Genomic DNA, 112,986 nt, shown 5'->3' with positions numbered 1-112,986 from the left:
CCGCAAACGTTTGAACGTGCGATCGCACCACACAAGCTCCGGACAGCCTCCTTCGCGCTGCCTAACCGCCACTGGCCATGCAGCCTCCCCCGTAGCCCGCCCGGACGCCAGCCGTTGCCGCCCATCCTTCCGTGGACGCCGCCCACATCTCCGTGAACATGCAATCAACCTCTCCGCAATGTGCGTTTGCACCGCACAAGTCCCGGACAGCCTCCTTCGCGCTGCCCACCCACCGCCGGCTGTGCAGCTTTTCCCGCAGCCCACTGCCGCCCATCCTTCAGTGGACACCACCCACATCTTCAAGAACGTGCGATCAACCTCGCTGTCCACCCGCCGCCGGCCGTGCAGCCTCCCCCGTAGCCCAATGTGTTCTCCGTCCTAGCGTCACCATCCGCGACAGATCCGATCAACATACAAGGATAGACGCGGCTGCATTTTCATACGTGCATCACCCGTCACATGCACGTAAATGGAGTCCAATTTGGTTGAACCGCTTTGTAACGTCCCATCTACATGCACGTAAATGTGTTGGATGTTCAATTCACTAAGTATATAGATGGTTATTTTATTTTATTCAGTTTAAGTATATACAACTAACAAATGGTTGATGGTCATTTCACTAGGTAGCCAGATGATTATTTTAATAACTACGAGGATGGTTGTTTGATGACGATCCCGTGACGATGATTGGGGAGGGGGCTACAGGGGTGGACGATGATAGCCGGTGAGGGATCTTCTAACGCTGAAGAGGTGGGATAATTGATGAGGGTGGGAGTGGCAGGCAGTTTGGGAGAGAAGAGGGTGTTTGGGTCGGTGAATTTCTTTGGTAAATTAGGATTGGGATGGTTAATTTTTTTGAAATAACTCCTTGAATTTTTTTGCTTAGATAATTTGGAGAGTTTTCTTACTTTTTTTTCCTTTTGTATTGGGCTAAATTCAGAATCTATTGTTCACATTATTTAAATTTTTTCTTGTCTTTCTAGCAGAATTGTTAAAATAATTGTAATATTATAGACGATTTAAGAAAAAAACATTAAAAATAATTTTAATTTTAAGCGAAATCCTTAAAGAAGAAAATATTACTTTACTCAAATTATAATTATAAAAGGAAAGGGTGCTTTTATGATGTTAAATCATAAATTATTCATTACATGAAGAAATAGAATTTAAATCCTCTAAATTTTGAATTTTCACTTTAAAGAGTAAAGTGTAATATCTTACCATTTATTTTATAGGCGAGACCAAAAAAAATATAAGAAAAAAACTATTTAAAGGTGAGAAATTATACTTTACCCTCTAAAATAAAATAAAAAATTTAGAGGATCCAAATCCGAAAAAATGAATTGTTACTGTTTAGTAAATGGTATTAGTGGTTACTTATTACTATTTTAACTTATTAAAAAAGATACAAAATTTAAATTACGTGTTAGAAACCGGTATACCTGAAATAGTTTATATAAATATAGAAAAATTATATATGTTTTAAAAAGTTATAATTTAATAAATTTGGAGTCCAATAAATTTATTTAAGTAACTTATCCTAAAATTATATATAATTTATTAAAAAAAATTGAAGTTTAGAAATTCATTACCTTTTTTTAATTGTATGAGACTCTGTACCAGCTAAAATATGTGTATAATATAATAGATATGAATTTAGTTTTGTTTTTTTTTTTTTAAGATAACTAAATTTTATAAGTGAATTTATTTACGTATTGTTATATTAATAAAAAAATATTATTTACATAATTATATAAAAAATTGATGTGATTGAATGTATAATAAAAAATTTTTATAAAAATTATTTTCATATAATCTTTAGGAATTCATTACACTATTGTAGTTGATTTTTATCAGCATATATATATATTGTAATTAAATGTTACTCCTAATTTGAAATATAGGCTCTTAATATATATATATATATATATATATATATATATATATATATAATATTATAGCAATATTTTATCAAATTAAGAGTGATTCTTTTGAAACATGTTTTCCTAGTTTGAGGTTGTTTATTTTTTAGTGGAAAAAAATCATGGTCATTCAGATGAAACTCAATAGTTACATTAACACTTTACTCATTTTGGTGCCCTTATTTTCACAGCACCATATTTTTTGACGCACTAAACAAAATTTAATGGCAAAATTGTGGGGTTAGGACGAGTCCACGTTGGTAGTAATGTGCCTACAATGGTTTGCTACAAAAGTTGGAAGCAATATTTGGAGAATCGCTTTGGAAAACGACCTCTTTGGCATTTCCTTATCCGCATTACCCCATTAACTTCTGCTGAATCTTTATACGATTCCCTCATCTATTTGTCTAATATTCCCTGCTTTATTAAAAATGCGTAAAGTAAAATTGGGGTTTTGAAACCTGCCATAGTGCAACTTGTTCCCTGGATCTTCTCAAATCGTTAATACACAGTCTGTACAGTTCAGTCATCAGTGATTAACGGAGTCAGCATCAAACAACAATTTTTCTTTTTGTTTTGACAAACTAATCAAAAGGTATTAATATTAGCAATGATAGATGAACAATATCCGGATACTCTCTAACTTGAGTGGGTTTCAATTCTAGGCCTATGAAAATACGAGGCCCATTTTGTAAGCACGTAAGTTGATGTTAATCATGATTTTGTGCCAACAATGACAGTTGACAGTCCAAAAGAAAAAAAAAAATAGTTAATTATTCGGTTCGTTTTTATTATTTTACTAAATTTATAATTAATTGTTTTATTTAAATCTCTATACTACTTTTGATTTTGTAATTAAGTTATTTTTATATTAAAAATTTTAAAATTAACGAAATATTCTTTTCAAAAATATATAGTCAAAGATCTAATTATATTTTTAATTGTGTGTATCTTTAATTTGTAAAAAATATTTTATTAATTCTAACTGTGTTAGTAAAGATCTAATTACAAATTAAAAATAGTGTAAAAATCTATCTAAAAGAATAAAAATATAAAAATCTAATTATAAATTTTATAAAAATATAAAGATGAATGGAGTAATTAAACCCGTTTAAAAATGGGTAGGAAATAGTTAGCAACCAAAATCTGTTGAGTGGCTCTTCGGGAGTCGAACCCGGGTCTATTGCTTGGAAGGCAATTATCCTAACCGTTGGACTACAAACGCTTGCTTGACAGTAATTCCACAAAGATCATTTATTATTTTGTAACAATGGGTGCTGGAAATTATAATTCATATCAATTTCACCGAGTTGCAACTATATTCCTTCAAATTATCAAATTTGAAAGTGTGTAGCCGTGTAGGTATTACTCTTCAAAATTTAATAACATAAAATTCCATTGAATGTATATGTTCCCAGTTTTATACATAGTTACATACAGATGGGTGGGTGCTGTGTGATGAAGAATGATAAATATGAAATGAGAAAGTATAGGGGAAGTTTGACCAACAACCATAAACAATAGCTACATATATAAGATAAGATGAAATGTGATCTTCTATGTAATAATTTGATGACCCCTTCCTGCTCGACTAGGACCAGAGTATGCTTGATGAGCCACCATGAAGCCATTGAAGGGCAAGGAAGAATGTGGTATAAGCCTCGATCCTTCCACGTGCCATGATGAAATGCATAACAATACCATCAAGACTAACACAATAATTTGCCATGTGAACAAGACCACACTACTACTACTAGGATAGTACCTTTTCATCTTTCTAGCTAGATAGTTCCTTCATACATTCATAATCATACATATATATAGACATGTTTCTCTATTTGCTTTCTTATACCTTACAGGTGAACAAACAGAATTAGATAATATTAAATTTTTCGAAACAAAAATGTAGAGATTCATGGCCCGTGCTTTTGGCCCCACAAAATCTCATCTCACAACAAATGGGAGAAGATAAAGGAGTGATCGAGTTGTGTGTGAATCGTTAATTCGAGACACTTAATAAAGAAATTAAACTACTAATTGAACTACCAATAATCTACCATGTTGACATGCATATTGACATTTTAATAGTACCAATTTTGAAAGATCCACTTAAGTTAGGTACGGCTCCTGGGATTTTCTAAGTTTCCCAATTAAATGGAAACACAACACATATTCTTCCCAACCGCCTCTTAGATAGTGATCATCAAATAATAATTGGTGTATGTATATGTGCAATAATAAAATATCAATTTGGAATATTGCATAACCTTTTTTCTAATTTAAGATTTTGGCTGTTTCCGCATTTTGTGATTTGGCAGTATATAATGTTACACGCCAGAAGACGAAGTCTAACTAATAAAGTAATTGCTGGTTGGTTATTATATACGAAGAAGAAGAAGAATGAAGCTCACGAGATCACAGGTACTGCAATTTGGAATATGTATAGCATTTTTTGTTCCTAAATATAAGAATTTGAAGAATCATATCTGTGGTGTTGACATTTCATCAACTTCTTTGTTATAAGCAACAAATTAAAAAAAATGTTATGTGCATATAAATTCATTTTTTATTTTTGATATTGAGTTCACAATAGTATTTTTTTTTAAATTATGGACTGTTAGGTGTTAATTTCAAATGTGATATTGTTTAATTTTGGATAAAAGGAAGGTATAAAAATCGGATTATTGCCAATGAGTTATAACTCAAATGGCATAGTCTTCCCATACTCAATTAAGAGGTTGCGGGTTCGAGTCTCCTATCTTTGGTAAAAAAAAAAAAAAAATCGGATTATTCAATGTCTCGGATACAAAAATCGGACTTTTCAATATCTGAAATTAGATCGTCCGATTTCTATTTCAAAAAAATTAAAAAATTTGAGATACAAAAATTGGATTCTCTCATTTATGTACTTTTTATAATTTTAAAAAATATCAAAAATTATAATATTTAAATATCACTCATCTTTTCATATATAGATAAAAAAATTAGGCCATTAAATGTTAACTCTTATATAAATTATACATTATGTATTTATATATAAAAACGTATAGTATTTAATTTATTTTTAAAGTATATTATATATTTTAATATATATTTTATATATGTGATTGATTTTGTAGTTTATTTTTAGTATAAAGGAAACATGGTTGCAAATTAAAATGCATAAACTACGGCATCCTTTTATTTTGTCAACTTCATGGCTCACAAGGGCATTAGCAATAATAGACATAACATTAAAAACGACGCACACGAGATTGTCTCACATGGAGTACTCACTGGCATCTACAATTATGATTTTGAATATACCTTCTGGTGAAGATAGGAAAGAAAATCAATAATAGATAACATTTGAGTAGGGCCGGAATTATAATTTATAATTCTTTAATTCTTAGATTTTAGATATAAAGTTTTTAAATATTTGGATTCGGACATTTTTTATTCACTGATTATTGATTAGTTTTTGTATTATTATTCCCCAAAAACCTATAAATCATTAATTGTGTAACTAATTATTCAACGAGTTAAATATAGTATGTATGCGAACGCAAGTTTATGCTAAAAGTGCAGCCAGGCACAATTTTTCATACACCAAATATGACGAGTATGTTATGAAGAGCGGAGATTCAGGCAAAGACGTTGATTCGTTTGATTTTATTTGTTGAATAAATTATCGGGTTAATACTCAAATTCGTCCCCGAAAGATTACGCGATTTTCATTTTCGTCCCCGAACGATTTTTTTAATCAAATTAGTCCCTTCAAGATAAAAAATAAGTCAAATTAGTCATCTTGTCAGTTGGGCAATGACGTGGCACGTTAAGTGCCACGTGGCACGATGATGTGGCACGCCACGTGGCAGGTCAACCCCACGGTCAGTGCCACGTGGCATGTCAGTGACACGTGGCATACCCAAGTCAACGCCACGTGTCATTTGACATGTAAAAAAGATTTTTATAGTCAAAATAGTCCTTGAAAGTCTAGAAATAAGTCATTCTCATCCCTCAAATTTTAAAAATTAGTCAAACTAGTCCTTATATAATTTTTTTTATTTTTTCTTCATAATATTAAATTTGAAATATTTTTTGATACTACTAATTTTAATAGAAATGTAATTGACAAACAAAACATTAGTAATTGTATCTTTTCTTCTTAAAAATTTTTTCCAATAAAATTATCTATCTCCTTTAATTCTTCTCAAAATCTCTCTTATTCTTTTCTATTCTAAAACATTTTTCTTACATACATTTTGCTGGAATATATATATATATATATATACTCAAAATTGAAATGTATGTATTTATTAATCTAAACAAAGTTATATGCTCGAAATCAAAATTTATGTATTGTTACGGATCCGGCCCACGGATCCCGGACCCAAGGTTAAACCCGAACCCGGTTCCTCGGGTCCGACCCATCTCCTTCTTCCGGAAGGCCCGGAAACGGCCCTCTAGAACTCCTAACTGACTTTCGAATTCAAATGTCTCCCTTATCTTAATAAGATAAGACAAGATATTCACCATCACCTATAAATAGAGGACCCAGGTCCCTCCAGGTATTCATTCATTCCACATATTTTACACCTCTCAGATCCATTCTGACTTGAGCGTCGGAGTGTCTTTGCAGGTACCTCCCCCCATCGCTCCAGTCACGCGATCCGGTCTTCGTCTCGACCCGCAGGTTCCCGATCCATCATTCAACCCGTACCAGAGACATCTTGTACATGTATGTTAAGCTAAACAAAGTTATACCACTATTTTTTTTCGATTACATATTTTTTTGTCCATTACGGTATTACTTACGTATAGGATGTAATGATAATAATACTTAGAGTCAAAATTCACAAATTTTGACTATAAGTATTACTATCATTACATCCTATACGTAAGTAATACCGTAATGGAAAAAAAAAATATGTAGTAGAAAAAAAAATAGTGGTATAACTTTGTTTAGGTTAACATACATAAATTTTGATTTCGAGCATATAACTTTGTTTAGGTTAATAAATACATACATTTCAATTTTGAGTATATATATATATATATATATATTCCAGCAAAATGTATGTAAGAAAAATGTTTTAAAATAGAAAAGAATAAGAGAGATTTTGAGAAGAATTAAAGGAGATAGATAATTTTATTGGAAAAAATTTTTAAGAAGAAAAGATACAATTACTAATGTTTTGTTTGTCAATTACATTTCTATTAAAATTAGTAGTATCAAAAAATATTTCAAATTTAATATTATGAAGAAAAAATAAAAAAAAAATTATATAAGGACTAGTTTGACTAATTTTTAAAATTTGAGGGATGAAAATGACTTATTTCTAGACTTTCAAGGACTATTTTGACTATAAAAATCTTTTTTACATGTCAAGTGACACGTGGCGTTGACTTGGGTATGCCACGTGTGACTGACATGCCACGTGGCACTGACCTGCCATATGGCGTGCCACGTGTCGCTGACCTGCCACGTGGCGTTGACCGTGGCGTTGACCTGCCACGTCATCGTGCCACGTGGCACTTAACGTGCCACGTCATTGCCCAACTGACAAGAGGACTAATTTGACTTATTTTTTATCTTTAAGGGACTAATTTGATTAAAAAAATCGTTCGGGGACGAAAATGAAGATCCCGTAATCTTTCGGGGACGAATTTGAGTATTAACCCATAAATTATCATATATTAAAATTTTTAATATGTAGCTGTTCAGAAATATTTTTACTCTTTTAAATTTAGGAGTTATATGAACAAAATTATAAAAAGTAGGTTGGAGAGACAATATTACTGACATCTTATTTCGAATTGCTAATTCTCTGAATTCGTCATTTTTAATGGTGGGGTGTTTTTGCAAGGACTACGCTCAAATTAGTATGGGTCGCAAGAAGAACTAAGTTAGAAGTTATGCTGTAGTGCACGTATTTGGAATAGTATACAGTGCACATATTGTGAGGTTGTGATGTCATGAACTCCTCTCCTTATATTCTTTAGAGGCTATAAATTACCTTTTAGGTTAAGTTGATCTAAAAAAATGAGTTGTTACTCTCATAAACTATTCCATACTTTATTATGGTCTCCTTTGGTATGATGTTCTTAGGCCTTTATATAGTCAATATTGTAGCATTCTCCTTTAATAATAGTAGAATGATGGTTACAATATAACAATTAACCTTTATCATTCTAAAGCTTCTCTGAGTGGTTAGGTGCTGATTCCTTTTGTTGTTGATGGCAATGCCGGAGATGACAGAGAGATATTTACGCTTATATTTTCTTGTGTACTTTTGTCACTGCTCTTGCTCCACTTTGTGTGTTGAGCTCTTTCTTTCAAAAAAAAAACAATTAACCTCATAAAATTAAGTTATTAGGCATTATAATAAGTTATAAGGAGTTAGTATCCTCTTTATAATATATCCTTTGAAATCCGAGAGAATACTTAATTATCAAACCGGTTTCTTAGAACTTCTTATACTCTTGAACTCGATTCTTAGTATTGGACTTATAAAAATATTACAGACCTCCAAACTTGGTATGTCTTTCTTTTGAAAAAGATTTTTCGAGTTTCAGATCTCAGTCCAAGCGTCTCATCTTTTAAGATGAAGCAGCTTTTTATTTTGTTCACTTTTCTTATAAAGTCCAAACTCTAAGCACAACTTCTATCAATAGTAGATTACTACCTCGATTTATGAGTTTGGGAGTTAGATTTTTTAATCAAAGTTTGCATATTGTGATTCTAGGATCAAGAGTCAATGTTTTCATTCCTTAAATGTCGAAATAATTTTCTTAAATCTTTTTATTCGGTTTCATAGACTTCTCATAGTGGGTATCCCCAACTCGTAGCTTGTAAGTTCGAGCTTCGAGTTTCGAGATTCAGATGAAGATATATCAAAATAAATTCAAGTTGTCAAAATTAATAATTATTCAATTTACTATGCATGAAATAGTAACTCAATCATGAAAATGTTGAGTTTAAAATAAAGAAATTATTTCTCTTAAAACAATTGCTTGATGAATTTTTTCATTTAAGTACAATCTATCTAAATGAAACGTTTTCCGATCTAAAGCAATTGTTTTAACAATTGAATGATAGGTTTTTCTAATTTAAATTAGTTGACTTGTGAATATTATTCCTTTATTTCTACCATAAATTTTTTAATTATTATTTTTAAAATAATAATATGCTCTAAAATATTTTTATAAAAATTTAAATAAAATAAATCATACCTTTATGTGTCTAAGTATAAATGTAGTTTAGTTTTAAGGAGTTTAAATAGAATTTTTAACATGAGAACGAATTTTCGTCTTCCGACTTTATAAACTTCGATCTCTAGGTCAAGTTGTATTTTTTTTTAGTAAATTTACAAAAAAAAAATTCAACTTTTTGCTTCACAATTTTTATATTGTGAAATTAAGATTTTTTAAAAAAAATATATTTTATATTAATTTAAAAAATTTAGTATCATTTGAATTAATTTTGATTAGAATTATTAATTAATATGATTATTTCATCTCTTAGATATTTAATTTTAGTCATAATTTATATTTGTATTATTAATCTATTTTTTTTAGAATATGCTTTTTAATTGTGGTCAAATAAACAACTTTAAAAAAAAAAATTATTTTTGCTATTTTTATATGGGTGGTGCTGTACTGCTGTTAATCTTCTGTTATGAAAGGATGTGTCAAGAATTTAAAATAGAGAAATGTTATTGATAGTGTTAGAAAAATATAATTGCAATTCAGCGGTGGTAACATTTTTGGTACACATACAAGTAGAAGTAATTGATCTTGATATTTAGCATGAGTTAGGCAAGGTAGAAATATGGAAATTGGTTAATTGGGGGATGCGCGTACATACGATAATTGAAAATAAAATAGTAATATATTTTGAAGTTTAAACTTTAAACAGAATGTACCTAAATAAGATATTTGGGATCTAAGATTTCATTTGCTCCGTGAACATCTTAAATCTTCAGCCCAGCATATCTTGTCCAGTTGCACTTTAGCCAGATGCTTTAATTTTTGTTCAAGTGGCTATACACATGATGACCACGAAGGTGATTACATATATTTATTTAGAAAAATATAGGTAGATAACTCAAATCAGCTAATTTTTTTAAATAATTTTAATTAATAAATATTTATTTTTATATTTTTTACATGATAAAGAATTCAATAATTACTAATTAATCTAAATTTGAAAAATTAGAATTTTTGTAATTACGTTTTTCTCCTTCTATATTCACGTACTGTGATTTCGTTTAAACAAATTTTTCAAATGCGAACCTCCACAAATTTTAGACTGTTAATCGTTGCATCGAACGTTGATAACTATTCCGCCCGCATCTCCGACCGTATATACGACCTGAAGCCACCCCCAACACCCGCAGTGACTCGCTCGAAAGAAGCCTCCAACGACATCCGTAACACGACTGACGCCGTCATCAATCCGCGACATGAGGCTCTGCATGCACAACGTGTTCATCAAGACCGCACTCACCTTCCCGTACTAAGCCCCGCTCGCAGGTTCGGCCGCATCCCAAGCCACGAACAAAAATTCCGCATCTCCGACCGCTTCGTCTATTCATTAATCACATTTTAATTACACGCACAGTAAAAGGAAAAAAAAACTCAACACGAGCAACATCAAACATTTTTAGATAATTTAGACTATTGAACCTATAAATTACTAAATTATAAACCAACACCAATTCAACAGAAAAATAATCTAAGTTTCAACTTTTCATTTTTCAAAAACTTCCGAACCACTGAGGAAGCATCAACTAAATCCAAGGTACAAGGATAAGAAAATATAAAGTCATTTAATAGCAACCTCTATTAATCAAATAAAAATCATGGAAATTAAACCAAATCAATTACATTCAGTTACTAACAACTATACATATAATTTGAACCATGAAAAAATGCGAAAAAATTAACTTTAATTAGAAGACACATCTATTACAGACACATCTACACAAGTTTAAATGGAAGACACATTCAAAAAATCACTTAGTTATGGAGATTACAACTACTTTTTTTTTATTCAGAACTCCAAAAAATCACTCTTAATTATGGGGATAACAACTATCTATTTTTTCTCCCAAACTCCAAAAAATTACTCCAAAAACCATCTTAATGCTTCAAATTTAAATTGACCACATTCAAACCCAATTTTAATCTCGGAAAAAAACAAACAAACCTATAACTCTATTTTTATCCCATAATTACGAATTCACTAAAAAAACAACTACTAACGTATACAAGAACCTTCTAGCAAAGCATAATGAACCAGTATCATAAAAAATTCAGTTCAATTTATATATTCAAACGTCTAACATTACATAAAAATAACATCCATTAATTCAAAAAGCATCTTATATGAATATCTAAACCTGCTATATGAAACAGATCAGTAACATCCTCTGATTACTAAAACCCTAAATATCTACTAACCTGTTAGAGCAGTCGCCATCGACGGACGAGGAAGAGACTGCACTGCGCGTCTTAGAGCCAGTGTTGGACTCGGCGCGAACTGGCGAAAAGATGGGAGAGGGCGGCGCGACCCAATGAGTTCCCGTAGATGAAGACCTCGCGGCAGCGAGGTTTTACTGCGTTCCTAACAGGCAACGGAAGCGTCTAGGCTTGCCATAGAGGACTCGCAGGTTATAGGTGGCGTGGTCCAATCCTGCAACACAGGTGGGTGGCGCTAATTAGAGCTGGTCAGGAAGAAGAGACAGTGTGGGATGGTGGATGGTGGTGCTTCGGTGTGTCACGCCGCCGTTTGAGGGAGGGTCAGCGACGAGGCTGAGAGTGAGACCGATGGACGGCGGTGGTGAAAAGATTAGGTCAATGGGTTAATGGTAATTCTTGATCAGGGTAAATTGGGGTAATTTGGGGTATGAGATTTTGTTATGTCGGGTTTTGGGGTCCAACCCAATAGGAGTTAGCAGGAGTTGGCTGTATCCCTTTTTGGTTACGTAGCGAGATTGGATTTTATACAAATTAAATAAATTATGGAAAAGTATATGGAACCAAGAGGTTATCAGCCAAAAAATAAACAACTTAACTAATTTATAATTATATCTAATTAATTTTATTTATTTTTAATTTATAATATTTGATATTAATTGCTTCTCACCCCAAATTAAAATTCTGAATGATACGTTGGAGAAATAGGGGCGGGGATCACGGAACTTTCAATAATTCCGATTCTTAGTATATAAAAAATTTATAAAATATATAAAAAAACATCCATTTAGTATGAAAAAGAAACATTCTGATACTTAGTAGAAGAAACATCCTAATGCCCTATCATAAGTACCATCTACGTAGAAATTTTGGATTCACTCAAAGACATTTGGCTGATTTTTGGCTAGTACTTCTTGGTTCTCTAGCATTGTTGATAAATTATTTGAAAAAAATGAAAATTTTTTAAATTGAAAAGCACATGTTATGGCAATCGTTTAATTTGTATTTTAAGATGAAAATAACTCTAATCAAGAATTTCTCCTTTTGCTCAAAACTTTGATTCAATTTGGTCATTACTTTCAATCTAGTAGTTTTTTCTTTTCTCGGTATTGATAATATGTGTTTAAATTAATTCATCAAGGATACAGTTTATTGTGCAAAACTTTTTTCATAAAGCATGCAACCAAAATGAAGCGGTAATTCTGGATTATAATTTGATTGAAGAGTTTTTTTTCATCAAAAACTCTTTAATGATCGTGGTCGGAGATAAACCTAAAATAGATGCAGGTATATCTACAAAAGATATTGAAAGTTTTTAACATTCAAGTGTATGTAATTAAAATGTATAATAATTTTTTGAATATAGAATGTTAGAAATAAAAATATAGAAACATAAGATATGAGATGAAATTTTATAAAACTTGATGAATCTGTTGAGAGCAAATAGCGAGGGAGATGTGAGTAGTTGAAGTCAGAGATACTAAAATTAGAAGTTAGTTTTCTCGTTTAGCTGAGCTAGCAAGTAGTTATGCTCATCTAGCAATTTTGTTAGAGTGACTGTTAGTTGTTAAAAAACTCTTACTCTGATCTAGTTGCAACTACAAATATAAGAGCCAAGTTTATTTTTGCAATATATAAAATCAATGAATTTATTCTCTTATTTCTCTCTATTTTTTTTTGTCGACTCTGCTTCTAGCTCTCTCATTCAATTCTAATAAAATTTTTTATACCTTCTCAAAATTAAATCTCTCTGTGTACATAGATAGAAAGTATTTTATATATACATTAGATTGACGAATAACATTAACTTTTTGGTTATTAAGTCGATAATGATGACTAATAAAATTATTGGTTACGAATTTAAAATTAAATTATCATTCATCCATGTATAACAAAAATCAAGTTATTCTCATTTTGAGTAATAGATTAAACTGGAGTTATCAAATCCTATATGAAATAGTATTAAAATTTCATATTTATAGTTATGAGTCAATCATTAATGTTAAGTATTGTCTTATAATAATTGATGACCTAGTAGCGCTTTTCACGAAAGTAACTCCAAATCCAAAACCGTGGTGCTCCAAGCTGTAAGATGCGAGCATTAGCGTTTCGTTTGTAAGCGGTTGCGTTTTGATAGGATTGGGCACTGCGCTTTGCACCGTCTTTGAACACAAAAAAGGCGACAAGAGTGACAGTTCAACGAAACGTGTACTCTTCTCTTTTCCTAACTGACACAGAAATTTCAAGGTAACATCTCTTGGTGGTTGTTAACTAGTGTGTTTGTCTGTGACATGAATATTAGAAAAAAAAAAATTGAAATTCATATACATAGATTTAGCCACATACATATCATGCACCGCGTAACAGATTGCAAATTAAAGACAAGCATCTGAGTCAGAAAAGCCGTGTGAATCTGATATATTCATGTTCAACGTAAAGCCATACCATGAGCTCCGATCCTAGACTATATTACTAATAAAGTTCAACAAATACTTTCTCTAAATTTTGCGTTATATATACATGTGTTTTTTTTATTTTATTTTTAATAGATAGAATTTGAGTATTGTTCTTGTGTGGATGAACTTTTGAAGTATAATTTGTCTCTTGTGCTGTTGTAATATGCTTTTTTTTAATGGAGTGAGAATAACTCAGACGTCAAAAAACACAGTGGGTGGATACATGCAAAGGACACTCCGACGCTCAAGTCAGTAAATGTTTAAGAGATATAAGAATTCTATGATTATAAAATGTTAAATCTAAAATAGAACTTATCACGTGTATGTGTGTATGTTGAGATATAGAAAATAGTACCTTTTATAGGCATAGAGTTGATAAATAGAATTGATGTTACGACCGTTAGTTATTAAGATCGTCCCTTACAAACTTAAAATGAAGGTAAATAAAATCGAATTATGACTCATAATGCACAATAAAAACCGAACTATAAGATAACGGATCAAGTACTGTAATCATCAAAGTCAAATTCTAACAGCATGTTTGATCATTTTCAAAGTCATAAGAACTTGTTCCTTAGCAAGCTAAGTGAGAACGTAGGCATGTTCAAATGAAATCAAGATATTAGTATAGTCAAGAAACGGCACAAATCACAATTAACAAAAGTCAATTATGTATACATATAATTTTCAAAGGGTCCACTTGCAAAAGCGCTATACCGTCCTCACTCACCTCTGTTTTTTTTTTTCCTATATAAACCCAACATCCAATGCAAATTCCAAAACAAGTATATACAATACAACACATCTTGAAAACCACAATCATAGAATTAAGCACCACTTTGCTTAAAGAATAAAAGGAACGTACATAAGTTTTTACATTATTATTATATATTATTACTCAGGTAGATTATTACATGGCGATGAAGAAGAGCATATGGATGGTGTTGGTCATCATAATGCTTGTGGTCTCATCACAGTTGTGCATTGTGCAGAGCCGAGTTCTTCGATCGGAGGAGTTAAAGACGCAAGTAGTTGAGAATCGTGAAGGCGTTAAAGGAGAAGCCTCTTCTTCTTCTTCTTCTTCAAAGTTGAGCATCATCAGAACTCGTCCTTCAAATCGTAGCTTGGCTTTTAGACTAGCTTCTGGACCCAGCAAAAAAGGCCGAGGACATTAATTAATGAGCTACCTCATTATCATCATCATCATCATCCATATTTATCTATATTCATATACTTTCATTATTTTTTCTTCTCTTGGATTTTTTGCTTCTTACTATTTTTTTTAACGTTATTATATAGTTATTGTACGTTGAGTCATAGATCTTATGGTTCTTTTAATTATTTTACTGTATTTAATTTTTTGTAATGTGTCCTAGAGACTGATGATCTCATCATCATACATGTATGTAGTAGTTTCAAGATTGGTCATTGTAAAAACTAATTAAATGTAATACTTCTAATTAGATTACAAATATAAGCAGTCATATTTATAGTTGCAAAATCCCATTTGAGTAGTAATCCTAAATCCCCCCCCCCCCCCCAAAAAAAAAAAAAAACACTACTGAAGTCAAATAAATATCACAAGTATATATTTAGGTATTTGCTCCCATATATATTGTAAATATGAAAAGATAGAGAGTAAAAAGGAAAACATCATATAGGTCTCTCTTTTTCTAGCTTTTCTTTTCTTTTTTCTTTTTTACAATGAATATCCCTACATATGTATTCTATGTAGAACTTGAATGTGTATGTGAGTGTTGGCCTATATTTAATATTTTGTTCTTGGGGAAAAAAATAATGTTCAACTGAGGATATACAAAAGGAGGTTAGAAGTTTTGAATTCATCTTGTAAACCTACTTTTTGTTTGGAAAAAAACATTCTTATTAGTGGCTAATACAAGAAATAAGAATTGACCATTTGTGAGTTACTGTTGAATTCTTGTTCGCTTTGGTACACTCCACACATTTATTCGTCAAAATGCATCATACTAGGGAGAGGTATCCACACCCTTATAAGGCATGCTTTGTTCTCCTCCTCAATCAATGTGGGACCTTACAATCCACCTCCTAAGGGAGCCCAGATCCGGGCTCTGGCTCTGATACCATCTGTAATAGCCCAAGCCATTCGCTAGTATGATATTGTCCGCTTTTGCACACAAGGCCTCACGGTTTTGTCTTTGACGATAGGGATGATAGCCGAAGCTCCTCACACTCACTCGTCAAAACGCGTCATATTAGGAAGATGTATCCATACCCTTATAAGGCATGCTTCGTTCCCCTCTTCAACCGCTGTGGAACCTTACATCAGCAAATAATGTCAAAGAATGTTGAGAGAGATAAAGGGTACAGACAGATTACAAGTGTCAGCAAACAACACACCTACTCTTGAAGTCAAAGATAATAGGATCACAAGACACAAAGGCAGAGACAGAGAGGATGATAGCCACTACTGCCTAAGAACGTTGACCTCTCCTACTACTGCTTCCTTCCCCACGCGGGGCATTGTTTGGTTTTAGATTTGTGTATATAACACAAACTTCCCTTCTCTTGAATTCTTAATGATCAACGTAACATTTTGACCATCTTTTGTTTCTTTCGCAAATCAAACGTGGCAGAGCCTAGTGAGTTGGAAATAAGATGAACAAGTAATACAATTTTGAAAAAATAAGAAAGATAAAGATAAAGAATATTATATTTTTTTTTATTGAAAAATTATAAAGGTGAAGTTAAATATATATATATATATATATAGAGTATTATTTATGAAAAATAAGAACAAATAAAGATAAGATAATGAATAAAGATAAAATAACAAATAAAGATAAGATAAGAATAAATAAAACAATAAAAGCTAAAGTTGTGGTAAAATTTATGTATTCTATTGAGTTAAATTTATAGATTGATATGAGATTTTTTTATTATTATTGTAAGTGATATAAATGAAGTAGGATAGCAATAGTTAAAATATCAAGATAAAAAATATTTGTTGAGGTCGTTACTTTAATTACACATTATTATTGTACATTATTCTGCATCTATATAATGCAGAAGTACTTGGCCGAATTAAATTTCAATTTGGTCTCTGAAATTTGGCCCGATGCTCAGAATGATTCTCACAATTTCGTTGGCCTCAATTAGAATCCTCAAATTCGCAATCGTGGCTCTAGCTTGTTTCTGCGATCATCTCCGTCACCGGAATGTTGATTTGGCGCAATTGCATAATATAGTGGACACTACTTAAACGACAGCGCATTGATTTCGCGCCCAAACCCTTTTGAAACCACGTAGTGTAAGGATTTTCTTGATGTTTTGAAAAGAAAGAGAGTTTTAGCCCACAAAAAATTGAAACGACGTGGTTTCCAAAGGGTTTGGGCGCGAAACCAATGCGCCGTCGTTTAAGTAGTGTCCACCGTGTCACGCAATTGCGTCAGATCAGCATTCTGGTGATGGAGATGATCGCAGGGGCAAGCCGAAGCCACGATTGTAAATTTGGGGATTCTAATTGGGACCAACGAAATTGTGGGGATCATTCTGAGCATTGGACTAAATTTCAAAGGTCAAATTGAAATTTAACTCTACTTGGCCTTGTAAACACATTATTGATTTTCTGCATTTAATGCAATTGATATTTACTCAAAACGTGTTAATTATCATGGGTTAATGTGGAAGAGTGGTTTAATACGCTCCTACAAGTTGAGGGATAAAAAGTATCAAGAACACCAAGCTTATTGAGATTAAGAAGGAAGGGTTAAGGAGACAAAAATTTAGTGAAGATGTCAGCTAGCTGGCCAAAAAAAAACAAAGAATGGAAAGAAGTTTCATCATATAACTTGAACTTTCTGTCAGACCAAGTGACAATCAACCTCTAAATGTTTAGTCCGTTTATGAAAAACTGAATTAGCAGCGATATGAAATGCACTCTGATTATCACAATATAAAACTGATGGTTGGATAGAAAAGATGCGTAAAAATTATAACACATTGAGTATCCATTGAAGTTCACAAGTTGTGCTGGCAAGTGCACGATATTCTGCTTTGATCTATGAACGAAAAATGGTGGTTTCTTTTTTGGTCTTCCAAGAGATTAAAGAACTGCCCAAGAATAAATAATAGTCTGTTAAAGATTGCCAAGTGTTAGAACAGCTGGCCCAATCAGAATCACTAAAGCTGAGAATATGAATTTCTGAACTTTTGGAGGAGAAAATTCCTTTTTCGAGACTACTCTTTAAGTACCTCAACACTCGCTTTGCTGGTTGAAGATGAAATTGAATAGGAGATGCTATAAATTGACTTAATTGTTGTGTTGCATACATGATGTCTGGTCTCGTGGTGGTAAGACATATGTGGCGTCCAACCAAACATCGATAGATAAAAGGATCCGAGAGAATGGAGCTGTCGTCTTGATGAAGTTTTGTAGCACTATCCATGGGAACAAAAGTGAGTTTGGCGCCTAACAAGTCAGAGTCTTCTAAAAAATCAAAATAATATTTTCTTTGAGAGAGAAAAATTTTCTTTCCTGATTGAGCAACTTCAATACCAAAAAATATTTCAAAGGACCCAAATCTTTAATTTTAAAATGTTGATTTAAAATTGTTTTAATAGCAGCAAGTTCAGAAATAGAATTTTCAGTTATAACAATATCATCAACGTAAATTAGAAGAATAGAGATTTCAGCACCAATAAATTTAACAAACAAACTATAATCAGAAATAATATGCTAGTATCTATGAGATAGTAAAAGATTGGAGAGTTTCTCATACCACATGCGACTAGATTGCCGTAAACCATATAGAAATTTCAACAATTTGCAACATTGTTTTGGGCGAGTTGGCACAATTCCAGGAGACAGAGATATATAAACATCTTCTGAGAGGTCACCATGCAAGAAAGCATTATTAACATCTGATGGGTGTATGGGTCAGTGCTTTATGGATGCCAAAGCCAAGACTAATCTGATGGTGACAGGCTTGACAACAGGAGAAAATGTCTCCAAAAAATTAACACCTTTAATTTGAGTAAATCCTTTAGCCACAAGACGCACTTTATATCTATCAATGAAAACATCTAGCTTTTGTTTGATTCGGTAAACCTACTTACAACCAATCAGCTTGACACCTGTAGGACAATCAATAAGACACCAAATTTTATTCAACTCGAGAGCATCCAGTTCATCTTTCATGGCACCACGTTAACTAGAATGATTGTTGGCGTCCTTTAAAGATTTTGGCTCAACTTCATATTGCAAAGATAGAAGATAGGTTATATAAGCAGGGAAAATAGAAGAAAAGGACATAACAGAAGAGATTGGATAAAGGTACCTTGAGAAAGAGAAATTTGCGCAGGTGAGAGAGGAATTACAAACATAATTGAAAAGGTAGGTTGGTGGTCGGCGAGCTTGGTGGCTGTGATGGAAAAGAAATGGCTCCTCTAGTAAAAGGAACGGTGATGATGGACTTGATGGAGAAAAAGATTTAGAGAAGGATGATGATGTTGTGTTAGATGTAGAGAATTGAGATGTGTCTTGGCTTGATGAGGCTTCAGGGAAGAATAAAGGAAGATTGGGAGATGACGGTGTAGGTGAAGATGAAAGAATGGGTGAGTTAGTGAGTTGGTTAATGGAAATGAGATGTGGGTCAATAGGAAGACTAATTAGATATTATTTTTGAGAAGGTGCATTTGGTAATGTTTGACTGGGTGTATGGAATTAGATATTTTTAGTAAATAAAGGTAAGATCATTTCATAAAAAATCACATTTTTGAAAATCTCAATCTTTTTATCTTCTAAAATATAAACAATATATCCTTTAAAACTATGTTAAAAATCGATAAACACAGCCTTTTTGCCTCTTGGATTAAACATAATTCAACTCTAAAGTCAAAACAGTCCGTTTCAATAATAGACCAGAATTCATTTTACATTATTTTTATGCTTCAAAGCCATTATTCATCAACCTAATTGTGTTGAAACCCCTTAACAAAATGAAAGGGTAGAATACAAGTATCAATATATTTTGAATATAACTCTTACTCTTATGTTTTAATTAGTTTACCATCATCTTTTTTATCTTATATTGTTAATCATGTTATTTATTTGCTTAATAGAGTTCCATCATCTGTAATTAATTTTAAAACACCATTTGAGGTTTTATTTAATCATCCACCAAATCATCATGAATAAAATTTTTTACATAACTTTGTACTTCTCCTTTCGATTTTAATAAAATAACCCATGTAAAGCGACTAAAATTATTAATAATAGTTAAAAATATTTATGATTATGAATAGAATTTTGTCAAAACGGATCCCAAATATCAAAATATAATAAATCAAAACTTGCATTAGCCTTATTAAAGTTTTGAGTAAATAAAAATTTCTTTTGCTTAGAAAGATGACAAATGTCACAAGCTTCATCATAATGTATAGAAATTGTTGGTCGAGATAATTATTTTCGAAAGATTAAGCTGATTCAAAATATTGGTGAAGTGTTGGAAGGGGAGTAGAGGCTGAAAAGACACACGTGCAAGCGTTAAGTGAAAATTATTTGACACGGACTCGATCTCAATACTTTGACAAATCGAGCAGTTTCTCGAATGAAGAATCGAGCGGTTATATGAATAGCGAAGTCGAAGGTTTTCTCTAAGTTAAAGATTTGTTGGTAATGCTCATAGGCAAAAGAGCGGGGATGGTTACCCAAAAAACCGCACACAAGGTAGCATAGTGTAATTAAAGGCCAGTTATGAAAGTGAGTTATAAATATTAGTGAGTTTTAGGAAATGAGGGTTGAAACTTTTCTCCAGAAATATACTCAAGTACACTCACATCCCCAACAAATTTCTGAGTCTGCATTCGAGTTCGATTTCTGTAGGTTCCTTCCATTGTCTTTACTTTTCATTTATAATTCTTGCAGAACTTTACTTTTCACGTACAATTTATCTTTTGAACAACTTTAATTTCATGGTCAAATTTACATTTCGGTACTTTTATACTTTCATGTCGAAAGTCCTTTGACTCAGTTGGAGGCATTTTAATTGCTTTATTTAAAATTCAATGCGAATCATTTCAATTTTCAGTCAAGTTTTTTTTTTTTCGAAATATTTATTTTACGCTTTTCAGTCCTTTACACTTTTCGAACTCAATTCCCTTTTTAATGCTCATCTAATTCGAGGACCTTTGATGCACTTATAGAAAAACTGGTACCCGCAAAAGAAGAGTAGGTTTCGCTCCCAGACCATTAGAATCGAATCACCATCGATTTGTTAAAAATCGATAAAACAGAAATAAAAAAATATTTATGTAAATAATTGAATCTTTGTTTAGAAAGATACCCTAAACGAAAATGCTATATATTCGAAGGGGTAATAGGTGAAAATTGGATGAAATTTACTAAATGTGTAGTGAATGGATTATTAGTGAAGTTGTGTTCACTCTTATTATACTCAAACCAATCGTCCTCAAATTGTTGGCTTGTAACGTACAAAAAGAAGATGAAAAAGTAACTGTACATTTGAGTATGAAAATAATTTTTGAGATGGAGATAATATTAAAATTGAAATAAGGTAAATAAAGAATATCACGAAGAACTAAGGATGGTGAAAATTGAACAATGCCTTTATAAAATGAAATAATTTGAGAGTTATTTAGTAATTTGAGAGCCATTTGTGTAAGAGATGAACCAAGACAAATTTGATATAATGTGATATGTGACACCATAATCAATGATTCAAGTGTTTAAAAATAAATTTCGATTTAAAAAATTATTAGCAGTAGAAGAAGTACTTGAACTTGGTAAAAGTCTAAATTGGTTTGAAGGATTGTTTTTTTTTATTTATTTGGAAGAGTGATTATTTCTGTTTTTGCAATTTAGAGGATGAATTTCGACCTTTTTTCAGAAGCGTCATAAGAAAAGAATATTGAGCTGGTGAAAAGCTTAAAAGAGACTCTTGAAAAGTTACTGATGTGTCTTTTATTCTTATATTTTGTAATTTTTGATTGAAAAATTATAAAAGTAAAGCTAAATATATATATACAGTATTGCTTATGAAAAATAAGAAAAAAACAAGATAAAATAACGATTAAAAATAAGATAACAAATAAAAATAAATAAAAATATAAAAACTCAAATTATAATAAATTTTGTTGAGTTAAATTTATGAAATAGTGTGAAATTTCTTTATTATTATCATAGATTAATGTGAAAGAGTGATTTAATAACAAGTAAAATTATGAAAATTATAAAAAAGACCAAATAAAAAACACTTTTGCCAGTGAAAAACACTTTTGCTAATTTATGGGCTGGCTTTGTGTGGACACAGTTGTTTCCGTGACTAATGATGATGCAACGTTAATCCGAAAACATATTACACAGCCTCGGACTCGGTAACTTTAGGTTGCCTTTGGTATAAATTTGTTTGTTATGATTATTTTTAATATTTTTTATTTTTAAAATTAAAAAAAATAAACAATTACATTATATATATATAATTAATTACTAAATTAATTATTAATATAAAATACACTTTAAAAATGAGTTAAATAGTATATTATGTACAAATATACAGTGATGGATGTAATAATTAGTTTTTTGTGTGTACATAATTTTAAAAAACAAAAAATGAAATTAGACAATATGATTTTATTATTATTATTATTATTTTAATAGGGAACACTAAAAATGAAACCAAAAGTACCCTTTGTTGTTCTCTTTTTTTGTTGTCATTGATTTACTTGTGTATCCTTGACTTTACGAAATGTGGAAAATTCTTTTAGGTGATGAGATTCAAACTCCGGCTATTGGGGAAAGGTGAGTTGTATGGTGATTTTGTTATGATATCTAAATTGTCTAATTTATTTTTTAAAATAAAAAATAAATCATATAAAATTTATTAAATATTATTTATTTATCCTTTTTAGTAACTTAAGTACAATGTGATAGACACGGATTCACCCGGAGGAAATTAGCTTAGCCCCTTTCACAGTTTCAATAGTCACCAGACCATATTCATAGTTGGGCTTAATTAGTTCTCTTTGTTGTTAGTTTATTACAAGAAAGAATCCGGCTAGGAACTAATGGAATATAACTTTTCCGTACAAAGAGTTCTGAAATATATAGTCAAATAAAACGTTGAATCCTAATTAATCAAGTAATCATGAGGGGTAACAAATGAAAATGGAGGTCAAACAGTGAGGCTGAAGCATGTGAAAGCTGTGAAGAAAATAGACACGAATCGGAGGCAGAGCAGCAGTCCAAAGGAATTGTAGCCGGCCATGTCGCAGTGGAAGAAGTTGAAGAAAGAAACAAAGACGGAACTCTTGACATTCCGTCCGTTTGTAAATTGTAAGCATGGATTTGATTCTCAAATCTCAACTAACTTCACCTGTTCCTCGTACCCACTACCCAACATGCACATATGAAACCAAACTGGGGTTCCTCAAACTTGTATTGGTGGGAGACTCCCCTTAATTACAACTCTATATTTATAAATTAATAGAGGCCACTCAGATAAAGACGTCTAAAACGTCTTTTTTTAAAGATATTTTTATGTTGTGTTTTAATTGGTTTCTGTATAATTTATTCGGTATTTTTCATCACATATTATTAAATTTCTCAAAAAAAAATTTTTCCAAAAACAATAAAAAACATTTAATTTATACTAAAACAAAAAAGGTAATAGATTAACTATTATATTTTTTTTAAAAGATTATTTTCATAAAAAATATATCACATTCATCAAAATATATATATAAAACAAGCTCTTAAAATTTTTATAAATAACAAAATAATTAATTTTTATTCGTATAATATATAAAATAATTACTATATTATTATTATATTATAGATTAAAATTTACTAATTTAAATTTTGTTTTTATTTTTAATATAAGCATTATAAATAAATAAATTTTTTATAACAAGATGTAAGGTAACAAAATATATATAATATTAATTAGTTTTTAAAAAATTCCGAAGGATGATTTTTTCTAATAAAGTGTTATTAAAAAATTAACATTATAAAAATTAATTTCAATCAATATGATATGATAGGTTATTAAATATATTTAATACAAAACACATTGAATATAAATTTTTATTGAGTTTAAATTTTAAATAATTTTTAATTGAATTTTGAATATCTTTATTTTAAAGAGTAACATCATTTTTTTCGTATCTTTTTAATTGAGTCTTTGATTTTTTAAATTATAAACCTTATTTATAATTAAGAGTAATATTTTAACACCACCAATTAGTCACACATATAAAAATACAAGAACAATTCTATTGTCATAATTATAATCTAACTTTATAAGCAATACAATACAATACAATGAAACTATATATAAGTAATATAACTAAATTTATGTTTATAATTAAAATATGAATAAAAATACAAAAAATTAAAAATTATCAGGATAGTTAATTTTTTTCGTTCATAATTTTTTTTATTATTTTTGTTGTGGAAAGTTTAATTATTTTAATAATTAATTATTTTTTTAAAAAAATAATTGAATAACACAAAAAAGTCTTATTAAGAGTAATTTATTTATATATGATTAAAAAATAATTAAATAATTATATAAGGTAAAAAATTAATATTATTAAAAAATAAAAATAAAATTTATTTTAAAATTAAAAATAAAGTTTATTTAAAAATAAAATTAAAAATTATGTTTTTTTTTTCAAAATTTATCTACGAGTAATTCTATAAATATTTTATGATGAATAAAAATATTAAACTCGTACTAAATTTTATTCTAATAAAATTTATTTTTATTCTACTAAACGTTAAATAAACTATTGAAAAGAATTTTGTTTCCTCCATTAGAGAAGAATGATAAACTTCCATACTTCTATTATGTTATGATAATAATTTGGCCTGTTATTTTTTAATGTACATAATAATAATAATAATAATAATAATAATAATAATAATAATAATAATAATAATAATAATAATAATAATAATAATAAACAAGTATATCACAGTAAAAAAGGAAGCACGTCACCAAATAATTTATCATCCGAATTATATATGAATCAAATTGATAATATGAGGGCTAACACTACAAAAATCGATAACAAAGTTAGGGACTTACAAAACCTTTCTTAAGATCATAGAAAAAAAACGTTCATATTTATGTGATATATAAAACAATTATCATATTATTATTATTATTACATTATATATATATATATATATATATATATATATATATATATATATATATATATATATATATATATATATATATATATATATATATATAAAAGCAAAAAAAGTCCAACTGTTTTAAAATAATTTTTTTTTTAAATATTTGATTAAATGTTTTTGTATTTAGTACTTTTTTTTGGCACTTCCTCTTAGTTAAAAATATAATTATTATAATTTTTTAGTTATTATTGCTAGGGGTGTTTACAGATGGGATATGGCTGAAATTTCGATCCAATCCGCACTAAACTCATTAGATCAAATTCGATATTCGCACTTTTTATGTTTGGATCAGATATCAAATATATCCATAAAATAAAAAATATTAAAAAATTTTATTTTTATAAAAAAAGTCAATAATTTTTTTGTTTACTTTTGTAAACATATTTACTTCTATCTTATTAGAGTGTAGATGCGATTCGATCCAATCCGATCATCTTACAGATCAGACCATATCCTCAAATTACAGATCAAATACGGATAAATACTGTAGATTTATATGGATATGATCTAATTTATAAACACCCCTAACTACTACTATAGGTTCATTATTGCAAAAGAATGCTTCTTTTATTATAAACCATGATTAGATCTTAATTACCATTAAAACAACTTAATTATCAACAAAGAGATAATACTTATTGGTTTCTGAAATTATGTTCGTATTTGAATCCATGGTTGTAAAAACCGAACTGGATCGGCTGGTTCGACCAGAAAACTAGTGAACCGGACCAGAACCGAATCCTAGTTCGGTTCGATTTACTCTTTAGACCGTTTAAGGAATAAAACTGGTGTGAACCGGTAAGAACCGGTACAAACCGGTGCAAACCGTTCTAACCGAACTGCTCTGCTTCAAAATCTTTTTAAAATGTCTCCACAAGGTCTCAAACCAAGAACCTTGGAGCAAAAGCAACCTCTACTTGCCACTTAATCATTGCACTTTTAAGTATTATATTTGACAAATACTAATTATATAGTATACATAAATATCTAATTTAATTTAAATTTTTTTTCTATTTTTAAAATTAATTATATTTTAATTATATACCATTATTAATATAAATATAAATTTCACTAAAAATTTATTAATTTACTTGATCTATTTTATTGCTAGTATTGTGATTAAGGTTATTTGTTTTGATGTTAGTGTTAAAATCTACTGATATTATAGTTAGATGATAGGCTTTGTGAATTAATTATTTTTTATTGTGTCAAAATAAGATACTATTATAGTATTAAAATTTTATGATTTTTTTATATTAGTTATTTTTAGAAGTTGAGACTTGATTCTTCATAAAATGTTAGTGAAGATATGTATTTTAAATTTTAATTTTAAGTTTTTAACTATTTTATATTTTATATTTACGTGAGACCGATTTTATCGGTTCAACCAGTGAACCAATAGCTTGACCGGTTCGATCACTGGTTCGGTTCTAACAATTATGTTTCAATCTAATTTCAAAAATTTCGATTTACTCAATTTAGTCTTACAACTTAATAGTTATGACTCACATTGGTTCCTAATCTTATTTTTGTCACTGTCTCACAAAATCGTTAACGACATGGTGAGATGGACTAACGACTGTTACATTATACATTCTAGCGACTGTTTGATGTGATAATTGAAATTTTTTTTACCTTTTTTTTTCAACTAAACACTTAAAATCCTAATATGAGTTACGGATACCTAAGTTAAAAAATCAAACTAAGTAAATTGAAAATTTAAAAATCAGATTAAAGCTCGAATATAACTTCAAAACAGAACTTTAACTTATGTAGTGATTAATTTAAATGAGAATCAAATAAATCAAAATTCAACATAATTTTTATCATTGTTTTCAAATTCGAAATTTCTATACCAAAATTAACTAGGATTTTTCTTTAAATTAAAATTTTAATGAAATAGTGACTTTAATTATCTTAATCAATGTCCTAATTAATTACTTTTATGTCTTAAAAAAATTGTATACGAGAAGAAAATAATTAATTTGTCTACTTTAATAAATAGTTATTTCACTAAAATGAAAAAACTATTTTTTTAAAATTTTTTAAGAACTAATTAATATTATATATATTTGTTACACTACATTTAGTTATAAAAATTTTATTTATTTCTAATGCTTATATTAAAAATAAAAAAAAATTTAAATTAGTGAATCTTAATATATAATATAATAATAATATAGTAATTATTTTATATATTGTACGAATATAAATTAGGTATTTTTTATTTATAAAAATTTTAAGAGCTTGTTTTATATATATATATATATATTTTGATGAATGTGATATATTTTTTTATGTAAATAATCTTTAAAAAAAAATCTAATAGTTAATTTATTATCTTTTTTGTTTTAGTCCAAATTAAATGTTTTTTATTGTTTCTGGAAAGAAAATCTTTTGAGGAATTTAATAATATGTGATGAGGAACACTGAATAAATTATACAGAAACCAATTAAAACATAACATAGAAACATCTTAAAAAAAAAAACATTTTAGGCGTCTTTATCTGAGTGACCTCCTAAATTAATTTATCATCTAAAGCAAGCTTTGCCGAAAATTTCGTTAATTCAATCAAATTAATTAATTTCGTTCGCCATAATAAATTAATAATAACTTTCATCTAATTTGAAGTATCGGGGTTGCATTATCATTATTATTATTATTTTGGGCAAAATAATGAGCATTTCTCAAGATTATCTAATTTTTAGATGAGGGAAAGGAATCTTGTTTTTAAGATTATACACAAACTATTAAAAAGGAAATGCTCAAGTTTGTCAAATGATTGTGTTATCGATCGATCATTGTGTAAGATCCAATTAACTTTTAATTGAAAGTTGAAATTATAGTTAATTATAAATAGAGAAAAATTTTAATCAGTCTTTGATAATTATTTTAAAAGATAACGAGATTATCAAAAAAAATTATTTTTTTTGTCTTTTAAACTTTATTTATGTGAGAATATTTAATTTTTTTGTCAATATTTTTTCTTTGTATTAACAGAATAAACTTATATGGTATATTAAACTGTTGATTTATTCTTTAAGAGTCAACTGAAATTGACAAATTTTTTGTTGTTGAAAATCTCGTTGTCTTTTAAAGATAATTGTAAGAAATACATTAGATTTATAATTAAATATAAATAAAAAATAATCACACAATATTATTCACATAAAAATATATATTATTATTATATGCATACTTTTTTAGTTTTCTTTTATTTAGTTTTAAATTTTTATTGTTTATCTTTTTAAAAGGTATTTTTATTTTTCTTTTTTCAAATATTTATTACATATAATTTATAGAGAATACTAATGTTATGATTAATAATTAGAATCAAGATTTAATTATTTCAAAAAAATTAATTTTGAATTAATTTTATAACTATTAATATAAAATTTTTTATACTAATATCTAATTATATTTTATATATATAAAGAGAAAAAAATATTATTGTTAAATAACAAGTATAAAAATTAATTATTGAAAAATGAAATACAAAGATGTCCAAAAGAAGGACAGCATAATGAAAGGTGGGGATTTCCCAAAAACACTACACTAAAAGTATTCATTATGGTCGAAAAATGAAGAAAAATCTTAAAGAAGAAAGAATGATAAATCAAATTGAATGCAACTAAGAGCTTGCCTCATGGAAATGACTTAACACCTAATCAAATATAAAAGTATATACATTAAATTCTTTCATAATGAATGTTAAAATTAATTATTAGTAAAAAAATTAATCACTTTTACATAAAAATAATAACTAAAAAATTTATTATTTAAATTTTTAATCTACGGAGATCCTGTTCTTCTTAGTCGACGGAGGCTTTTATCCCTTACGACCTTTTTGTAAAAGTAGTTTAATTCTATAAATCTTTTGTGCTATAATATATAATATCATGACAAAGATGCAATTTTAAAAGTTTTATATTTTTGTAAAATTACAGAAAAAAACACTAATTTTTTAAAAATTTATAACCAATTTAGCAATATCAATTGACAATTAAGATCCAATTGCTTATGTTAAAAATTATAATTGTAAAATTATTGTTGAATTAGTTCTAAATTTTTTGAAAAATTAGTTTCAAAAATACATTTGATGCAAATAAATAATTTTTAAGACAAAATTAAAATAAAATAAATTTTAAAAATATTTTAAAAATTTTTATTAAATTTTAAGAAGAAAAAATATATTTTATTCTAAAAAGTACTAGTCGGGTCAAATAAGAATGTTTCTGATATCTGTTGCAACGACTGTTCTCTACAAAAAAAAAGTGTTTATGGGCTGACATTAACTCGTCGCAATTTATCTTAGGTCAGCCCGCATGGTTAAATCGCGGGTTTTTGGACCAGAAACAAGAATGGGCGGATCTTCCCTTTCCCAAACAAAATAAGAAAAAAAATGAAAAACATTACGAAGCCTAAACAATAAAAATCTATCTGATTGACAAATTTGGATTGGTCTCTGACCCCAAAAAAAAAATTAGATTGGTCTAGTAATTATACCAATACCAAATGTTCGAATATCGCCTTATACATGTAGTAACTCATTGGTCAACGACAAACTTATAAACAAAGTTCAGATCCGCGACGAATTAGTCATTAGCCTGCTAGATTGAGAAATACCGTGGGAAAAAAGATTATCTGGCCAAAAAGACATTAAAAATCTAATCTAAATTTTTGATCCTAAAGCTATGTTTTGATGAACGGGGGAGGAGAGACTGGCAGGGAACGGGCAAAGGAAAAGCATGGACCTGGAAGAGACGCCATTGTATGTGCTCTATACGAGACATGCAAGAATCTGATGAGTTATCTCATGCTAAACAAGGTACATAGAATAGTCCACAATCCATGCAGGAACTAGTACCTCACTACCGACTGAAAAATAAGGTAAGGCATCAGAATTTAAACTCACAGAAAGTAGCACAAGAGTACAACGTTTTCATTAAACAAACCCAAGGACAAGTATTCTGAGCTCTTCCGACAGGGAGACAGCAATCAGTAAACAGGGCTGCACCAAAATACATGGCCAGATCACTGTTTTTCCTTGCCAATAACTTTGGATGTGGTGGCCATCCTAGCACCTCAATTTCATAAGGAGCACCCCACAAAATTCAAGGTATAAAACACCATGACAAACCAACCCTTCCCATTAACTAAACCCAGAACATAGCTCCTTTCAAATCCTATACATCTGAGTTAAAGATAATACTCATTCCTTCTCAAATCTCTTTTACTTTTTAGATTCATTGAAAAATTAATATACAAATACAATAATTTTTCAATAAACCTAAAAGATAAAAGAAACAATTATTCTGAGGAGAAAGTATACAAGAGGGAAAAGACAATTGAACCTTAGATACCCCAAATGCTGAGCCTAGAGTCTCTTGAATTTTAATTCCCAAGAATCCCAAAACTCAATTGCCCCCAATCATGTTTTATACCGACATAATCAAGGGCGCTGCACAGACTCTACAAACCAAGCAAGGAATAGCAAACTGCTCTAAGTTTATCAGATTCAGATATAACATTCCTCTCTATTATTTTAAACCATCAATATCTGAAACCCATTGAACTTCAGCTGATCAAGCTTAAGCTGGATCAGTTCAGTATAGGGTAAAGCTCTTCCAGTTTCTTTTGCCTCCTATTCACAAGATTCATTCTCCAATCCTTACAAGAAACAAATGTCAAACCACCTGAGCTAACCAAGCTGGATCAGTTTCCAAAATGTTTTAATAAAAGGAACAGCAAATAAGGAATATGACGCACTTAAATGGCACGCACCACAAAATGACATATACGAGACGAAGAATCAAGATTGTATACTAAGTTAATTCATAATTCATTCTACCCTTTCAAGATCACTCTGATAATTGAAATGTAAAGTGTAATCAAAACACAAAATTAGCATAATGTCCCTGCAAATCACTCTGACCATTCAAAATCCATGAAACCATAATAGGCCAACAAGAGAATGCTCCAAGCACTCAATAATTAAAATCATATAAAATATTTAAGCTGCTGAAACCAAAATATACTAAGCATGAGCATGCATTCAAGATCGCTAAAATTCACCAAAATGCCTAAAGTAGCAACTCTGAATTATAGAAACAAAACCCCTTTGTCATGTGAATATGTAAAACTTTAAACCAAAGCAGGAATAATAAGACAGATTCTAATCATAAAAATGATGAAGAAGCTCAAGGAATTAAAAAATGAACGAGAGTATTAACATGTGGCATAAAAAAAACACCAAATGCAAAGAAGAAAACAGGGTGCCAACACACATATAGGGAAATGATAAAACGAAATTAAGGAGGATCTCATATTGTACACAAGTGACGCAACAAAAAGGACCGGAGATGTTCTAAGTGAAAATTTATAATAGAGATTGGTGGCACAAAAAGTAAACATAGTTCTACAGATAGATCATAATAGAAAATATTAAAATATTTTATATAGCAATAATAATGCTTCGACAAAGGAACCCTAACATATTATAATCCTCAAAAGGATTAGGTTTCAGACTCAGCTGGTGCACTCTCAGCGGCTGGTGGAGGGGTAACGTCGGAGGCAGGGGCCTGAGCTCCACCGTTATCGACGGCGACGGCACCGGTGTTAGCTCTGGCCTTCACGGTGTCGAGCATCCGCTTGCTGATCTCCTTGGAGTACACCTGAAGGATCTCGATTCCATCGTCGTCGGAGGCCGCGGAGCCACCGGCGGCGGCGAAGGCCTCGTCCTCGATCTGGCGTGCTGCGGCGGAGGCCTCATCGGGGGTCATGGTGCCGTAGCGCTTGGAGAGCACGGAAGGAGTGGATAGGGTTTCGATTAGGCGGTTAACGACGGCGTCACGGGTGCGCTGTGTGGGTGGCCATATGCTGAAGGAGATGCCGCCGGGGCCAAGCTTGGCGGCGGAGTTGGAGTGTTGGTCATGGGAGGTTTGCTGCGGCTCCGATGGGGTTGCGGGTGCGATTTCCGGGTCGGTCATTTTTGTTGTTGTATAATTTTCGTTTTTGGGAGATTTGTGATTTCGAATTAAAGAAGTGTTTCCTTTTACACTCCCTTAGTAGCTTTTTGAGGTAAGCAAGGATAAGGATGGTTCACTAGTACATATCACACTTTTTTATTCAATTAACATTTTGTTTTTACTGGCTACTCAGAATAAAAAATTAAATACACTGTTCAGACATCCAATTACTCTAAATAATACGCAATTAAATATCTATATTTTGACCTGATAGTAATATACAAACTCAAATAATCACGGTATTAATTTTGATTTAAATGAGAGAACCGTTTGAATCTAGAGAGGGGAAGGTGTATTGTGAGGTAATGAATTGACCACTGAACGGTGACAGATTACCTTGTAAGTAAGATCTACGGTGGTGGTGCCACCATCTACATTTTTGCATTTTCTTTTCTTTTACTCCACTTTTTATTTGGTGTAAGTGTAATGGAATTAATAATCAATTGTTCTCCAAAAACTGAAAAAGGCTAAAAAGACAAATCCATTGCTATTCAGCCCAACCCAACCCTTATTACATATGGGCCAAAGTGTTGTTGACTCGGGTAAGGATTCCTAATCGGACTTGCTATTCAGATATCGGGTCCCGACCCGATTACAATCCCAATCACAATCGATCCCCAACCCACCACCTCGCTACCTCTCTCTCTCTCTCTCTCTCTTCTGAGCCTAAGTACAATTTTTGTGTTCAGTGTTCATTGGAAGAGAGTGAAGATTTAACCTCAACAAATATACACTGATCCACCACTATGATCTCAATCTCTTCCTCTGAGTTGAACTACTTAGTCTTCCGTTATCTTCACGAATCAGGTTATTCTTTCTCTTAATCAACTTCCTTTTTATTTTTAAATTTTACTCCTCCCAAATTTTTACATAATGATTTTTGTGTTGTGTTAGGAACTCTTACACATGGTTTTTCTTTCCTAGTTTGTCTTTTTATCACTCTTTACAGAAAAATAAATAAAAAAAGTATTGTTAATTTCGCAAGCATGTATATGTCTTAGTACGTATTATCATCCCAAAACCGCGATTTTGGAAGGGAAATTATTATCGTAAATGCCAATTTATTATCCTCGGTTTGTTTTTAGAAATGCTAAATCCTCTGTACTTAAATATCATCTGAATTCAAAATATCAGTTACTTGTATTGGTTTATCCTTGAATATTGTGTGAATTGGAATTCATACCAATGTAAGCGAAGTTTTGAGCTAGGTAAAAAATTAAAGTTAGAAGTTTAACTGCACCATTAAGAGGATTTATCACCTTTTTTTTTTTTTTTTTTTTGCTAGGAAATGGAAAAAGTTGTATATAATCATTGCTCGTTTGTGTTATTTGAAAAAATAAAAAATAAAAAAATCGAAGAGTGGGCACCACTAAAGTTATGTGTAATTAATAACTTAACTATTTTGCAAATTACATGTTTCCTTCCATGTATTCTGATTACTGTCTTGTTTCAGGTTTTACCCATTCAGCATTTGCATTTGGGTATGAAGCAGGAATCGATAAAACAATAATTGATGTAAACATGGTCCCTCCTGGTGCTCTTGTTACGTTCATACAGAAGGGAATTCAATATCTTGAGCTGGAAGCAAACTTGAGTGGTGTAAGAATTTTATTTTGTGATATTGGGTTTCATGTTATCTCGTGTTGATATTGATCATATTAAGTTGTGTATAATGTATACTTAAGGACCTTAAGCTGATTGGTGTTTGTGTTAGGTATCCAGAGCGATGCAGACATGGATGAGGATTTTTCATTCATCCAGCCTCTTGATCTTATCACAAAGGACCCATATGAACTGCACAGTATAGTAAAGGCCAAAAAGGAAAACCAACGTCAAAATAAGCATGAATCAAACAAAATAACGAATGACTTAATTCAGGACAATGCTCGGGAGCACGTTCAAGAATTGGAAAAAGAGAAGAAAGAAAGGGAAAATGAACAAGGTTTGGAGAAAATGAAGCTAGATAAGGAAAGAGAACAAGAAAAGTGTGAACAAAAAGAACTACAACACCAAGATCAGAACCATGCTGAGAATCATGAAGATAAGACTACAGTTGAAAATCTAGAAAGTAAAGCACGCGGAGGTAAAATACAAATGCCTTATGGAGATCTAGCAGTTGAAAATCTAGCAGTCATTATTGATAGCATCTCAGATAAGGGTGAATGTATTTCTTTCATGCAGGGCCTGAGCCCATGGAGATCTCCCAAAGTTCCATTTCACTGCATAATGAAATTCCATCTTCTGATGTGAAAATTTTGGAAGGCCATACATCGGAGGTTTGGATTCATCTGTTTTCTCTTCTCATCATTAATTGATCTTATGTAATTTCACGTTATGTGAGGACTTACTGATTAGCTATTTCATTCCTAACAGGTTTTTGCTTGTGCATGGAATCCATCTGGTTCTCTTCTCGCATCCGGGTGAGTATAATGAGTTTATAAGGAAAACACACTCTTGTCATTGTCTACTCCCACTCCCTTTAGGCATGCTCTTTTGAATCAAGATAATATTCTTTTTCTTCATGTTGATATGGTTAGAGGACATAGAACAACCAACTGAACTTGGCTTATGTGTACAATGCAAGGTGATTTCTCATAAATTAGTAGTGCAATGAAAGTGTTCGGTATTAAAATTATCCATAATTTTGTATGGTGATTGGCACAGTTTCTGGTGCTACTTATGCAGGGTGAGCACGTGGCAAACAATGTTGATTTTTATCCCCTTGCTTCCCTTTCTCCCTCTTGACCAATTTCAAGTTTGGAGATTGAACTAATAGTTTTTGGAAAAAAAATATTGCAGATCTGGTGATTCAACGGCTCGAATTTGGAAAATACCTGATGGACCTTGTAACTCTTGCATGCATGATGAACCAGTAAATGTTGTGGTGCTGAGGCATTTTAAAGGAAGAACCAATGAAAAAAGCAAGGATGTGACAACACTTGACTGGAATGTGAGTCTTGGGGATTAATGTGGTAGCCTTCTTGCCATGCTTCTTCATAGAGTTAACTCTGTGTCTCTAGTGGGACATGTACCACACCATTTGGCTGAAAGCCTGATCATTGTCTTCCTTTACTGGTATATCCATCTTATAATCCAGCTAATATATTCCATCATGATTTTTGTTATGCAGGCAGATGGTACATTATTGGCAACTGGTTCCTATGATGGGCAAGCAAGAATATGGACTAAAGATGGTGAGCCTTTTGTTGTTTTATTTTATAAATGTGTTTCTTGTCATGATCTATATGCATCAACTAGTGAGTATGGAAGTTGTATTCTATGATGTCAATTGAAGTCATGCATCTGAGATTCTTTAGGAGAGTTGAAGAGTACGCTAAACAAGCATAAAGGTCCAATATTTTCCCTGAAGTGGAACAAGAAGGGGGATTATCTTCTTAGTGGAAGTGTAGATAAAACTGCTATTGTATGGGACATAAAGACTGGGGAATGGAAACAACAATTTGAATTTCACTCAGGTAAGCTAGCCTTTTTATGCGTGAATAATTTTTTTTATGGCTTTCTTTATAATCATAATCTTCTGCAAATTTTCAGCCCCCACTCTTGACGTTGATTGGCGGAACAGTGTTTCATTTGCAACATGCTCCACTGATAATATGATATATGTATGCAAAGTTGGAGAGAATAGACCAATCAAAACTTTTGCAGGGCATCAGGTATCACTTCCAGCTCAATCAGTTGGTTGACATAGAAACTTTCCATCAAAAAAGCAGAATGTTATGTTGGAGAATTCAGTGACTGCTTTAGTCTTGCTCTAATGTTTGAAATGCTGTTGTTTCAGGGTGAAGTTAATGCCATTAAATGGGATCCATCGGGTACTTTGCTGGCGTCCTGCTCTGACGATCACACTGCAAAAGTAATCAATGGGAAATTACTGGTTTGGCGTACTTTTGTATTCATAAAAAATAGACTGTCCAGTGAAGGGCAGTGGGGTAGTTAATTAGAAGAGAGTTCTGTTTAGATATATTGCCTTTTTTATAGATTTATTAAAAAAGTTAAGGGACTATGATTATTTGTTTAAGATGAAAACCATAGATGGGCATTTTCCCTTTTAAGTGTAAACCTGACTATCATTGTGCTTCCTAGTATTTATGAGTATCCATTTGTCTATTCATGAAACTATGATCCAGATATGGAGTCTGAAACAGGACAAGCTTATACATGATTTGAAGGAACACGTCAAGGTATGGCAATATGTGACCATGTGTACACTTTCCATTTATCCCCTTGAATCTATGCCCTAACAAAGCAATGTTACTTCAGGAGATATATACAATCCGGTGGAGCCCTGCAGGCTCTGGCTCTAGCAGTCCCAATCAACAATTAATACTAGCAAGGTAAAAATGCTTCCTACTGTTTATTATAATTAACGTGGAGACATTCTGAGTTATTTATTTATTTATTTATTTTTCGGTGTTCCGCCTCTAATTGGATATTGTTTTAAGCAGTGCCTCTTTCGACTCTACGGTAAAGCTCTGGGATGTGGAACTAGGGAAAGTACTGTACAGCCTAAATGGTCACAGGTGTGGAAATTAATACATACATTAGTTACATATGCTGATATATGACGAGGAACAAATGTTAAAACCTTATTAACATGAAATGACTAAAAACTGAGGATGGTTTATAAGCATTCCTGGTTAATGGAAATGCGGGATTAGTGCAAACTTAGAATTTTTAGAATTAATCGATGTTATGTTATCCCATCATTTTGATTTGTTCCTTTCTGTTACAAACTCTCAGGGATCCTGTATATTCGATTGCATTCAGCCCAAATGGTGAGTATCTTGCTAGTGGATCGATGGATAAATGCATGCATATATGGTCGGTCAAGGAGGGAAAAATTGTGAAAACATATGCTGGCAATGGTGGGATCTTTGAAATTAGTTGGAACAAGGACGGGGATAAAGTTGCTGCTTGCTTTTCAAACAATATAGTTACTGTCTTGGATTTCCGAATGTAGAGATTAATGTTAACTTGCTACTAATTATTCAGTAGTATATTTATTCCCCTGTACTATTACTTCCTGTTACAACTGTTGCACATGGCTTAGTAATTTAGTTGGCTCAGTTCTTCCACTATAAGTAGAATTAGAATAACTAGCTTCCATCGTAGCTTTTGCTTCGTTAAATGCTTTTTGGCACGCCCATAATGTTGTATATGGTTTCTTTATTTTATGTTACAAACAATTACCAAGTGCGTTTAAATGGGACTTACAAATTCTCTTTTTGGATGGATTTTTTTTTGGTGACTTCTTTTTGGATAGATTAACTGTGATCTGTTGGGTTTTCAAAATTAAATCTCAGTGTGATTCTTGATTGGATGGAGCCATGGGGGATTGTGGTGACGTGGTATTTTATGTATGTATGTATGTATGTATGTGACTCGTGTCTATTGACACTGATCCTGATCACTTTTTCGGTGTATTTCCCTGCCTCATCACCTAAGAGCAGTTTCAGTGGGAAACCTATCCCGGATTTTATTTATGGTCTATTTATTATAAAACGTAATTTTATATTAGTTTTTGCATCCTAAACTTTATATAAGAACTAAAGTATTCTTCTTTTTTACTTTGATTTTTATTATAATCCTGAGATAACTAATTAAAATAAAAATAAATTAATATAACTATTAAATTAATTTTTTTACAATAATATTATTAAAATTTACAATCAAAATATCAGCAAAATATTAGTTGGAGAAATTTAAGAAAATTTTTTGAAAAAGATTGAAAAAAATTGTGATAATAAAATGTGTGTAAGCTGGTCTAAGCTTCATTCAATTCTGTTTTTTTTTCCACCTCATCTCATGTTTCTTCGAACTTTCTCCAACATATTTTCTTGATGTTAATCCTACAAACTAAATTGATGCTCCCGTAGTGAACATTATTTTCATATTCAATTTTCCTAACCATGCCTTCTAGCTCACCGTTTGTCCAAATAAAGAGACCATACCATCTCTTAACAACGGTCTATCATACCTTCTGTTTTCCTAACATCATCATCAATTCATGATCACCATCATCTCAGCCTCAGAATCAATCTTTGTATCCCATCAAACTAGTACCACCAAGGTTGAAACTTTCCTCTGCTGGAGGTGATGGGGGAAATGGGATTGGACATGGTGGAAGTGGTGGCGGCAGCGGTGGCGGTGATGGTAGAAGTTGGGGTCATTAAGGGGATCATAGTGATTCATCATCTTTTGGGCCTCTTGGTCTTTTGCTTAATGGATGGAGATCAAGGGTAGCTGCTGATCCCCAATTTCCATTCAAGGTTCTGATGGAGGAGTTGATTGGTGTTAGTGCTTGTGTTCTTGGTGACATGGCTTCGAGGCCGAATTTTCGGGTTGAATGAGCTTGACTTTGTTTTCTCAATCCTTGTTGGTTCAATCCTCAATTTCACACTCATGTACCTATTGGCACCAACCATGTCAACTTCCTCATCACAATTACGGTCAATTTTCGCGTCTTGCCCCAAGAGTCACATGGCTTGGAACCTTGGTGATACAAAGGAACCATCTTTGCCTCCATCGGATTCGCAGCTGGACTAGCTGGAACTACTCTCTCAAATGGGTTGATTGCGATGAGGAAGAAGATGGACCCCAAATAAGCCTCCACCTACAATGTTGAATGCTCTAACTTGGGCAGCTCACATGGGATTCAGCAGCAACTTTAGGTACCAAACATTGTATGGGTGTTAGTTCTGAGGATGGTCAACAATGTCCTTTGTGGTGTTGGCAAGGTTAACAGGAGCACAAAGTGTTGGTGGTGGTAAACACCAAAAGGAACAAACTACTGTGGAGATTGGATTTGCTTCTGAGAAGGAGAAGTTGGTGGAAAGGGAAGAGGAATTTCAGAGCAGTAACCAATCAGCATCATCAAAGTGATTCTGAAAATCACTCTCATGTTGTTGCTTGTTTTCCAAGTAGTTTATCTATCTTTTTTAAACCTTTTGTGAAGGGTTGTTGGGAGAGGCTTTTCTTCTGAGTTTTCTGTAGGTCCTTTTCATTTTCTTCTTTTCTTATTATTGTTACTATCATCCGAATGTCATAACTTTGAGAAAACTTTTGAGGTAGCACCAAAATAAGTGAGTAAATGAAAAAGGGTAGATTTGAGATATTGATAATGTGTGATCCAAATTTTGTGGCATTTTGGTGTGCAGGTTACATTTTTGTTTTTTAGCTCATTCAATTAACATTGTTCCCTTGCAGTCAACTTTGGATGTATTTTTTTGACTTAAAGTGACATCTACCTACCTATAACTTAATTAGTCTTTTAAAACACCCATTCTGTAACATCATCTTATCAAGTCAACCAACACAAAAATCTACTCTCATTAATATGGTGGGAGTATTAAGTATTAACTTCAGAACAAATTGAAAAAGAAAACTCCAATTTTGCAGCAGCAATTTCACCAAGTGCACTTTCACATAGGTACTAGCGGAAATAATTGTGCATATATAACACCTTATTTGGTTGGTATACTACCAGAACAAAACCTTATCTTGCTAAGTGAAGTCAGACATTTGGTTGGTATACAATTTATTAATTTGTTTTATGTATTGTTAACACAGTAACAAACTACTACATAGATCTTCTTAAACATGGTCAAGGAAACACGAGAATTCATATATCATGATATATCAAAAGTCACAAGATGCTATAGTATTAGCGAATGGGCCATCAGCACCATGAAATATCAGATCTATATGTCACAACACCTATTGAGAGAGGATTAAAAAGAAGAAAAAATTACCATTTCCACCTTTGGTAAAACTATATATACAAGTAAAAACTCTACATAAGGGACATGTTCTAAATGAAAACTTGGCTCAATTGTAAATCTGATTTCATCTTTGACCTCTCTCTTTCCACATCCTTCATTGACAATCTCTCCAAATTTGTGAAGCTATGTCTTCAGACATTGAACTAAAGAAATGCATATTGCAGTTGCAGGAACATTAGAAATCAATCTTGCACGAAATGAAGCATAGTTGTGTTCTTATCTTACAGCTTCAGGTGCAGAATTGCAGTACAGTGTATGCAAGCAAACCAACCTAGTGAAAGTTAGACACAAGGTAGCAAACCCCATACCAAGAATGAGGCCACATGTGCTCTTCCTCTTATCCAAACTAAGGGCTCTCTTAACTACAGTTCCAAAGCTCGGGATCAATCCACCACAAGCAAGAACCATTATATGATCAAGGCCACTATAGTCAATACCGGTGAGGATAGCCCCTATTGCTGATATTGGACCCATAAATCCAATTATGGCGGCGGAGGCAAGGGAACCATGCCAGCTATCTGTGGCACCGAAGATGCAGCTAGCCACGGCTGCGCCTCGGGGGAGCCCATGTAGGGAGACCGGAAGGACCATGTGACGGCCAAGTCCATATGCTTTTGGTGCAGCCACTCCCAATGCTAGTCCTTCTGCCAAAGCGTGAAAAGCGACTGCACCGCATGATATGAATGACTGAAGGGTGTGAACACTAAGTGGGAAGCCTGTAAGTGTAGGCAAGTCACCACCCGAGGCTTTTTTGGATGCCATCTTCAATACACTTGAGGACGTAAAATGGACCAATGCAGCCCCCATTGCAAGGAGCAACATAATGGGAATAAGTCCTAATTTTGAAGACAAAATAAGCTGCACTGGTCGCCAGGCTCCAAGAACAAAGGCAATGCCACAACCCGTGCCCATAAGGAGAGCATGCTGGAGATGAAACGCAAGAGCAAATGCAACCAGGATAACTCCACCAAGTAATGGCCCCAGGCCAAAAAGTAGTGAGACAAAGAAACCAGAAGCATCCTCAGAGCTGTAAAAAAAGAAATCAAAATTCAGGGAAGGAAAACGAAAAAGATAGCAGACAGAATACGAAAGAAATTCCATTATTTTGCAGTATTTGTTTTCAAATTTTAGCAAAGGATGGATGATCAATACTAATTGTCCAAGCCAGAATCCAAACAAAATAATACAGTTGATACCCCAATAGGAACCTGTCCTCAACAAAATAAAAAAATTCAGCAAACTCACTTGTAGTCATGGGTGAAATTCTGAAATAAGGTGCTTAGAGCTTCCATGAATGCTACAGAAAGGGTTGCTGCTGATGCAACCTGTGAAGCTGAGGCTTCCTGAAATTGAAAAGGGAAGAGAAATTAATATTGCATATCTATAAAGCATGTAGGACTTGACGGACAGATTCCATTTGCATCCCCACCCAGCACATTTTATGCTTCCTAGTGAAGTTATTTGGATCCCTCATTTGTATAGAGATGTTATGCTAGTAGGCTGAGTTGAAGTAGACCTAAATTATTTATTAGTATAAAGAAAAGAATTATATTATGTAACAAATCATCTCACATCAATAATTCAAGTCTTCTCTTGTCCCTTTTTCTTCTTTCCCCCATAAATTTCTAGTCACTGCAAGCTTACTAAAAATCTCATGAGCCAGTCGAGCCTTCACCTGATTGCTGAGGTTTTAGGAGACTTCGTTCATGACATCCGCATCCCAAAAAAGAGGACAATGCAGATGAAAATATCTATTGTGTAAAATAATAAATTGCTAATAACCTTGAATGCATCAGGAAGAACTTCTGCAACAACCATCCAAATCATGCATCCAGCAGCAAATCCAGTACAAAAAGGAAGGAACTTGCTGAATGCATCAGCACAAATAAATGAAGGAACAGCTACAATTGGCTGCATCAACATTTGAATAAGAAGTTAAGCAACTAAAGTCAAAGACAAGGTTAAACATTTGCAGTAGACTATAGAGTTATATGCCTACTCTTTTGTGACTTCAAGAAAGAGTGCGTATCAAAGACCAAAATTTACAAGCAAAGTTATATTATATAATTCAAAAGTGATTTTAAAGATGCACCTGAGGTAAAGAAGTAATTACACTCCACAACATAGCATTTTGTGGAGAGACACCCCTTGATGCCAGCACCATGCTCACCGCTAATCCCTCTGGTATGTTGTGTACAGCAATAGCCAAAGTTACCAACAGGCCTTGAGAAAAACCCTTTGAGCCAGCAAAAGAGACGCCAACCCCAGATCCCTCCCCAAAAGAATGGAGAGTCATTATTCCAATCACAAGAACAACTTTAGCTGCATCTGCACCTTTTAAATCCAGCATGCTTACATCCCCATATTGCTCAAGAAACTGAAACCCGAGAGATTATACAAGATACAAATGAGATCATTATAAAACCAAGACAGACCGCTAAGGTAAATTCAAGAAAACTGCAAGTATAAAAAAAAGAGCATTTGAGAAGAAACTGGAAAACAAAAGAAGCTGCCCATGATACCTTTTACTAATGATCAATTTATCAATCTATCACTACAGCCTCAGCGATTCAACATTGAGTATCAAGATAGGTATCAGTAAACAGAGGCACACAGTTACACCGGGCATATAATTTCTTTTATGCTAAAAGTAGAAAGATAGTGATAACAATCCGAATGGATCCTCTCAATTGGTATATGTCAAGTGTAGATTTCCTCCATTAATCGTACAAGGGCTGACCTTGTCATCAATGTTGAAATCTCACATTTGACATGGTAAAGTTATTACTGTGAGGATCTGCTCCCCTGATATAATATGAAATGATTAACACAAAAATTGATTATCACCTTCTTGCATAGCCAAATAAAGATTCCTCCAGATAGAATCCCAGTGACAACCCAATTTCCCGCGCCAAATTCCTGCCCTTCCTGTACGAGGTCAAAGCTTGCAGCTAACATGACACCTGCAGCCATTCCATTGCACAATCCAGCCCACTGCGGATCAAGCTCCACAAAGAAGAAGGGCACAGCACCTAAACCAGTGGCAGCTGCCATTGCCAATGTAAATAATGCGACTGTAGAAATAGAAACTCTATTGTTTCCACCCTTCCTATTAGTCTTCATAGTATTACCATCCTCAAACTTAAAGGAACCCTCACCAGTTCCATCAAATACATTGGCTCCTACATCCTTATCCGGGGCAGATCTAACTATTTGTGAAACTCCTTCAGATTCGGCGTTTGAAATGACAAACAGAAGAACGCTTAAGACTAAAAACAACAAGGTAACGCATAACCTAAGCTTCAGATTTGGAGCCATGTGCAACATTTAACCCCTCTACCCAAATAAAACTGTCACACTCTTTATGCCACCAGCCCCAAATCAAAATCCTCCAAAAGCTACAACTCCATAGCCAATGGAGGAAGCACAACACAAGCTTCTTCAACCAGCTTAATTGAGGAAGCAGTTGTTGATATCATCATCAAACTCAATGCAATTCAAAAAAGTCACCTGAAATGCATAATGCAGCTGAAAATTGATACAGGGTACTAGCAATTTAAGGCCATCCTACCTACACACACAAGAAAATGAAAAAGGAATTATTAACACACACTCAAATTCCAATTCTAATAATATGGACAAGCAGTGTAATTTATTTCCCAAATAGAAGAAGAACCAATAATATATCATATCATATACAATTCATATCTAAAACCCAATTAAACCACCAACAATTCAGTCATTATCTCAAACAGCCCCCCATCCCTCTAAAAAAATCCAAAAAAAAAAGCTTTTTCCCCCTCTAAAAAGGATGGAAATTTTAAGCAATAGTTGCAGAAGGTGAAGAAAAGTGAGAATCACATACATGATTGGGCCATTGCTGCAAAGCGGCAGAGAAAAAGGATATACGAAATGGGATTAAAAAGAAGTGAGAGGGTAAAAATAAGAAGAGTGTGGAAAAAATGGAAACCCTAATTGAGTAGAAGAAGGGAGAATTATGAGAATTGAGGTTAAAAAGGAAGGAATTGAAAGAGAGAAGACGATGTTTATCTTCTTGCTTTGTCAACAGTGACTAGAAAGGGAAAGGGAAATTAGAAATTAAATTTCAGTTTTCAGGGGTTCCGAAAACCAGCGACTTAACGCACGGAGAAAACGCATTGCAGTTTGCAAGCTTATACGCTGTCTCTTGTCTTCTTAGTTCTCAGACCGATTTTTAATTATTAGTTTATTAGTTTAATCAATTCAATTGTAATTTAATTAGAATAACTATTTTATAATAAAATAATAAACAAAATAAATCACTAAAATTATATTCGAATAATTTTATTATTAATAAAAATTAAATATATATTTAAAATATAAACTAAATAAAATTAAAATTTAAATTTTAAATTTTAAAATTTTTGTTTTAGTTTTAATTTTTTTAATTATTAATAAATTATAATTTAAATATACATCTAACAATCAAATTGAATAAAATTTAAAATTTTAATTTTAAAATTAATAAATACTTTAAAATAAAAAATACTAATACTCAAATAAATAATAAAAATTTCAAATAATACTATGATAAGATATATTAGATATATTTTTATTGAATAAGATCTAAAAAATTTAACTTAATTATTCATTTTAATTATTTAAAAAACGTTAATGTTTAAATAAGTAATGAAAAAATCTAACTAATAATAAAAAATAAAAAATATTAGATATGTTTTTATCGAATAAGATATAAAAAAAATAATTTTATTTTTAACGTTTAAATTTAAATTTTAGATTTATGACTTTGGATGTATTTTAAAAATATTTTGTATATAATTTAATAATTTTAAATGTGTTATAATTGAAAAAAAAATAATTTTTATGAACATATATTTTAATAATTTTAAAAACGTTAATGTTCAAATATATAAGTAATGAAAAAATTCAACTAATAATAAAAAAATAAAAAATATTAAATGCGTTTTTATCGAATAAGATATCAAAAAAATTAATTTTATTTTTAACGTTTATATTTAAATGTTAGACTTATGATTTTGGATGTATTTTAAAAATGTTTTGTATATAACTTGATAATTTTATGTGTTATAAATAAAAAAAAAAAACAAATTTTATGAACATAAATTTTAATAATTTTAAAAACGTTAATGTTCAAATATATAAGTAATGAAAAAATCTAACTAATAATAAAAAATAAAAAATATTAGATGAGTTTTTATCGAATAAGATATTAAAAAAATTAATTTTTATTTCCGCAACAATTTTTTCTTTTGCATAGTCATTAATTTTTTTATTGTGAATCATTCATAACCAAATTCGCAAACTAAATATTTAGACGACTAAGTGATTAAATCACTCGCATATTCTTTTATTTCTGTACTTCAAAACGTGAAAATATTAAAAATGAGAAAAATGTAACTAACAAATAATCAATCAATCAGATAATATTAAAAAGATATTATGAATTTTTTTTGGATTTAGAACAGAATTATAAATTTAAAAAGAAGTATAATAATAATAAAATATTAAGTATGAAGTAATAAATTTACTTGCAGAGGAGTAGTACTCTTAAATTGAATTTGTTATGAAGAACGAGAGAGAAGAATGTATAGGAGAAAGAGAAAAAGGTAGGAGAGAAAAATTGATAAAGTAACTACTTTATGAGATGGATAGAAAGTTAAAAAAAATTTAATATTTAAAATTTAAATTAATTTTAATTATCAACATGTTCTAATTAAAATTTAATTAAATAATATTATTTAAATTAGAAAACTAATTAAAGGTTGAAAGTTAAAAGACAATTAGCATTTTCCTTTTAAAATTATGGTCTAAGATCAACAAAACACAAGACACATCCCACAACCACACTAGTGCAAAAGTTTCTCGCCTTTATCTAAATTGGAGTCCTCACTCAAATTCTATGTGACTAAGACCATGTGGAGCTCCTAAAAATTTGACTACTACTGGAGCTCCTAAAAATTTGACTACTACTTCCCAACATACAAAGACAACAATGACATATCAATTTGGAAAATTTGGAACTCTTATATGCTCAATCAAAGGAACTAAATCGAGCCTAAACCAAAATTGTTATATCATATAACTGTTTTTCATTTCTATTGTCAGTTCACACTAATAAAAATGAGCTCGGAAACTAACACGAGTCACAATGTTAAATCTGAGAATCCTTGTTGGCTAATTGAAATTTGAGGGTGCAATTTGAATTTGGTCTGCAATTTCAAGAACCATTGAGTATTAGCTCCATGTTTCTTCGAACTTTTTGCCAACATATTTTCTTGATGTTAAATTATTTAGTGAAATCATCTCACCCGAGGGAAAATATCGTATTCTCAAACTTTGGAGAATCCATATTGAAGAGCAAACATTTCAACACTATGAATCTATGAAAGTAATCAATTAATGAATAATGAATTATTTTATCATCAAAGAATCCGCTACCAATAAATTGGAAAAACACTTTTGCATGCGACTGTTTAATGATTTGGCCTGTGTTGTGCCATATGCTGAGATCCATGCGGTTGAGCACCATTCACTATCCCAATCCCAATGGTGTTTGGTCCAATGAAGTTGATAGCCAAATGCCAAATTAATAGCTCCTTTCATAGCATAGATAAAAATGCCATGCACCTTGTGAGGAGCATAGCAACCTCCCACCACTTAACAAATTCAATGAGGTACTCTTACTGCATCACTCTTCTCTAAAGTAAGAAGTTGGTATACTTGGTGGGGAAGACAGATTTGCAACCCATTTGAACTGTTACAGTGACAAAAGCATCAAGAGTTAGTGTTACTCAATTTGCCATAACAAAAACAAACAGAAAGGAAAGGTGATCACCTTGTGCTGCTTGTATTTCTCCCGAACAGCTGATAAAGATGCTGCCCTTCTCGACAAATACAAGTCATGTAAGATCAGAACACATTCTTTAAGTTCAAGCGATGTATAACCGGAGCATTCGCGCAAGGATGAAGTCTGCAAAATGTAGTAAATTCAATAAGTGCCTTGAGCAACAGAACCTAACTTCTTGTAGAAGAGAGTCAAATACTTACCCAAGGATGCACCACAGGCCAGATAATAAATCTGGCAAGAAATATAACCGAAGCAGCTACCATAGAAGGCAAGAATTTCACACAATCATAGTCCAAAAGACTTAGCTCAGCAAGATAGCAGCTCAAAAATTCAACCTGAGAATGCTTAATCTGACACAAGAGGAAAAAGGAAAAGGTAGAGACTTAGTGTTAATTCAATGTAATAAGAGGTTTTGAAATCAGAAAGTAGAACCAAGCTTACTTTTTTATCTACAGAAGCAATTCCTGAATACATAGATAGGAAGGTCTTAACAGTAGGGTTCCCCATTTCAAATTTTAGGGATTTGAGTATCTCAGCTTCCATCCGTACAACCTGCAAAACAAGAATTGAGTGAGGATTGACAAAGAACAAAACAAGATCCAAGAAATTGAAGCAATGAGAATTAACAAAGCACATTTATTTTTTTAAATTTACCTGTGATTTCGTGTATGTATCTTCAGTGATGTAGCAGAATTCCTCTACATTCGGAGGGTTGATTTCTTCATACTTCCTGAACATTGAGAAGCGGAAAGACAATAATTAATTAATTAATTAATTAATTAGAATTATGAAGTTTGATAAGATAAAGCATAAAGAAAAGGCGTTGAATGAATGCTTACGATGCAATGAGCATGGAGGAAACACCGAGTAACTGAAACTTGGATCGAAAAACAGGGTTTATAGATAGAAATCTATCAATGTAAGAAACAGAGAGAAAAAGAGTCTCTGAGAGAAGCTTGTACTCGTCTGCAACCTCTACCAACCAATCCACCAATACACCTCTCATGTTAGCGGTAACTTCTTTCTGAACTTTTTGAATGTAATCAACCATTGGCCTTCTCTTCTTCTCCATCTGACAAGAAAAAGAGCATCCAAATCTAAGAAAATTGACACACCAGAATGAAGGAAGAAAATAAAATAAAAGAAAAGGGCGATACCAACCTCCATTGAATGAAGATAGCTATGTATGTCGGCAACATAAGGCGCGTCAATAAGACTGGGATCGTGGAACTTGAGTGATTTTGCTTCAATGGTGGAATGGGGTTTCCTGTTGTTAATGGGGGATTGAATGAGGTTGGGTAAATTGGGGAGTTCGGCCAAGACAACACGCTGCTTCTTGAGGTGCTGAATCTCGAGTTGGGTGGGGGCGGTGGCTCTTCTCTTTGTGGCGGCGCGTGTCTCCATCTCCGTTAAGAGTGGTACGTATTGGAACAGAGAAGAGAAGAGCCACAGAGAGAAGAATGAAGAAGGATCCGATGGTGTGGAGTGTGGAGTGGGGATTGAGGATTGTGATGTTAAAATAATGGAACATGTTAATAATAATTAAGAATTAGAAGAGCGCCAAAGTGAAGTGTTTTTCTGAAAAAGGAAAAGTGGGTTTGGGTTTGAAATGCCGCTACTCGGTTTCGGTTTTAGAGTGTGTTTTGTGAGATTTGGTTTTGGTGTTTTTCATATATGGCGGGGACGGCGCGCTTCTTTTCCGCTTCTCTTAGAATTAAGTCACCCAATTCATGGTAATTGGTAAACTCTTCAAAATTTACTTGGAGATTTTATACAATTTTTACAAAGTGTACATTCAAATGCGTGTAACGTATAATAAAAAATATTTATTTAGAGACTAAAAATAATAGAATAAAGGATAAATATCTTATTCGATCCTGACCCTTTTTTTATTCTGACCTTTTTTTATAGGACATAGTGCACTTTAATCATCCTTAAACCTCAACTAAGTCACCAGCCATTAGGAAAAATAGACAAATCGACTCCTGTTATTGGATAACAAACGGTTATCTGCTGTCGGGGTGGCAAAGCAGGCCGGCCCGCCCCAACCACCCCCACCCCCGCCTAGGCCCGCCAACTAAGATGGGTTCAAAATGCTAGCCCGCGCCCGCTTTATGGCAGATTGGCGGATCAGCGGGCTAGCCCGCTTGACTCTTTTTTTTTTTTAAATAAAATTCATTAAAATTAACCAAAAAAATAATTAAAAAATCAAATACAAATAAAAAATAGTCAAATTATAATATAATTTTTTTCACTATATTTTTTTTATTTTTAACTTCAATAAAATTGTTCAAAATAATATTTGTCAATAAAATCATCTTTATTTTAAAAAATAAGTCACATCATTTAAACAAATATACGAAATTGTAAAATAAAATAAATGAAGTTAATAACTAAAAGAAGAATAAAAAAAGTGTTTGAAAATTCTATAATTATTAATTTTATAATAGTAATCACTCTTTTATTTAATAAAAGAAAGAAAAATAAAAATCTTTGGCCCACGCGAACCGGCCCGCCCCACCCCGCCAAAACCCGCCATTTTGGCGGTGCAGGTTTGGTGGATTTTTTTAATTTGGCGAGCTCCAAATCCTAGCCCAACTCGCCTTTTTTAGCGGGTTTAGCGGATCGGCCCGACGGGTTCAACCCGTTTTGCCACCCCTGTCTGCTGATGTGTTCGGAAACAGTGTCAAATGTCAATCCCAAATGAGTGTAGAGACTAAATTCCACAAAATGGGCTTTCGGGATGGAAGCTGAGAAGTTCCTGGACTTCATGATCACATAGCGCGGAGTAGAAGTAAACCAGAAAAAGTGTAGGGCCATTCTCGAGATGAGCATCCCAGCAAACCTCAAGGATGTCCAAAAACTATAGGAGATAACTTGCCGCCCTCTCGCGATTCTTCGGAGCATTGGCCCAAAAAGTCATCCCTTTTTTAAACTCATGAAAAATGGCATAAGCTTCAACTGGTAGTTCGAGTGTGAGGAGGCCTTCCGACACTTCAAAAGAGTGCTGGCGAAACCACTCATACTCTCAAAATCCATAATAGGAGAGACCATGTCCTCTACTTATCCATAACCGAATAGGCGTTAGCAGCAGCACTTGTCCAGAAAGACGACCAAATGACACAAAGCCCATTATACTTCATAAGCAAAGTCTTCCAAAATACCGAAATGCGCTACTCATGGCATCCCAATGCCTCCGATAATACTTCTAAAGTCATCCCATTACGGTCCGAACGGACTAGGTTGTAAGGCAAGTGCTCCAAAAGCTAGACCTGACAGGACTGATGCTAGCCCGATCGGTCGAGCTATCCCAATACGAGATAAGATTCGAACCCAGGAGCGTGATTAAGGCTCAGGCCGTGGCGGACTTCGTTGCCAAAATGATCCCTGGAAGTGAACCCCTAGAGTCATAGGAGTTCCACGTCGACGGCTCATCAAACACCAATTCCGGAGGTGCAGGGATAATATTGAAAAACAAGAATGGGATCACTATCGAACAATCCATTCGGTACGAATTTTCGATCTCCAACAACCAAGTCGAGTACGAGACCCTCTTGACTGGATTGACACTGGCAAGGGAAGTTGGGACGAACAAACTATAAGTTTGCAGCGACTCCCAAGTGGTTAGCTGCCAAGTAAACGGAAACTACCAAACACGAGATCCCTTGCTGCAACAGTACTTATCCAAAGTCAAAGGATTTATGGTCGGATTTGACGAAGTAATCGTCCAACACATTCACCGGGAATGAAAGGCGAGAGCCAATTTGCTCTCCAAACTAGTGAGTACTAAGACGGCCCTTGGGAACCGATCGCTGATCCAAGAAGTCATCAGGGCTCCATCTATCGTGACCATGACATTGGTAAACCTTACCATAACGAACCAGCACTCATGTACCTTCCCAATTCTCCAATACCTCAACAACAGCAACCTACCCGAGAACCCAAGAGAGGCAAAGCAAATTAAACGGGAAGCCACGAAGTATACCACAATAGCAAGACAATTATACAAGCAAGGGCTACCTCAGCCTCTCCTCAAAGGTGTAGAGTCCGGTGACATAGACTATGTACTTCAGGAACTCCATGAAGGCTGCTGCGAATATCACATCGGGGGCAAAATCCTAGCTCAGAAAGTTATCTGAGTTGGGTACTTATGGACTACCATCATCAAAGTTACCTGACTACTCAACATTTGTTAATTGTATATACTTAAGCTAAATCAGACAAAATAACCATCCAATTAAGAATTTAAATAAGTATCTATATACCTAGTGAATTGAACATTCAGTATCTAAATTCGTTCGTTGATGTATATACCTTGAAGGTGTAAATGGAGCAAAATCCAAGAAAACCAAGTTGGCTGAAAACATCCGCAACACCATGAAACAAAGCACTCGCCCTCTTAATATCTTGAATCTGATGCACCGGCCTCCCCGCCACGTATCTTTGGCAAGTCAGTATTCAACTCACTCGAAGCGAAGTACAGCGGTAACAACAACCCAGACACGAAATCCCCTCCGTTCGGAATCGTCAATCCGAACACGAATGCGCTGAAGATCAAGTGGATCCCGATCAAGTCCGTCACAAATCCCGATACCATCGCTCCGGCTAGAATTGGCGCGTGGTTGTGGCAGCAACGACACATCCGACGGATGTTGCCGCGGCAAAGGGGAGACACAGGTGTGGCTGCGGATGGATTCATCCCTGCTACGGATGAACAAGTGCACGAATGTTGGCTTTGGTGGTGTCAGCAGTCTCCTCCGGCGGTGGCGGCACGGTCAGCATGGAGGGAGTGGAATGACAAAGGTGAGAGTGCGATGGCACGAGATAGAGAGGATATCTGGTAGTTATTATGAGATTATAGTTACCATAAATAGTATGAATGAATTTAACTACTAATTCTAATTTTTTAAATTTCAAAATTTGAATTTAAATAATTATTAAATAATTAATTAAAAATTTAATTTTTAATTTTTAAAATGTTTTTTTTAAGTTTATTGTACACATTATTTATAAAATTAATTGTTTTCTCATATTTTCTTAATTTAATAATCCGAAAAAGTAAGGCGCCCCCGCCACACGAAAACACAAATTACGCTTCACTGTTCACAACATTTCATTTTCATTTTTTCAAAATTTCGTCAACCCATTTTCATTTTTTACCAGTAGCGGCACTCTGAATTCTCAAACTATTTTCATTTTCATTAATCTTCTCTGTTTTTCTCTGTTTTGAAATTTTCCCTCAAATGGCGCTCTTCATGCTTCATCCTTATTATGCTATAAATCCCAGTTGTCTCTTTCAATATCCCTCCCTTCAAACTTGGCACCCTCTTCCTCTCTTCTCTGCTCCTTATTACCCTCTCGCTTTCTCTGTCCCCTTTCTTCAACGAGAGCCACCTTCAGAGATGGAGACTCGTGCCGCCGCAAAGAGGAGGGCCATCACCGCAAACCTCACTGAGACTCAACCCCTCAAGAGGAAGCGCGTTGTGTTGGGTGACATTACCAATTTTCCTACTGAAATTTTGGATACTCGGAAACCAAAATACAAATGCCTCAACAATGCCAAGCCCAAGAAAGCTTCTGTCACCGACAAGAACATGAAGGTTGTGAAGGTTAAGGTGGAGAAGGAGAAAGAGAATGTGCTTGATGATGAAGATGACAAGCTCAATGTTGACCCTGTTGCCTCTGATATCTATGTGTACCTTCGGAAGATGGAGGTAAATTCTGGGTCTCAAGAAAAATTGCACCTTTTAGCATTTCATGTTGGTGTTTTTGGGGTGGGTCTTGTATTGATTCTGATGAGTGCTGGTTTTTTTCTCAGTTGGAGATGAATAGAAGACCGAGAGTTGATTATCTTGAGAGGATTCAGAAAGATGTAACTGCAAACATGAGAGGGATTTTGGTGGATTGGTTAGTGGAAGTTGCAGAGGAATACAAGCTTCTCTCTGACACACTATATCTTTCAATTTCTTACATTGATAGGTATCTCTCCATGAATCGTGTCACCAAGCCTTATCTTCAGTTGCTCGGTGTTTCATCAATGCTCATTGCTGCGTAAGGCTTCACCAACTTCAATCATTTGCTAGATGTTAATCAGTTTTAAAGTGTTGTTATTTGTATTTGTGTCTAATGTTCAGGAAATATGAAGAAATTAATCCTCCTCATGTGGAGGAGTTCTGCTTTATCACTGATAACACATACAAGAAATCAGAGGTAAATATTTCATAGTCACGTGTAAATGCTTTTGTAACACTGAATTTTGTTTTGGTATTTGGTGGATTTTCCACTCAGTTAGGGTGCCATTGGTATATCATTATAGGTAGTGGAAATGGAAGCTAACATACTGAAGTCTTTGAATTTTGAAATGGGTAGCCCAACTATTAAGACCTTTTTAAGGTAATTACTTTGTCCAATTATTATTCTATTGTTGCAAATGTAACATATTATAGATCCCAATTGGAATTGAAGTTGATTAATAGTTTTGTAATTATGGATTGCAGGAGGTTTAATGAGATTGCTTGTGAGAGTCAAAAGGGTCAAAAGTTGCAGTTTGAGTTTCTGTGTTATTACCTTGCTGAACTAAGCTTGTTGGAATATGGATGTTTGAAGTTCTTGCCTTCTTTGGTGGCTGCTGCTGTTATATTTCTTGCTAGATTTATCATATCACCTGAATCAAACCCCTGGGTATGCGTTTAATATTATATTATTATTGTTATAGATTTTAACCTGTGATTTAAGGCATTTATGATGATGTTTTTTTTTTCTGCTTGTTTCAGACTTTAACCCTTTATGACCGCACTGGATACAATTCACTTCAGTTGAAAGAATGTGTTCTGATCTTACATGACTTGTATTTGGTAAGAAGGGGAGCATGCTTCCAAGCTATTAGGAAGAAATACAAGCAGCATAAGGTGTGTGTGTGTGCGTTTTTACATTGTATGTTAGCATTCCTTTTTGTTATTACCTTTCATTATTTGAACTTGAATGACCTTTGTGTTGTAACAGTTCAAGTATGTGGCAAATATTCCTTCCCCTCCTCAGATACCGAATTCAAGCTTTGAAGATGACTTTTATGAAGAAAACTTTTATGAGTAATGCTATATAGGTAAGGGACTATTACTTTAATGACTTTAACTACGTGCTGAATGCTTATTGTGAAGTCCATTCAATGCTGATTTTCAATTATAATGTCAAATGCAGTTAACATAACTAACTATTATGAGTGTAACTAAATTTGAAATTCAGTATTTGGTAACTTGAATTATATGTGTTTTTTTGTGATGCAGGGTATAGTGTTAATGATCATCAAGGATATGGACACATGATAACAGTGTTAGCCTTTTGAGTTAAGAATGTAAATCCTTCTGAGATTACCCTAGACATAGAAGTGAAAGTTATGGTGATTTTACTAGTTGTTTTAATGATTATATACCATTGTACAAATGGGAATTTTGTAAACCGTTTTTTGTTCATTGATATGATTTGGCATCTCTTATTAGGCCTCAAATTTAGCTATTCCTTTTCATTATCCAGAAAGCAGAAACCATAATAAACCAATTTGTAATATAATAATTGTTTTCAGAATCAGTTATAACAGGCACATAAAAACCGAAGCTGTTTTTATTTTCATACTTTTGATTAATTAGCATGTGATTATAAAAGGTGTATTTGAAAGTTGAAACTAGAAAGTTAGAAACTGACATCAGATATGAAAGAAACTAACTTGTATGTATAGCAGACTAGCAAATCAAAAACTAATTTGTCTCATCCAGAAAAAAAAAAAGAAGTAACTCTAAGATGTTTTATTTTCTAGAAGCAAATTAAACTAAGATGGCATTCATCATATTTGATGATGTTGATCGGATATTAAGATATCTGAAGAAGGAAATTGAGACAGATATTGTTCAATTAGTTGTTCTTGCTCCCTTGCCTCTGCTATTGACAAAGATCCATTCCCTGCCACCAAATCAAAATTGCTCCAAAGATCAAATTCAAACCTATGCTTCTCTTTAAAGTGATAATCTATTAATCTAATCACACAAATAGCTAGTAATTAGTACCTAAATCATGGAGTTGCTCCCAAGAGGAACCATTGATATCTATAACTTGTCCAAAGTCAGGAGATAGTGTGCAGACTTCTAAACTATTATTATCTGGATTCATTTGAAGTTGAAGGGTGTTTGTAGAAGGCACAAGGGTAGAACTTGTGCCTAACATGTCAACAACAGCACTATGTGATTGTTGACCCCTTACCAGAGCACAGAATATTGGAAAAATGAGAAATGATATTTGCACTATTCTTAATAGTATATAAAATTTTCATCTTTTATTTCTTATCAATCACTTTTGATATTAAAAGTAGAAGGTATACAAAAGAATTGTACACAAAAATAATGTATATAATATTACTCTTAAATTTAAATGTTACCAAAGAAGAGCAGGAGCATAGGCATCAACAAAGTTGAGAATATTAACATTTGGATCTTCCTGTGGGAGCCACTCTACTGGATTATTTGATGTCTCGCCAACAAATAATCCATCTACATCTACCGTGTTTGCAAGATTCACCTGATATAAAAATAATAATCTTAATCTGGAATCCTATGCAAAAGTTCTATTCTCATCAAATTCTATATTTTGTTGTATTTTTTTTTTAAATAGATGTGCCAATCCAATATATATTTGAAAATGGGAAATATATATGTAAACAAATTCATGGAGGTGAGAAAAACTTAACCTTTACATACCTGTTGATCAGATACACCAAAATTAAACTCTTCTTCTAAGACACTCTGTTCAAAACAAGACTGTGAAGTGTATTTTCATTTAAGCTTTGTTAATGCATACCATTAACACCCTAAACTTATGAGTATATTATTATCTTACCTTTCTTAACTGCACTTGCTCTAGAGTTTGCTGAAGAATATGCTGACGATATTCAGCCTCACAAAGTGTAGTGATCTCACATGGATCACCTTCAAATATCCTGAAAAATTTGTGAGAACCAATTTAATGGTGGCCATGCTATGCTTTATTTCTTTTCTTAACCGACATAATAATTGATTGTAAGCAAGCATAGATGGTAATATTATTTTACAAAATTGATTTTGATTGAAAGTGAGTTAGTATTAATGGGTTTATATTTGACCACTTCTGTATAAAATTCATGGTAATAAACTAAATATTATTTAGATTATATTACTCAATATTTGATTAAAAATTATTGAAAATAATATGAATTTAAATATTATTTTATATTATTTTATTTTAGATATTTAAATAAATTCTAATATTCTTTTTATAATACTTTTAGTATTCTCTAGCGTACTTTTAGTCTTCTTTAATACTGTTTAAACTATAATTTTTTATTGTTTACGATTCTAATAATACTTTTATGCTACATTTTTTATTTAATTTAATATTTCTAATAGGATTAATAGAATTACAAAACAAAAAAATTTCATAAAAAAAGAAATAATAAAAACAGTAAGAAAACTCATATAAAGAAATAATAATAAGAACTTCATAAAAAATAATAACATACATAAAAGAGAGTATTGGTGAAAAAATTATAAAAAAAATTCATCGTATAAATAATAAATGGCAAAATTGGTAATAAGAAATATTTTTTTAATTAATAGTCTAACTAAAGAAAATGAACTCGGTACTGGGTCTTAGAAAAAAATAGAAAAAAAAAGTAAAACTTCCATAAAAAATTAAACCGGAAGTTTGAGATTCCAAATATAAACTCTGAGACACTCACCTTAGCCGTTTCTCCATTTTTTCTAACTGAGACTTGCAAATAATTAATTCTTTTTGAATTTTCTGAATAACACATAACATAGAATGATCAGTCTAATTAACATGATATTAGTTGAAGTTGATGATAATTTTTTCATATAAGTTAAAGTTTTCATTGATGAATACCTCAAGCTGGAAATCTGAATTAACCGGGCTACATCGCAAGACCGAATATATTCAAAACCAAATAAGGTTGTAGTCAGATTCAGCTATTGGAATATGAGACTATAACTCAATTATTTGTGTATTTTTTGAGGACTATGTAATGGTGTGATCATCCTCTAATAAAGTTAAATATTTTCAATCAAGAGTTGTATAGAAAAAAATACCTAGGGACTTGGCATATTTGTTCTGCTTCAATTTTCAATTGATTAATCCTTCTCATGTTCTAGATAGAAAGACAATGAAAATTAGTAATACTAGTTAATGCTACCAGCAACTTTTGAAGCTAAGATTGAAGCTTATTTCAAAATATTGCCATATAAGACTATATTATTACCTTTTGGTTATAGATCCTTTAAGAGATGCGAAGGTGTCAAACACCACAGAAGAAAAAATTAGTAGAAAAATTAAGAATAAAATAAAATCAAATCTCATTATATAATTTTAACAAGAAATCTTACTTTTGGTGTTCTTGTGGTGGAAGATTAATATATCGCTCTAGAATTTCATCAAAGCTTTAAAACATATATTAAAAGAAAAAGGTAGTATCACCAAAACAAAGAAAAGGGAACTGAGTCATTCATGTGCTATTATAATAACTCCATAAAAATGAATGAATGTTTGTAGTGTGGAAAAATTAAACCTTGTGCTGGAAGAGAAGAGAGCTGGTCTGCCAGAAGGAGAGAACGTGATGAGAGCAACATCAACATCACAGAGAACAGAAAGCTCGTAAGCTTTCTTGATGAGACTATTTCTCCTTTTAGAGAATGTAATTTGCCTATTTGTTATGTTCTCAATCTTCTTAATGGGAAGCTTCACTCTCCCCATATCTATCACCTTTATTCTTTTACTCTGTAAGTGTATAAAGCTGTTTACGATGAATCAGAGAATGTTGAATTGATGAAGTTAAGCATGTGTTACCTATAAAGCTGTTTACGATGAATCAGAGAATGTTACCTATTGATGAAGAAACATGGGCTGAAATTTTATCTCTATCAAACCAATTAAACAAGATGACGCCATAGAGAATGGAAGGAACTAACCAACGTAAAAGTATGGCGGTTTATATGCTCTGTTTTCATATTCAAAAGATGAAGATCCTAGAATAAACATTATCTTCATCTAAAACTTATTTGATGATGGCAATGGGAGAAACTTAAACAGAAATTTTGTCTTATCAGACCAGTTAGATAAGGTGACGCCACAGAGTAGGGATGGAACTAACTATTAACTAACATAAAAAGTGTAGTTGTTTATATGCTCCTATATTAATATTCACTTCTCAAATTTGTTATGTTTTCATATAAGAAGATATAGATCTAAGTGAACATCATTTTTTTCTAAAACTTGCTTAGTGATGGCAATAATAGTGAGTAATGCGCCAGCTGAAAAGATCATTAGCAAATAACACTAGCATTGATCTATTTTTATTGATTTAATATCTATTCTTAAACTTAATTAGGCGATGCTACCATCTAGAAGTTAAAAAGTTTGCCTGGTTTTGAGTATGTGGAATTTGTTTTGGTTTTTTTACGGTATCCTTTGATTTGATGAGCTAAAAATTAATCTATCCTCATGCACAAGACAAATCTCCAATACGAACTAATAGCTAACAATTAAACCAACCCAATTTAATTAATTTGTGACATGAATTAAAATTAAGTTATTTTATTAAATTTTTGTATGATGAACGTACTACTTTAAATAAAAATAAATAAATACAGATTCGAATTTTGATAGCGAAAAATGTTATTCCACCTTCATTTTATAGTAAAGTATATATATATATATATATATATATATATATATAATTGCTACTAAACTATAACTTAAATGATGTAATTTCTCCTTTTTTTTAGAGGTTTTGAATTCGAGCCTTGTCACATTATTGATGAGATTGATGATGAGTAAGAGAATTTAGTAATTAATAATAAAATAAAAAAATTCTAATTTAATCTACAAAATAAATGATTTTATCTCTATATTATTTATTTAATTTATACTTTTTTCTTTCATTTTTTTAAATATAATTGTTAGGATTAATTTTTTTTTATCTATAGAGACAATAAGAATTTTATTAATAGCATTTGATATTTTTTAAGATTTTCATTAATAATAAAATTATTAATGTTAGATAATCAACCTGCCAACATTAGTTTTTTTTTTAATTTTATTTTATTTATTTCAAATTTTAGATCTTAAATTATAAATTTTTCACCCTAAATCTTGAATTATAACTCTAAAGTATTTGAAAAGAAAATTATCATAAATATACTAAACCATAAAATAAATAAAAAAATTTATAATTAATAATATTTAAATAAATATTTATTCACAAAAATAAAATATATTCAAACATATATTTACTTTCAATTAAGAAAAAAAATTATACCAATTTTTTATTTTCTCAAAATTATTTCGATATTTATTATAGAATATTTTTTTCATTAAAAAATTAATAAAACACTCTGTAAATATATAGTAAGATTAGTTTGATTTTGATTCAAAATATGTGCTATTATAACACATCTAATGTACTTCACATAAAAATAAAAAATTATTAGGCAGTATAAATTATAGCTCTTACACTACGTATTGATTAAATAACAAATTGAATATTTATGATAAAATTCTTTAGCATATGTAGTATAAAATGATTAAAAAAGAAGTAAATCATTTTATTGTACTCTCAGAGTACTTAATATTAACTCCATAAAAATGAATAAATATTTGTAGTGTGTAGTAATTGAACCTTGTGCTGGAAGAGAAGAGAGCGAGTCTGTGGGAAAAACGTGATGAGAGTAACATCAACATCACAGAGAACAGAAAGCTCTTAAGCTTTTTTGATGAGGTCATTCCTCCTCTTAGAAAATGTAATTTGCCTGTTTGTTATGTTCTCAATCTTCTTGATGGGAACATTCACTCTCCCTATATCTATTACCTTTATTCTTTCACTCTCTATGTGTATAAAGTTGTTTACTATGAATGAGAGAATGTTGAATTGACAAAGTTAAGCATATGTGTTACCTATTAGGCGGCGATAGTTGAAAAAAGTATGCAAGAAAAAAAGAAGAAACATGGGCTGAGATTTTATTTTTATCAGACCAATTAAATAAGGTGACGCCAGAGAAGAGAAGGAACTAACAAACATAAAACTATGGCGGTTTATATGCTCATAAATTAATACTCACCTCCGGAATCTGTGTTGTTTTCATATTAAGATGAGGATCCCAAAATGAACATCATCTTCATCTAAAATTTATTTAATGATGGCAATGGAAGAAATTTAAACTGAGATTTTATCAGTATCAGGCCAGTTAGATAAGGTGACACCACAAAGATGGAAAAGAACTAACCATTAATCAATGTAAGAATTGTGGTTGTTTATATGCTCGTAGATTAATATTCACTTTGAAATTTGTGTTGTTTTCATGTCAGAAGATAAAGATCCAAGTGAACATCATATTCTTCTAAAACTTGTTTGGTGGTGGAAATGATAATGAGTAATACGCCAGCTGAAAAAATCATTAGCAATTAGCACTAGAATTGATCCATTTTTATTGATTTAATCATGAGCAGTATCAATATCAGTATCAGTATCAGTATCAATATTCAGAAGATGAAGATTCCAGAGTGAACATCATCTTCATCTAAAACTTGTTTGATGATGGCAATGCGAGAAACTTAAACTGAGATTTTGTCTTATCATACCAGTTAGATAAGGTGACGCAACAGAGAAGGGATGGAACTAACTATTAACCAACGTAAAAATTGTGGTTGTTTATCTGCTCGTATATTAATATTCACTTATGAAATTTGTGTTGTTTTCATGTTAGAAGATAAAGATCCAAGTGAACATCATTTTTGTCTAAAACTTGCTTAGTGATGGCAATTATAGTAAGTAATGCGCTAGCTGAAAAGATCATTAGCAATTAGCACTAGCATTGATCCATTTTTATTGATTTAATCTTTCTATTCTTAAAAAGCAGAAACCATAATAAACCAGTTTGTTATATAGTAATTATTTTCAGAATCGGTTATCAAGTACATAGGAAATTGTCATTCTTAATGTTTAATGCGAATAACTTTGAAGTGTGAACAGTCATGTCTTCAAATTTGTCTCAGTATGAAGCAGACGGCCTTTAAAAATTATAGTATGGTATAGTATACTGCTTAGTATTTTATTATATTTATAAATTTAATTTTAATATATTAACAGTATAAAATATTTTATACAATTGTGTAATTATATTTGTTATTTTGGATGATTATTCATATCGTTAATAAAAAAATAGCTATTTTTTATTAAAGTTATTTTTTATTTGTACAATGTATCAAAATTAAATTTTATATTTATATACAGGCATAGTTTTCTTATAATTTATAAATGCTTCTCCTAATATATAAGCAGAAACTCTTTTCAATTTCACACTTTTGATTAATTAGCATGTGATTATAAAAGGTGTATTTGAAAGTTGAAGCTAGAAAAGTAGAAACTGACATCAATTATAAAAGAGACCTGTATATATAATAGACTAGCAAATAAAAAACTAATTTGTCCCATCCAGAAAAACAAAAAAAGTAACACTAAGATGTTTTATTTTCTAGAAGCAAAGTAAATTAAGATGGCACTCATAATGTTTTATGATGTTGATTGGATATTAAGATGTCTGAAGAAGGAAACTGAGACAGATATTGTTCAATTAGTTGTTCTTGCTCCCTTGCCTCTGCTATTGACAAAGATCCATTCCCTGTCACCAAATCAAAATTGCTCCAAAGATCAAATTCAAACCTATGCTTCTCCTTAAAGTGATAATCTATTAATCTAATCACACAAATAGCTAGTAATTAGTACCTAAATCATGGAATTGCTCCCAAGAGGAACCATTGATATCTATAACTTGTCCAAACTCAGGAGAGAGTGTGCAGACTTCTGAACTATTATTCTCTGGATTCATTTGAAGTTGAAAGGTGTTTGTAGAAGGCACAAGGGTAGAACTTGTGCTTAACATGTCAACAACAGCACTATGTGATTGTTGATCCCTGAAGAGAACACAGAATATTGTACACAAAAGAATTGTACACAAAAATAATGTATAGTTTATTACTCTTAAATTAAAATGTTACCAAAGAGGAGCAGGAGTATAGGCATCTACAAAGTTGAGAATATCAACATTTGGATCTTCCTCTGGGAGCCACTCTACTGAATTATTTGATGTCCCGCCAACAAATAATCCATCTACATCTACCGTGTTTGCAAGAACCACCTGATATAAAAATAATAATCTTAATCTGGCATTCTATGCAAAAGTTCTATTCTCATCAAATTCTATATTTTGTTGTATTTTTTTTTTTTTTTTGAAATAAATGTGTCCAATCCAATATATATTTGATAATGGAAAATATATATGTAAACAAATTCATGGAGGTGATGAGAAAAACTTAACCTTCACATACCTGTTGATTAGATACACTAAAATTAAACTCTTCCTCCAAGACACACTGTTCAAAACAAGACTGTGAAGTGTATTTTCATTTAAGCTTTGTTAATGCATACCATTAACTTCCTGAACTTATGAGTATATTATTATCTTGCCTTTCTTAACTGCACTTGTTTTAGAGTTTGCTGAAGAATATGCTGGCGATATTCAGCCTCACAAAGTGTAGTGATCTCACATGGATCACCTTCAAATATCCTGAAAAATTTGTGAGAACCAATTCAATGGTGGCCATGCTATGCTTTATTTCTTTTCTTAACCGACATAATTGATTGTAAGCAAGCATAGATGGTAATATTATTTTACACAATTGATTTTGATCGAAGGTGAGTTAGTATTAAAGGGTTTATATTTGACAACTTCTGTATAAAATAGATGGTAATAAACTAAATATTATTTAGATTATATTACTTAATATTAGATTAAAAATTATTGAAAATAATATGAATTTAAATATTATTTTATATTATTTTTTTATTTTATTTTAGATATTTAAATAAATTCTAATATTCTTTTTATAATACTCTTAGTATTCTCTAGCGTATTTCTAGTCTTCTTTAATACTCTTTAAACTATAATTTTTTACTGTTTATGATTCTAATAATACTTTTATGCTACATTTTTTATTTAATTTAATATTTTTAATAGGATTAATAGAATCACAAAACAAAAAAATTCCATAAAAAAAAATTAATAAAAGCAGTAAAAAAATTCATATAAACAAATAATAATAAGAACTCCATAGAAAATAATAACATACATAAAAGAGAGTATTAGTGAAAAAATTATAAAAAAAAATTTATCGTATAAATAATAAATGGCAAAATTGGTAATAAGAAATATTTTTTTAATTAATAGTCTAACTAAAGAAAAGGAACTCGGTACTCAATCTTAGAACAAAAATAGTAAAAAAAAAAGTAAAACTTTCAAAAAAAAATTAAACGTAAGTTTGAGATTCCAAATACAAACTGTGAGACACTCACCTTAACCGTTTCTCCATTTCTTCTAACTGAGACTTGCAAATAATTAATTCTTCTTGAATTTTTTGAATAACACATGACACAGAATGATCAATCTAATTAACATGATATTAGTTGAAGTTGATGATAATTTTTTCATATAAGATGAAATTTTCATTGATGAATACCTCAAGCTGGAAATCTGAATTAACCGGACTACATTGCAAGACTGAATATATTCAAAACCAAACAAGGTTGTGGTCAGGTTCAGCTATTGGAATATGAGACTATAACTCAATTATTTGTGTATTTTTTGAGGACTAAGTAATGGTGTGATCATCTTCTAATAAAGTTAAATATTTTCAATCAAGAGTTGTATAGAAAAAAAATATCTAGGGACGTGGCATATTTGTTCCGCTTCAATTTTCAATTTATTAATCATCCTTGCATGTTCTAGATAGAAAGACAATGAAAATTAGTAGTATTAGTTAATGTTACCAGCAACTGAAGCTAAGAATGAAGCTTATTTCAAAATATTGCCATACAAGCCTATATTATTACCTCTTGGTTATATATCCTTTAAGAGATGTGAAGGTGTCAAACACCACAGTCCACAGAAGAAAAAATTAGTTCAAAAACTAAGAATAAAATCAAATCAAATCTCACCATATAATTTTAATAAGAAATCTTACTTTTGGCGTTCTTGTGGTGGAAGATTAATATATGGCTCTAGAATTTCATCAAAGCTTTAAAACATATATTAAAAGAAAAGGATAGTATCACCAAAACAAAGAAAAGGGAAGCGAGTCATTCATCTGCTATTATAATAACTCCATAAAAATGAATAAATGTTTGTAGTGTAGAGGAATTAAACCTTGTGCTGGAAAAGAAGAGAGCTGGACTGTCAGAAGGGGAGAAGGTGATGAGAGCAACATCAACATCACAGAGAACAGAAAGCTCGTAAGCTGTCTTGATGAGACCATTCCTCCTTTTAGAGAATGTAATTTGCCTGTTTGTTATGTTCTTAATCTTCTTAGTGGGAACCTTCACTCTTCCCATATCTATGACCTTTATGCTTTCACTCTGTAAGTGTATAAAGCTGTTTACGATGAATCAGAGAATGTTGAATTGATGAAGTTAAGCATATGTGTTACCTATAAAACTGTTTACGATGAATCAGGGAACGTTACCTATTGATGAAGAAACATGGGCTGAGATTTTATCTTTATCAAACCAATTAAACAAGATGACGCCATAGAGAATGGAAGGAACTAACCAACATAAAACTATGACGGTTTATATGCTCATAAATTAACATTCAGTCCGGTGTTGTTTTCAGAGTCAGAAGATGCAGATCCTAGAGTAAACATTATCTTCATCTAAAACTTGTTTGATGATGGCAATGTGAGAAATTTAAACAGAAATTTTGTCTTATCAGACCAGTTAGATAAGGTGATGCCACAGAGTAGGGATGGAACTAACTATTAACCAACATAAAAAGTGTGGTTGTTTATATGCTCATATATTAATATTTACTTTTGAAATTTGTGATGTTTTCATGTCAGAAGATATAGTAGATCCAAGTGAACATCATTTTTGTCTAAAACTTGTTTAGTGATGGCAATAATAGTGAGTAATGCCCCAGCTGAAAAGATCATTAGCAAATAGCACTAGCATTGATCTATTTTTATTGATTTAATATCTATTCTTAAACTTAATTAGGCGATGCTACCATCTAGAAGTTAAAAGGTTCGCCTGGTTTTGGGTATGTGGAATTTGTTTTGGTTTTTTCACGGTATCTTTTGATGGATGAGCTAAAAAATTAATCTATCCTCATGCACAAGACAAATCTCCAATACGATCTTAGCTAACAATTAAACCAATCCAATTTAATTAATTTGTGACATGAATTAAAATTAAGTTGTTTTATTAGATTTTTTGTATGATGAACGTACTACTTTAAATAAAAATAAATAAATACGGACTCGAATCTAGATAGCGAAAAATGTTATTCCACCTTCATTATAGTAAAGTATATATATAAATGCCACTAAACTATAACTCAAATGATGTAATCTCTCCTTTTTTTAGAGGTTTTGAGTTCGAGCCTTGTCACATTATTGATGAGATTGAAGATGAATAAGAGAATTTAGTAATTAATAATAAAATAAAAAAATTCTAATTTAATCTACAAAATAAATGATTTTATCTCTATATTATTTATTTAATTTTTACTTTTTTCTTTAATTTTTTTTAAATATAATTGTTAGGATTAATTTTTTTTTATCCATAGAGAAAATAAAAATTTTATTAATAGCATTTGATATTTTTTAAGATTTTCATTAATAATAAAATTAATAATGTTAGATAACCAACCTGCCAACATTAGTTTTTTTAATTTTATTTTATTTATCTCAAATTTTAGATCTTAAATTATAAATTTTTCACCCTAAATCTTGAATTATAACTCTAAAGTATTTGAGAAGAAAATTATCATAAATATACTAAACCATAAAATAGATAAAAAATTTTATAATTAATAACATTTAAATAAAAATTTATTCACTAAAATAAAATATATTCAAACATATATTTACTTTCAATTAAGAAAAAAATTATACCAATTTTTTATTTTTTCAAAATTATTTCGATATTTATTATAATATATTTTTTTCATGAAAAAATTAATAAAACACTCTGTAAATATATAGTAAGATTGGTTTGATTTTGGTTCAAAACATGTGCTATTATAACACATCTAATGTGTTTACATAAAAATAAAAAATTATTAGGCAGTTCGAGTATAAATTATAGTTCTTACACTACGTATTGATTAAATAACAAGTTGAGTATTTATGATAAAGTTCTTTAGCGTATGTGGTATAAAATGATTAAAAAAAGTAAATCATTTTATTGTACTCTCAGAGTGCTTAATAATAACTCCATAAAAATGAATAAATGTTTGTAGTGTATAGTAATTGAACCTTGTGCTAGAAGAGAAGAGAGCGAGTCTATTAGAAGGGGAGAATGTCATGAGAGCAATATCAACATCACAGAGAACAGAAAGCTCATAAGCTTTCTTGACGAGGGCATTCCTTCTCTTAGAGTAATTTGCTTGTTTGTTATGTTCTCAATCTTCTTAATGGAAACCTTCACTCTCCCCATATCTATCATCTTTGTTCTTTCACTCTCCATGTGTATACAGTTCTTTACGATGAATGAGAGAATGTTGAATTGACAAAGTTAAGCATATGTGTTACCTATTGATAAAGGAAGAAACATGGGCTGATATTTTGTCTTTATCAGACCAATTAAACAAGGTGACGCCAGAGAAGAGAAGGAACTAACAAACATAAAACTATGGCGGTTTATATGCTCATAAATTAATACTCACCCCCAAAATCTGTGTTGTTTTTCATATTCAGAAGATGAGGATCCCAAAATGAACATCATCTTCATCTAAAATTTATTTAGTGATGGCAATGGAAGAAACTTAAACTGAGATTTTGTTTGTCAGTATCAGGTCAGTTAGTATCAGGCCAGTTAGACTAATTTATTTGGTGATGGCAATGGAAGAAACTTAAATTGAGATTTTATCAGTATCAGACCAATTAGTATCATGCCAGTTAGACAAGATGACACCACAAAAATGAAAAGGAACTAACCATTAATCAACGTAAAAATTATGGATGTTTATATACTCGTAGATTAATATTCACTAAGGGAACAAAAATTGTTTTCATGTCAAAAGATAAAGTCAGATATTTGTGTATTTTTTGAGGACTAAGTAATGGTGTCATCATCCTCTAATAAAGTCAGATATTTTCAACTAAGAGTGGTATGAAAAAAAAAATACCTAGGGACTTGGCATATTTGTTCCGCGTCACCTTTCAATTTATTAATCATCTTCTGCATATGCTAGATAGAAAGACAATAAAAATTAGTAGTATTAGTTAATGTTACCAGCAACTTTTGAAACTAAGAATGAAGCCTATTTTAAAATATGGTCGTTGCTACTATGCTGAAGCCTTTTATATTTTAACAGATGATAAATTGAGCTGACGGCATCATTTAGTAGACGCGTATTGATGTTGGGAGTACAGGCGCAGATAAAAGCTGTTTCCTTACAGTGGTTGCAGAGAGAATCAGAGAGATTTAGGTGAGTTGGGATAATCACATAGGTCATAAGTTTATATTAAATTATTAGAAACTGTTCTGGTATGACAATATACGTAACGGAATGTTGTGTTCTTCTCATTTTGACCATAGAAATATAACATAATTTAATGTGAACGGTCTGAATCTTAATAAACTACTTTGAGTGTACATAAAAACGAAAAAGTTCAGGGTGAATTTACAATAAAGTTTATAATTGACAAATATATACACTCACACAATGTCGCTTTTATCCATGATCCATGTCCGATAAAAGATAGATGTGTGAACACATAATCTTTAAGCGAAGCCGTTTTTTTGGGGTTAACTAAACATATCATCATCATTATTAAAAAAATTGTTTTCATTTCATATACATCAATTTTCCTCTATCCCTTCTAACATCTTCCTTTGTTTCTTAAATGAATCAACTCATAAATTCACAAATTAAAATTATATTACATTAAATTTAGTTGGTATCAGAAAAAAAGATTAAACTAGAAGAAATCAATGATTAAACGAAAATCATTTGAATTCTAATTAATTGGATATAAATCAAAGCATCCAATTACAAATTTTAACATTTATATTTATAAATTTAAATAGTATTTAATTGTAAACTATAATTGAGTGTATGATAATAAATTATTTGTTTAATTTTTTAATTTTAGATATCAATATTTTAAAAAAAGAATGAATAATTATTTTTAATAACGGTAAAAATTTACCATTAAAAATAATATGATAACATATCATAAACATGACTAAATGAGAAGACTATATTTCCATGTCAATAAAGGTTAACGGTTATATCACTAAGATGAATAAATGGCAAATCATGGTATTAAAAAAGTGATTTAATTTTTTCTATAATAAAAAAATTTCTATCACTCTTCTTTGAAAATAAATATTTTTATGATTACAAAATTAATTATAAAATAATTTATTTATAAACTATTTTTAATATACATTTTTATATTTAAAGTTAATTTTAAATTTGTATCTTTTTAATATTTTTAAAAAATAACATACATATTTAAATATTTTACTATTTTAAATATTAGAAGATCAACTATTGGTGTACATTATTAGTAAAATATATAATTTGTTAGATTTTTATGTCAGTCTTATGAATTTTTTGAAGGCATAAAATAATAAAATAATTTGACTTTAATATTATTATAATCTAAATATAATTATTCAAGTAAGCACCATCCCACCCCATTCTGTCCTACCAAAAGCTCGTTATTTGGGGAGCTAGTCATTCCGTCTCGTTTATTGAGATGGTCCTAAATTTCTATACCGTTTTACCTAATAGCAGTTTGGTGGGTTAAACCCATTAATTCTTTTTTTCTTTTTAAAAAATTATTAAACCATAAAATATAAAAAATATATAATTTCATGAGTATTTCAATAAATTTATAATTTCTAAAGATATAAAAAATTATAATTTTAAATTCACAAATACTAAAGTATTTATAATTTTAAATATCTAATCAACATAATGATCAACCAAGTTTTTTAAAATAAAATAATAAAATCATCATTGTTTAAAGCAAAACAAGTATTGTCTAAAATATATAATTAAACATTGTCCAATTCTCTAATCAATTAAACATAATGTAAATTATAACTCAAAGTAAAATGAACAAACATTCCAAATACAAGCACAAAAGTAACATTCCAAATTCAATTATCATCTTAAAGCCAAAAGTCCGTCCTGCCTGCACCATTCGTGAATTAGGAAGTGTGGGTTCAGTGAGTGTTTTATTATAGAGGACTTTAATTTTTAGTCCGACCCGTTTTTTTTTTCCGAGTTACGCGAGTCGGTCCGATGAGTTTCGGCCTGTTTGCCACTCCTAATAAATTTATTTATGCCTCTTTTATAATTATAATTAATAACAAGACTTGAAAAAAAATATTAATGTCATTATTCTTATTAACTAAACCATAATATTAGGTAGTTAATAGTTTCATAAGCGAAAATTGTTAAGTAATAGTATAAAAATTAACAACGGACAAGCAATAAAAATTCATAAAAAATAATTAATAAATTTTGAATAGTTAATATTATTAATAAAAAAATATTTATTAAAAATATATAATATGTTAAGTCATTAATTAATTTTTTTAGGTTATATATATATATATATTAAAAAAATATTTATGCCCAAATAAATAAATATAAAAGGTTCATAAATAGATGATAAAAAATCATAAAATAAAAAAAAATTTATAATCACAATTAAATATTTTTTAAGTTCGGCTAACATTAAGAAGAGATGCTAAGCATACAAATAAAGGCAGCAACCAATCACTATAATGATAACCAATGTTCACATGCATGCTATACTAGAGTTTAATTTTCATGAAAAAAAATAAAAACTTGTTTAATATTGTCCTTTATTACGTATAGCTGAAAAAAAACAATAATATTCTTATTATAAATTAAAAATTCTGAAAATGATAAACAAAAAGTAAAATTGTGGTTAATTTTTTTAGATATTAGATAAGAATAGATGTAATCTTTGAAATTAGAAGTTATGATTTTTTGTAAAATTATAGAGGCGATGAAATTTGTAGAGGATGAATTGTCAAATTAGATTTTTTTTTTAATTTATACAGACAACACACAAAATACATATTACATTATTTTAATATTAAATTATAATATATAAATTATGAATTATATTATTTTAATATTAAATTATAATACATAAACTGTGTATTATAAATACACAGACGGTGTATTATCAGTGTAATACGTATTTTGTGTATTGTGCTTACATAGAATTGTGTTTCTAAAATACTATAAAATCCTATTTTTTGTAACATTAACGTAAAACTTCATTCATTCTCCAATATTAAAATAAAAAAATCCAAAAATTATTCCAATAAATTATTCAATAAAATTTTTTTCTCAAAAAACATTGTTGGGATAACTAACACAAAATTCTCTTCTCGGCTCTTCGTCAATCTCTCCTCTGACACCACACCACTACCAAACTTACACCTACAAACTACCAAGCCAAAAAAATAGTTTATGTCCAACAACTCTAAACTCAGTTTTTAGCTGGTTATTTGTGAGAATATATCCATAAAAGCAGGGTTATTTTAATCTTTTTATCATTTACTATAAAATAAATATATCATTGACAACTTATTCGTATAAGACATACAATATTCCACTCATTTAAAAAGGTATACGGGATAATTTTTTTAAATTATTAATGATAGTTATGTTTTTGAATTGGATTTTTTACTGAATCATGGTTATTTTTGGTTGTAAGGGTGAGCTTGGAATTTCTTAAGGGTTTTTTTTTTTTTTTTGTATTATGTAGGGCCTAATGGGGGAGGAACAGATTTTGTTTTTGAAAATATTCAGTTTGATAGAGAGAAAATTAGCATGTTGATATTGAACATAATTAATTGGACCATGTAATATGGGAAAAGGAATTTGTTTCTTTTTTTTTATATATAGTAGAGACGTGGAAGGACTTAGGAGACAGAAGAGAAAAAAAAAACTAACATTGGGAGTAACCTAAGCATTGACATGAGTACTATTAAAAGTATATTGATAGAGATTGGGATTGGAATTGGGACTTGAGAGATTAAATTTAATATTATATTTAGTGATTAGAGATTAAAATTAAAATTTTAATTGAGACACAAAATTTTAATCATTTTAATACTTTTAAAAAATTGACACACAAAAACTAAATTTTTAAGAAAAAATTAAACTTTTAATAATATTTTTTTAATAACTAAAAATATTTTAACAAGCATTCTCATTTTATATTTATATTTATTTTAAACTAAGTAAAATATATCACATAAACTTATCTCAATTTCAATTTCTCCTTCAAATGTAGTCTAAAAATTATGGTGAAGCCAATGAATTAGGTTGGGTGGGATGCAGGGACGGATCCAAAAATATTATCATGGGCCAATAACATATATAACATTAAAAAATTATGTAAAAAATTATATAATATAAAATGTATTACAAAAATATACCGATAGAGAATATATTTTAAAGTACAAAAAATATGTATGTATTTTTTTATTAACGAAGTAGTCGATTCTTCGTATCATAAAATTCATCGATAATAGAATTTGTGTCAAATTTTTCAGCAATTTTCTTTTCAATATAATTAAAAGACAAATAGCAAAAAATTCATCTTTTATTTTGTTTTTGAGTTATTTTTCACAATATTCATAGATGAAAAAGATTTCTCAATTTTAGTAGTTGAAACAAAGAGAATTAATACCAAATGAATCAAGAAGGACGCTCACAAGAAGAAAAAAAATCCACTTTATGGGATTAGAAGAATTTTATTTAATTAAAAAATATTAGTAATAATATCTTTTCAAATTTTTTTAACATTATTACTTACTTTTTAGATATTAGAAATCATTAATATTTAGGTTAGACTGAATTTTTATTTATATTAGACTAAATATTAAATAAATTTTTTAAAAAATTAAATCATACTTAATAACTTATTACTATTAATCTTTTTTTAAAAAAATTGGGGCCGAGGCCTCCACTCGCTCACCGTATGTTCGTCCTTGGTGGGATGGGTAATAATTATTTTTGTTTTTATTTTTTAATTAATGTAACTTTATTTAAGTAATTTATATTTTTAGAAAATTTAAATTAAAATTGAAATGGATGTAATTTAAATTAATAATTTTATTTAATTTCGATAAACTAAGATTTTAAATTAAAAAATAAGTATATTATTATTATTTTTAAATTAAAGATGTCTGAAAAATAAAGATGTCTAAAAAAAAAATAATAAAGAAAAAAGCATCTTCTATAAAAAATAACAATAATAATAATAACAATAAAAGAAGAAAGCACATACATTTTAAGCTATATAGCTATTCTGATGATGGAGAAAGAACATTTTTAGATTTGTAACTCTTTCTAATTTTCGACAAAAAATTTAAAAACTAAAATAATGACTGCCTAAGTGTCTAGCAAAAGATGTTTCATTAATTCATTTAAAAATTAGAAATAAATATAGTATTATATATTCAGTAAAAAATATACCCAATGAATAAATAAATAAATATAATATATAATATATATAAATATAATACGATATTATTATTATTATTATTATTATTGATTCATTGATTGAGTGTTTAGAATTTGTAATTTAGGGTTTATGGTTTATGATTAAGTTAGGATTGATGCATTTTGAATTTGGAGTTAGAATTTATGATATGTTTTTGAGAATTTAGGATTTAGGATTTAGGGCGTAAGGTTTAGGAATTAGGATTTGTAATTTAGTTTGATTTTATAAAAATATTTTTTATTTTAAAAATTTTATTAAAAACATAAAATTAATGAAAAATATAATTTTATCATTTTATTATTTTTATGTTATTTTATAAAATTTAAAATAAAAATATTTGAAAACTTTTTTCTCTGGTCAAGAAGTGGCATGGAGTACGCTGTTGCACGATGCATGGCATACGTAGCATCACACGCAGATACCTGATGATATTTAGGCGTTTTTAAATATGTCCGAAGAAGAATTTTTTATTTTTTATTAAGTTAGATACAAATTAAGATCAACTTTAAAAAATTTTAAACCAACATCAGTTAAATAAAATTTTGGTACATAGACTTTAAGAATTTATGAATAATTTAATAAATTTAAATCAAATTTAATAAATTCAAATCAGAGTGTGTTTTTAAAGGATAGATTAAATTTTTTATTATAAATATCTTTTCTAATTATTTTGGTACATATAAATGTTATTAATACAAATTAATGCAAAATATATATATAAAGACGGCTAATTGTCTTTGGATTTCACTGGCTAAAAGAGATACAGAAGGTACCCTAAAGCTTAGAACGCTAAACTATCTCTTCAATCTTCACAACATTGTTTCAAACACTAACAAGTAACAAGTGTTTTTTTTTTTTTTTTTTCACATTTTATTTTAATATTATTCTTCTCATTAATATTGTTTTCATTTTTTAACTATAAATATAATTATTATCTTTTCCTGACCCAAAACATATATTGTTTGGCATAAAACTACGTCTTCCTTCCAAAAATCATAGTCTGGGTGGATTCAAATAGAGAGTTGAAATTTAAACCCCCCAATCAAAAAACGGTACAAATAATTAATACTACCAAAAACGGCCCAATCAACTAATTATCATTATCACCGTAGCATTAATGTTAAGTACCACTGATATTAGAGAAAGGCAAACACTGACTTCTCTGACATGGTAGATACATTGTCTGTGCTCCTTCCAACCAGACTCACACGCGTCTCGAAGCACGAGCAGCCACGTCACTTTCATCAATGAAGAAGAGACTTGCGTTCATCACCTAGCACTGCCCTTAAAATATTGCCATGCAAAGACTATATTATTACCTCTTGGTTATAGATCCTTTAAGAGATGCAAAAGCGTCAAACACCACCGAAGAAGAAAATTAGTTCAAAAAATAAGAATAAAATAAAATAAAATCTCACTATATAATTTTAGGAATAAATTACTATTTTTATTTATGAAAGTTCAGAATGATCATAAATCTATCCATGAATAAAAAAAAATTACCATTTTTACTCATAAAAAATGAATTTTTATTAACAAAATTATCCGAACCCTAAAAAATTATTTGAAATCCCCAAAATACCTTCTAATATAACCTAACTCTAACTTTTCTTTTTACTCCACACTACCATTCTCATCCAAATCCTTCTTCACCGTCATTCTTATCCCCAATCACCACCACCACTAACATCATCACTATCAAAACCATTCTTTTCTCCCTTTATGCTGTCCTATACACCAGCAAACTCAATGACACTTTTCGCTGTTCATCTTCACGCCCCGACGACTGTGCCATTTGTTGCTTCGAATTCGAAGACGATGATTACGTTCGAACCTTGCTTCTTTACTCACAAACCTTCCATGTTAATTGCATCGATACTTGACTTCGTTCCCACACAAACAGACCTCTCTGCCGTTTTGCTGTTTACTCCCATGTTCGCCGCCAGGATCCGACCATGTCTTGAGGCCGATGAATATGGCTCGAAATCAGCAGGGGAAGTAAGGGATTGGACTCCAGTTGCAAGGAGAATAATTCAATTCGATCGAAGGGGAGTGGAGCGCGGTAGATTTCGATGGATTTTCATAGGAACAGGAAACCTAGAATGAAAGAGAAGAGAATTGTGAGGTTAAGGATGAGGTGCTTGAAGTCGGGTTTGGTTGTTCGTATGTTTTTATGGTCGGGAGTAGATTCCTGCATCTCAGACTGCCGAGTTTCTTCTTCTGCGGGTTCTAGGTTTAATAGAAAATTGGATATCTCCACCATTGTTACACCAATTGAGGCTGTGAATTCTAACTCTAATCTCTGGATTTTGTGAATTCAAACTCTGACATGTGCTTAAATTGGCTGAACTAGGTGTTTCATGATGGGGTGAAGTTTTGAGCTAATAGATGAAGGTTGAAAATCGATCTGAAAGTAGTAGAGGTGGTGATGGTGGTGGTGATGACAGTGATGGTGGTAGTTAGGGGTAAAAATGGTGGTAGATTTTGGGATTGGAGGAGTGGTGGCATGGAGTAAAAAGAGAAGTTAGAATTAGGTTATATTGGAGGGTATTTTGGGTATTTCAAATTTAGGGTTCGGGTAGTTTTGTTAGCAAAAGTCCATCTTTCATGGATAAAAATGGAAGTTTTGCTTATTCGTGGGTAGATTTATCAGCGTTCTAAATTTTATGGGTAGAAATGATAATTTACTCTAATTTTAATAAAAGAATCTTACTTTTGGCATTCTTGTGGTGGAAGATTAATATATCGCTCTAGAATTTCATCAAAGCTTCAAAACATATATTAAAAAAAAAGAAAAGTCAGTCATGCATGTGCTATTATAAATTTATAATACATTTAATGTGCTTTACATAAAAATGATAAATTATTAGGCACTCGAAATATAAATTATAGCTCTTACAATGGTGTTTATGATAAAGTTGAGTATTTATGATAAAATTCTTTAGCGCATGTGGTATAAAATATTTAAAAAAAGTAAATTATTTTACTGTACTCTACTCAGAGTACTTGATAATGACTCCATAAAAATGAATGAATGTTTGTAGTGAGGAGGAATTAAACTTTGTGCTGGAAGAGAAGAGAGCAGGTCTGCCATAAGGGAAGAACGTGATGAGAGCAACATCAACATCACATCACAGAGAACAGAAAGCTCATAAGCTTTTTTGACGAGGTCATTCCTCCTCTTAGAGAATGTAATTTGCCTGTTTGTTATGTTCTCAATCTTCTTTATGGGAACCTGCACTCTCTCCATATCTATCACCTTTATTCTTTTCCTATCTGTGTATATAGTTGTTTACGATGAATGAGAGAATATTGAATTGACAAAGTTAAGCATATGTGTTACCTATTAGTCGGCGATAGTTGAAGAAAGTATGCAAGAAAAGAGGAAGAAACATGTGCTGAGATTTTGTCTTTATCAGACCAATTAATAAACAAGGTTACGCCACAGAAGAGAAGGAACTAACCAACATAAACCTATGACGGTTTATATGCTCATAAATTAATACTCATCCCCCGAAATTTGTGTTGTTTTCATATTCAGAAGATAAGGATCCCAAAGTGAACATCATCTTCATCTAAAACTTATTTGGTGATGGCAATGGAAGAAACTTAAACTGAGATTTTATTTGTCAGTATCAGACCAGTTAGTATCAGGCCAGTTAGACTAACTTATTTGGTGATGGCAATGGAAGAAACTTAAACTGAGATTTTGTCCGTATCAGGCCAGTTAGACAAGGTGACACCACAAAAATGGAAAGGAACTAACTATTAATCAACGTAAAAATTGTGGATGTTTATATGCTCGTAGATTAATATTCATTCTAGAATTTGTGTTGTTTTCATGTTAGAAGATAAAGATCTAAGTGAACATCATATTCTTCTAAACCTTGTTTGGTGGTGGAGATGATAATGCGTAATGTGCCAGCTGAAAAGATCATTAGCAATTAGCACTAGAATTGATCCATTTTTATTGATTTAATCTTTCTCTTTTTCAACTTAAGTTACGCGGATACTACTATCTAGAAGTTAAAAAGTTAGCAGGTACAAGAAATTTGTTATGGAAACTTTCACTTTGTTATGTTCTCAATCTTCTTGATGGGAACCTTCACTCTCCCCATATCTATCACCTTTATTCTTTCACTCTCTATGTGTATATATGGCTGTTTACTATGAATGAGAGAACGTTAAATTGATGAAGTTAAGTATATGTATTACCTATTAGAAGACGATAGTTGAAGAAAATATGCAAGAAAAGAGGAAGAAACTTAGGCTGAGATTTTGTCTTTACTGGACCAATTATACAAGATGACACCACAGATAAGGGAAGGAACTAACCAACATAAAACTACGGCGATTTATATGCTGATAAATTAATATTCACTTGCGGAATTTGTGTTGTTATGAAGATCCTAAAGTGAACATCATCTTCATCTAAAACTTGTTTGGTGATGGCAATGGAAGAAACTTAAACTGAGACAGTATCATGCCAGTTAGATAAGGTAACGACACAAAGAAAAGAAGGAACTAACCATTAACTAACATAAAAATGTGGTTGTTTATATGCTCGTAAATTAATATTTACTTCCAGAATTTATGTTGCTTTCATGTCAGAAGATAAAGATCTAAGTAAACATCATTTTCGTCTAACATTTGTTTGGTGATGGCGATGATAGTGAGTAATGCGCCAGCTAAAAATATCATTAGCAATTAGTATCAGCATTGATCCATTTTTACTGATTTAATCTTTCTATTCTTAAATTTAAGTTATGCCAAACATATTTTAGTTTGTCAACTTGGTAATATAAAATATAAATTATAAGTTATATATAGAGTGGAAAAAGTAAAGAGAAATATAAAAGGGAAGAGAGATATATAAGAGGATGGAGAAAAAAAGTTTATTAGTTTAGAAAAAAATATTTTATCTCAATTGTAATGAGAGAGTGTCATGTGATATTTTTTAGTTGTTAAATTAGTAATATAATATAGTTATATTTCAATTTTAATTGCAATTAGAGAATACCATGTTTACATTTTGATTGTTAAATTTATAATTAATCATTGACAAAGATATATAATAGAGGTAAAGTAGGCAAAGAAATGAGATAGAGAAAGCATGAGAAAAGAGGAGAGAAATTGTTAGTTTTGGAGGGAAAGATTTCATTTTAATTGTAATTAGAGAATGATATGTGACATTTTAATCACATAATAAGATTTTTAGTTATTCATGTGAATATTTTAACTTTTTACTAATAATTAATTTTAACATTCATTATCTAAAATTTGAAAGAATTTAATGTGTATACTTTTATATTTGATTAGATGTTAAGTCTCTAGCACAAATAAAAATAATTTATTTTTATGCTTACTATTTAAAAATAATATATTTTTTTCTCTATGTATATAAAAATATAATTATATATTAGGATAAAGAATATATATTGATAGTTATAAAGTTAACTTAAAATTATTTTTTTAAAATAATTAAATCTTGATTCTAATTTTTAATCATAATATTAACATTTTTTTTAAATTATATATAATAAATATTTGAATAAAAAAAATAAAAATATAAATTAAAAAGATAAACGATAAAAATTTAAAACTAAATGAAAAAACTAAAAGAATATGCATATAATAATTATCATATTTTTTTATTTGAATTATATTATTTTATTAATTTTATTTATTTTGTAAAACAGAAAAGTAGAAAAAAATACAGAATAAAAGAAAAAAGAGAGAAGGATAAAGAAAAAAAATAAGAGAAAAGTTTGTTAATTTTAGAAAAATTTTTATTTTAATTATAATAAAAAAATATGATAATACATTTTGATTTGATAAATTATTAATAAATTATAAATTATAAATTATAATAGAATAGGAATGGTAGAGAGAAATAAAAAAAAGGGCGAGAAATAAATAAGACAATATAATAAGGGAGTTTATTAATTATGAAAAGAAATATATTTTCTCAATTTTAATAAAAGAGTGTCGTGTGACACATTTTGGTAAATAAATTAGTTAGTAATATAATATATAATATGACATATTTTAATTTTAATGTAATTAAAAAATAGTATGTTGTATAAATTTATAATTAATTATTAATAATAATATATAAGAGAAATATAATGGATAAAAAAATGAGAAAGATTGAAAAAAAAGAGACAAAAAAAATTCTTTAATTTTATAAAAAAATTAATTTTAATTATAATTAGAGAGTAATATATGATATATTTTGATGGTAAAATTAATAATAATAAATAATTAAATATGATAGATGGCTTAACTCCAAAGTAGTCCAAACTCCAAACTCCAATCAGACAAAAACGACAAGATATATACTAATAAAAAATGACAAATCACACAACCCAGGTTCCAAACCAAGTGATTCATTACACAACGGACGATTTTCTACTCAGAGCTCAATCCCATCAAGGCATTCAACTCAGACCAAATCAGAGCCGTAGAAAATACATCTCCCACCAGCTCAAATGACCAAACTATCCCTCCACACGTGACATGTCGCTAAACTATTGGTCCAACTTCCCGATCTCACCCTGGAGCAGCGTACACAATACTCACCGACTCCACATCCTTTTCCTTAGATCCATATAAATACCGCATTCGCCTTCGCCAGACGTAGCGAGACACCGCGCACGGCAGCTCCACCTCAAGCCCGCGCTTATCGTGGCAGAACCCGCCACCGGTCACCGCCGGAAAAATCATATTCCGCAACCGTAGAACTCAAAATTGAATTAAAGAAAAAGCGCGTACACACACAATTACGTCTTCTGCAGAGAGTGCATGTGCTCCGGCGAGTCAACTATGAACGGCGCTCAGTCGCGAGACGATGAGTCGAAAGAAGACGACAGGGACGCAGAAGCGAACCGACTGCTGCACCAGCAGCAGCAGAAGCAATCGACGTCATCGAAGGATGACGAAGAGGTGGCGTACGAGGCAGGGGAGAAGATCCAGGTGGTAGATTTCGACTCGGTGGACGGCGATGACGATTCAGGTGTTCCCCCTCCGTTCTCGTGGAAGAAGCTGTGGCTGTTCACTGGTCCCGGGTTCCTGATGAGCATAGCGTTCTTGGATCCGGGGAATCTCGAAGGGGATCTCCAGGCTGGAGCCATCGCAGGGTACACGCTTCTATGGCTGCTGATGTGGGCCACCTTCATGGGCCTCTTAATACAGCTTCTCTCGGCAAGGATTGGGGTGGCCACTGGGCGCCACCTGGCAGAGCTATGCAGGGAGGAATATCCCAATTGGGCGAGGCTAGTTCTATGGTTCATGGCCGAGCTGGCACTCATTGGGGCTGATATTCAAGAGGTCATTGGCAGTGCCATCGCTATCCAAATTCTGAGCCGCGGGGTTTTCCCACTCTGGCTTGGAGTTTTGATTACCGCTTCTGATTGGTATTCCTCTTTCTGATTCAGTTATGCAACTTGTTTCTAATCTCATAGGGCTTAGCTAAATTGTCTTGGGAATTTACTTCGATGCACTAACAGTGTTAGCCAATAAAATTGCGAGAATTTGTGAAATCAGTATGGATAAAATGTACATTACAACAACTACCCACTGTGATTTCTCACTTTTTTGTAATTTGATTGGTTGACAGTGTAAATTCATAGTATATGTAGTTAAATTTGTAGTTGGATTGCTAAGTGAACTTCTAGAATCTAGTTCAAAATGAACCTTTTTTGGTATTTTGTTTCAACATTTCTACTGATTTTTATTGTTGGCTTCAATTTGATTTATTGTTGTCCTTACAATTAATTGGTTGGATTGGGAGTTTCTTAATCGTATTTTTCATTTTCAAACTTAAAAGGGCTGAACTGTGGTTCGTTCTTTCTATTGTTTAACAGTTTTGTCTTTCTATTTCTTGAGAACTATGGAGTGAGGAAGTTGGAAGCTGCTTTTGCAGTTCTCATTGTTACTATGGCTCTTTCTTTTGCCTGGATGTTTGCTGACACGAAACCTAGTGGGAAAGAACTTTTGACGGGTAAATTTTTTTCTATTGATGTAGTTGGCGTATGACATTTTTATATCACCAAGTTCCTGTCCTTTTAATGGTTTGCACCTGTCTCTAGGATATAAGAAATACAAGTATTTCTGTCCTCTTAGTCGTGAATATAACTGCATTCCCCCCTCCCCCCCCCCCCCTTCTCTTCTCTCTTTTTGTAGGTATTTTGCTTCCAAGACTTAGCTCGAAAACAATTCGTCAAGCTGTCGGTGTTGTTGGTTGTGTCATAATGCCTCACAATGTATTCTTGCATTCTGCTTTAGTGCAGTCAAGGAAGATAGATCCCCAGAAGAAAGGCCGGGTACAGGAGGCTCTCAACTACTATACAATTGAATCAACAGTTGCACTTGCAGTCTCCTTCATGATCAATCTATTTGTCACGACAGTTTTTGCTAAGGGATTTTATGGCACAAAGCAGGCTGATAGCATGGGATTGGTGAATGCAGGGCAGTACCTTGAGGAAAAGTACGGAGGAGGGATCTTCCCCATTCTTTATATATGGGGCATTGGGTTATTGGCAGCTGGACAGAGTAGCACCATCACAGGCACATATGCTGGCCAATTCATAATGGGTGGTTTCCTCAACCTTCGGTTAAAGAAATGGTTGAGAGCATTGATCACTCGTAGTTTTGCAATTGTGCCAACTATAGTCGTAGCTATTGTTTTTAATACATCAGAAGCCTCATTGGATGTTTTGAATGAATGGCTTAATGTGCTTCAGTCCATGCAAATTCCCTTTGCACTGATTCCCCTCCTGACCTTGGTCTCCAAGGAGCATATCATGGGGACCTTTAGGGTTGGGCCTGTTCTTGAGGTATAACTATCATCCAACTTTTCTTTCATTTCATTGATTGTTAATGGTAAGATCTGTATCAACTACTTGCTAGTTCAAAGTTAGTTTCATCTTACTAGATTATTTGAAAACACAATGATTCATATGCTTTTACCTGTGTCTTGTTTTGCATAAGCTTAGATGTACTGAGTCATTGTAGTTTCTTTATGATAATCTCAGTGCATTATTCTAGTTCAGTCTTGCTTGGAGTTTACATATGTGAAATCTCCTATCATAAGTTTTGGATTTTGTATTCATATAATAGTACTGATCAGTTGTATCGGAAGTTTGTCAAAGGGGGTGATGTAGGATTTAAACAGACCACAGCCCAGTGATCCATTATTTCCATTTGTTGTATAGTAAAGTATATAGGTTTATATAACCTTTACTTACAGAACTAGATGAAGATTGGGATTCTTTAGTTTATATAGAATATATGGGTAATCCATCACCTCATAAGAGCTATAAGTCATAATTGCAAATGCACTTGTTTTTTTCTAGAATTACGAAGATGCTTCAGTTTCATTTTATATTTCCCTAGCAGAAAGTTCAGGTCTATTGTACATGATGTATGCAATTATATATCCCTGGGATAAATGGGTGAAGTAAAAGTAGGTTGAAGAAATGATGTGCAAGCCACTCTCTTGCAGCAGTAGTGGTTTTAGTAAGCTAGTTCCCTGCTATTAATTTGTCTTGTTGAACTGATGTTTTGTTTATTTGTGTATTTTATTTTGTAGAGGGTGGCATGGACTATTGCTGCACTTATAATGGTAATTAATGGGTATCTCTTGTTAGATTTCTTCCTGTCTGAGGTGAAGGGCCTGCTGCTTGGTTTTGTAGTTTGTTCATGCACAGCTGCCTATGTTGCATTCATTGCATATTTGGTTTCTCAGAGCGGTGCTCTTCCACACACTTGGGTTAATAGAATCCCCAAGGGTTTTTCTCTCCTCCAAATTGAATCAACAAATTCATACGACATTAAAAATCCGGAAAATAGTACTGCAAACTCCAGCTAATCATTTTTGCACTAGTATACTTGCTTCATACACCATGGAGGAGGTTTTATAGAATATTTCTAACCTTGCAACCTGCTTTAAAGGGAGCACCAAGGTCAGAAAGTGGAAAGCACCTGTATTTAGCTGTACTTCTTTTTTGCAATATAGTTACAGTGGTTACCCGCCATGTATAACACAAGTTGGAAATATTTTTCTGTAAAATGAAAGGTGTGGAAAAGAAAGAGAGAGAGAGAGAGGAACACGATTACAAGTTGCAGGATAAATTACTTCCCTCCATGAACGCCTCATTCTTTATTCTAACATGTTGTAAGCTGCTTCACTATTCTTTGATGTATACAGAGTTTGTATTTAACTTGAACTGTCAGATGTTACCCCATGAATGCAACTTGGAGCTGATCTTACCAGATAAATCAGCATACATGAGATGTATTGAGTTAATCAATAGTGCAATATGGAGTATATTTTTGTTGTCTTCCATTTAATTTTGCCGGTTTTCTCGAGTGTGTTGCGAGCTCGTGAAGTGTGTTTAAGATTTTGTAACCTGGAAGTTTTAATGGTATTAGGTCATTGACTGTTTAATACAAACAATTATGCAACATCTGCTACATATTACTAATTTTATAACTAAAATATGTTACATCATTTTCTCCTTGCAATTGAAATTAAATCTTTCATTTCAAAATTAAAGAGTTCTCTCTCTCATTCATCCACTCTATCTCGCGTATTCTTATACTCACATTATCTCTTTTATATATTATCAATGACTAATTACAAATTTGATAATCAAAATATATAACATAATATTTTCTAATTGTAATTAAAATTAAAACTAAAATTAAAATATTAAAATTAAAATTGAAATATAACTATATTATATATTACTAATTTTATAATAAAAATATATCACATGTCACTCTTTTATTGCAATTGAAATCAAATCATTTTCTCCAAAATTAAAGAGTTCTCTCTTCCCCTCTCTCTCTCTCTCTCTCTCTCTATCTTTCTCTATCTCTCTCATTTATGCATCTATTCTATCTCTCTTGTTCTTATACCCATTTTATCTCTTTTATATACCATTATCAATGACTAATTATAAATTTGACAATCAAAATGTGCAACATGATATTCTCTAATTACAATTAAAATTAAATTAAAACTAAAATTAAAATTAAAATATAGCTATATTATATTACTAATTTAACAATCAAAATATATCACGTAACACTCATTAAAATTAAGATGAATATTTTCTCCAAAATTAATAAATTTTTTTCTTCCATCCTCTTATCTACTTCTCTCTCATTCTCTATTTTTCTCTACCATTCTCATTCTATATATAACTTATAGTTTATATTTTAGGAAAATACTCACATGATGTCATCTTCATACGAAGATGACATTGTGAATCCTTATATGATTAATTAAATATATTTAGTCAAACATATCAATTCATTTAATGGTCCACAATGCTATCTTCATGTGAAGATATCATCACAGGAGTATCCACCTATATTTTATATTACTAATTTGATAAACCAAAATGTGTCACGAAGTATTCTTTCATTACAATTATAATAAAATTTTTTCTCCAAACTTAATAAACTCTCTCGCTCATTTTTCTTTATCGTTCTCTCTTTTTTCTCTCATTGTTTCTCTTTCTACATTTCTATTCTACAAAAAATAAAATTAATAAAATATCATAATTCAAATAAATTCATAAAATTATAATACATTAAATCTATAATTAAATATAATTAAAAAATAATTATCTAATATTATTCATATAAAAATATATTATTATTATTATTATTATTATTATTATTATTATTATTATTATTTGCATACTTTTTTTAGTTTTTTAATTTAGTTTTAAATTTTCACTGCTTATTTTTCTAATCTATATTTTCACTTCTCTTTCTTCAAATATTTATTACATATAATTTAACTGATAGAAACTTTTTTCCATATGATTTTTTTATAAAAGTAATTTGATTTTATAAATTTTTTATTTTTTGTTATAATCTATAATACCAAAATAAAACCAATATAATTTTAAAATATTTATATTTCCATAATATTATTACAAAAAAAATACTAATATACCTCCAAAATCAGTCATCAAATTATATACAAATATGCAAAACTATTACATGTTATCATATCAGAATGGCTAATATAAATTGGTAAGTACAAATTGAATGAAGTTCTTATGTTTTTGGATTTATTAGAAACAATTATATTACATGTATAAAAAAATCAATTACAAAATTAAAGATTCGTATAAAATACATATTAAAAAAATATAAAATATGCATTAAAATGAGCTAAATAACACATCTTAGAAAATCATGCTTAAAAAATGTTAAAATAGAGACACCTATTTATGCTGTCTAAAAAAAGAAAAAAAAGACTGATATGGTCTAATCCAACATTAATTTAAAATAAAAAATTTGTTTAAAAATATTATTGGTGGACATAGTTAGAACATATTTGTTTCATATTAAATTAAAAATAAAGCATACTTACTCTATATGGGGAACACATTAGTCTGTTTTATTTTTTTAAATCAAGTTAACGAAAAATCATTATATTATCTTACAACGCTTAATATTCTAGCACAAAAAATATTGACGAAGAGCATTTTGGTATTAATATATATATACTTATTTTTTTAAAAATGTTTTAAAAAATTGAAGTATCTTCTTTATAATTATATAAAAATTAATATTTAATGACTAAAATTTTACTAATTGTCAATCATTCTAATAAATATTTTTTTTTATTGTATATTAACTTTAACTAATATGATTTGTAATAAAATATATGCATCTCATTGTTTAAATTAATTAGTCAAATTCCATTAAGTAATAACCTACAAATAATATCATTATATATTATATTATCTTACAACATGTAGTATTTTGGCATAAAAAAGACTGACATGCCGTGTTCTGATGTCAATATGTATACCTTTCTTTTTTCAAAATATTTTAGGAAAATATTTTCTTTGAAATTATAAGAAAATTGATATTTAATGACTAAAATTCTACTAATTGTTAATCATTCTAATAAATTTAATTTATATTTTTTATTGTGTATCAATCTTGATCAATATGATTTGCAAATAAAATATATACACCTCATTATTTAAATTAATTAGTCAAATATCCATCAAGAAAAAAATCTATAAATAATATTATTTTAGAATAATAAAATATAAGTAATGATTAAAAGACCTAATTTATCTTTCTAATTATCCTCCTAATACTTAAATAAGTAAAATTTAAATATATATGTTATTTTTTCAAATAGAACTGTTACACAACCAAGTATTATTGTCATTCAAGTTCAACCAAGTAGACTCAACACCAAAAATCACTCTCATTAAAAGAGCGTGATTATACGCGCGGGATTTACGTTATCGTCGTCGTTGTCTTCTTCTTCTTCTTCGCGTTCCTCCCACCTCCTCCTTCTTCTTCTTCTTCGCGTTCCTTCTTCTTCGCGTTGTTTCTCCTCATCGTCATTCTTTTGTTGCTGCTGTTGTTGCTGCATTTTTTTTCTTTTTCTCCTCCTCTCCTGGGTGATTTTACAGCATTATGATTTTCTTCTTCTTCTTCTTTGTTTGATTTTTCTTCTTTTTTTTTTCTTAGTTTTATTTCTCTCAAGAGCGCAAAACAAGAAGAATTATAACAAAATGAAATAAGAAGAAGATGAAAAAATAGTAGAAGATGAGGAGAAAGGGTTTTGAATTGTGCAGAACAACTAGAACAAATGCACCTTAATTCACTCAGAAGTGAACTGAAATTATATCCAGAATGACCGAAAATTAAATTCCGAATGAACCGAAATTACTTAATAATGACGATACACAAACAAAATTGTTTCAAAATAAGCACAGGCCAAGTGTACCTTATTTTAAATCCAGAATGAACAGAAATTATTTAATGATTGCATTCGAAAACAAGCATACAAACAAAATTGAATGATAAAAAATTCACTCAGAAATGAACCGAAATTACATCTAGAATGAACCGAAAATTAAATTCTGAATGAACCAAAATTACTTAATGATGACGATACACAAACAAACTTGTTTCAAAACAAGCATAGACCAAGTGCACCTTATTTAAATTCAGAATGAACCGAAATTACTTAATGATTGCGTTCGAAAATAAGCATACAAACAAAATTGATTAATCATGAACAAAAATACATCCAAATCCATCAAGTGATTTTGCAACATTATGCATTTTTTTTCTTTGTTTGATTTTTTCATATTTTGATTATTGTTAAGACGGTAAAACAAGAAGAATTATGAAAAAGAAAAAACAAGGAGAAAATGAATAAAAAAAGAAGAAGAAGAATATGACCAGGAGTTTTAAAGAGTTTTTTATTTTTGTTTCTTTTTTTATTTTTTTTTTAAATTTTATTCCTCTCTAGAGAGGAAGTGAGGAAGAAGAATTTTGAACTGTGCATAATAACGAGACCAAATGTATCTTAATTCACTCAAAAATGAACCGAAATTATATCCAGAATGAACTGAAAATTAAATTCCGAATGAATTGAAATTACTTAATGATGACGATACACAAACAAACTCATTTCAAAACAAGTACAGAGCAAGTGTACATTATTTAAATCCAGAATAAAGTGAAATTACTTAATGAGTGCGTTCAAAAACAAGCACACAAATAAGATTGAATGATAAAAAATTCACTCAGAAATGAACCGAAATTACATCTAGAATGAACTAAATGATGACGATACACAAACAAACTTGTTTCAAAACAAGCAAAAACTAAGTCAATTTTGAACAAAACACATCCGAATAAATTTTGGATCGAGTAAAGTATCGTTTTTGTCCCTAACGTTTGGAATAAGTCCTATTTGTGCCCTTAACGTTTAAATCGTTCTATTTGTATCCCTAACGTTTATAAAAGTGATTCAATGTTATCCTACTATCAATTATACTAACAAATCAAATTATATTTTTCAATTATTTTCACTTGGATGTATTCATTCTCAATTAGATCTCACTTGGATGTGTTCGATTTTAATATTATACCGACTATTTGTGTTTAGATTCAATTATGTCCCTAAAAAAGTGAATTATATAAATGTTGTATGAATTAGTTTCAACTTTTGATGAGTTATTTTTCGGAGTGGATCATCGATTCTATCTCAGACATTTGTATTCTAACTTCAAGAAGAGATTTTTAAAACTCAAACTAAAGCATTCATCATGTGTAATTGATGGCAAGATAACATTGAATTACTTTTACAAATGTTAGGGATACAAATAAGACGATTTAAACGTTAGGGACACAAATAAGATTTACCCCCAAACGTTGGGAACAAAAACGATACTTTACTCATTTTGGATCAGACAATGTCATCAATATGGCAAAAATTTGATGATAACGATAACAATAACGACAATAACAATAATGATAATGACGATACATATTAGAAGACAATGATGATAACGATGATGATCATGATGATGATGGAGGAGAAGGATAAAAAAGAATGAGGAGAAGAAATTCGAGTAAGAAAAGAAGGAGAAGGAGGAGGAGGTGCTGTTGATGATGATAGTAACAAAATTGAAAACTAATAAAAAAAAAGGAGGAGAAGAAGAAGAAGATATAGCATCATAGATGAAGAAGAATGTGCGTACGTGAATTTGAAAAAAGAAGAAGAAGAAGCGTATGAATATAAAAAACTTGGTTGGACTTAATCAATTAAATTACTCGGACGTGGAGCTTTATTGTTTTTCAAAACATTGAAAAAAATACAAAACTTTCTTTATTTAAGATTAGAAGAATGGTTAGAAAAATGAGTTAGGATTCTTAATAATTTTTATATAAATTAAATAATAAAAAATAAAATTAAAAATACTGATAAAAATATAAATTAAATAAATATTTTTTGTGCATTACAACATAAGGATACATACACCAATACTAATAACATTATAATGTAGGTTCATAAATTTTGCCATAGTCGATTAATATGTAATGACTCTTATTTCACCGTTAGAAAATTACTTATTACAGATGGATTTATAGATAGATTTAATCTTTATTATAGACAGATTTTTAGTTACCAACAAATTTTGTCCATTGGTAAAATCTCGTCAAAAGTTATTTACTGACAGATTTTTTCGTCTGTAATTTACCGATAAATTTTTCTCTGTTATCGATAGATTTTCTTTTGGTAATTGTCCCTTTTATTTCACTAAAAATATTAGATTTTTCGACAGATTTTCTGTCGATAACTAATGTCAAAATTTTTGACAGATTTTTTGTCGATATTAAAATTTAAAAAGGTATTTACAACTCTACATACAGACAAATTTTCTGTCTGTAAATCTATAAGGAAGATTAATGCATCCTCACAAGACGGAACAAAAGCTGTGATAGGATCCTCGTCAGCATTTAATTTCTGTTCAACCAAAAAGCCAATGTTGTGCTCCCATCTGCCATGACAATTGCGAGAAAAAAAAGGATACTTACCAACAAAAGACGATCAAATCAAATAAAGGCAATAATAACAGAAAAGACGATTACACACATACCTATTAGTTGGTGACCGGTCTCCCAGTCACCCAACATATCACTAGGATTCAAAGGATTATCCCTAAAAATGGCCATACGAATATCAGCAACATCTTAGCTCCCCAAGGATAAACTTTCGAATGATACCTTCACCAAATACTCGACCGCGACCCCGAAATTTCAATACACAATAAACCTCCTCTCTCCCTCCTAGGTTAATCAGAAAGGATGACACTTTTGGACTGGCCTTACTTTGAAATATTGTTCCTTGAACCCATAAAAAGAGTCTTCAAATAACCCAAAAAAGTTTGCCGCCTTTGGTGTGTGCGGAATGACATGTAGCCTTTTTTATGTCTTTGCCCCTCATGATTAGAGACCTTCAATAGAAAGAAAAATAAAAAATCTCAAATGCGGCAAGAATCTCCAGATACTCGCAAACCAGTTCAAAGCATCGAATAGCGCCCAAGTATTCGGGTGAAGCTGAGAAGGAGCAACTAAGTATCAGTTCAATAAGGATTGAAAAAACTAGGAGAAAAAAAAAACTAACCCCCAAAACAAAAAATATGAGTTTGTAAACCTATATCCAGTCGGCGATACGGGGAGCCTCTAAGTTCAAGAAGTAGATATGGAACTGGAGTAGGCTACCATGAGACAAAAGATCTTCTTTCTAAAGAGATTCGATTCGAAACTATGATATGTCCAAGGTCCAATATTAAAATAATTTCAGAGGTTTTTCTCCTGGTCGTTAGGGAGAACAAGGTCGTAATGTTCATTTTCCGGTCCTCCTCCACAAATAGCTTTGGTTTGCCTGAGCTCCTAGAGATCGGCTTTCCCGAGCCAAGTCGATGTACTCAACACATCAGAGGTACACTAGTGGTAACGAGCAGGCACCCCCCACTCTGGGAAGACGGGACTCCGAAGAATTGGATCTGGTCTCTTCCTTGTCATACGTACAATGAGGGCACCATCACCCTTAACAGCCTAGAATCAAAGGAAACATATGCTAGAAACTACTTAAAATCTTACTAGAATGTATAAACGTAATGCACCCCCACTGCATAACTACCCAACCCTTCTCTAGAAATGGAACAAGTACTAGAGGATACCAAGCAAAAAGAGAAAGCAAACAACTTTGAGGAAGGGAAACAAGAACTTACTTGAATGAGGCTAATGAAGTAGTTTTGAAGAAATTAACAGTGATAGAAATAGCGGTAAATGGAGAATGAAGAAAATAAGCAAAGGGATTATTGAATGAAGAGAAATAGAAAAGTAAGAAAGGTAGCAATTACCAAATTTTCAAATAAATATCTGAAGGAGGTCAATCGCTACGAACGAAATAATCAGGGATAAATTTTTTTTTTCGCTCTCTAACATTTAAAATCCACTACTATCATTAATTGGCACTGCCCCTTGATAAATGCAAACGTCAAATCAAAGTCAGAAAATCCAAAAGAATAAAATCCCATACTGGAAAAAGGTAAGTTGGCAACAACGGTTCCAATTTAAGAGACCACTATGGGATTTGAAAAGACGAAGTCTTATGTAGCTGCTACCTCCCGTATTTTGAGCACTGTTATGGACTAAACCGCAACTCTTCTAGAAGTCCCAAAACCAAAAAAATCTCACCCTGATTCAAAGACTGGATCTACTCGATAAGCATAACCATCTTTTGAGATTCAAAATCATATCACTGATTCCCAAGATTTGAAAAAACCTAACAAATGGATAATCATTATAAATAAGGAGTTTCGACTCTCCCAAATTTGATCGAATAACCTAACCTTATTTTACCTCTTTAATATCTCTCTAACTTGAACGTCAGAGTATTATTATAAATACTACCCCACTATATCTAAATATCAAATGTTAAAGTAGTCAGTCTTAACTTTTCAATCACCCGAATTCAGTGAATACTGAATACCGAACATATACCAAATTAGTATCCTTTTACAATTAGTTACTATGACTGATCTGGTAGTCAAAGTCCAAAAATAGAAGGAGATAAAAGAAAGAGAGAAAAAATATAACAAAAATCATAATTATCATAAATTAAAATAATCATATTACTGAATTATCATATTATTGATTCAATCGGTGTGTTACAAATTGAATCAATGATCTAGACATAATTAAATAATTATATAAAATATAATTTTACCATTTTTTTAATTTTCATAATGAATATTTTTTATTTTTATTTTATATTAAATTAATTATTATTTTTAAATTATAATAATTTATCAATTAATTTATATTTATTATACTCTTCAAATATTTATAAATTTATATTTATTATATTTTTTAAATATTTATAAAAAAATAAAAATAATAATAATAGAAATAGAGCAATATTAATTTTATTTAAATAATATTAATAAAATATTATTTTTTTTAAATTTATAAATATAATTTAATTTTATTTGTATAATATATTTAATAAAAAGAGATCATGTATAGAATAATGTTTTTTTTTTAGTTTGACTGAATTTTATTGAATTTAACCAGATCGATTTTAATTGATTTTAATCAGATTTAATCGTTTTTATCAAATTTGATGAAGTTTGATTATGTTAAATATTTGACCAATTCAAATGATTATCTAATTTAAATTGATAATCAAGTGGTTGAATCTTTTATTTGACCGATCGGATCCTGCTGGATTTGATAACTACTTGGATAAGAGGGTAAGGTATAATGAATGATGGGTGCTATATATATATATATATATATATATATATATATATATATATATTTGTAGGGGTGTACATGGTTTGGTCTATGATCCAGTTAGAAGATCTTATTTGGTCCAAATATTTTAGGGATTAATTTGGTATAATTTTATTAGATATAAAATTGAATAAAAATCTCAAAAATAAACCTGGTCATTATTTTAGATTAAATTCGGATCAAGATGAATTCGATTTTATTCGACCCATGTGTATTATAAGGAAATTAAAAAAGATATATATGTTTTAAATTAATTTTAATATTATATTATATTAATTATAAGTTTATTGTTTTATTGAATTAGAAAATATATCAAAGTATCAAATTAGAATTTATAAACAAATTCAAGTTTAAATATGAATATTAACTTTTTTGTAATAAATTTTTTTTTATAAATAAGTTTTTTATAAATTATTGTTACAATTTTAAAGACCCAATTTTTATCCGATATAATTGTGACCAGAAAATATTTAAGTTTTATCGAGTTTAGAGTTGAATTATAATCTAAAAAATAGACTCCGTATATATTTAAGATCGAACCTAAATCAGGACAAATCCAATTTTATGCTACTCATAAATATTCTACATATTCGTATAGGATATATAGATTTTTTGTGGTATCATTAAAGAAAAAATAAAAAATAATTAAGAAAAGAAAACCTACAAACATGCTATTTTTCTTTTTTCTTTTCGTATTTTTTCGCTCTTTAAATCTATACTATGAATTCCCGTACTACAGAAAGAGGGAGGAAGTTTCCCTATGATTTTCGAGGAATATGGCGTCCTTTTTACAGATTGACTCTTTGACTGGACCTCAAATTCTTTTCCATTATCTAGGCTCCAATTGGTTCCTAGGTTCCTACAATGGTATTTAATTTATTAATATTTGAATTTACTTAAAGAATATTTTAAGGTGTTGATTAAGAAAGATCAAAAATAAAGCTTTTGCTCTCTCATTATATATAACCTATTCAGTCATTTCAGTGTACTGAAAGTTTAAGCTTTCTATTTTATTTGTAATATCCCTAATTATATTTTGTGTTATAATTTAAAATACTATTTAATATGAATTTTTAATATTATAAAAATTTTACTTCATAATAATTAATCTTAATAAATAAAAAATAATTTACATCATTTGTATTTAAATTTTTTATATTTATTTAAACATAATTTTTTATTTGTCATTTAAAACATTATATATTAAAAAATATTTATTTATTTATATACTAATATATTTTATATTTATTAAAATTCATCAATATTTTTTTTATATTAGTTTTTTATTTTCATTTAATGAAATTTAATGACTTATGAAAAATGACACATTCAATAATAAGCACAAAATTATTGTGTTTATTTTAGATATATCCAACTATTCAAGTAGTCTAACTAAATATTTAAATTTATTATTATATTTATATTTTTTATGATTTTAAATTTTAAAAATTATTTTAGTAAATATAATTTTTGTTATTTGTATTTTTTTAAGGTAGAAACTCAGGTGTAGTCGATTTTACGTGAAGTTGATAGTTGAGAGTCGTTAGATAAAAATTTAGTCAAATTAGTCAAATTATCTAACCACTCTTAACTATCAACTTCACGTGAAGTCGACTGTACCTGAGTTTCTACAATTTAAAAGAGTGCAATTTTGTTTAAGTTATTTTTTCGGTGACTAATTTTGTTTAAGTTATTTAATATAAAATATTAAGTTGAAAATTTAAAAATAAAAATTTTCATCACTTTTATAATATATTTTTTAAAAATAACAATTTTACTTTAAATCACTTTGATAAGTCTTTAATGAAGTTTATATAAAAAATTGGTTTGGAGTAAAACTGTGAAAGTATGTTGACTTGGATTATGGATGTGTGGGGGCCACATGCAATTTGGGGATGAAAGCGGCAGGGGATATATGGTTGTGACATGACATGACATGACATGACATGATATGATGACATAGATAAACATACATAAACATGGCATGAATGACAAAAGCTTTCCCCGCGAAAATAAAAACAAACAAAATTTCGCTCTCCCCTCTCTCCTTCTTATATTTCGTGGCTTCGCATGTAAACTTGCTATATATTGCATGCAGCGTTACTACTCTCATAGCATCCCCTTGCTATCCTTATTTTCCTAACGACCTCAATAATAATAATAATTATTATTATAATAACAAACTTATATATATTTTTATTTATTAATTATAAATAAAAACCCTTAATTTCTCACTTAAAACCCCCCTTTGTTCACACTATAAAACCCCAACCCTCTCTAACTCTCGCTCTCGCTCTCGCTCTCACTGCTTCTTGGATTTTTGATCACACTCCCATCGTCGGCGAGTTTTCCGATGTCGAGTCAAACTTCCTCTGCTTTTCTCGACGACGAACTTTCTGAAGCCTCGTTGCTGTCGTCGTTCCCGTTTTCTCAGCCACCGAACTCCCCTTATCAGCCGAACCAAAACCCCTATGAGGTTCAAACCCTAGAGGACGCTTTTGATCGTCTTTCTGTCTCCCCTTTCAGCTTCAACAATCTCCCGCCATCTCTTCCTTTCGATCATCGCGATGGTTTCAACGCCGTTACAAAAACCGAGCCTTTTGATCGCCGTGGCCATCAACACCTTCAAAGCTCCAATCTTGTGGGCCAAATTCAAGAGACACATGGCGGCTCCATCAACAACACGAGAGCTGCTGCCAATGCTGCCTTGGTGACACCGGAGAATAATCCTCCGGAGGGACACGACGGCGACGGTGGAAACTCGAACGGCATTTGGCCCGGTTCTTCCAATAGAACAATCGGTGCTTCAAGCAGGTCGTACAGCTCTTCAATGAATGATTTTTTCACGAGTGGATACAGTAGCAGGGGTTTTCCGAGTGTGCCGTTTTCGAATGGGGCTGTTGATCAATTTCATCAACGAAATTCGGGTGTAGGAGGTGGTTCGAGTTTTCCGGTGGCGGCGGGGTTGAATAATATTAATAATAACAACAATAGCGTTGGAGGGCGTTCTTATCTGTTCCATGATTTGCGAGGAAAGGTTGTGATGATGGCTAAGGATCAGAACGGAAGCAGGATTTTGCGGCAGAAGTTGGAAAGATTGACCCCTCAGGAGGTTTCTTTGGCGTTCTTGGAGATGATAAATCATTTTGCTGAGTTGATGGTTGATCCTTGTGGGAGCAAAGTTGTTCATGATATTCTTAAACTTATCAGGGAACAACAGAGGACCCTCATCATCATGATGATAACCAAAATTAATTTACAGCTTGTTGAAATATGCCTTAACCCTCATGGGTACTGAATCTTGGTTTCTTTTATCACTTTTTCTTTTTTAAATGTATCATTATATATATGTGAAGAAGTGCTTTTCTTTTTCTCCTACTGCCAGGTCCTGCACTGTTGAGAAATTATTGGAACATGTTACCAACCAGGAGCAACGAGCCCTTATTGTGAGAGGTTTAAGACCTGGTGCTGTTTCATTGGCTACTGATACACATGGTCATAGGGTACTTATGTATTGTCTTAAGCATTTCTCTCATGAAGAGAGTAAGGTAATGTTTGTTTGATTATTTTTATTTGTTGTCGACTTTAATATTTGGTTTCATGCTTTCAACTTTTAGGTAGTTATATCCATCTGAGTTTAGAATTTTTTTTTTCTTTTATTTGTCACATCAAATAAGCATGCATGTTGTTGCTTTTAACATTTTCTGATTCGTGTGGCATTTGCACATTATTGCATTGATATCTTCTGATGAAAATTCTGTATACAAGTCTGAAAAAAATGTGGATGGTTTTATACTTGTATTTGAAAATAGTAAAATTTCATGTGCATTCTGCCTCAAATTGACTAAGTTTTTACCACTTTGATCCCAAATAATTTTACCTATGAGTTAAATTTGAGTGAGATAAAAACAGTAGCTCCTTGATATATTGGAACTGTGCAAATATTTCTTCTTTGTGTTGCTTAATATATTGGACTTGACTTCTATATATGTGATTTGGGTTGAAACTTATTTTCTTGGTTTACGGAAGTGCTGTTTACCTGTCATGATTTAAACATTCCAGAAATTATTATTGCATACTAATTCTTTCTTAATTTTCTCTATCCACATTTGGTAGGTTTTGATTAAATTTCTTCATACAAAAGAAGTCCATTGTTGATTTACCATACTGGACTGTATAACATTAACATATAATCAACATATAATCAAACATATATAGTTTACCTTCAATTTTAATTTTTTCATTCTTTTACCTTTATTGCTCTTCTTGCTTAATCCATTATTCCACTTATATATTAACTTATTTATTACTTTTATTTTGGGGTAGATGAAATCAATGTGATTATTTGGATCATTAGGCCTGGTTTGTCAAATTACATTCTTTTGTTTTTCTTGGCTTCATTATGTTGATCTGATTGTGGAATTTCATTCACAGTATCTTCTAAGCGCACTTGCAAATCACCTCTTTGGGATCGCAACAGATAAGACCGGTTGTTGTGTGATACAAGAATGTGTAAAATATGCCCAGGGACAACTGAAACTGCAACTAATTGCTGAGATTATATTGAATGCTCAACAACTATCCGAAGACTCTTACGGGTTTATATCTACTGAGCACTACAAAAAATTCTCTTTCATAACAAATGTAGAAATTAACGCTATACTTATATTTTTATCCTGTACGTTTGTTTCCTTGTGTGGCAGTAACTATGTTGTACAACATTTATTGGGTTTGCAAATACCAGCAGTGACAGAAAGTCTAATGAGACAGCTTGAAGGGTCATTCTTTTATCTTTCATGCAATAAATATGGAAGTAATGTTGTGGAGAAGTTCTTTCAGTGCTCGGAAGAACAGAATGCGGCACGTATTACTGTGGAGTTGCTCTGCCACCCAAATGTAGCAATGCTTCTTGTAGATCCCTATGGAAATTATGTTATACAATCGGCTCTGGTGATGTCCAAGGTTAGTGCACACTACTAATTATGATTTAGCCACTTGGGCCAACTATCAAAAAGTATAATTGCACTTATAGCTTTAGTGGGCTTGGTTTCTTTATTCGGTGTATAACTGTATATGCTAAAATAATAGCTTATGATAGAGAATAGATTCTTCTCTGTTCACATCCATGCAAAATGGTTACTGATTAAATAGTATTATATGTGAAACCAAAGTGAATGTTAAGGATGATTATTATAAAGAAATACATAAAATAATGAGCAGAGTCAAGGCTTTTTATTATAATCTTAAGTCTAGGAAGTGTTATAATATTAAAAAAGAAAAACATTATTCTTTTAGCTGCTGCCTCCTTGTTTTGGAATTTGGATATTAAAAAATGTGTAGGAAACATGGATTATTGGTACTGGCATGGAGCGATAATTTTGTTGATTTCTATGTAATTGTTTAAAGCAGGATCCTATTAGAAGTTCCATATTGCTGCTGATCCAACAGAATTATCCAATGATGCGTAGCAATGTCTATGGCCAAAAGATTCTTGAGAGGTTTGACAGAGGCAAAATACGCACACACAATAAACATCACACCTATGAGTAGATTTTTTCGTATTTAACTCCTTTTAGATATCTCCTTCCTCTCCGTCCCATTACTCCCATACTACATAGCAATGTTGTTGTCTTTAATTTTTCTGTATCCGAAATATATAAAACATTGATGCTTAGTTTTAGTTTGTGTTTGTTTGTAGTTGTGTGTTGATAGTCTGTTCGTGTTTTTTTAGTTAGCTGGCATGGGGTGGAAGATCTTTTTGTATAGGAGCTAACTGTCATTGGTGGTATAGACTCTGATATTCTAAATGTGTGTATTGCTATAGAGATTTTGCTATGTATTTTTGTGTCAAATAAAGGGATCGTTTTCTTTTTCTCCCATCTAGCTTTTGAAACATTTTCTTAGCTTTAACATGTGGGTATGATTATATTATGTTGCAATATATTTATGATTGTGATGTATGGTTCTCTTATATTGCAAACTTTACTATGTAATTTCTCGAATTGGAGTCACTTTCACGAAGATAATGGCTATAATTTCTGACCGCGATATATATCATGACATTGTTCTCGATATATATCATGAATTAATTAGTTTAGTTAAGGAGGAATTTTCTGTAATTTGTTCATGCCATTTTTGTTTTTTTTTTTTTCAAGGTAAGAATATATTTCATTAAAATATTAAATAATGAAACATAGAAGTCCAAGTCAGGACAGAACAATTTAACAGTGGGGATCCCACAAGGACACACTTGATGAATCATTAATGGTGTAAAAAGAATAAAATAGGAATCATCTAATTTGTTCATGCCATTACACAGTGCAAAATTTGAGAATTTATTCTAGTTATACCATATTACCATTCCTTTCTAGTATAGTTGAAGTCTTGAAGAGAGGAATGGTTGCATAAAAAGGTAATTTGCTTTAAAAAAATTATATGTTATTATTTATTCATTACGAAGTAGTGATTACAGATTTACAGTTGCCATTTGATGATTCTTTTTTTTCCTCTCACCAACCCTTTTCAGTTTTCACACTGGTAAGCGGTAATCTTCTTCTTCCTTTTGTTTTTCTTTCTTCTTTCCTCTTTCTTGTTCTTTTTTTTTTCTCTCGAAATTTATATGCTTTCTTATATTAGTAAAACTAAATCAGAACAAAATTGCTAATGGGAGAACGTCTCCTACTTCTTAATTTTAGATATTAATGATCAAAATCAATTAAATTTTATGTCTCTAAAACAGCAAAAAAATAGATGCGGTAAACACGCTAGTTATTATAAAATTATGAGTAAATAGTAATTAAGAATGTTCTAATATATTGTACAGAAAACTGTTAGCACCAAAAAAGTCTAATATAATTCTATACAATAATAAATATCCAAAATTATCCTTATAAATTATTAACACCAAAAAAATAATTATTCTTTATTATATATATGTTTATTATAGTCTTTTTTTACTTTTTAAAAGCTATTTTACCAAACACAATTATGGTGTTTGTGCTTATCGAAAACCAATTTTAGTTTGATTTTACAACTTTTATAAGCTACTTTCGAAAAGTAAAAGTTTTACCAAATCAAGTCTTAGTTTAATTTCTACAGCCACAACATATTTTAGGAAGAGTTTCAAGTGTACTAGGTAGGTATACCGGTGTTTCAGTTGTTTTAACCGCCGTTGATCTCAGTTATAAAAAATATATAATATATATTAATTAAAATTAACGGTTAAAATTATTAGAACAACGGTGTTCTAATTACATTTTAAAATTTTTCTATATTTTATTCCATACTTTTAAATATTATTGGTGAATTGATGGCCAAATACTATGGATATTCAAATTCAAATGGATACAAATTAAATTGCTAATGCAATAATTTAAATCAAAACCGATTAAAACAATACTAATTTAGATTTGATTGTATTTTATTTTTTGCAATAGCATGAATCGGATCGAATTTCAGATATATTTCTCAAAATCGATCCAATCCAATTCAAACTACACAATATGCTATAATATTATTATTTTATTATTATATTTATAATACATTTAATTTGTTATATATTTTTATATTATTTATGTATTATTATTATTTAATAAATATTTTATGTTTAAAATGAGATTTATTTATTTATTTTAACAAATTTATAACTTTATTTCTATTGTTATGTTATTGTTGGTTTTTCAAGATGTTGTTTTAACTTGTAAGTCATTATTGGATATCTAAAATTTAACGTTGATATTTGTTATATATATTTAATTTTTTTAATTTATAAAATTGTAAATCCAATCCAATCTAAACTATTTGAAATTGAATTGAATCAAATTTTAAAAAAAATCATCAAATTTAAAACACATCTCAAATAAAAGTAGTATTTAAATTCAGATGAATTTTTTATTCAAAATCGGTCCAAATCACATTGCAAATGACTTTATTAAAAATAATAAATTTTAATAGTACTATCGAGAGGAAGAGTAATGACTCCGATCGATTATTCATGACCTAACCATAATTGAGCTTCCATGACAAGCAAGTCATGTATGTGTAAACCAAATCTGACAGAAGATAGAATCATAGAATACACACGAGAGAGTTTTGATATAACATAATAATTATAAGATTCATAATGAAGCTGTATATATATAGAGAGAGAGGAGAGAGAGAGAGAGCGAGAGAGAGATAACAATTAAGGGCATTTGCCCTGGCCCTTGGAGTTCTTGATGTCCCTGTAGCAAGGGCACTCGTCCTTATTCCCGTAAGTACCAGACGGCACGCAATTACACTTTTGGCAGCATATTCCACAGTACTTCAAGCATCTGTCCTTAACTCCTGCCTTGGCGCACCTCTCCCCACACTTGCTGTCACAAAAATCTAGTAATAATTCATTTCGTCAGTTAGTTCTATTTTAATGGAAAAATTAATTAGACAATGAGGGAGGGAGTAGTAGCTCTTAATATATATTACCAGAACCAGCCATTGAGACATCCAAGAAAGATGAGCTAAGTAAGAGGCACAGAAGCAGCACACTTGCAAGCACCACCTTCATGTTGCTAATTCCACCCCTACAGTATATTAGTGATTGTGTTGTGGATGGGAAAAAACAGCAAAGTGGTGGTGCTTTTTATAGTAACGATTAACGAAAGAACCGCAAGAGTATTAGGCAAATGTTGGGAAGACGTTACTATGAGGAATTTATTACTTTTTGGCTCCTCTAAGTAATTTTACACCAACCAATTTGGGTTGATAGAATTATCACTTCATTTATCTGTTGAAAAAATATAAAAATTTTAATTTTGTTTTATATATGTAGTAATTTATTAATCAAACAAACTATTAAATAAAAGTTAGATTCATAATAATTAGTTTTTATATTAAAAAAATAATTTATCTAATTACATATTAAAATTATAAATTTAATTTTTTATTAAAAATATAAAAAAATTAAATTTTTAATGTATTTATTTTATATTTATTAAATAAAAATTTTAAATCTCTTATTAATAATAAACTTATTATATGTTTTTAGGTTAAATATCATGAAAAAAAATAAACAATAAATAGGTTCATGATTTTTTTATGTTAAAGATAAATAAATTATCGACTAATTAAAAATATAAAAACGTTATTCGTTTTTTAAAATATAAGACATCTAAATCTTTTTAAAAGATTAATTTATTTTTATATATTTTGCAAAAATATTTAAATATTTTATATTTTAAAATAATTAAAAAATTATATATTTTTAAATTAAAAAAATAGGAGACTTATTTATTAATTTAGAGGACTTGCTTATCAAATTGCATTGCAGTACAGCTGGCGAAAGCCGCGTTTATTGAATAATATCAAGTGGGGTATTATGGTCAACGTCAAGTCATAGGAATCATAGTGAATTTGTTGATGGTGCCAAACTGCCGATGCCAGTAGTATTACTTCTGAAAATGAGATTTAATTACATAGGATTTTTTGGCGTACATTTATTTGTTCGGTACAGATTAACCATTAAATGTAAGCCAATGACATGTTCCACCAACTATTCGCCAAAACATGTAAATAAAAATTTCAAAAATATTATTTGTATATCACTTTTAACTATTATTTTCGATTATCGTATATAAATACAGTAAAATATTATATACACATTATGGTATTATAGAAATAACCATCATATATCTACGCACCAAAACAGAAAATTACAATCCCATCTAATTTAGTTCTTTGAATTCGCGCTAAAACAGAGAATCACAACCCATCCAACCTAGATCGAAAGCGCACCTCCTTAGTTTTTTCTTTTCTCCACACAGTGCTTCACTCTGTTTTTTTCAGTGAGGTTCAGACTCTTCTTCTCATCACTGTTGAGTCTCTTCTCATCACTATTAAGTCTCTTCTCAGCATGTTACTCTTTTCTTCTCTTTTCATTGCGATTTATTCTCCTCTTTCTCAGTGCGTTTGACTTTTTTTTGCTAATCGAATATGAGATTCTATTTTGATTTTTTTAAAAATGCATTACGTTGATTTATGTTGGTTCTTCTTTTCTTCGAATTTTAATTCAATTTTATTGGCCAGATTAAGAAAGTTGCTGCTGATTGAAGTAAAGTCAGAATTCAATAGAATCCACAATTCTAAAGATGATGTTTGTGATATATTTATTAGTTCATGTGGTGTTAATTTTTTATTCCTGATTTGATTTTAAGTTTTTTTAAAGATATGTAATTGCATTACTTTGTAAAAAAGAAATACATTGTCTATTATAGGAACAAAGACAAAAGAAAACGGAGATCTCCCACTTTGGTAAACATCAAATACTAGCAAAAGAAAAACTAATAGAAGAGTTGGGGATTCACAAAGAACGATGCTCTATAACTTGAGTCATTCTTTGCTGGAGCTTCTTTTGCTATTTCCACAATTACTGTTGCCGCCAACTTCTCACCTTCAAAGACCTCCAAATTTCTCGATTTTCATAACGCCCAACACAGAGATACAAGGAGGGTTATAGAAGATTGTCCTCTTCCAACGTCTCTACTTGCAGTTTGTCACCACACTGCAAACTCCATGTTTTCATTTTGCACTATAGCATTCACAAAAGAAGAGGAAGACCAAATCTCAGGAGCGGGACCGCATTGCACCAAGGCGTGAAGGATTGTTTCGTTGTCGTTTCTGCATCTTGCAAACATTGCTGAAATATCTGAGAATCTCTGGTTGATCAAATTGAGTACAAGTAATTTTTCATGGGTTGCTCTTCACAGAAAATTTTTTACTTTGGATAGTAATTTTAACCCCCAAATTAATTTCTAAAGCATTGAATTCGTCATCATCGTTGAAAGGTGCTCAACTGGCACATGAAAAAAAAAAATTATAAGCCACTTAGTACCCCGAGACTACATCGTACTGCTTCCTCTTGTTCCAGGCCCATTCAAGCTTGTCCGCACTATCGTCGTTCAGTGGAAGGGAGAAAATTCGCGAACTGATTTTAGGAAAAAAAAATGCTTCATCTAACTCTTTATTCCATCTTCCATCCATTATAAGTAAATCACGCATGTACCCAATTGATGTCTGTTATTGGAGTGTTGTTGTTATTGAGTCTAAAAGGATAGGGTGGGGGTAACCATGGGTCCTCTCAGATACGAACATTTGTGCCAGATTTTATACTTCATCTCAAACCTTTTTCTACCACTTTTCTTCCCTCCAGTAGACTTTGCCAAGTCCAAGAAGATTGGTTTCCTTTATCTACCAAAAAGGGTTAGTGTATCTCTAGTATTTTTCTTTGAACATACGCACAAGTAACAAATTAAGCTTAGTAGTAATTCACCAAAATTGTTTACCCAGTAAGGCTAGGTTCTGGGCTCTGAGATCCTTGAACCCCAATCCACCTTCGTTTTGGGTCTGGTCATACAATCCCAATTAACCCAAGCGATCTTTCTCTCCATACCCTTCTGATCCCACCAAAACTATCTTAGAATCCTGTGTATTCCTTTCACTAGAGAATCTGGAAGCTTCAAACATGAAAGTATATATATTGGAATAACTTCTCCAAAAATTCTGATTAAAATATGTCTGCCACCTGCTGATAACAGATTTTCCTTCCAAGTCTGAAATTTTTTCTGAACTTTATCCTTTATTGCACCGAATGTAGCCTTTTTAGATCTCTGAATAATGGATGGAAGGCTTCGATATTTATCTTGGCCTCCCACATGCTCTATGTTAAGTAACTCTGCTAGCTGTTGTCTTCTGATAAGTTGGGTGTTTTGATTGAAAAAGAATTACTGATTTTTGGATGTTAACTTTTTGCCTGCTAAGCATCTCATATTCATTGAGTAGAGATAGGATATTAGTGCATGATTTCTCATTAGCCTTCCCAAATAATATAGATTCGTCAGCAAAGAGAAGATGATTGACTGCTAGAGACCTTCTGTGCATCTGAATCTCTTAAATAGACCTGTTTTGCTCTACCTTGTGTAACAGATAGGATAATCCTTCCGCACAGAATAGAAATAGATAAGGTGACAAGGGATCTCCTTGCTGAATACTCCTTGTTGGCTTAAAAAAAGCCATAAGATTGACCTTCTACAAGAACAGAGTAAAAAACAGTAGTGACTAGTTCTCTGATCCAAGAAATCCATCTGGTTCCAAAATCCATTCTCTCTATGATGAATTATAAAAACTCCACTCAACTCTATTATATGCTTTACTCATATCCAATTTAATAGCCATTTCACATTCCAATCTGCACATCTTAATTTTGAGATAGTGCATACATTCATGAGCTATTAGAATATTGTCAAAAATTAATCTACGCTTTAAAAACATACTCTGGTTTAGACTTATTAAATTATTCATAAACTCCTGAAGTGTATGTACCAGAATTTTGAAAAGACTCTGATAAAAAACTGAGGATAAGCTAATAGGTCTGATCTATGACATGTCTCTAGCATCCGAAATCTTAGAGATTAAGTAAATTTGTGTATGGTTAAATTCCTTGAGTATTTTATCTCTACCAAAAAAACTACGAATCATCTTAAAAACATCAACACCCACAATATTCCAATAAAACTGAAAAAATTGCGCTATAAAGTCATTCTCATCTAAAACACTTTAAAGACAAACGCTGAAAGTAATCTCTTAGTTTTTTCCATAGAAATTGATGTCATTAGCCTCCGAATCATAAAAACTATAACCGAAGAATTGAAATCGTTGAATATATCACCAGATTCTAAAATTAGCAGATAAAAATATTTTTAACCTTACTAAAAAATAATAAATTAAGAAAACAATATACTAATGTCAATAAAATTAAAATAATTAGCTGAACGTATAATGTGTAACTATACATAAAGATATAGAATCATTTTTTTTAAACATAAGGATGATATCATATTATTCTCTAACATAAGAGTATCTATATAGTTTTTTTAATTTAATATATAAGTTATGTTGCTATTGATTTTATAAAATAATTTATTGTATCATAAGTTTATTAAAATATTTTTCTATTATGCAAAAATGATTTTATTTAAGTTGCTTGTGAACAAAATACAAGAGAAATTAATAGATTTATATAAAATGTTCATAATCTTGAATTTATAGTGAAGAGAAATTAAAAAAAAGGATTATTCTAATTACTAATATGATTCATATATTTTAATTTCAAGTACTAAAATAAATTACTTAATAAAATTCAAGAATAAATTTAGATCATTTATAATAATCACATATTAGTAACCAGTAAAATAATATATATATATATATATATATATATATATATATATATATATATATATATATATATATATATCTTAGTGGTATAAATTTTAAGTGATATATTACGTACCTTGTTCTTTTCTAACAGGAATCTTTACACAAAAGTCTAGGCCTGGCTCAGCAAAATTTAAGAATAGAGGAGTCAACGAGTGCTAACGGTTTTTGTGATTTATAGTTATTAATTAATTATTATTAATATTTTTAATAATATAAAATTATATTTAATGATGTAAAATTATTTATTTTTTTTGTTGATTAATTGTTTAGACTTTCTTTGAATATCTGTTTCTATAACTTTGTAGTTCCGTCTACTACACCTTTTACACCCTTTTATTGCTATTTCGTTACGATTGAACAAATAATTTTGTCGTGTAAGAATAAAAAGATAGTGGTTTGAGGGATATGAATGTTCATTCTCGCACACTGATTTCACATTTGCCTTTCTTAGAAAGATCGTAAATATAATAAAATGACAATTACACAGCTAAGAAACCAGTTGTTGCGTTTTCACTTTTCACGCTTTGCTAGCCAACACATTCATTCTTTTGGAAACTCGTATTATGTTTTCGTTATCTTCAATCAAAAAAGTCTTTTCCTTCTTCCGGGATCATTCTGGAAAAGCCAGCTAACTTGTTTCAGATACCGATCACTAGGGGTGTTCATGGCCTGGGCCTAATTCGAAGATCTGGCCCAGTCTCGAATTTTTTAGAGGCTAATTTGGTGTGTTTTCACTGAGTTTAGGATTGGATAAGGATCTCAAAAATAGACCCGGTTATTATTTTGGGTCACCCGAACTCGGTCCGGTGGCCCGGTCATCATACACAATTAATATTTTGTGTTATTAGTGATGGATGATGGTTATTTTTATGTGAAATTTAAGTATTGTAAACCTTAATATTTTGTATTATTAATCATTATAAGACTATAAGTTAATATTTTATATTTAAAATGCATAATATTGTGTTATTTGTATTGATTTAAATATTTGGTGTTATTAGACAATATTAGTATTGATTGTGGTTATGCTTTAATTTTAGGAAAGGGTTGGTTCTTGTTATATTTTTCTAAGTGAATTTTACTATGTCAAATAGTGGTTGGAGTTTTGGAAATTTGAATATTTTCACATGCTAGCTTACAAGAAAGTAATGTTAATGGCCTGGTTTTCACCCGATTTTTATCCGGTATAATCGTGGCCCGAAAGTGTGTAGGTTTCATCGGGTTTAGGGCCGAGTTCGAGTCTAACAAATAGGTTCAGTATATATTTTGGATCAGGTTTGGATAATATCAAATTCGATTTTATCCGGCCATGAACACCCCTACCGACCACCTTTTTATTTTTCCATTTTGGACTGGAACTAGAAGGAAGCTTTATTGGGCCATATTGGAAGAGACATGGGCTTGCACTGGCACATTATATTATTTACTCCAAACGTGGTTCCATAGGTGACCCAAGAAGGACGGCCAGAAAAAAAAAAGTTGACGCAAGAAGGAAAAAGGTTGATACAAGTGATTCAATGTCAAAACACAAGTTAATTACACTATATACTAATCTACCGGTTCGTCATTCTGGTAATTTGTATCATTCTATTATTCTCTAAAATGTTAATAAATAATGATTCAGAAAACCCCATGCAACAAACGCACGGCTAATCACCAGTTCTCTAAAAATATGTTACTTAAGATTCGTTGAATACGCAAGTAATGTGAGGTTAATAACTATAAAAACAAATTATAGTACTCATACTCCTATGTTATGATCTACTAAACTATTGCTCATCCATACGAGAAGAAGAAGCGCTCTCAATTCTCAGGATGAGTTATATTATACCCTTGTGAGCTTTATCAACACTATAATAGTTTTTAAGTTCGAACAAAATATGAAAACATATTGCAAATAAGAGAGGGAGAAAACAAAAACCGGTGTTAGTCATGTTAATTTTAATCCAAATTCTTACAAGAGTTAACAGGAGAATAAAACGAGTCCCGTGATTAGGGAATGACAACTGACAAAGACAAGTGCATGGAACAAAATAAAAATAAAAAGCAGAAGGCTAGGTCGTTGTGAGTGCCTGGGTGGTGTTTAGTGCATGTCCTTTTGCAAAATGCTAACTGGGTTTGGTTGGTCAAAAGAACCTAAGACTCGTCCTAGTGTTGGTCCCCACCCCCCACTTCCACTCCCACCCAGAGCGAGCGAAGGAAAGTGAGAAAGAGGACGATTCTCATCATGAGTTAGGATAGGTCTTACTTATTAATAGTTACTCTGGAATTAGATTTGTCATCTTTTAGAAAGGTTAGTAGATGAAGTCTCAATTTATTTATGATGCTGCATCCTGCCATTTGAACGGCGCGGGTATCAAATATCATTATCAACATTCAATATTATAATTTAGACGTTTATCAAGTGCCCATTGTTTCGTCCACTAGCTCCACTCCTATTCTTATTCATATATCTCTGTCCCTTTCCATCTCCTTTATTTTTAAAATTTTTATTTTTTTATTTTTATAGAACTTCTTATAAGGTTTTATAGATTATTTTAACTTGCTATTCTAAATTTCTAACCATGTTTGATTAGTGGCTACATTAATTAGCCACTGTCAGTCTGACACTAAATTAAATTAATTTAATTCATTTTTTTTTTTCAATAAAGAAGGGGAATGGAGCAAAGTATGGATCATGCACTTATTTATTTACTAAAACGTAACGTCCTTGTCTGTCCACAATAAAAATATCTGAAATTCTGTTTTCCCTTTTTGTGTGATTGCTGTTCCTCTCTCCACTCTCCACTCTTCCCTCTCTCTGCAGCTAGCGCCTAGCGGTTTGGACTTGGAGGGGTAAAGTTGTAAAAATGGAGAGGAAGCAAGGATTCTTTTCTGCGCTGAAAGACGAGGTCGTCAGAGGCCTCTCGCCGGCGAGGTCACGCCCGCCGAGAAGTGCTTCTCCCATGTCTGCTCTGCTGCGGCGCCGGAGGAATCACCAAGCTCCTCCACCTCCTCCGGCGGACCCCTTCATTCCGAGATCCGGCAGCCTGAGGCCCGTGGAGGCACTTTCGCCTCTCAAAGAGGGCCCTGACGGCGACGAAGACTGCTCAGACTCCAACTCCACTTCACGGCCCGAGGCTAGATGGACCCAGTGGCCGTGGGCTAAGGGCCCGGTGGGCTTTTCCTCCTGCTCGTCCGTGGACTTGAAGAGTTCGGATCTGAGGCTGCTGCTTGGAGTGTTGGGTGCTCCCCTTGCCCCCGTCCACGTTTGCACCACCGACCCCTTTCCTCACCTCAGCATCAAAGATATCCCCATTGTTAGTCTCTCTCTCTCTCTCTCTCTCTCTCTCTCTCTCTCTACTGTATACTGTATAAAATACGTATAGAGGTGAATGATAAGATTGGGTGTGGTTGGTGGTTGCAGGAAACTTCTTCTGCTCAGTACATATTGCAGCAGTATATAGCAGCTACAGGGGGGCAAAAGCTTCAGAATTCAATTAACAATGCATATGCAAAGGGAAAGTTGAAAATGATAGCCTCCGTGTTTGAGACGGCTAACAAGGTCACCAGGAATTCCTCCAGAGCTGCGGAATCCGGGGGGTTTGTGTTGTGGCAGATGAATCCGGATATGTGGTATGTGGAGCTTGCTCTTGGTGGTAGCAAGGTTCATGCCGGTTCCAATGGCAAACTCGTGTGGCGCCACACCCCTTGGCTTGGTCCTCATGCTGCCAAAGGACCTCATAGGCCCTTGAGACGTGCCCTTCAGGTTCATCTATCTCTCATTTCTTTTTTTCTCATTACACACTTCCCATTCTAATTCAATTTGTAAACAGGGTCTTGATCCAAGAACAACTGCTAGAATATTTATCAATGCAAGATGCATTGGGGAGAAGAAGATCAACGGGGATGACTGTTTCATTCTCAAGCTTTGTGCAGATCCCTCCACACTAAAAGCCAGGAGCGAAGGCCCAGCTGAGATAATAAGGCATGTTTTGTTTGGTTACTTCAGTCAGAAAACAGGACTTCTTGTGCACTTGGAAGACTCTCATCTCACTCGGATTCAGAACAATGGAGGAGATGCTGTGTATTGGGAGACCACCATAAATTCGTTTCTTGATGATTACAGGCCTGTTGACGGAATCATGATTGCTCATTCCGGTCGTTCCGCGGCAACACTTTTCAGGTTTGGGGAAACATCTATGAGCCACACCAAAACAAAGATGGAAGAAGCATGGACGGTTGAGGAAGTGGCGTTCAACGTCCCCGGCCTTTCGCTGGACTGTTTCATTCCTCCAGCCGAGCTAAGACTTGCTTCCAAGAGAGAAGCCACCGAGCTTCCTCTGGGTCAGAGAGTGAAGAATGCTGTTCCTGGAGCCGCACACCATGCCAGAGCTCCTCAGCTGCATAGGTCTCATCATGCAAGCAGTGGGAACAACGTTAAATGGGCAGTGGATGTTTAGCAATTGTGAAGTTTCTAGATTAGTCTACTTCTAGTTCTCCAATTTTAACGACTTAGATAGACTGACAAGTAACTGGGGTTAAATGCTGCGAGTTTTCTGCTGTCATTGCCTCCTTGAATTTGTAAATAGGGACGATTAGCAGCAGATCCCGCAAAAATTGATCTTTAAAATTGGATGATTATGCACCCCAAGGTTCGTTCTTGCACTTGTTTTTAGTAAGTGTGAATTTGAGATCTGCTGATAATCTTATTACGTATGATTTCTTTTAGAGTTTTCCCGTAAAAGCATTCACTCAAGATGCTTGGACATCTAGTTTGAATTAGATGTGCTTATGATATTTTCTATGATGAATTGTGACTCAACTAGCTAAATCTACATGCTTTCCACTTTTCCAGGGTCAATGATCTTTGTTTATAATGAAATAATTAGCTACTCTGGTTGCAAGTTGTTACTATTAAGGCTGCTTTTGTTCCTGGGATCGGGATTGGGGATTGAGAATGTGTAGTGTGTTTGGATGACCAAGAAGTAAAATTTCAATTCTAAAATACAAAATTTCAATACTTCCAGGATTTTCAAAAAATGGGGATACATGAAACTGGAATTTTTAAATTTGAAGACGGGAATTTTTTTTTTTGAAATAAAGAAAGCTCAACACATTAAAGTAGAGCAACTAAAAACAGTCATAACAAAACAATCTAGAACATAAAATTGAATTCCTGTTATTTCCGGCATTGTCATCAACAACTAAGAGAATCAGTACCACTCTACTCTTTGTAGCTCAAAAATATCTTTTTTTGTATGATATCAACACCTGTTTTTTTATTATTGAAAATCCTGTTGTTATGTTTCAACCAAATATTCTAAATCACTGCAAAGAACCTAGTCAGCTACATTTTTCGCTCTTGTTTTCTATTAGGCCAGCCAGACCAACTCTCAAACAGTTCTTTAATGGTTCGTGGGACAACCCACTCTCTATTAAAAAACCTCAGCCAAGCGCACCACACCTGCCACATAAACTCACATGAAAGAAATAAATGCTGTACAAATTCCAACTCATTTTTATATAAAACACACATAATATCACTTTTGTGGAAAACTCTTAATCTGCTTAACCTCTCTTTAGTATTTACTCTACCAACTAGCACAAACCAAGCGAAAAGCTCAATTCTCGGAGGTATTAGCCCTCTCCAAAGGGAACTTGTGAAACTATAGCTCGTAATATCCTCAGAAAGAGTCTCTGACTGCAACACCTGCATAAAGGAGTTAGTAGAAAAAACACATGTATTATCAAATTTTCATACAATATTATTCTCTTTTCGAATTGACAACTTAACTGGTCTTAATCTCTCATGAAGCTGGTGAACAAGTTCCAACTCCCATTGGAACAACTCTCTTCTCCACTGGAAATTCCAAATCTATTCTAACCCATCCCAAAACCCACAGTCTTCTATCACGGATCCCTGTTGGTTTGAAATAGAGAAGAGCCTTGGAAAGCTCGCTTTCAAAGGACCCCCCTTGTATCCAATTATCTTCTCAAAAATGAGTTCTTCTCCCATTCCCTACTTCCATTGACAGCCCACTTACCATTTTTTTCCTCACCTGTTGTTCTTTAACATTCAACTGACATCCATGTCTTTCCACGAGCCACCCTTGACAGGTAACGCCTGAGAAGATAACATTGCATGAGGCCTCAAATTATTACAAGAGTATACCACCTTCTTCCACAGCAGATGAAGACTGGAATTTTATTAATATTTTTTTAAAATATATTCTTGTTTAATTTTTTAAAATTTAAATTTATCTATCAATTTTTATATTTATCTTATTCAATCCTGTAAATTTTATACTAAATACAATACAGAAATTTAATTTAAAAAAAACTCTCGAGAACAATAACTTTTAATATTTTTTGTCATCATTTAATTAGCATAAATATTAAATTATCTTTAACAAATAAATTTTACTGATTTATGTGTATAAACTTTAAAAAATATAAATGTAAATTACGTTAATTTATGTGTATAAACTTTAATAAATATAGGTGTAAATTATATATTTTTTTTGTATATAAAATCTCTAAAATATGTATGCAAATTATTATTAATCAAATACTAACTAAAAATAATAATATTTACTAAGTATGTAGTATTATTTTTAATTTAGTTTTTATCTTTTAATTTTTATTTTTCAATCTTTTAATTTTAATCTCTCTTCTAAACAAAACCTTACTCTTAGTTGCATTTAGAAATAACGAAGTCTTTTAATGTTAATCTCTCTTCTAAATATAACCTTACTCAGTCGCATTTAGAAACAGCGAAGATATTGTTTACTCCCCTAGTCAAATTGTGTCTCTTTCAATGATTATGAAAAGGAAGCTTGATTTTGAGTTATTGAATTCATTGGGGTCTTCTCTCCCGGTCAGATTATTGACATCAATCTTACATTTTGATTAGTCTTTCCCTTGTGCCCTGCTTACGCAATTACATGTGTGGTTGGTTGGTGCATGCAAACCATCTGAATAATAAATTAATAATCAAATCAAGGGTCACGCTAGGATACAGATTTAAATTTACAGATATTTGCTTTCCTTTCAACACGTGTACTTTGTTTTTATGTTGGGAAAGTAGCTTGGCAAACTTCGGTAGTTTAAAAAGTTGGCGACTTGTTAGATATAAGGAAAGAGAAATTATTCATGTTGGACCCATCTTTGTATATGAATTAGTTCTTGACTCCTTGAAACTTTTTTTCTCTTAACGAGTCCTACAACAAAAATAGAGAAAGAGTTTTAATACCAATAACAATATTAATTAGCTAAGACAAAACAAAATATTAATTAGCTAAAATATGGATTAAATTTTAATTGATATAATTATTTTTTAAAAAAATTATGACATATATGCTTTTTAATTGATGGAAAAAATTAGTAACTAATTTCATATATTATAATCAAAGAGAGCTTTTTCTTATATAATTCAAAAAGATTAAAGTACTAAATTGGTTTTCTATATTTGGGTGTAATTTTGTTTGGGTCCTTAAGGTTTAAAGTGTCTTACTTGAATTCAAAAAAATTTCATTTAGCTTCAATATAATCCTACTGTGAGGTCAAAGTTAAATAATAAACGGAATGTACTACATAATAGCAGTATAAGAATAAGATTGATAACATGGAGAACAAGTACAAGCTCCAAAGTCACAAAATCAATCGTAAATGTATCAATACATTTATTTATCATTCTTCTTACAATTTAAATGAAATTGTTGAGTTAAAAAATTAACTAACATAAATGATGATGACAAACAATAGATTATTGGACTAATTATCTAATTAGTTTTAATTATTTTGGTTGAGTGATGCAGGCCAAAATAAATATACAAAGCTGCAGCCCATTAAGGAACAAACTGAATCTGTTGGTGGGCTAACAATCTAAAGGAAGCCCAAAGGAAACAAGGCAAAGAAATCAAACGGGCTGAACTTGAATAGAACTGATCCAAGCCCGATTTGGCTTCTCTCAAGCAAATCCCTCCAATTTGCTTTCACCAAAAGCAACGTTCACATTGTGTCACTTCGGAAAGAACACAGAGAAAGAGAGAAAAAGCTTAGCCTTTAAACTGTTCACCAAAGAAAAAAGAAAGAGAAGGATTAAGTAAGAAAGGCAGAGGTCTAATCACCCAAATCAAACCAAATCAAGTTAAGGCAGAAGTTAAAGGTAATTTATTTCCTCTTGCATGCATCGTGC

The 112,986-nt window shown here is 31.1% G+C and overlaps 10 protein-coding genes and 2 pseudogenes across 13 annotated transcripts; 6 read left to right on the top strand and 6 right to left on the bottom strand.

Annotated features, from left to right (window-relative positions):
* Positions 1 to 31,337: 31,337 nt before the first annotated feature.
* Positions 31,338 to 32,145, bottom strand: LOC107606387 (MFP1 attachment factor 1). The gene has a single exon (XM_016308455.3). The coding sequence runs from the start codon at positions 32,034 to 32,036 to the stop codon at positions 31,563 to 31,565; it is 474 nt and encodes a 157-aa protein (XP_016163941.1). The 5' UTR covers positions 32,037 to 32,145; the 3' UTR covers positions 31,338 to 31,562.
* A 567-nt stretch (positions 32,146 to 32,712) lies between these two features.
* LOC107606386 (WD40 repeat-containing protein HOS15-like) lies at positions 32,713 to 37,323 on the top strand. Of its 2 annotated transcripts, none has more exons than XM_088493542.1 (14): positions 32,713 to 32,882; positions 33,529 to 33,674; positions 33,798 to 34,158; positions 34,257 to 34,351; positions 34,449 to 34,495; positions 34,875 to 35,025; positions 35,206 to 35,269; positions 35,393 to 35,551; positions 35,628 to 35,749; positions 35,875 to 35,949; positions 36,224 to 36,277; positions 36,357 to 36,430; positions 36,542 to 36,616; positions 36,837 to 37,323. In XM_088493542.1, exons 1-14 carry the CDS (start codon positions 32,822 to 32,824, stop codon positions 37,054 to 37,056), a joined length of 1,704 nt encoding a protein of 567 aa, XP_088349668.1. In that variant the 5' UTR covers positions 32,713 to 32,821; the 3' UTR covers positions 37,057 to 37,323. The 2 variants fall into 2 exon arrangements, with proteins under 2 accessions (XP_088349668.1, XP_088349669.1); XM_088493543.1 differs by having other exon boundaries at positions 32,737 to 32,882; positions 33,790 to 34,158.
* Positions 37,324 to 38,107: 784 nt separating this feature from the next.
* LOC107607966 (protein RETICULATA-RELATED 3, chloroplastic pseudogene) lies at positions 38,108 to 39,208 on the top strand (annotated as a pseudogene).
* A 484-nt stretch (positions 39,209 to 39,692) lies between these two features.
* LOC107606385 (putative zinc transporter At3g08650) lies at positions 39,693 to 44,074 on the bottom strand. Of its 2 annotated transcripts, none has more exons than XM_016308451.3 (6): positions 43,743 to 44,074; positions 42,725 to 43,448; positions 41,970 to 42,254; positions 41,660 to 41,788; positions 41,123 to 41,220; positions 39,693 to 40,904 (listed from the first exon to the last, which is right to left on the bottom strand). In XM_016308451.3, the coding sequence occupies exons 2-6, from the start codon at positions 43,202 to 43,204 to the stop codon at positions 40,094 to 40,096; spliced, it is 1,803 nt and encodes a 600-aa protein (XP_016163937.1). In that variant the 5' UTR covers positions 43,205 to 43,448; positions 43,743 to 44,074; the 3' UTR covers positions 39,693 to 40,093. The 2 variants fall into 2 exon arrangements, with proteins under 2 accessions (XP_016163937.1, XP_016163938.1); XM_016308452.3 differs by having other exon boundaries at positions 42,725 to 43,387.
* Positions 44,075 to 46,287: 2,213 nt separating this feature from the next.
* LOC107608527 (putative cyclin-A3-1) lies at positions 46,288 to 48,385 on the bottom strand. The gene is made up of 7 exons (XM_016310295.3): positions 47,907 to 48,385; positions 47,585 to 47,817; positions 47,400 to 47,475; positions 47,187 to 47,297; positions 46,946 to 47,095; positions 46,734 to 46,868; positions 46,288 to 46,652 (listed from the first exon to the last, which is right to left on the bottom strand). The coding sequence occupies exons 1-7, from the start codon at positions 48,147 to 48,149 to the stop codon at positions 46,587 to 46,589; spliced, it is 1,014 nt and encodes a 337-aa protein (XP_016165781.1). The 5' UTR covers positions 48,150 to 48,385; the 3' UTR covers positions 46,288 to 46,586.
* A 3,535-nt stretch (positions 48,386 to 51,920) lies between these two features.
* Positions 51,921 to 54,249, top strand: LOC107606384 (putative cyclin-A3-1). Its single transcript, XM_016308450.3, has 8 exons — positions 51,921 to 52,459; positions 52,564 to 52,796; positions 52,880 to 52,955; positions 53,062 to 53,138; positions 53,243 to 53,426; positions 53,519 to 53,653; positions 53,748 to 53,847; positions 54,029 to 54,249. The coding sequence occupies exons 1-7, from the start codon at positions 51,989 to 51,991 to the stop codon at positions 53,835 to 53,837; spliced, it is 1,266 nt and encodes a 421-aa protein (XP_016163936.1). The 5' UTR covers positions 51,921 to 51,988; the 3' UTR covers positions 53,838 to 53,847; positions 54,029 to 54,249.
* Positions 54,250 to 54,410: 161 nt separating this feature from the next.
* On the bottom strand, positions 54,411 to 57,533 carry LOC107608590 (agamous-like MADS-box protein AGL104). Its single transcript, XM_088492497.1, has 11 exons — positions 57,349 to 57,533; positions 57,167 to 57,220; positions 57,043 to 57,058; positions 56,873 to 56,931; positions 56,670 to 56,697; positions 56,506 to 56,567; positions 55,629 to 55,728; positions 55,490 to 55,534; positions 55,171 to 55,310; positions 54,803 to 54,990; positions 54,411 to 54,698 (listed from the first exon to the last, which is right to left on the bottom strand). Exons 1-11 carry the CDS (start codon positions 57,531 to 57,533, stop codon positions 54,583 to 54,585), a joined length of 993 nt encoding a protein of 330 aa, XP_088348623.1. The 3' UTR covers positions 54,411 to 54,582.
* A 3,804-nt stretch (positions 57,534 to 61,337) lies between these two features.
* LOC107607965 (agamous-like MADS-box protein AGL66) lies at positions 61,338 to 64,221 on the bottom strand (annotated as a pseudogene).
* A 14,789-nt stretch (positions 64,222 to 79,010) lies between these two features.
* Positions 79,011 to 82,752, top strand: LOC107606380 (metal transporter Nramp2). The gene is made up of 4 exons (XM_016308447.3): positions 79,011 to 79,819; positions 80,270 to 80,406; positions 80,589 to 81,241; positions 81,997 to 82,752. The coding sequence occupies exons 1-4, from the start codon at positions 79,209 to 79,211 to the stop codon at positions 82,273 to 82,275; spliced, it is 1,680 nt and encodes a 559-aa protein (XP_016163933.1). The 5' UTR covers positions 79,011 to 79,208; the 3' UTR covers positions 82,276 to 82,752.
* Positions 82,753 to 93,840: 11,088 nt separating this feature from the next.
* LOC107606381 (pumilio homolog 12-like) lies at positions 93,841 to 97,438 on the top strand. Of its 2 annotated transcripts, XM_016308448.3 has the most exons (5): positions 93,841 to 94,850; positions 94,945 to 95,107; positions 95,994 to 96,157; positions 96,263 to 96,521; positions 96,969 to 97,438. In XM_016308448.3, the coding sequence occupies exons 1-5, from the start codon at positions 93,913 to 93,915 to the stop codon at positions 97,107 to 97,109; spliced, it is 1,665 nt and encodes a 554-aa protein (XP_016163934.1). In that variant the 5' UTR covers positions 93,841 to 93,912; the 3' UTR covers positions 97,110 to 97,438. The 2 variants fall into 2 exon arrangements, with proteins under 2 accessions (XP_016163934.1, XP_088350045.1); XM_088493919.1 differs by having other exon boundaries at positions 95,994 to 96,521; positions 96,969 to 97,254.
* A 2,210-nt stretch (positions 97,439 to 99,648) lies between these two features.
* Positions 99,649 to 100,204, bottom strand: LOC107606382 (peamaclein). Its single transcript, XM_016308449.3, has 2 exons — positions 100,020 to 100,204; positions 99,649 to 99,926 (listed from the first exon to the last, which is right to left on the bottom strand). The coding sequence occupies exons 1-2, from the start codon at positions 100,099 to 100,101 to the stop codon at positions 99,742 to 99,744; spliced, it is 267 nt and encodes an 88-aa protein (XP_016163935.1). The 5' UTR covers positions 100,102 to 100,204; the 3' UTR covers positions 99,649 to 99,741.
* Positions 100,205 to 107,178: 6,974 nt separating this feature from the next.
* On the top strand, positions 107,179 to 109,454 carry LOC107606379 (uncharacterized). Its single transcript, XM_088493748.1, has 3 exons — positions 107,179 to 108,106; positions 108,214 to 108,555; positions 108,623 to 109,454. The coding sequence occupies exons 1-3, from the start codon at positions 107,657 to 107,659 to the stop codon at positions 109,247 to 109,249; spliced, it is 1,419 nt and encodes a 472-aa protein (XP_088349874.1). The 5' UTR covers positions 107,179 to 107,656; the 3' UTR covers positions 109,250 to 109,454.
* Positions 109,455 to 112,986: the final 3,532 nt, after the last annotated feature.

The sequence above is a fragment of the Arachis ipaensis genome, chromosome B7 (genome assembly GCF_059453495.1).
Source record: "Arachis ipaensis isolate K30076 ecotype BB chromosome B7, ASM5945349v1, whole genome shotgun sequence".
Classification (NCBI taxonomy): Eukaryota; Viridiplantae; Streptophyta; class Magnoliopsida; order Fabales; family Fabaceae; genus Arachis; species Arachis ipaensis.
The sequence above is the reverse complement of the archived record's forward strand: the minus strand, read 5'-3'. Positions and strand labels throughout refer to the sequence as shown.

Bases quoted from the DNA above. Each gene is read 5' to 3' on its own strand.
- LOC107606387 (XM_016308455.3), bottom strand. From the start codon at position 32,036: ATGACCGACCCGGAAATCGCACCCGCAACCCCATCGGAGCCGCAGCAA.
- LOC107606386 (XM_088493542.1), top strand. From the start codon at position 32,822: ATGATCTCAATCTCTTCCTCTGAGTTGAACTACTTAGTCTTCCGTTAT. The intron at 34,159-34,256 runs GTAAAATACAAA...TCTTTCATGCAG, and splicing joins AGAAAGTAAAGCACGCGGAG to GGCCTGAGCCCATGGAGATC. The intron at 34,352-34,448 runs GTTTGGATTCAT...CATTCCTAACAG, and splicing joins TGGAAGGCCATACATCGGAG to GTTTTTGCTTGTGCATGGAA.
- LOC107606385 (XM_016308451.3), bottom strand. From the start codon at position 43,204: ATGTTGCACATGGCTCCAAATCTGAAGCTTAGGTTATGCGTTACCTTG. The intron at 41,789-41,969 runs GTGCATCTTTAA...ATGTTGATGCAG, and splicing joins TAATTACTTCTTTACCTCAG to CCAATTGTAGCTGTTCCTTC. The intron at 40,905-41,122 runs GTGAGTTTGCTG...CTTTTTTTACAG, and splicing joins AATTTCACCCATGACTACAA to CTCTGAGGATGCTTCTGGTT.
- LOC107608527 (XM_016310295.3), bottom strand. From the start codon at position 48,149: ATGGAGACACGCGCCGCCACAAAGAGAAGAGCCACCGCCCCCACCCAA. The intron at 47,298-47,399 runs GTAAATTTAAAA...CTTGTTTTGCAG, and splicing joins ATACATACACGAAATCACAG to GTTGTACGGATGGAAGCTGA. The intron at 46,869-46,945 runs GTAAGTATTTGA...TACATTTTGCAG, and splicing joins GGCCTGTGGTGCATCCTTGG to ACTTCATCCTTGCGCGAATG.
- LOC107606384 (XM_016308450.3), top strand. From the start codon at position 51,989: ATGGCGCTCTTCATGCTTCATCCTTATTATGCTATAAATCCCAGTTGT. The intron at 53,139-53,242 runs GTAATTACTTTG...TATGGATTGCAG, and splicing joins ACTATTAAGACCTTTTTAAG to GAGGTTTAATGAGATTGCTT. The intron at 53,654-53,747 runs GTGTGTGTGTGT...GTGTTGTAACAG, and splicing joins AGAAATACAAGCAGCATAAG to TTCAAGTATGTGGCAAATAT.
- LOC107608590 (XM_088492497.1), bottom strand. From the start codon at position 57,533: ATGGGGAGAGTGAAGCTTCCCATTAAGAAGATTGAGAACATAACAAAT. The intron at 57,221-57,348 runs GTTTAATTTTTC...TATGTTTTAAAG, and splicing joins CTCTTCTCTTCCAGCACAAG to CTTTGATGAAATTCTAGAGC. The intron at 56,698-56,872 runs GTATTTTTTTCT...CTTGCGATGTAG, and splicing joins CAAATATGCCAAGTCCCTAG to CCCGGTTAATTCAGATTTCC.
- LOC107606380 (XM_016308447.3), top strand. From the start codon at position 79,209: ATGTGCTCCGGCGAGTCAACTATGAACGGCGCTCAGTCGCGAGACGAT. The intron at 79,820-80,269 runs GTATTCCTCTTT...ATTGTTTAACAG, and splicing joins TTGATTACCGCTTCTGATTG to TTTTGTCTTTCTATTTCTTG. The intron at 80,407-80,588 runs GTAAATTTTTTT...CTCTTTTTGTAG, and splicing joins TGGGAAAGAACTTTTGACGG to GTATTTTGCTTCCAAGACTT.
- LOC107606381 (XM_088493919.1), top strand. From the start codon at position 93,913: ATGTCGAGTCAAACTTCCTCTGCTTTTCTCGACGACGAACTTTCTGAA. The intron at 95,108-95,993 runs GTAATGTTTGTT...TTTCATTCACAG, and splicing joins TCTCTCATGAAGAGAGTAAG to TATCTTCTAAGCGCACTTGC. The intron at 96,522-96,968 runs GTTAGTGCACAC...TGTTTAAAGCAG, and splicing joins CGGCTCTGGTGATGTCCAAG to GATCCTATTAGAAGTTCCAT.
- LOC107606382 (XM_016308449.3), bottom strand. From the start codon at position 100,101: ATGAAGGTGGTGCTTGCAAGTGTGCTGCTTCTGTGCCTCTTACTTAGC. The intron at 99,927-100,019 runs GTAATATATATT...AATTATTACTAG, and splicing joins TGTCTCAATGGCTGGTTCTG to ATTTTTGTGACAGCAAGTGT.
- LOC107606379 (XM_088493748.1), top strand. From the start codon at position 107,657: ATGGAGAGGAAGCAAGGATTCTTTTCTGCGCTGAAAGACGAGGTCGTC. The intron at 108,107-108,213 runs GTTAGTCTCTCT...TGGTGGTTGCAG, and splicing joins GCATCAAAGATATCCCCATT to GAAACTTCTTCTGCTCAGTA. The intron at 108,556-108,622 runs GTTCATCTATCT...ATTTGTAAACAG, and splicing joins CCTTGAGACGTGCCCTTCAG to GGTCTTGATCCAAGAACAAC.